We start from the raw sequence: 116,122 nt of genomic DNA on the forward strand, positions 1-116,122 counted from the left end.
CCCAGACCCTGCCCCGAGGGTCCTCCATGTGCAAAGGCTTGGAAAAATCAGGGTCCAAATAGCAGAACTTCAAGCAGGAAGGAAGTAGGTGAAAAAGAGACTGCAGTGAGTTTTGATGAAAGGGGAACTATCAATATGAGGAGAAGCTACTAATAGAAATACTCAGGGAGCAGCCCTGGGTCTGTCGTCTTTAATGTTTTTGCAAGTGACCTTGATATGCAAAGCAAGTGTGCTGCTGGTATTTGCTCATAGCATAAAGGAGACAGGCCCCATTTTTCTAGGAGAGGCTTGCAAAGCCAAGAACTGGAGAAGAAGTTGACAGGAGACACCAAAATGGGATGAAATTCAAAGCTACTCAACACAAGATCATATATCTGTGGAGTAACAGTGAGAACTGCCACCCTGAGCTGAGAGCTCATTAACTGGAGATGACTGAGGAGAAGCAGAGAGCATTAGTTAATTATAGGATGACTTAAGCTACCAGGTGATGCAACTATGAGAAAAAGCAAATGTGATCCTACAATATGTCAGCCAAGATATTTCCAGAGAAGGCAGGTAGTGGTTGTCAGGTCATAAAGCAGTGGTGCAACAAGGAATGGTAATAACATTAAAATGGCTGTACTAGTTCAGGCCAAAGCTTCTCCTAGCCCATTACCCTTTCTTCCACTGTGGCCAGAGTAAGAACAGGAAGAATAAGAATAGGACAAGCACATCTAAGACTTCCTTCTGATACTCTCACAGCCTTGAAACAATTTCAGCTAAGGGGATTTCCTTTGCTAATTGTCGTTTGACTGTTAAGCAACCCACAATGAATTTTTCTTCTAAATTACTTTCTATCTACTCATGAGCAAGTGTAAATTTCTTGAATCCACTTTGTCCTTCTGCAAGGACTTCCTTACATTTACTTATCATATGAATAATCACTCCCTTTTTTAATGTTTTGAGGCCATTTTCAAGTAACATCATAATGTTTCCCCTAATTCTTCTTCAGGATGTCACACAGAGTAGCCAATCCCCATCAATCTTTTCCCAAATTTTGTAATCTTCTGTCACAAGTTCCCAAGAGACCTCTGTTTCAGACCAAACAAGTCCCATATATTCAGTCACTTTGTACCCCTAGTCATTCCTGCTGCCCTGCTTTCATATTAAATAGACCCTTTCTAAGCTAAGGAAAGCAGGACAGCTTTCAAGGTTGGTTGTCGCACATTATGTCACGAAGATGTGTCCTCCTTCTGCTCCTAATAGTTCCTATATTTGATGTGGATGGGGATTTTTATTTTGCTTTCTGATGGGTAGAAATCTAGTGTTTGTATGTCTAATCCAGTCATCCACGCCCAATAGATATTATCCACACCTTGAAGAAGAACTGAAGTACAAAATCAAACTAAGACAATGAGTGACATGGAGTCCATTTTTTTAGTTGAATTTAAAGGAAAAGTTATGATTCTTTTCTGTACATAATTACTGGGGCTTTTCAGTAATTTTTAAGTCTATTGGGACTGTGCAGGGACAAAAATGTACATTTAGTTTTTATGTAAATGAGGCTTAGATATAATCAGACTGTCGATTAGAACAAAGCCCAGAGACTCTCAAACAGCCTTTCAACAGAAAAGAGGGTAAGAAACTAAATTAGTTTCAGGATGGGCCAGAGTCAGTTTGTGAAATGTTGGTTACCTGAGGTACTGGGAGATTCATAACACAGGAAGGCCCCACCTAGGTATGCATTCAATAACAAATGAGGTGCTTCCCACCAGCTCCCTCCCTCTGTGGCTCTATTTAGGCCTTCCCAAGGGCGATGCTGCTTGCTTTCCTTTTAGGACTGAGTACAATTCTTTGCACACAGGCACCCAGAGATCTACCAAAAGCATTCACAGAGAAGTAAAGGCAGAGAAAGCAAGAAAGGCTGTAAAAGGTTGCAAGCCATTACGAGATGAGAATTAGCTTGAGCAGATAGATGGGAGTAAGAAACCCACATGAATCCTGCTGCAGAGGAATGTGGTGGGAGGAGGAGCAGGCTACATAATCCCTAACCATTTAAATAATTCTATACTTATTAAATAGTTAAATCATTTAAGCAATTATTTATGGATTGACTAATCCCCTCATTTATTGTTCTTTGTGTAGACAATCTTGGAGTAACTATTACTGCAAATACTGAAGCTTATAACAGGTCAGATAACAGAAGCATGTAACTAGGCACCAGATAGGCAAAAAAAAAGAACTGGTTTGGTTTGGAACAAGAGGCTTTTTGGTAGTTTTTTTGGCTTTTTTTTTTCACCAGCCTCAGCATTTATTAAACGTCAGACTACCACCACTAAAGAGAAGAGGGGGAAAAAAAGAAGACAGAGCTGCCAGAAGTCTTCAGGATCACTGTCTTATTTATCACTGGATTTATAACTAAAACACTAGAGGATACATGCTGGAAAGCTAACTAGCCAAAGGTATTATTGTATATGGTGGCATAACACAGACACATTTCAGAGAAGCGTAAAGCAACTTTAAGGCATTTCTCTTGGGAAGTCAGAAAACTGGGAGGATCATTTCCATATGCTCAAAGAGGTCCTGTCTCACAGGCAGAGAAAGTAAAAGTCTTCTTTACTAAATTGCCAGTAGAGGTGACAGCCCTAATTCAAAAGACTAAGACTGGTGCAGTGAAACTCTCTTTACCACAGCTGCCAGGCTCTTTAACGTTGATTGTAATGCTGTGTTTTAGTGCCAAAGTCACCCAGGCAAAACCTACCATCCAGAAGGACAAAGATTAGAAGGTGACTACAGGTAGAGCTTGTTAAATATTCTTACAACATGAAAATATGAAATATGAAAAAATAATATGGAAAAAAACCAATTTTCTATTACATGCATGGAAAAACGCATGTTAAGGTTGTTTAAAATTCTTTTTCCTTTGGCGTATCCAGGTAATGCACAAATTATTATTTTCTCAACCGAAATATACTTTTCCCATCACAGAAGCACACAAAGGTGGGTCTGATAATCACTCTGTAATTTTTCTTTCAAGGCTAGATGAGGGGTGTATCACAAGGGCAGCTGCAGAGTTGCAGAGGCAAAGATTCCCACCATCCACCTATAAACACCTCCCAAATGCACAGGCATGGAGATCAGCAGAGCACAATGCAACCTCTCTAAAACAGTCCAATAAATTAAAATGCTTGAAGTCTTGTTTGGAAAAAAACAAAGAACAACAACAACAAAAAAACCCCTCACAATTTCTGTTCTATTCCCCCTGGGGTTGTGTCATCTCATCATCAAGAATAACAATAAAATCAATTCATTACATTCCATTGAAGGCAGTCTCAGGAGAGAGATCAAAGAATAAGAGGAAATGAAAGCTGACCAACTTTATCACCTTTGGAGTCAGTCCCAAAGATCTCAAATTAATTTAGATTGGTGGGGCAATGCATAAAATCTGGCAAGTTCCCCTGCCAGTGCACAGCCTCTATACAAACCACTGAAGTGCTGTTATCTCTGGGGCATTTCAGTAAGCCAAACGTTTTTGTGAGTGCTAAGTACTTTTTCCTTTGGCCATTTCAAGTTTATTATCTTACACGGGAGGAATATTTTCATGTTTTCCTCTCGAATCCTGCAGGGAGCCATCTGTCTCTCCTGAAAGACCCAGCTGTGACATTTCTGCATGAAAACTCTTCCCCCATGGGAGGCTGCCGGCCGTCAGCCCTTTCTGCTCCCAGCAGCATCCCTGACATGCCAGCCACCCTGGAGCACCATCCCAAGCAGACAGCAGTGCCCACAGGAGCTGGGAGCTGCCTGCAGCAAACCTGTCTCTCTGCTCAAGAGAGCAAAGCAATTCCCTAGAGCTGCAAGTCACAGGGAACTTGCCAAGGCTGCTGCAGCACAGAAACTCTCTGGAAAGGGGCTGTGACCAGAAGGGGCTGCTCACATGGTGAGCGTGGATCCCCCCTCCACTGATTGCAGTGGGCAGCACAAAACCTGGCTCCAGCCTCTGTTCCCTCATCCACAACAGGTCCCCGACATTCCTCACCCTGCCATTTATTTTTGTCTCTTTCCTATGAATTTGATCTCAGATGCTTGAGAGCAGCTTTCTGAGCGCTAGTTTTCCCTCCAGAGTTTCCGTGCCATGCCTGATTGTATTTCATTTTCAAACCAGATCACTATTTCCTTTTCAGCCTTTGTTTTAACACCCAGGCCCTAGACAACCAGACATGAGACTGGCTCTGTGCAACTTCTGTCTTATCTCAGGCCAAATTTCACAGCATCTGTGGCACCACATGCCAGAGAGAGAGACATTCTGATAGACACCTTCCCTTCCCTTCCGTCACTTCCTTGGCAAATAGCTGTCTCTTGGAAACACCCAGTTATTCAGTGGATCCCATTAGCCCCAGTGATTCAAAGCTGTGTCATCTGCAGCTGCAGACAGGCACTGCCTTTTTCCTTTCCACTGTGTGCAACTCACCAAATGGCATGAAGTTATTTAGCTTCTCTGCCCTGATTTCTTAGCAGCCAGCAATGTGGAGCCTGAGACTACAAAGCTGCAGCATCTCCTTCGAAAAGGGATGTGCTTGATGCCTTAACACCTCCTGTGTGAGCTGTAGAATGCTTTGAACTGTGTGGTTTAGAGAGGCCTCCAGGTACCCAGGCACACCTCACTGTGTGATCAAGCCCCACCAGTGAAACCAGAGCCCTGTGAAAGGACTCTCTTTTCAGCTACTCAACGAAAATAAAAAAAAAAAAATTTAGAAAAAAAGAATTCCTTCATTCAGCCTCAGTTCTACATTCAGTAGGAAGGAAAATCTCATTTAAAAATTGTATTTTATGGAATAGTTCCTAATCTTCCAATTTTACTTCTTAACCTACCACCTGAGGACTCCCACAAGGGAGTCCCACAGTACAAAGTTTACTATATCTTACTATATAGGCCAATTTTGAAAGCTCAGTCATGAAAGAAAGCTGCTCTAAAGAGCTGAGAAAAGATGAATTTACTGCCATCAGAGATCTATACTCTTCATAACTAGTTTGAAAACCAACACTTTCTTTTGCTAGTGCCCCACTGGAGAGCAGCTAATATTTTTGGAGGTTCTTCTTGCCTGTCATTCAGCATGGTGGAAATAGATCATGAATAAGCTTCAGCACGAACTGTGTGCTCCAAAAAGTGAAACTCTGTCTTAAGTCTATCTATTCCTCCAATCCACAAGCATTCAAACTTGTATGCAAATAAAAAATAAAATAAAATAAAATTGGGAATATTTTCTAGCTGTCTGATCAGCTGTTCCTGGACTTGAATGCGAGGAGTCATTTGTCCCAGTGTAGCTGCTGATGGATAGATCCACATGATCAAAACCACTTTCAAAAGCAAAGTGTAGTCAGGCTGCTGGCAAGCTTAGAGGATAGAAGGAAAGAGAGACAGAAGGACTTTTGAGCTGCTTTTCCTGGTGGTCAGTTCAGCAGAGTGTCAAAGAACAGCAATAGTCTAAAGCAGAGATGCTGTCACAGGCGCATGCCAGCCTTGCCTGTAAATAAATAAAAGGCATCATTTTCCTCTGCTATGAACCTGGCACTTTTCACCAACACTAAATTGATTTAAAACCTTCCAGAGGAAAAGCCTCAATGTTTAATTTCTCTGGCTAGCCTTAGATTCTTGGCCCTACTTTCATTTTCCATAACATCCAGTTTATTTTTTTGACGTTTGTTATCCTTCAAAAATGCTATTGTAATTAGATCATGACACTCTACAACTATCTCCAAACTTAAATATTCCCTTTCATTTAAGAGATTTTATGTGTAAATTTCATGAGGTTTTGAACAATGTTATCTTGAAAGTACACTGTGTTCAGAGCCAAGGTGAAAGGAAAATAAACTCACAGAAAATAAAAACCAATTCAAACTTCTACCCCAAAACTCAAATTAAACTCTTTTGATCCTCCAGAATAACTTACTTGATTTTATTTATTTTCCCATTCTTCTTTGCTTCCTCTGTTCAGACTGGGAGGGAAACACTGAAATACTGCATGAAAAAACCTCCTTTTTACTGTATTTTCAGCTCAGCAAGGACTGGAAAAATAAAGAGAAAGCAGTGTGGCCTGAAAGTAATCTCTGTCCATTCAACTCAGGAAAGTTGTCTGACTAAGGGCTGTTATATAACAAATTATCTGAAATATGGATCTGTCTGTTTCAAACTGATGTGATTCCACAGACTCAACCTAAGGTCACTGGTCCTGCCAAACTCATTGCTCCCCAAATTACTTTGAGTTCAGCCTCACATAGCTCACCATCAAGTAGTTCTCTCTTCTCTTTTTTCCAGAGTGGCTGTGGCTTAAACCAGAAGACTGTTTTCTTTACCCAGTGAAACTCATCTGCTGAGGAAACCTCTCCAAAAAGCAAGTAAACTAAATAGCAGTTGGCTTTTAAACATGAAAATTTCATGCTCAGCCCTTGCTTGTCCCCAAGTGCATGTGACTGCTTCAGAGTTTGGCCGGAATCTCCTTCTGACTGCTGGCTACCAGCCTTGAGGGCCCCTTTCCTCACAAGCACCCAGGGATTCATCCATACATTCCCCCCCAAGTTTATGTATGGGCCAGAAGCAGGTGCAGGCCTTGACTGGGCAAAACTTCATGACCAATTGCATAAACACACCTTCAAAATGCTGAGTACAAGAGCAAATGAATGCCAGGGGAGGAATCTCTGAGCTGCTCTCAAGCAAGCCCAAGGAAAGAAGAAGTAGAGGGAAAAAAATGCAAGAAAAACTATTAGAACCAGATCCAATAAAGTTCACACTGCCTTCGTATACTAATGGCACAAAATTTCTGCAAACCAGTGATCCCACCAAAGCAGAGAAGTGTTTTACAGAGATCCCAAACAGCAAGAAACTGAGTCCCAGAGGTGGTTCCTTTTACCATAAGTCACATTATGGGGTCCAACCACAACCACCCACAGACTATTTGACCTACCTGATCCTGCTGCTACACAATAGCCCTCTGTGCTGGATATCACTCAGATTTTATGTTCATGCTGTGGGAGTATAATCTCCACCTAATCTGCTCAAAGTGGCATCTAAATCATGCTTGCCTTTTTGGCTTGATTTCCTTGGAGTTTCAGACCACACTCAGGCTTCCAATTCTCCCATCCCCATCTCAACCACCCCCATCTAATAACAAAGCATCAAAAGTCAGCATTTCTAGCTGCTAAAAGGACACCAAACATGTTTCTTAACATGCTGAGGAGAGAAGAGACTCTTTTTTGCCAGTGATGTACTGAACATTAAGGAGCCCAAACCGAACTCCTGGGACTTGTAAAGCTACAGAGGGTTTAAGGCACTTGGCTTTGGATCAATTGCTAGACACCTACTAATCTGGTGATAATTTTCATGTTGATTGGTAGATTTCAAAGCAGATGGAAGTAAAGCACCTTTTGGCACATTTTGTAGGTGAACAGCAGATTTCTTGGTCCTGCCTGTGAATTTGTCCCTCCCATTCCAAAGCTGACTGCCTTTAACATCCAGTCGCTGGGGCTCCTTGTCCAAACCATCAGCTCTTCCTCCGAAGCTGCTTCTTCTGCCTGCTTCTGCATTCCCCCATTCCAACAGGCATGTCCTGGAGAGTAGCCCTGCAATGGAGAGTTAATGAAAGCCCTGGAGGGCTCACAGGATCCACATGAATGCACCCAGTCTCCCCACAGTGAAACACCTACAGAGTCCCAGTGCTCCATACAGTGATCTCCAGCAGCTCTCACACAACAGCCTTGTTTTTAGACACGACACCTAGTGCTAATGCTCATACTTCTTAAACATGTGAGAAATGTAGATTCAGCCTGTACTTAATGTAAAACTTCTTGGAGTATTTAAAAGAAATCCTCAAGAATGTCATCTAATCATTACGAAAACTACTTGAGGCAATTTTGGGGTTCTTTTCTTTGAGATTTGTGTTGCCCCACAAGGCCAGCTGGCTTCAGAAATGAAGGATCAATTCAGGATCTTTAGGATAACGCTGTAACTGAAATCCACAGACATTTTTTCTGATGGGTCAAAAGGAGTGACCTTCAAAAGGCTCTTCTGAAGGTCTCCCCTTTAAAACCTCCTTTTCTTAATCCAGTCTAGTCTCTAGAAGCAAACACATGGAAATATCATTAATGCCCTTTTCTGCCAAACAGGTTTGTTTTCTTCCTCTGCTGATATCCAGTACAACTCACAGCATAAATTCACCACTGGAAGGAAAGGCTGTGAATGAGCAGGAGTTCCAGAGGTTTCAGCTCCTGTCACCATTTAGGGCACTGGAGTAATCCTTAAAACATGGTTCTACACCTCTCAGTTTGAGGGCCCATTAGAGGCAATCTGATCTCCTCTTGTACTTCTCCTCTTCTGAAAAAAGACTGGGAGGAATTCATCCAGGCTTAATTCCCCCAGTATAAAACTTGCTGACATTTTGGGTGTTCTAGGAGCAGATCAGAGGGACTGACTGTGCACTTTGTACAAGTCAACTGAAGTGCAAATCAGGTTTAAAAAAATGTGTGAAAACAATAGAAGTGCAAAGTTCCTGGGAATGAAACTGACCTCTTTCTTCTGCTGTTGAGGGAATTAAAGGGGATGCTCTTTCCAATTAACGACCGTAGTACAGTCAGCGTGTCCCAGGGTCAAAATGCTCCTCCAGTTTCCGCAAGTACAAGATGGAAAGAATTTCATGAGACATTATCAGAAAGAATTCACAGTGAGATAAACACTTACTTCTTCCATTTGTTTTCATTCAGGCTTGACTTGTCACTAGTAATTATGACAGAGGATGTGATAATGTCCGTCCAACATTTGTAAGAACAATATACTTTACCTAAACATGAGAACACACAGGAAAAAAAGACTAATCACAAGCTAATTACTTCTTTCACTAATTGTTACTGCTCTGAGTCACTGTTTCTACACATTGCCTCACTTTTTTTTTCCTTCAGGAGTGAAGCAAAGGGACATTTCAATCTTGCAATGTTTCTTACCTTGAATCTTTTTCTTTTAATGTTATTTATTTTATTTCTCCTTGACAAGAGTTTGTTGATGTTCCAAAACCTACACTTGAATTTCCCAGTCTTCATAAATCTATTTAATAGCTAAGAAGGGGTAAAACACCAAAATGGTGTGTTTTCTTTCACCAAAAATGTTCCTCCTGTGGAGGTACACATTTTTCATGGAGCTGGAAGGAGCTTGAATGACAATTTAGACCTTTAATTTAGATGCTGTACTCCTCTTTCACCTGCTACTTTTCCAGGGGGTGGAAGAGCTCTTTTGACACAGAGATAAGACATGTTCTGCTTTGCTTTCTTACCTTAGAAATGGGTAAAACATCTCAAGCAGGCCACCTCCCTACCATTCCTGAAGGAAAAAATAAATATGATAGTTTCAAAGTCTTGACACTTCCTGCTGCCAGGAGAATAAAAATCACACCAACAGCCCTGGAGAGCAGGTGCCATAGGTAGGTGGTGAGGAAAGTGACACAGGCTCTGTTGGAAGACTACAACTGATGAACCAGATACATTTAGAAAAGTTGACATTTCACTGAGTTGAACACTTCCATCATGAACTGTTGTGGTTCTTTCATCAAAATGTCTGTGAAAATAGCAAAACTGAACAAACATTTTGGAGTCTTGTAATTACCAAGGGAGTTTTACAGATGCAGATACTTGTGCTGCTTCTGAGCACATTCTGTAGAGCCATGTGGGCTCTCAAACCCACCATCACACTATGCAGAAATGGATCCATGTATCATGCTGGACATCTTCAGGGGTTTGTGCTGCTAAGCACAGCTTCTACTCATCTTATTATTTAATCTTAAATGACTTAAGATTCTGCAAATAACTGTGTAACTCCTATGGTACTGAGTGCTCTTCCATTCTCTTTAGCTTCCTAAAAAGTGCAGGATTCTCAGTGCTTTACAGCAGATTCTCAGCAACCTGCTGGATTTACCCCTTGATAAAAATGTACTATTTCTTAAGTAGGAAACTCAGGTCTGTAATTTACTTAACATTTGAGAATGTGAGAAGTCCAAAAACTCTGGGGAAATGAAGAAAAAACCCCACCAACTACCAACAAATGAGCAGGGGCAAAATAAACAAATTGCTCTTTAGAAGCTGCACAGTCTAACAGTTACACATCAATTTGGAGTTATTGTCAACAACCCTATCGCCTTGGAGACTGGCTGACGCTGAAGAGAAATATTAGATGGGAAATTAAGGTTAACAAAGGGTTTCCTACTCTTGTTCCTAGTAATATAAGCACTTTACACATCAGTTCTAATTCTGTTGAAATGGGAAAAAGGAAATGGGAGAAGAAAATTTAAACACGGACCACCCATTAAAATTAGAGGTACCCTGTCCTCAATAAACTCACTTTCCCACCAGAACTGCTGCAACCTTACTTCACCTTGGCTGACTTGTTTGCAGACAGATTTTTATTGCAATTGCTTTAAAGTTCGGGATTTTGCCATTAAGCCAAGTTCAGTAGCTGTTTTTCAGCGAGATCTTGTTTCTGTTCAGGTAGAGACATGACACGGCAATGCCCTCAAAGACAGGACAAATTGTTTATCCAGAAGCTAAATGCTGAGAGGCAATGTGTGAGCCTGAAAAGCAGGGCCCTTGATGCAGTGCTGTCTCAGCACTGCTCACCCCCGTGCACACCAAATGTTCCAGCTGAATATGAACTCAAGGCTCTTGATAGCAGCTGTGTTGTGCTTTGCTTTCCAGCAAGACTCTGACGTGAATCAAGTGAAAGACAAAAATTCCCAATTCTCTTACACAGATGCATCAGCAGTAATGAAAATATTTCAAGAGGTCTAGAAATTCATTTCCAGTCAAAAGCTGCCTTTTCTGCTCTTTTCCCCAAGTACTGTAATGCTGCCATCTTGCACTGAGAAACCCTCAGGTGTGCATAGATCATACTGCCAAATCCACATTAATGTGAGTGGTTATGGTTCCCACATGCTTGGGAAAAAGAAGTTGGTCACACTGAAGTAGAAGCAGCACAGTATGGCTGCTTAGGGCATCTTCCATCAGGACCCTGAGAAGGAGCAAACATTTCCCATGTCAGGATCCTGTCTGAAGAGAAATGCCTCTCACCCTTCTCATTCACAAAGAGAGGAACATACCCAGCCTTGGACACTGGAGTCCACTGATTACATTTTTCCCTTTTCACACAGTCCCAGCCTCTCCTTCTCTTCAGCCACAGAGCTGACTCTAGCTGTCTTCCCATGCACTTCCCACTTTGCCAAACTTACACTGAATTTCCTTCATCCACTTACACTGAATTTCTCAGCCTCCATGCCACTGTTTCTCTCTCCTCTTGCCACCATGACCTGCTGAACTCCATATAAACCTCCCCACATTTGATAAGACAGCTTTCTCCTCCATACCACTGTGGCATCAGGAAAATCTCACGTACAGGAGAGCTGCTGTCCATTCTCACTTCCAGCAGCTGTCCAGAGCAGTTCAAGACACTGTCACAGGAGATGCTTTCCAGCCCACCACAAATACAGATGCTTTGGAGGGATGGAGTCTGCACATGAGGACATTGCCAGGGCTGGAAGCTGACCAGTGAGGAAGGTGTCTTCAGGAGATTTGAATTTTAAAAAGACCTGCAAGTTTTTACCAGGCAAATTTGTGCAAAATGCCTATTTCTCATTATTTGTAACTTGAATAAGCTTTGAGAGATCTTCAGAGAGATGGAAAAGAGCCATATTTTATTAAAAAGTAACAATTTCCTACAGTATTTTGAATCTCTCCTACAAAGCAGAGGGAAGAATGCAAATGAGACCATTAAAAAAATCATTAGAGTGATAGTAAATTTTAATTTGTTTTTAATTCTACCTTGAACTCTTCTTTGGGGGGGAAAAAAAACCTTTCAGGCCTCATTCTCTTGTTACACTTGCCTTGTGGCAGCACACTGCATTGAAAATTTCAGCCTGCCTGGTTGAGCCTTGAGAACGTGAGTAATAATTAAAAACATAATATTGAGCAGCCAGATATCACAAGATTTTAATGATAACCAAAGCCACCAGTTCCACCTATAATCACATCTTTAAAAGAACAGCAATGAACCAGCCACTTCTAACCTCTTTATGTTCATTATTACTGTGCTTTTCTTTTTTTCCCACCTGCCACTCATGTCCAGCTCCTCCCATCCCAGCCTGAGTATAAAGTGAAAAGAGCAGTCACAGCCTGAGGGCTATGATTGTTTACTAGGACATGTACAGGGAAGATTTCACTACATCTGGCCATTTAATGCTACAGCACATTGTACAGTAACATCATAATATTTTCAAGCAGCTGTGTAATGCTCTATTCTTTCTGAATCAGTCAAGAGTTTCATTATCTAAATCCATGTGAGAACACAGGAAGCTGTGTTTCCCCAACTCCTGAAATATCTGCCTCAGGAAGGAAGGTATATTGTCTTTTTGATGCCCCTGTTTTGCTTGTGAGGTGGTTCTGTGTGCCTGTTTTGCAACAGCACTATGAAAGCAAACTAATTCAAATCTTCTATGGAAATGCCATGTTTGCTAGACACAGTTTGCATCCTTTTAACTCAAGGGTGACTAGATCTTGAGCATATCTCTAACGTTATCAAAATCTCTATGATCTGAGGAGCTCCAAAGTATGATTGTTACAGTGTGAGCTGCAGTAGGAAATTAAAAATATGAAAATGATACCCCTGCATTTCAATCACCCCATGTTTTTGTTTTAAGAAGGGGAAATAAACTTCCTGAAAATCTTTGGCTAAGCCTGAGACCAAAAAAACCAAAAAAAAACCAAAAACAAAAACCAACCAAACAAAAAAAAAGCAACCCCGGGTTAATCCTTCCTTTTAGTGTGTGAAAAATAATATCTGTGGCAAGGGATGATTTTTATGACCTCTAAAGGCATGAAAGCAGAGTTGAAATAATGGTTATTTAGACTTCAATCTTCCTTACTCTTTGGCTACACAAATCCTACTCCAGGCACCAGGATTTTGGTCTAACTAGTAAAAACTAAAGATACAGAGATTCAGCACAATTAGGAAAGCAATACTAAGCAAGTGCAAATTGCTGACACAATAAATCTCAATTCACAAGCGTAAATCATCCTATTTCCGTGAAGTTCAATTTCTTGGACTTAAAAGGAGGCTGGCTTTATAAGGCTTCAAAATAGCTTTTGGAAATTATGCTGTTTTTTTCTACTCTCTGCTCTTCCTTCCCTACCAACAAGAGACACAGTTCACAGAAGCACTTACACATACATGTACAAGGAGACACCAAGTCCCACTAGAGTCAGCTGGGAACTGCATTTGAATTTACACCACCCTAAGCTACCCCTTTGACTGGGTTCAGACCTGGGAAAAGCTTTGACAGCTGGGCAAGGGAGAGGATTGTCCTGCTCTGTACTGTACTGGGGCGGCCTCACCTGAAGTGCTGGGGGCAGTTTTGGGCGCCACAATTTAAGATATTAAACTGTCAGAGAGAGTCCAAAGGAAGGCTACAAGGATGGTGAAGGTCCTTGAGAGGAAGCCATATGAGGAGCAGCTGAGGTCACTTGGTGTGTTCAGCTCGGAGAAAAGGAGACTGAGGGGAGAGCTCATCCCAGTCTGCAGCTTCCTTGTGAGGGGAAGAGGAGGCGCAGGCACCAATCTCCACCCTCACAACCAGTGACAGGGCCCGAGGGAGTGGCCTGAAGTTGTGCCAGGGGAGGTTCAAGTTCAATATCAGGAAAAGGTTCTTCACCCCCAGGGTAGCTGGGCACTGGAACAGCTCCCCAGGGAAGTGGTCACAGCACCAGCCTGACAGAGTTCAAGAGTGTTTGGACAATTCTGTCAGGCACGTGGGGTGCTTCTTGGGGATCGTGCTGTGTAGGGCCAGGAGTTGGATTTGATGATCCTTGTGGGTCCCTTCCAACCCAGAATATTCTGTGATACAATTAATTACCATGAGCACAGGCAGAAACAAGTGAGCTTTGGGAGAGTTGTCAGTGACTCTCCTTCTGAGCATCTTTTTGGTCACTAGGGAGTAGCAATGAGGACAGAAAAGTGACCAAGAAGCCATGCAAAGCAGACAACTCAGTCCACCAAGGAGACATCTCCCATGACAAAAGGGATGTGGCCAGAAAAAGTCAATAGGCAGGAGGAATCCTTATAGCAGTAAAAGGAGCATTGGGGATCTGGAGCCCTGCTGCAGCCTGTGGTGCAGATTGGTACTTGTTCCTGTGGTAAGAACACAAGACAGCTGTAAGCAACAGCTTAGCTGAGTGCTCCCCAGTAATTCAGGAAATTTTATACTCACCACATCTACTGTTCTCATATTTACTGGTGTGGGAGAGCTGGCATGTTCTAGCAAAGCTAGTGGAAAGGGAAAATGCTTGAAAAAGGTGAAAAGTGGAGTTTTCTTCTTGGACTCATAAATAAATGTTTTTAGAAAGGCAAGATTTTACTTAAGTTTACAGATAACTTACTTAAGTTACAAGATAACTTACTTAAGTTTAGTACTCATTAGACTGGATAAACATTTCACAGCAACAAAATTAAGTCTAGAAACTGCCCCAGTGGTCTCTGGTAGTCCATATCACTTGTTATTATTTCTCTCTCAACTTAAAATGACAACTAAAAGTTCACATATCCATCTTTATACACAGTCAGCATTGGTCTAGTGGTATGAAATAGGGAACAAAAACCCTGAAATCTTAAATATAGTGCTTTTGACCCATGTATATGATCAACACAGAAATCCCCAGCAACAATCTATGGTAAGAAATGAAGAACAAAATCACACAAAAAGCTCCTGAATAGGACAGAACAGTTGTTCAGGATTTCTTAATGTATTCTCCCATGGATATATTTGTACTTTATAATTCAGTTTCTCTACTGTCTAATTATCTACAGACAATTTAGTCTTGGGTGGATTATAATAGCTTCTGCTTCAGTTCAGCCAAGACAGAATCATAGATGGTTGGTACAAAGCCAGCAGCAAAGGAGTAGAAGATTGCTGAGCTATTTTCAGGGACACTTCTTTTTCTAACCTTCCTACAGTGTGTCCAAACATAAAGTAATCCTACCTTTTTATGTTCAGCACATATCCAGGTCTGAGACAGAAGTTTTTACTTTCCTCCTTAATTCAAACATCATTGAGATGTCAATAATTACCAGCTCACCACTCATGCAGGGTCCAGATAGAGCCTGCCTTCCCACTCTCTGTCCTCCTAATATCATTGGTTCTGTCCAAGATCAGATGCTACAGACAATGCTTTCTACTTACCAACTTATCTTATGTACAATTAAGCACAAGAGCTTGGCTTTTGCTACTTTGCTTCAGCCTCTTTACTTAGGAGGACTGGAACTTGGGGGAAAATTCTCTTTAAGTGCTTTTGAAAATGACCAGTCTACGCTCCACAGTTCCACCAGTGTGATACTGCTTGTGCCTGGGAATATACTGAAAGAGGAATAAACTGAATGCTAGGAGACCTCCATTATTACAGTGCATTAATACCACAGACTTTAACTTCTCTGTAATTCTTACATGCAGCTTCCTGTAATGTTATAAAGTCCCTATTGTCTTGAACAGAACAGAGACTGGTACTTTCCCCCTTTTTATAACATACTTGACATTTATAATACCATCAAAAGCTTTGAGGTTTTCTGACAGAAGCTCTCAAAGCCTTGCTTCCTGTTCTGATCTACAGGCACACATAAAATTCACAGCAGAGCAATATGTGCACCAGCAAGCTCTCCATTTCAAAAGTGTTCCTGTGCTTTAGGGTTGTATGTTTTTCACTTTGCCTCTCCCAATACTGCACTGTTGGCTGACACTCTGAAAATCAGCGTCAAGGTGGTCTTAAGCTCCTCTTTGGGCAAAGGTAAACTTTCAAAGTATTATCTGCCAGACATCAACTCACACTTCAAAGAAGATTTTTGGAGGCCCTGTATAACCTTTCCATTGCCTGGTTTGCTTTTTCAATCACCTCTTCACCAGAGCTAAAATCTGCTTTAGGGTGTTGATGTGGCAATCAACATTCTACATTGTGAGCTGGAAGGGACCCAGGTGGTGCAAGTTCTCACTCTAAACACAAAGGCTCTCCCTGATCCCTCAGTCTTTCTGCCAAGCCATGGGAAGAGTTTACCTGATTCACACACACAGCACAAGTCCAACTTCAGGGGCTCACTCCAGACTTGGAGCCCCTGGCTGGCAAGAACATCCTGCTGCGTAGGTGTTCAGGGTGACATGAGTTGCAGCTCCTGCCAGCAGAGACACGCCTGGATCCTCCCACAGAGAGCACCCAAGCTGTTCACAAACAACTATCCTGGAGAGCAAATGTTCCATTCCCTCTACAGGTTTCTCGACATTTTTGAATTTCCTATTGTTCCCAGAGAAGTAACTCCTGGATTATAGCCCTGCTTGGTGGAGCACCTTTCCCTAGAGCTAGGAATATGTTGATTGTGTGAATAATAGAAGGACCTTGGCAATAGCTTCCACCGGATAATATCCATTTCCTCCCACTAAACAACTCCATTTCCATCAAAAATATCCTTAGAAGGATATTTTTCATTTAGGTAGTTGTGCTGTCTCCAAGATCAACCAGTCAGACAGGTCTATAGGTTTATGCCTTTCTCTAATTTTTTTTTTAGCTGGATACATCCTTATAACCCAAAGGCAGGCACAACTAAAAAGCCAATATCCTCGACATCATTAAATCCTTTGCAAAGGATTTAAATTCAAGACAATAAACTAATGTAGTCAGTGGGCTAGGTTGGTTTTTGCTATCTAGCTTCTTGCAGAGACTCTCCCAAATTTACTTGGACTGTTTACATTGTAGATGGCCCCTTAATTACCTCTACAAAAATCTAGCAGCACATCTTGGTCCACACCCTTTTTTTACAGCAAACAGCAATGCCTTTCAATGCCTCTGAGTGAGTGCTCTGCAATTAAGCCTGTTTTGCAGGAGTCTCTGGGCTGCAAAGAACTAAGGACACTCAATTCATTCCAGTTCATCCATAGGTCCTGAGCTGAGGCAACCACCAAGCAAACCTAGGTGCCTGGATGTCTTTTTTCCATGAAATATTTCAGAGTCATGAGGAGTGTAGCAGCAGACTACATCATATCTGGTGGTCTGAGAAGTATTTCAGAGAAAAGATTAGTATGCTGTGATCCTGTTCCCAAGGGAAGATGGGAGATTGTAGTCAGAGGTTGAAGAGACTGATCTACTCCCAGTTCACAGAAGGGAAGAGCTCACGTCACAAGTGGCAAACCTGATGTGCCAGTGAAACACCAAGGGTACTTGCCATGGACTCAGAAATCATTAGGATCTATAAACTGCAATTTAAGCATCACCAGCTTAGGCTTTAATAATAAAGACAGTCCATATACAGCCTAATTTTTTTTTGTCTAAACTTTCAACTTTTATGACTCTGCAAACAACAACTTTTCTCACAATCACTGCTTATATCTTAAAGCCAAGTTTCCAAGCTTCCCACCCAGCATTTTCAGATTTCCAAAGGAGGAAAACCTCTAACACTACAAATGTTTTTTGAGTAGGATAATCAAGACAGTCCAAATGTTTATATTCCTGATTCATTTGTAGCATAACTTCTGTGTGACTACATTCAGAACATTAGTGCTGTGCTAGGCAAAGTATGAGGCAAGCTAAAGACAGACCTGCATCAGGACTTGAAAAACCCTCAGCACTCAAGGGTGAAAGAAAGTTGCAAAAGAGGAAGAGCACAGAGAAATTGTAATGTCAAATTAGTACCCCAGGCTATTGAATAAACAAATAGGTCAACCCCTTTCTATCAGTCTGACATTGACCCTAGTAAAATATCAACACGATTGACAAAAGGATTGAGAACTATGTAGAACTATAGATACATAATGATAATCAACATATTTTTGGAAAATAACTCCCTATCAAATAAATCGATGTCCTATAATGTTTTTTATAGCAGTAATAGGAGTGGTAGAACAGCTTAAATACATAAAAAGGATTTTGATGAGCACCAACATTTGCACTGTAAAGAGAGAAGATGAAGAAATCAGTGAAGTGTGTGATAAGTTTAATCAAAACTGTATTGTCAAAATATCAATTTCTATTGGCAATGACCATTAAGCAACAGTCTTAAGGGATGCTCCATAGGCAGAGAATCCCCTCAGGCATCCATGGCTCTGAGCAATCATGGGTCCTGATTTGATAGCAAACTTGCAGTGCTGCACTTTGGCCAAAACACAAATGCAAACTTTGGATCTTTGAACAGATCTGTACTAAATCCAGTATGGAAATCATAGGAATAATGCTGCTTCAGTGCATCTGCTTCTGATGTCAAGGGAAACACAGGAAATCAGACAGGGCCCCATAACAGAATGTCCGAGGGGTTTTAAAGATGTGCCTTATGAACATTACAACCCATCACTCCATTTTGTCCCCAAAAAGATAAAGAAAGAAAACTTTACCAAGGAGCAGTGATTCATCCACGCTATCAAAAATACAAGGACAAGATTCACAGGCTGAAGGCAGAGGCAACTGATGCAGCACCTTCAGGAGGGTTGCTTACTTGGTCTCCCTTGATAGCCCACAGACTAAAAAGGGTTCTTGCAGGATGCAGTTAATCTATCTGAGAAACCTGGTCTAGTGGAAGGTATCCCTGCCATGTCAGAGGGGTCACAACCTGACGATCTTTGAGGTCCTTTCCTACCCAAATCGTTCCCTGATTTGGTGATTCTATGACTCACCAAGCAGACCCTTTAGCACAGCAGCAGTTTACATCTAGACACTTAGAGTGGTGAAGAGTTACTAGTTTGTTGACATAGTGTTAAAAAAATCAGCAGAGCTAGTTGATACTGTTCATTGATCCCCTGTGAAGCAACGACAATCTTCCTCAATCTAGAGGGACAGGAGCAACTGCAGAAATATATCCAAAAGGACCATTTAAACTGTTTTGCCCAGTAACTAGATATAAGGTGTGGCCACCAGTTCTTCTTGGTTTGTCCATGCTCTGAGCAAAAATTGAGATTTTTTAAGAAGATAGCTACAAATGCTGGCCTAGCATCTCTAATAAAAACATTCACAACTGCTGATTGTTTTTGTGCTCTTCAGGTTCCACCTTGGTGAGAAGCAGAGGCCGAAGGAAAGGCAGGAGTTACCTGGGCCAGTTCACATCTTGTGTTGCAACTTTGTGGGAGGGAATGCTTGCTCTTGCTATTGTAAATTAGGGAGAATAATTCCCTCATCTCTGTCTGGGATGAAGCTGCCCCTGAATTGCACACCTTTGGTTTCTGAAATCCAGCCAAGGGCTATTACAGTCCTATGTGTGGCTAAGAAGCAGACAATCAGCTTAACTTGTCCATGCTAGTTTGGTTCTGGTACTCTCACTGTCCTGGCAGCCCTAGGAACAAAGATAATAGAGCAATGGGTAGAGAAATAGAAAGTGACATGGCTATTTTCAGACTATCAAGTGAAATCTGTTCTCCAGTCCAGCAGAAAACTCAGATTTGTTGGGTCACTGTTAAACCAAATAAGAACAGCTGTCTAGCAAGAACCCAATCCACTGACAAATGATCGAGCTGACACATGGAGAGAGGATAGTGTTACTAAGAAAAGTTGCTTAGAGTAGAGGACGTCTGATCACTTTCCGTAGTGCCAGGTGACAAAACAAAACCAAAAGAAAAGGATTGCAATAGGAGTTTTTAGGCACTTTTTAAACCGTGTGTTTGCTTTGAGTCCAAAACTCAAAATTAGCTTAAGCTCCTGTTGTGTTTACCAGCCCAGTCCCTCAAAAGTATCAGGGGATGGCCAAAAGGCTTCTCCAGTTTTCCTGTTTGTACATACAGATCTCCATTTTATGGCGCGCACAAAGGTGAGAGGGAAGCTCTAGCCTAAGTAAACAGCCCCTGTAGGAACAACGTTCAGGCATTCCTATGTAATTTCATCTGAAGAACTCAAAATATTTATAAACTGTCATTAACTAACTTCCCAACATTTCCTGTAAAATACATTTGGGGACATAGTATAGAAGCTCTGGAGTAATTGGTTTTTTTGGTTTTTTGGTTTTTTTTTTTTTAATTTTACCAGCCCATTTCAGTTAAAAGTGAGATGGCTGGAAGCTAAACAAATGCTGAAGCTGGGACCTTAAAACTGGAACACATTTCTGGATTTAGCAGCTTAAATTTTCCAACAAATGCAGTTTTATAGCATGAGGCCGCCAAAGCTGAACATCTTAGACTTAAAGACATCAGGCTTAACTTATGCTTAAAGGTCCCTCAGCACCTGATAGTCCTCGCAGCTGCTGAGTTTTATTGCTAGAACCAGACAGTTCAAACTGAGGACATCAGCCAGTTTAATAAAAGCACAGCAAAACATCTCAACTGTGACCTATTTCAAGTATCATGTGTTATGGGCATGCTCATGCCTTATCACAAAGCCATGAAAGCCAAAGTTTGGACAGGATGTTGGGCTGGAAACAGCAGCTTGCTACACCTGGTTGTGGAGCACTTGTCCATTACAAGGAGAAGCCCAACTCTCTGACAGATGAAATCCACAGTTACATCAAGCACAGGCTCAGAAAATTCTAAAAACACTGCTCAGACCAAAACCAAAGGAAAGTAATGGCACAAGAAAAAAGTCTCAACATTCTCCTCCAAACAGACTTTTTCCTTCAAAATTATTGTGAGGTGCTAAGAGTAAAGTTGAGCATCAGACTGTGGTACAGACAGTCTTACTTTGCACAGATCCATCCTTGTCTAAAAGTAAAGGGCCTCCTAGGAATCTTTCTATACTACAAATAAGGCATATGTTAGTTTCTGCTAGTTTCTGTAGGGGCCTAAACTGCAGAGCAGAGCTATCAGAGGGTGAGAAAGGGGCTAGAGCGGATATGTCAATTGTCATAAATTCTCTCAAATGGGAATGTGGTGGATAGCACCATAAATGGGGCTAGACCTCTCAGACCAGATTTGAAAAAAGAAGCACTGGGGACTTTCCATGCCAGGAATAAGTTTAGACCCCAAGTCAGACATGCGTTACTGCATTTGTTGAAAAATTTAAGGTGCTAAATCCACAGCCATGTTCCAGTTTTAAGATTTTGTCTTCAGCATTTGCTTAGCTGCAGCCAGGTCACTCTCAACTGAAATGTGTTGGTAGCAGGATAAAAATATGAAATTATTCCAAATTTTCTAGACCAGAAGCCCTGTTTTTAGTTCTATAAATCAAATGGACCTGGCCTTGCAGAGAAAAAAAATTGACCTGACAGGGAAGAAATAATATTTAAAGCATGATCCTTCAGGTCTTTCACAAAAGTGAAAGCTTTCTTGCTTGGCCAGTGCTCACTATCACTTAGGTTCACAGGCACAGTCAGTGCTGTAGGTGTCTACACCTGCCTTTTAGGTGGAAGGTAATGCCTGGGTTTCCCTACACCCTTCTTTGGAGGGAGTGCTGGCCTAGCACAGCTCCATCTCAGCCACAGCTGCTAACTCCACAATCTCCACAACCTCTTTTCTGGCCTGTTATGTCTGGGCTGAATCAGCTCCCTGAGCCAGTTCCTGAGCAGCTCCCCTGCATGGTCAGCAGAAGGGGCAGGACAAGTACCCAGAGTCTCTGAGGCTCTGTAGTCACCAGCGTGTGGGGCCATGGATGATGTTGGGTTTGGCTGGAGCTGAAAGGTGTGTCCCAGCTGTTTGTTTGTACAGGCGACTGCTGGTGAGCACACAACTAACAGCCTCATCCCAAAACTCAGCGCTTGGCTAGATGAATCCCATTTCCAGTTTCTCTAAAGAAAGCCAGCCTTGAAAACAGGTCTTTGAGGTGCACATGCACCCATCATTTTCTTGAGACTGTCTACCTACGCATCACAAATTCATCTGCTTCACCTCAGCCCTGGGAGTAAAAAGGTGATAGATATAGAAGTTGATATAGTAAGCAAAGATATATTTAGCAAAAACTGAGAACAGATTTGATGTCTTGGAAACTAAACCCAGGGTATGTCCCTGCTTTTAGCCCTAGGGATTGAGGAAACATTTTGTTTTTTGAAGACTGCTTTCAGTTCTGAAAAACTTCCATTTCCATTGCCATCTGCCTCGTTTTGATTCCACTGGTTCCAAGTTTGCACTGACAACATCTCTACCTGACGTCAGACTCTCCCAGTGACTGAAAATGTGCTCACATTTATGGTTCACACCTGACCAGCTACACAAATTCCATTAATGGCTTCTCAAGGAGCTGTTTCTCAGCAGCCTGGTGGCCAAATTATCTCCATATGTAGTCCAGACAATTTATTTTATACAAGACTGTAAATACACCCCATGCTATGACATAGTTATGCATTTAGCTATGAATACCTTCTCCAAGTTCATTGCTTTGGCTTACTTTATCAGCCTTGGCAGAAAGACCACACACTGTCACATTGCACAAACGGGCTGAGAAGCTGCTTTGCCTGCATGTGTGACTGAGAAGATGCTCTCCCAGCAATTTTGGCTGGCTCTCTACACTAAAGTGACTCTCAGACCAGGTACATCTTGCCCAGCCACTGGTTCAAAGGACTGGTAACTCTCCCTGTCTGTTCTGCACTGACCAGCAACTGGGTCTGTCCTTTGCCATTTCTTTATCCACATGGCCTTAACCTCTCCCAGTCTCCTTCCATTCACCTTCCTTCCTTTCTGCAACTCATGTCCTTTTGGTTTTCCTTTGCCTTAACTTCTTTCTTCCTAAACTTATGAGACTTGGATCATAACAATGACTGCCAGCATGCTATTTCATCCATTTATTTGTTTCCCCTTTTCCCAGCATGTTTCCCTTTTCACAACAAAGACCAGAGACTGCAAAGCAGAAATTACTTCCTGGAGAAGGTTTCTCCAACACTCAGGCAGGTGGGACCCCATTCTGCCACATACAGTGCTGATAAGCAGGAGTATAAAACTCTTCAAAGAGTGGAGAACCATAGGAATGTAATAAAAACAGGTACCCAGAAGTCCATCCCTCCTTGATTTCCATCATCTTTCAAAGAGTATGTTTATATCTATGCTCCACAACATTGGATTTCTTTAGGACTGTGTCTTATTAAAAGCAAGTTGATTATTTCTCCACACAAACCTAGGAACTAAGATGTGCCTTGTTCAAATGTATAGATAGATGTGTTTCAGAGTTTTCTATAAGCTAAAAGAGCATGGAGGAATAGATTTTTTTTTTTTTTACTTAAATTCACTGATCAGAGCTGTATTTTTTTTCTTGCCTTGGAAAAAATTCAAAATAAGTCATTAAATATGTTTGTATTGTTAGACTATATCAGAATCCTTTCTCAAGTGAGAAATAAGCAAATAATTTTCAAATGTGGTTAGATATATCTTGACCTTAAAAGAAATCACACTTACTAATTTTTTTAATGCTACTGGTGTAAAAAACACAACAGTCCCCTTGAGAACTGGATCATCTTTTCAACAGATAGAGAACACCCCTAGTAAACACAGATGCTGTTTAACTATGGTTATCAGTGCCACTGAAGTTAAAAGCTGCTCTTGCACCTGCTGAGTACAATTTATTATGTCTGCACCACTAAACCCTCTAAGAACCTGAACATGCAGAATCAGAGATCATCCTCCCTACATCCTCCCTTTCATTTTTCCTACTGGGTAAAGCAAACCCTTAAAACCAGTGCCACTGCGAGCCCCACATGCAGCCACAGCAGGGAGGGCTCAGGGCTCTCTGTGGGCAGCTCACAGGTGCTTGTGAAGCAGCAGTGACATACCTAAAGCACAGCAGCCTTTGGAGCTGGGGACAGCCATGGCTTTGGCAAAGGGATGGGCAAGCCTTGGCTGGCCAGGGCTCATGCTTCCCCCTTGCACCGTGGGCAGGAGGCACATTCCAGCAATTAGCACGGCAGCCCCAGGAACGCAGAGCGTGCAGGGCTGGCTGGCTGAGACCCGGCTCCAGCAGATCTGCCAGCTGGATCTCATCCCCTTGGCTGCCAGAAACAGCTTTGTATCATCAATCAGTTAACTAACACGCAGAAGGCAACTGTGGTGTTGGTATGCAATTGCCTCTTAAATTATGGAATTATGAAGCCTTCCTCAGTCACATTATGAGGATGCACAGTAAGAGTGAATAAGGGAGCCGTCACGGTCAGCAGTGTTCTGGGTTCCCTTTACCCTGCCAAAGGTAAAAGTCATAACTTCTCCACAAAGCTGCAGTAACTGACTGAGTAAACACCAGCAGGCCATTGCACATGAGAGGGAAAAAAGCAAATAAAAATAAATTTTAAAAAATAGTTAATACACATCACCTCCAAATTAACTTTATTCAGAGGGATTAGGCTCACATCTTTCACTTTGCGTCTGCAATAGCCTGAGAGTACCTGCGCAGCTTCTGGAGTGGGTGGCAGAGAACTTCCTGAAGTTCTCATAATGACCTCAACACATCTTAACATTGCTAATGGCTAATGCAGTCAAAATAGGGTTCAGGACAAACTAGGAAAATTTTAGGAGAAATATAGAAGCTTCAGAACCAGTCATGCAAAACTATTGCTTACTACAAACTGTCAGTTGCAAGCTTCTTAAGAAATAGGAATATTTTCATCCTGTTTGGAAAGTGCCCAACACCTTGCGAACACTGCTAATCAAAGTCCACAAAAGAAGAGCTGCTAAATAACAGCTGATGCCAATACAAACAGGAAGGAACTCTGGGTGCCCAGATGCTGACATTGCACCCATGATTTCGGTGTCCCTAAATCACCGCCAAACCTCTTACCAAGGAGAAGATGGGGGAGAAAAGACAGTGAAGAGAGAATAGATCTGCTTGTCAATAAAGTCTAACAGTGCTTTATAAAATGCATGGTTCTCTGTTATTCAATCTGAAATACATCAAAAAGTCCAGATTTCAGTCAGGTGAGGTACCAAACATTAAGTTAATTTAAACACCTACCAGTTTGCATTAGCGGAGGTTTAGGTACCTCCCTTTTCTTTTAAAAGTGGAAATTTCGAGAAAATAACCACTCAGTCTTGAAGAGGAACATACAGAGGTGACAGCTTTCTTAGAAATTCTTTTTGAATGTTTTGAGAACAGTCAGCATTGATCAGACTTCACATTTCAAAGCTTCACAGAGGAAGCAGCTTTGGACACAGATCTAAGGAAAGAAAGGTACGTTTGCAATGCATGTGGTAGTCCATTAGCATTATATTTTCAACACTTGAGTGAAGTCTGTGATTTCCTGCATGTTGACTGGTGAGCTACAGTATAAACTCACTCTCACACAGTATTTATAGCTGCTGGCATTCAAGACTCAGTTGCAATGTCTACTCAGCGTCTCTTCACATGAAGTCCTACAATGGGCTGCTTTAGCTTCAGGCAGGGTAAGACTTACCTTTCCTTCATCTTTAGGTCAGTGCTTCTTAATCACTTGCTGAGAGTTAACAAGCCTGCTGTCATTCTGTTAACATCCAAAGGAAAGAGCTCAAACTATAGATCTGACAAGAAAATGTGTTCTATCCTCCACTGGAACTCCATTCTGCATCATTAAGACCTTTAAAAAGCAGTAAAACTGCACATTTCACACACATTTCTCTTCTGGCTGACCTTGGCTATCAGCACTGGAGAAGCCCCTGTTACTGACACACCACTGCTTCTAGACCAGTACTGCTAGGCTCACTGTCCAGCAATGCTGCTGAGTATCCCTGAAAGGCTTTCAAATGCCCACACTTGAAAGGACTTACTGGTCAAAAAACTGGTCAACTCCTTACTGGTCAAAAAAGTAAAAAAAAAAAAAAAAAAAAAAAAGTGCTTTAGTCATGAGTGTGGGAGGGAGGATGGATTTGTAACACTGTCTTATCCCTGCCCTTAGCACAGCCTCCATAGAGCTGCTAGGGAAGAGCTGCTTGGGATGAAGAGATTTTGTTTCTCTCTGCTCTGCCTTCCTCTTTACAAATATCTGTGCACTTTTTTCTGCCCTGAAAGTTTAAAAATCTAACCAGGTATTTTGCATCTGTTACATCACAGCGTATTGAGTTGAGAGCATCATCTCAGTTGATGCCTCTCAGCAAGATGTACCACGCAAGACACTCAACACAATGTCCATGACCACTGACAGAGAATTGGAAAGGGACTTGTGGAGATTTGAAACCTCCTCACAGAAGGGTGTCAGGCATCTGTTTCTGGCCAAAACAGCATTATTCCCAGCATAATTAAGACTCTGAAGACAACCCTTGGAAGGTCAGATCAAAAGGCTCACTTACAACAGTGTCCACTGTCAGTAACACTGACCAGCAGCAGATGCAGAGGAGAAAACAGCATAAGGGACAGGCCACAGACTGAGTAATCCCTTCCCTGGTACATGCTCCAAGCTTCCAGCACTGGCCATTTAGAGACTTCCTGAGCTAAAGGCCACATCCGGATCATTGTATTTAGTAACCACTGATGGATGTATCTTCTATTAATTTGTATAATCTTTTTTTGAATCCATTTATACTTTTGGCCTCCACCACATCCCATGGCAATGAGTTCCAAATTTTAATAATATAGTGTGTGAAGAAATACTTCCTTTTGTTTTAAACCTGCTGCCTGATCATTTCATTGGGTGCCTCCAGTTGTGACATAAGAAAGAGTGATTAATCACTTCCTATTCACCTTCTCCACAGCACTCAGTTTTACAAATCCCTATAACCTCAACTATACCCACCCTCACTCATCCTTTCTGCTGTTTAATCTCTGCTATGGACTCTGCCAGTTTCATTATTTCTATTATTAGAAATAATTATTTCTATTATTTTATTAATATTATTTTATTTCTATTTCTCTACTATTACTTCTCCGGTGGGGTTTTTTCATGCACAGTTAATTTTAAGCTGAGGCTTGCAAGAAACCCTTTCAATTACTCTGAGATGCTTCTCATGGTGGTGACACCTCATCCACAGTTCATTATGAATCCATATGTGCTAGACTCACTTTCCCCTTCTCCCTGTGCATTATTCCACATTTATCAACTATCATCTGCTGGTTTATCAGCTAGTCACAAAATATGTTGAAAACTCTTGCAGTGACCATCATCATCATTTTTTTAACTTAATATACGTGGACCAATTTAAACAACAGGACCCCAGCAGTTGGAGTCCAGCATATTCAATATAATTAGTCACTACTATCCCTATTTGCCTGGCATTCTTCTCAGTTACCAGCAGGCTCTTGCCTTTCTGTACCTACCACACCATACCCATGGAGATGGAGACAGTCAGCAGCTCAAGGAGCCTGCAGGAAAGAGTGCTATGCTGCTTATTTTATGTTGAAAATAAACTTCCAGGCAGATGTGCTTACACCAGAAGGGTTTGCCCACGGCAGAACAAGAAAGCCCCCTTGTGAAAGCCTAGCCTTGCACACCAACAAGGGTCAGTGAGATGGTTACAGGACGCTGAGGCTGGGTGAGAGAGGGCCAGCAGTGGAACAGATGCATGGCTCCAAGACAAGCCCCCTTCCTAGGGACTCCCCTGTCAGCTCCAGGCTATTTTCAATTTAGAAGCCCCCCAAGTAGGAGAGCCACAAGCAGACAAAACTTTCCACTTCAAAGGGCTCCTGGAGTCTTCCAAGAATGGATGAAGGCTCCTGGGAATGAACTTTGGTTTCGGGGATCAGCTGGGCATTGAATAGAGAGATCTGTTTTAGGGGCTGGGAGAGAAGGAGGAAAAGAACTTCCTTAGCAGGGTTCAGCCATCGCTGTGGGGAAGGGAAAGAAGGGCACAGAGTCTTGCATAGTCCAGTTTCTCTGAGCAGGGTGAATTTTAAAACCCCAACCAAACAGGAACACTTCTGCTAGAAATTGGTTGTGGGGGGTTGGGGAATGGAGGAAGAAAGGGAGGAGCAGGAAGTGGTAACTTATTTGGACTCCTGAAATGAAACTCCAGTACTCACAGGGTTTCACAGCTCACCACTTGTTTTCACCTGGTCAAAAAAACTGAAGCAACAATTCAGGCCAGGTTTTTGTGCTGTCTGTGGTTGCTCTTGGACACAACTTCAAAATCCAACAAAAAGAAAGCTCATTTATTTGCAACATTAGCCCTCTCCCTAGAGAAAATCCAGTCTTCTTTGGTCTTTAAAGCAACCACTTAACAAGCTTTCTCATCACAGAATTTCTCATCTCTCCCCCCTGTTTCCAGTGCATATACACTTTTATAATGGGCTTTTACATTAACTCTGCTGACTTTACTGAAGTTGATTGAATATTTCAGAAACAATTTAAACATTCCTGCCAAACACAGTTCCCTAGAAACCCAGCAAGGCTCTTGTGGAAGGTCTGGGCTGTTGCCTGTTCAGGTAGCGTCACTCTAGGATGCTGAGAAAGAAACACAACCATAGACTCATAGAATCATTTAGGTTGGAAAAGAGCTTTAAGATCATCCAGCCCAACCATTAACTCAGCACTGCCAAGTCCACCACTAAACCATGTCTTTAAGTGACTCATCTACATGGCTTTTTAAATACCTCCAGGGATGGTGACTCAACCACTTCCCTGGACAGCCTGTTCCAATGGTTGACAACCTTATGGTGAAGAAACTTTTCCTAATATCCAAACTAAATCTCCCCTGGGGCAACTTGAGGCCATTTCCTCTTTTTTCTTGTTACTTAGGAGAAGAGACCAACACTCAACTCATCTTTCTTGGAAAAGCCCCTTCTTATAAGGATGGCATGAGCAACCAAAGATGAGCAGACAGGAAGGATGTAAAATGTTGAGGTTCCAAGTTATGAATGAGCTCTTTGTCTGATTCTTCCCTCCACAGCCCTATTATACCCATCAGAAGCTTCCTGCAATGCTCTTCCAGTTGTACTGCACGAAGCTCTCATCCCTTTTCCCATCAGCTCAATGATAAACATCCCCACAAGAAGTTTACTTGTAAAAAAAATATGCAAAATTTCTGCATGCCCCAGGGTCCAACAGCAAGTAGAAGAACATAAAGTAAGATGGGGCGCTGTCCCTGCCTCCTCATTTTAGCTATCATTTTGGCACATGCTAGAACATTACCCCAAGCAAAACATAATCAGGTAATGAACAGGGATTTGCATGCAATTCCAGCAGTGGGCATGACCACAGGCACTGATCACTGCGAGTTATTCCTTCCAAGGATCTTCACAAATCCCATCTTTGCACACCAGCTGCACAGTAAATGGCTGCAAGACCTTTTGTCATTTGTAGTTTTAACTGGATTATCAACTCAGGTGACATAGTAGTTGACGTTTCTACTCAAAAACATGTTTATGACAATGATGTAGAACTGACTCAGAGCACAAAGATGCTTTGAGGTTTTCCTGCTTGATCAGCAGATTCAAATCCCCTGTTGCCAGATTGGCATAAATTGCTAGCCAGTCCCTTCCCAAGAGACAAGCTTTGACTATCTCTCCTGACAACAGTAACTAGTCATGTACCAATTAGATGTGCATCCTTTCCAAAAACAGCCTCACGAACACCCAAATAGAGCATCTTTGGATCTTACAACCCTCTCATTCCAGAAGTCAGGCTTTTGAAAATGTCAGGGAAGATATCCTCAGCTTCCCCTACCATGCAAAAGCCCTTCCAAAATGTACACTGAAGCAAAAAGGTTGAAGTTAAAATAAAGATGGAACTGCAAGGAACAAGCAGAAATTACTCTTTAGCTATCTTTAAATATTTCTATTTTTACATGCAATTAGTTCTTTCATGTTCTTTACGTCTACCTCTGCTCATTTTAAGATCAAACTGCCAGCAATTTTTTCTGCCAGCGCTTCACTTAGAGCCTGCTCTCTGCCACCCCTTCCCTCCCCACCTGCAGGCAAGCAGGGATACGGGCCTCACAAGACAACTGCGGCGTGGGTGTTATTGGCTGTCTGCTTTGGCAGCCTCTCATCCTTTCTTCCAGCTCTGTTTTGAAACACAATCTAAATTAAAAAAAATAAAATTGAAAAAAAAATTTAGACATTCCTGCTCTCCCTACTCACTCGCATCAGCAGCGCTCCCATCACCATAGCCTGAAGCATGGCTGCAAAAGGAGCAGCACCAGGAAGGCTGGCAATGTTCAGCCAGGGAAAAACTTACTCTGAGAAAAGGTACTGGACTTCTGGAGGGGCAGAGGCAAAAACCAGGGGAAAGTGGACCAAGAGGATTTGGGCCCGCTCTCTTCCACATTTAATAGCATTAGGTTCTAACATGTAATTTGGACTAAAAGACTAATTCTTTCCTGTGGTTTGATGGATGTTAACATCCCCTTTTTTTATTACTCTTTAATAATGTATTACATAACATTCTGATACACTAATTACCATCTCATGTCATAGCAATTTTATTAAGAGCTTATACTTACAAATACCCATTCTGAAACGATTTCAGGACTTTTTGCCATTTTCTCTGAACTATGCTTGTTGAAGCACTGGCACCGCTCCGTGCACCTTCCAGTAACAACACACCTCTACACAAAGCTGTCTCCTGAACCCTGGGAGTCAGGCATGGATTCTTCTTGCGTTTAGTCTCAAAGACTTGTAAACAAGTTACTTTTAGCACACTAGGTTGTGATTAAACACTGGTAACTCAGCCCTATTAGGTTCCTGTACCTGCTACAGTTCCAAATGCAGAAGCAATGTGAAGAGAGAAAAATTCCTTTATACCAAGTAATGGAAAATTTGTTGACTATTCTGCAGTTAGTGTTTGCTCATTAATATGTTATCATCTCACCAGGCAGGACTTGGTACCATGAGGTATTTTTCTGTATAAAATTGCTAATGCCATAGGGATTGTCCAAATGGGATCATCATCATTAAAAAGATTACATGGTGAGGAAAGTGATTACGACAACGTCTCAGTAGAAGGATTACTAATCACAAGTAGAATCCTGGTACAAATCTCATTCTCTGTATACAAGAAAGGACACAAAATCTTTTTAACATAATTTATATACATTTATGGCTTTATACAACAAACTGTCAGGGATTGTTCTCGTGTGTCTGTAGAAGTACATCAGGCACTTTTTCTGAAAATATCCACGTATGAATTTTAATTTTGCAATGTGACTAAGTCAGAGCAGTGAAGCGTTGAAGAGCTGTCACACCACTCGCAAATAGAACTAGCAGTATGTACATGCCAATCTCTCAGATATTGCTGGTTTGTGGAACACCTTCAAAAAAGAGGCCAGTTTTCATGTTGAATAATTTGCTTTTTGCTTGCATAAACCATGCTGCATCTTATATTATGATTACCAAAATAATAATAATAATAATAATGAGAATACCTTATTTAAAATCAGTCATAAATTAAGAATCCTAGCAATTTCATAATGAAAATAGGAATTTCAAATCAGTAAAAAAATAAAAAAGTACTAACATACATCCAGTGGTTTAACAAGTGCAAATTTTATACTGTTTTATAATTGGTCCAATTTTAACTTCTCAGGGATGCTCTGTTGACCTAAGCCAATAATAAGCAATATGATTTTTGCTTATAAGTGTAGGCAAACTGTCAGTTTATCAAAGCAGAGCTTTCCAATTAATGCATCTACTACCTAAACATATATCATATAGCTATATTATGGAAACAATACATCTTTATATTTAAAATATCTCAACAGCTCTATAATACAATAAACTTTTAATAACAGTACAAACCAGAGAAAAGTCAAAAACAAGGCTGCATAGGTAAGATCATCTGCACAATTCACAAACCAATCATTTACAACAATTCTGACAAACTAAGTTACTCCAGAAACTTGGTACTTTTACTGAAAAAGGATTTATAACTAGAGGTCACATAATGTTTGTTTTCAAGGCAGACAACATGCTCCTTCACCAACTTCACAGTATTCCAGAATTACAATTGCAAAACATTAGAATGGCACCACAAAAAAAACACCCAAAACCAGAACCAAAATACCCCAAACAAATGAACAAAACCCCCCCTCAAAATTAAAATAAAACCCAAACCCCAAAAAAAGCCAAACAGACCATGCAGCCCAAATCTCTGATTACCTACAACCGTTTCCTCACAATAATTAAAAGGGCTTTCTATAGACTGTTGTATTTAAGGGTAAGGCTATATTTATGTTATTCATAGGTATAAAAGGAAAGGAATAAAATAGCTGTTTACAGGAAGTTATACAGTAGCAGTAAATAATAAACAGGAGGTATATTGTTAAATGTAGCAAGTTCAGCTGCATCCCCCATGGAGCATAGCATTGATTACTGCTTTCTTTACATGCAGAGGTGGATTTTATGGCAACTTTGGCCTGTGTGTATCAGTTCCTATTTGGGAGCAAACATTTTTGCACATGTGTCAGACAGAATGATCTTCAGAAACCCCTGTATGAGCCCTCCACTTGCTCCACTCTCAGGATTTACTACCATGCTTCAGAGACTAGGCATTTGATGGGGAAGATGCTACTGGAGATATCTGCCTGTAAAAGCAGGTGGCTTCATTCAGGCTTTGGCACTAAGAACATTTGATTTTGCTCAAAGCAAGTTCAAAGACCAACTTCACACTGGGGAAGATCCTGTATCACATCAGGCTCTGGAACTGCCTGACAACCGTAATAGCGTATCTAAAAAAGTAGGACCAGCTGTAATTAGTAGTGATTTAAGCCCAACAGGGAGCTAAATGCTAGCACATCAATAAATACATTGCAGAGCCTTAGGAAAGTCGTTACAGGATCACTAAATATATGGCTTGTTACTAAACTTCATTTACTTGGCACGTCCTGTCTCCTTCTCCACCATACACCATCACTACAGGAAAGATGAGTTTCAATCAGGACATTTTCTGGTTGGGAGCTGTTTACACAAAAGAAAAATCATTGTAAAAATATTTGTTTCTCCCCTTATTCATAACAGGCAGCCCTAGCAAAAAAAACCCCAAACTGTAAATTCTGTCAGTGCATTAAAAAAATCTCCAAGGATTTCTTAAACACAAATGTTGTGTAGCAACCAGTGAAAAGACAGGGGAGGCCTCTTATTCACACATCCATGAAAACTGCATCATGCAATTACAAAAAATCAGAAATCAATTCTTCTAAGACCTAATCCTGAAAAAGCTCAAATAGCTGTCAGTGTGCTTATTCCAGCAAGACCAGGTTTTTCCACAGAAATAACATCTCTGTTATTAATGCTCTCCCCTATCCTAAACCTCATGCATTTGTATAACTTTGCCACTTACTTTATCTTTCTTTTTGAAAAAAAGTAATGTTTTGTCCTGCAATAAGGTCAAAGTTTTAGCCTCCCACTCAAAAGTAGCATTTTTGCCTCTTCAAATCTACTGCTTTACAACAGAAACACTGAGGAACCCTACAATAGTACTAATTAAGACAAATGACAATTTTGCCCTTAATTTTACTACCATTACACATTTTTTACAAAAGGTCCTGCTCTTGAGTGCACAAACATTATGAGACCTCCATGAAATAAATATAAATGTGAAGCATTGTACAAGCATCTTAACAATGAATACTTAACACTTCGTGGTAGTTAAAATGGTAATAGAAGCAGATGACATTTCTAAAAATGCATATATAAAATTGATTAAATATTTCTAAACATAAAGTTGTCTATATTTATACATCACACAACAAAAAAAGGGACAGAAATGTTTTGTATTCAAGATCCTTATTAAGTTTTTCTGTTGTTAGCACTCCCAAGTGCTAGGGAAATTTATAAAAACATGTACTTAATCCAGTTAAAATACTGTACAAAATGAAGAGGTTATGAATGCTGCCAGATCTCAGATTTATTTTTTTTTAAGTTGCCTATGTAACAAAAGTAGATTTTAATTATAAGAAAAATAACTTGGAAAGTATTCCAAAAATTATCTTAAGCCCAACAATAAAGTGATTAATCTGACAACGAAATCCAGATATATTCTTGCATAAATTTACACAAATACAGGTAAATTATCAAACGGCATTTAACCTACTGGTTGCTTTGAATAGTCAGTGAGTTTAGTAGGATCATATTCAACAGGCTATTCTATTCCCATATGAAATGTGTGGCAATTTTGAGTAAAATAAAGCAGTTCGTACTGCTGCAAGGCAAGTCCACAGTTATCTCAATTCATCAAAACACAGGTAACATCAACGAAGGTTAAACTTACTTAGGGCATGAGATCATCACAGTATTCTTACAAAAGTTTATAAACTTTTCTTAGACCGAAACAGATAGTCTTAAAAAACAATTCTTCTTCTACAGATCATACTGTACAAAACTGAAAGCACAACATGATGTAAGTAAGAGTCTTTGCTGTGATTATATGGTGTAGTGAATTTGGCACTTCAGAGTAACGAAATTTCCAATGGCACAGTTCTTATCTACAGCAGCACATAACCTGCAAACCTTGGGCAAACATCCTGTACAGGAAAATACTCTCTCTGCTGCCAACTCTGACGAAAGGAAGGCAAAAGGAAAAAAAAAAAGCAAAAAACCAAAAAAAGTTAGTGCATGTGCACAGCTTTGTCAAGAAAATTAAAAAGAAAGGTGAAGGACATCTTTGTACTGCTTTTCTCAGTTCCTGCTGTCAGACAAGTCTGGAGAATTTAACCATAGCCTAGGAAGAAAGAAAAAACAACAAAAAAGAACAAATTAACATTCACAACAGATGAATAAATCCATTAAAATATGCTCAAGCTAGTTTTAAGACATTTAAATGGGGGAAAAAATATTCATTACTGGCTAGTAACCAGCAAGTTTTTTGTTTAGAACATCGATGACAAATCATTAGCGCTCCACACGAAGTAAGAGAAGTTGGTACTTGACAGTCCTAATGCACCAGTGCAAACCTGACTCTCAAACTAACAAAGGACTGGAAAGTGACTGACTGTTACCGAGGGAGTTCACATGCCAACACAGAAGAACTCCCAGATTTTAAGCATCTTGACATTTCTTTCTTTTCCCTTTAGCTGTTTTGCAGATTTATTATGAAAAGCACAGCTTACCTCCTACTACATCCTAGCCTGACACCCAACTGTGTGTGGTTGTCTTTACGCTGTGCTGAAAACTTTGGTTAGGCAATACACTGTCAAAGTTAAAATCTAACGTTTCTCCATCCATAAGGTCATTACGGATAATCGACTCCATGTCACAGTCCAACCGTTCAATTAACATGTCATCTAAGTCACTGGGAAGCTTCTCCTGGTGGAGGGAAACAATTCCCACCCTCCCGTAGCCATTGCAACTGTTAACAGGGGCATACGGATTCATGGCATTCATCTGCATCGGGTGACTCATAGGCACTTGTAGCGAAGTCTTCACTGTCGACAGGCGGTTTAGCCCCGACGTGTGCGACATGGTGTTCACTGTGTGTGACAAGGCACGGCCATTGACTGCTGGCTGGTTATGTCCCTGGTGAGGGCGGGCGTTGGGGTTCATCATTTTGTTGTGGGGCGGCTGGCTGCCGTAGCTGGGCACCACCGAGTTGGCGACCATCAGCACGCTCTGGCCCAGCGCCCTGCCGCCAGCCTGGGAAACACCAGTGTCCACCGATGCCAGGATATCGTTGTGCGGCGGAGAGTCGGAGGTCAGCAACTCCTTCAGAAGTCCCGCAGGACAGTTGTATTGGCTCATCGATCCGTAGCTTGGCTTACTGTCTTGGAGAGTCTGCATAGGAATCTGGGACAAGGAGCTCATGCTAGCTTGAGCGTAAGTGAATTTCCTGTAGTCAGGATTTGGTGAACCTATACTTGTGGTGGAGGATGCAAATGAGTAACCTGGTGTTTGCTGCATCAGGGTGGCAGATGAAGACTGGGTTGACACAGTCATTGATGTATTAGGTGATAAGAGATTGAGATTATCCAAAAGATTTTCCATGTTCTCAGAATTACTCATCTCTGAAAGGCTTGGTAGAGTAGAAGTCATTTTGGTGGTTGATGATGGGTATACCATGGAGTGCACATCCCCATCTCCAAGGTCATCTTGCTCTGGCAAAATAGGAGAAAGTCTTCCACTAATTGTGCTAGCATTAGAGCTCGTTCTAGGTCGAAATGTACTCCAGTTATCAAAGTCGTCGTTACTGTGAGAGCTGGGACTTGCAGGCCACTTTGAGAACTGTGATCCGGGGCTGTCACCATTTCCCTCTTGACCAGACTGAAGGGATGCTTTTTTCTTGGCAGCTCTGCCTCTGCTTTTGGCAAACTTGCTGTTGTTATCCATGGATGCTGCTCGCCTCCTAGGAGATTTGCCACTCTTCCCTCCTTCAGGATTGAGCATCCACCAGGAACTCTTCCCTGTTCCTTCATTCTGCACTCTGATGAACTTGCTGTGCAGAGACAGGTTGTGACGGATTGAATTCTGAAAAACAGAATAGCATGTAAGAAATGGAGAAGACATGCATCTTTTATGGCATACTAACACCTGCTTTTGTAAGCATACTCTCATTTTGTTAGAAAACACAGGGGTAATCATTAAATAAGAAAACATGCCAGCCTGGAAACCTCTTTTATCTCCTCATCACTCTGAACTGGCTGAAACAAGCTTGCAAAGAGTCACCATGTCAATTTGTCTGTCATCTGCCTCCATCACATCTGACATTATAAAAAGTTCAATAAAACTGCAGGAACTGTTCTGAAATAAAAATTCCACATAAAGGAGAAAGAATAAGCCAGAAGATCAAGAAGATGACTGAAGTGAGTCATCTAATGAGTGAACTTTGCTGTATTTATGGATTTTTTTTTTAATTATCATTTTATGCAAAGTTCAGAAATGTTAGATCCTGTTCTATGGTCCTTGTAATGGATTCTCATCCTGCACATCCCGAAACCCTACAGACATGCAACACACAAACTGTCACTATTGCCACTGAGCATTAGTGAGGTTTCTATTGCTTGTGTTATATGAGAAAATACATATAGAAAACTAGTTGAGGATTAAGTTCTAATTTTTATAAGTAAACATCACAAATTGCCTAAGAAATCATAGAAGATAAAGACATGTAAAGAACATAGACAAACTTGTAATGAAACCCTTAGTCTTAAAAGCATCGTTCTCTTTCAAAATCAACATTTTTATATGGAAAACTGACTCTTCAAATACCTGAGGGCACCAGATATCTTGCGCCAAGAATGGCCAGAGGTACTGGACCTTTTTTTGACCTCCTCAGCCATGAGTAATGTTTCATGTTTTGTTCTTAAATACAACAGACAAATAAAATTTAAAAAAATCCAAAATGGAAGGCCACAGGCTGACCTGTTAATAAGGGACTAATCTTTGCACTTCCAAGCTGTAAAAAAACCTATTTTGCTCCTATAATTTTCTGCTGAGCACATGTAAAAAACATTGTATCAACAGAAAAGTTTTCCTGCATCTTGACACAATTGCTAACAAAAGGCCACAAGTTCAAAGAGTGCTGAAACAGGCAGCCATAGATGTTAATAGAAGGGTAAAACAGTACCATGGTCTATGCTAGAACTGCAATTCATGTAGAACAAGGAGAAGGGAACCACAAAACAACACATGAAATAAATGTTTAAAACCAGAATAGTCCTCAATGGCAGAGAAATCAGTAACTCACTATCTGCCTTCCATTCAGAGTAATTTTCAGCAACTTGTCTAAAGATCTTAAGTAGGCATTCCAGGCATGAACAGTCATCTCATGGCTTAAACCAGAGACAACAGGCTCAAATTCCCTGCAAGAGCCATGATATGCTTTGGACCACGGAAAGCAGAACAGACAAAGCAGGACTGGCCCCCTGCTGAGCTCAACAGAGGTGGTTGCTCTGGGATCACAGAGGAGACTTTCAGTAGATGAGGGCAGCAAGGAGGTGTTACAGTCCTGCAACACCTTACAGCTGCTACTGACTTGAGACTATGCCCCCAGAAGCACAGCTTCACCCCAAAGAGGGGCACAAGACGCTGCTTAACATCAGAAGATGGCAGAGCATGGCCTCAAGGCACTGACTGTTCAACCAGCACAGCACTGAGTCAAACCATGTGCCCGAACTCAGAAGCCTTTCCAACCTCTCCTCTGAAGAACCATCTTTACAAGTTATCCCCGTTAAACAGACACCATCAAACATTCCCCATCCCTGGCAGTGTTCAAGGCCAGGCTGGATGGAGCTTGGAGCCACCTGGTCTAGTGGAAGGTAACCCTGCCCATGGCAGGAGGGTTGGAATTAGATGGTCTTTAAGGTCTCCTTCAACCCAAAGCATTCTATGACAACTCTGATTTGAGTGTTTCCTTACTCAATTTCAAAAGGAAGCCATTCTAGAAGCTAAAAGTAAGACCACATTTCTTCACTTCAAGTAATCTTACAACCAAAATACTATCTCTGATGTAGCAACAGGGTGCTAGGGAAGGCCTTGGAGTTTTATTTGCATCAGGTGCAGCTAACCCATAGGGAGGGAAAGCCTGGAAGTCCATCTTTGGACTTGCCGCACCCCAGGGGCTGCCCGAGAAGCCTTGTGAGGCCGGCCTGGCACAGTCCCTTGTTTTCACTCAAGGGCCACAGACAAATCTGTGCCTGACACAGGTCCAGCTCTACAAATGTCGCAAGAAAGTTGCTCTGTTGATTAAAAAACCTCCTGCGCCAGTTCATTTTTTTACTGTATTTTGTAAACATACCCGGTTGGCTCAGGATCACTGTTTACTATCAAAATAGTCATACCAAACACACAAAACATCGGGCAGGGAAAACACCGTGATGAGGCTCAGCTCCCTCCTCTCTGCTACACAAGTGTTAAATATTTAAGAAATCGCTGCTATTCCTTAGTCATCAAAAATGTTATAATCTGGTATTATTGTACCGAGGACATTTGAGGTCGCTCTTTGAGTAACAGAGCTGTCTCCTAACTCTGCCAGCAATGAAAAAAAAATTTTCCTAACAGGAAAAGGTTTGCGGCCCAGAGCTTGTTACATAAATTCCTGTTTTTCACGCAGCCAGCAGGACATTAAAGAAGCTATGATTTACTAACTTGGAAAAAGTGTTGAAGAGGTAAATCTTGTGAAAATATGCACTGCTGTTAATGATGTTGTGTCTACAAATCCTTGCCAGATGCAAACATGACCTGATAAAAAAGTATAGTTTCAGCAGTGGATCTTGGCAGCTGGAGGAATGGCGCAGCTGTTAGTGGCTGGGGCGTGTGGCGGCACCAACAGTGCCAGCACGCTGGGGAAATGCCTTCAGCCATGGGCTTCACCTGGACTTTGAAGCAAAGCCTCCCAAAACCTGGCCTGAATGACTCCAAAAGCAAGAGTCTGCATTTTGAAGTGGGTCTTCGCAAAGCAGCAGTTCACACCAGATCGCACTGGGCGTAACTGCTCTGGAATTTTATCAAAATCTGGGTCAGGATGGCAGCAGGGCTGCTGCCACCTCTGGAGAGCTTCCTGGGATTGAGCTTTTGCCTCTGAGATAAAGTAAACTTACTTCAGCATTCAGACCAGGAACTGTGGACATGCTTATTGCTACTTGCTGATTTAAGACTCAAAATACACAAAACCAGTATCAGCTACATGCCATGTGAAGAGCACATTGCAGCTAATAAAACCCATGAAGCCAAGATAATTATTCCCTTGAATCTACATATTTATATAATTCAGCTGTACTTCTGACATTTCCAACAGCGCTACCGATATCCAATACTGCATTTAAACCCAAGATATAAATAGCAAAACACACAACTCAAGCTAAACCTGACTAATTGCTGAGAAAAATTATATCCCTATCCCAACTGAAGTTGAGGTATTTAATTAATTTTTTTAGTAAATTTTGTTGCCGTTTCACTAAATACCTGAAAACTCAGTTGCTCTGTTAAACTTGACAGCATTGTGCTTACTGAACTGAGACCATATAGTGACACTTGGCCATCTTTCTTCCACCCCAGACACTGGAGCACCAAAGGCAGAGGGAAGCAGAGTTCCTCTTTAACCCAACTGCAAACCTCTCCAAGCAGGACCTAGCTGTGGATTTGTGATTATCCGGGGTGCTGCAAGACCCCAAATTTGTAAAAGCACCTACAAGTGATCATGGTCTCTCCCGCCCTCATACTTTCATCCATGGGCACAGGCAGCTCTCATCCCACCAGAGTGCCATGAGAGCAACCAAAAGGGAGAGTGAGGAATCGATGGGAGATTCAATGCACTTGACAAAAACAAGTGCATTTGCTATCAAGGTGCATATGCTGACAGCATTGCGGTAAGACCTACCATGGCATCTCAAGGAGATGTAACAACAAGTAACAAAAGAAAGAAGGAGTTGGCCCTCTGGAAGAAGATGCAGTGATAACAAACTGGGAGGCCACAGGAGCAGCACTGCTTCTATCACACATAGGTCTAGGATTTCCATTAAAATTAACAGTTTAATGACTGCCCACTAAGTTTTCATTCAGACAACATCCCAGGAGTCCACTGCTTTCTACACCTCTTCCAAGGGGATGGCCTGCACCAGTTGCCAGCTTGTTCTACCATCACCTGTGGTAGCACATCCTATTAATGACAGCTTACAGCAGTTTTCTGAGCCAGCACCATCTCCTTGTGGTGACAACAACAAAGCAAAAGTTTTGCAGCAGAGAAGTGGAGATCCCATCCCCCAGGATTTCCATATGCTTTTACAGAAGACATTCAACCTGTCTCTCTAGGTCTTTGTATAGGAGCTCTACAGCAGGTCCCAGATGTTCACATCACCCTCCTCCTGGAGCCTCAGTGGCAAGCACCACTCTAAGAAGTCATTAACAATGCTAGGAAAGTGTGCAGAGGCCAGGAAGTTCTCCAGCACACTTGCTCACAGCTCCTCCAGCACAGACAGCCGGACAGCAGCAGCAGGGGCTGACCATGGCAAGTGGCACCATGTGGCACGTGTCCAAGGCTAAGTTAGATCATGCCTGGCAAAACAGGCAGGCTTGCCTGCAATAGCTGCACCGCCTGTGCCCGTTTTGCTGTGGTTTCCAACCGCGCTGCCAGGTTTATGGCACTCAGATGAAGAGCCCAAGGAGGAAAGAAAACATTGGTAACTCCAGACCTACCAGAATTTTCTTTGGTACAACAGTCTGGTGTAAGGCAATCCTGTTTGTCTTACCTAGTAACTACGAGATACAAAAAGGTCAGATGCTGATGCTGCACATGGAGCTTGGATTTGCCTCAGAGCTAGTGCTGGACAGTCATAAGCCCTTGGTCTACAGACAGCACACATTTTCTGACACGACAATGTTCACCAACACAACCACACTGCAGTGTCAGAGGCCTCAAATGCTAATGAAACAGCTAATTTTGCCACCCAGTTGTGGTATTTTTTTATTACAGTTCAGAAACCTTCTCTGTTGTCCAATAAGAGTATGGACAGAAAGCATGCCACTCAGCCTCAGGTCAAAGAGTCATATTTAGAAGATGCTGGAAACTTGCCACCTGCAGCTGCATGAAGGTGGAAAGGCAGGATTTCCTCCCAAACAGGTCATGCTTTTTTGGGTCCTTTGTTCTTGGGGAGGTGCTTTTGTTTGACTTCATTTTTCCTCCTGTACTGTGTTAAGCAGTTAAGAAGTATCAGCTGGAAAAAGTGAGGAAATACTTCTCTCTTCCTAGGGGGACCTTGCACTGTTTCTCTGTGCTTTCCATTACATGTGGTCGCATAGTGAGAGTCCTTCCCAGACCACTACCTATGAAACACCACCTCCAAACATGGAGACACTTCCATAAACTGTTCCATGTGGTAAGATTTCAGCAATGCATCCCTTTTTCCATGAATGAATGTACAAGAACAGGAAGGAGTGTATGTTACTGCTATATGGTTGTTATCCATGTGTCCTGAACACAAAGGGGCTTCCTGTGGCCACATGTCGGTGGCATTAATTTAAGTCCTGCACATTCTGCATTCAAGTTCACAGATTTATACTATCCTGTGATTCCTTCTCATAGCTGTCAAAGACTAAAAAACTTTGAACACTGAAGGTGGTTGCATCCTGCTGCCACCGGGGACTGGAGGGGATTTCTCAACCACTCGAGTGTTCTTCTCTGGATCATGGTAACATGTAGGAACAGAAAATGCATACCCAGCTTCAGACATTGGTGTTTAAGACTCGGCTGTACATGCCTACATGTCAGAGCAGGCAACTCTGTTGACAAGTATTTGAGTATTTCCCAATACACCCTATATCCTCTTCCTCATCCTAGGTAGACTCCTTGAAAGCACTTTATGATAATGGCAGTTTGGACATTTCTAATGAGATGATAACACTGCCTACTCTCCCTACACAGGCATTTAGGAAGAATGAAAGTAAAAACCACAAGCAAGGTTCACAGTATGCCAAGTGTGCACGCAGGGCAAGCACACACCTGGATACTGTTCCACACATGATGGCTTCATTTATCAACTTCATTTATCACAGCATTAAAAGTTGTGAAGTGTAGAAAAATAAATATCAGATTAAAAAATTCAAAGATAGTAGGGATAACTATTTTTGCTGATCCAGACAAATTCTAATACTGCCTTTACAAAAGTGATACTGCAAGCTTTCTATTCCAACAGATGGAAAACAAGTGTTTGACAAATATAAGGGTTCCATATTTATAAATAAACATTTCTGTTTCCCACAAATATGAAACCTATATATGGATATATACAGCTTGTGATGAAGCGAGTTCACCAGTGAGAGAGGAGGCCAACAAGGAGACCTCACTGAAGAGGAATATTTCAAAGTCAGAATGCCCTTCAAACTAGGGCTTCTTCTCTGCTCTCCTTAAGCACTCTCAGACCTCTGGCCTTCACAAGCAGCCTGTGCAATTACGTCAGGAACACAAAACCAGCAAAGCAGGAGGACTTGTGAATAACCTGAGAGACCAGGCGCTATCACACAAAAGCTGGTAAAGGACTCAATTAATAAAACATCAGAGGTCAGGGAAATAATCAGTCTTTCAAACCAGTCCCACAAAATATTGCCATTGCACGTACAAAAGCCTGCATCTTTTATTCAGGAAAGGTGAGGGAACACCTGCATTATGCCAACACCAGATGGAATGAACAACAGCGCAGTCTAGGTGAGCACCGTGCACCACTGCTAAGGTGTGCCCTGCCCTTCAAAGGGGTTAAAAGCACTGGAATCACCTGTAGTCCATCAAGCCCTGAGGAAGGCTGCTGTGACCCGTGGTGGGCAGATAGCCCTTTCACAATTATTCTCTGTGGGCTCTAATGCAGTGAGCAGGAATGCGACTCTGCAGGGACACAGGCAGCACACAGCCATGGCGGTCTGAGGAAAAGCTGTCCTCAAATGCAGAGCAAAAGCAGGTTATTGAAAGGAAAACAGGAATCACAGTTATAGGCAAAGTTCACTGAACTGAAAAAAAATATTTAAGTAATAAAGTAGCAGTTCATGCATACAATGTCAGAATGACTAATAGCTCAAAATTTTAATCTGCAGCTATAGTAAAGAGAGACTAAGCGGTGTTTATTTTTTTTTCAGCCAGTGGGAATAATTATGATCAGTAGGACAAAAAATGTTAATCACTCGTTTCCTGTTTAACAGACAGCCTGTTTCACCTCTGCCACTCTCCACTGTTACACCCAATTCATCACAAAGACTACAGCACTCTTTATAGAAATCTTTCCCCCCAGCTCTTTTTCTTTCTCAAACTAAACTGCCTCTTATTGACATTTGTTAGCTCTAATGAAGAGGTACAAAAGTGTATACATGCTAAATATATCAATGCTAATTAGACTAGCAGATCATCTTAAAAGCAACACTGGAAATATGCTCTTACCAATTAGAAGCAATAAGGTCAGAAGTAGGCCAAGGTCTTAAATGCAAACTACAGAGGTGAAAACACATTGTAGTAGAAAATAGGGTTGATCTTTTGCATTGGCCTTTGAGAGCACACAGAGAACTTCCAAGAAAAAAAGCACAGTTGAAAACCCCAGATAGGATTACACAAAAAGCTTTAACTGGTTAAGTGAAACAACTGTAAAGATCCCTGCTTGAGAAGCCACGTAAATTTTACAGACTGAAATCTCTGCATTATTAAAGCCGATCTCTGCCACTTGTCTAGGTAAAGGCACAAGCAAACCTAGACCTGTATGTTTGGTTTCAGCTGGATACTTTGCTAGGGAGCCACAGATCTCCATTTTCATGAATTAAGGCTATTTGCTCCCACAAAACCACTGAGAGCCTAAAAGGCTGGAATGATTGTGAAGACCTGATGGATTTACAAGCAAACATTTGAAAATGAGTTAAAACTGAGGCAGGTACCAGGATGTACTGGAGACACAGGCTAAGTTCAGGACACTTGCCCCATCCACTGTGCTGCCCATGGGCTGGCCATGCCTGGGGAAGCTCGAGGGCTGTCTGTTTTTCTTACCTTGAGAAGCAACATATCAAAGGAGATGTACAGATCCAACATGATTAAAAGTTCTGTTGACCAAGCCTTTGTGTAGAATACAAAAAATTAAATATATCTCCTTATTACACTTGCATTAGCATAGCAGAGGCAGTCTTTTCATTTAGCAAGCAAAGGACTACAGGACTCACATTCTGTGTCATGGATGTCACTGAGTATCAGTTTTTCAGAAACAAAGAGTCAATGAAAGCAGCAAGCTTCCTCTGCAGCAGGGTTAGCTGTGCCCCACAGGAAATCCCTGGCTTGAGGAAGCTGCAAGGCTTGTGAAAAGAAGGGCAAAACCTTTTATTTACAGGCTGAATGGTATCTTAGGCTACATCTCACCATGTATTTGATCTTTTTTTTGACTATATCAAGTGCAAGGATATACTAGCAAAATTTTATACAGCACCCCAAACTACTAAAAGAAAACTAAAACAAAGTTAAGTGGATTTTTTTGTTTGGCTTAGGTCATCTTTAGAAACTATTTCTTGCGTCTAATGGGTAATTAGAATTTGTAAGGGGACAGTGTCAGCTTAAAAACAGCAACCACAGCATGAATTTCACCTAGTGCTGTAAATATCTGATGTTGATGTAGTAAACAGGACAAACTGAGGAAAGAAGAAACTGACATTTATCTTTCCCTTAGTTTCTTTTGCATCTGAATGCAGTCCAGTACATAGTCACTGTTTTACTATTTATGTTTCCTCTAGCCAATTTACCCTTTATCTGTCTTATACATGGAAAGGAAATATAATACAATTTTCCTGATAACAAAGCAGTAGCAGAAAAGAATTGATTTCTTACATTTTTGTTAAAATAGCTAAATAGGATCATATTTAAGTTATCTTTAAACTCCAGCATATCTGCAAATACGTAAAGGATATTGCTTTATACAGTCAATATTTGTTAATTTCTCTTTGTGTTTTTATACTCTAAGTTCACAACAAGCAATTATATATCTTCAACTCCTCCTCTCTGTACATCCCAAAGAGGCACCACATAAACTAGGTATTATGTTTCTCCCCAGCTTCTTAGAACACAGTTTGCCTTGGTACTTATTTTCCCCCACCACAGAAGCAGCACCACAGACCACCAGCACACTCTCTACAGGAGAGCTCTTTCCAACTGAACCTTGCTCCCACAGCCTAGCAGATTTTATATAACACAATTTACTACTCCAAAGCCAGCAAAACACCCTCATCCAAATTTCAGGACAGCCTTTGGCTATAATCCAGTGTGCACTGCCCCTCTCCACTGTCTGGCCACTTGCAGCCACCCTCTTGCAAAAGGTGAGGTCAATACTTAAAAGGGATTTTAGCTGATTTCCTTGGGACACACAGGACTCCAGCTGGGTGGCTGCACTGCTCATGCCAGTGTCTTCCCCTCAGATGCTGCTCTCTGTGATGTTCTTTGGGCCGCAGTTCAAGAATCGCTGGCACTCCTCACTGGGTTTTATGACATCTGCTCTGTATTATAAAGTCAGAGTCGTCCAATCTTGCAAAACATGTACCACCAACTCTGAACAGTTACCCCCAGACAGGCTCAAAATTTTCAGTGGGCTATGGGAGGCAGAGCAGTATTTCTCAGAACAAGATGGGCACTCAGAGGAGGGAAATCTAAAGGCCAATTTCTTCCCTCACACCCATTTTGGAAACATTCCTAGTCCCTCACTACTGTAGGCTGTGCTCTGTACTTAGGAGACCCTTATTAAATCAAAGAACTATTTACAATCTACATACTGGCAAGTCCACATTCCCATAGAATGTCATCTGGCAACAGTGACTTAAATCATCAGCTCTGTATTTATTTGCCTTCCTCCTTCACAAACAAGAAAAGTAAAAAGGATAAGAAAAAGCCAAGTTTTAAAGGCAAGAATGGAATTAATAGAGTAAAGTCCAAGAGCTCTGAAGCACCAGCACTCATCACTATAGCCAAATGTCCTTTTTTTGTTTTAAGCAGTAAAATATTACAGTGAGGACAATGAAAAGGAAGATTAGCAGCACCATTGTGGTTTGAGATCTTTTACGTACACACCTGCTGGTAGAGGCGCAGGACCCCAGATAAGAGGTGGACACAAAATAAGACAGCTTCCAGAGTGGGACACTTGTGCAAAAACAAGCTTTGTTTTGGGTGCTACATTTCTCCTACCAACTAGGTCTAATAAATTACCCCTCATTACTCTATTTTTCCATTTGAAATACACAAGGAAATTGGCCTTACCACAGCTGCTCAGAGATCAGACCTCATTCAGCCTCCCATTCCCCTGAGCAGAGCCTGACACAGGGAAGCTCTGGGCACAAGGTGCCTTTTACCAGGTGGAACAGGAGATGTCCCAGGGAGGACACTGTATCACTCTTATCAGTTCAGAAAAGAAAACATTAAGCCTCCTCTCCTCTGTGGTAATCCCTCAAACCCAAAAAGCTCTTATCAACTTCTAGATTAGGCTTCCTCCTCCTAGAGGTCACAGTCTTCACATGGTGCAAGCTTCACCATCATCACCACAATCCCCCTCAAAGAGAAGCTCACGTGTAACTGGGCAGCCTGAGCCTGCCAGCCTCAATATTCAGATTTAAGGACTGCAACACTCACATTCCCAATCAAAGCCTGCCAGGGGCCTCCCAGCCTTTTGCCCAAAGATGAAGAAAGCAGTGGAGCTTCCCTCCAGCTTTCCCCACACATGCATTAAAGCATATTAAGGCAAAAGCACAGCTGACCCTGGGAGCTAAAACGCCGTAAATCAATTCAAAGGGGTGCAAGAAAGAAGTTTTAAGTTACTCTAGAGGAACTTGCTCAGTATTTGTCTCCTGACAGCTTTTGCTTCTTTCAAGTACTTCTGCCTCTTGCAGACAGAGAAGCAACACAGCCCCTGTGCAGCTCCAAAGATGTGCAAACTCTTTAACTGAGCTGGCCAGAATGGGGCACTTGTTTCAAATAAATAAATAAATAAAATTTACAGGACATTAACTTACATCTGATTAAAAATAGCAGGAATGTCAGCAGTAGGAGCTGTCATTTGTAATAGCTATCAAGACACAGGAAGTTATTTATTCTGCGGGTCACAAAAAGCCCTCCTTAAAAACAAGGATGAAACAAGAAAAAAAGAAAGCATGTTTACTGAAGCCTGTTTTCCAATATTAGCCAGCCAACTTTGTTTATGAAATTTTATAATGATTTGTCATTGATATATATTTGGGTTTATGTCCACAGATCTGTTAAACTGCTGGCCACTGCAGGAAACACTGAAGCCCTTGCTGCTCGTGCTTAATTTTTTGATTTTTTTCAGTTTTGAAGATATTGCAGGGAATTTTTGCACATTTTCATTTGGTTTTAAAAAAAAATTAAGGTCTTCCCCCAGAAAGTCAGGTGTTATCATGTATTCTGTTTGTTGATTATTCATGCAATCATAAATTACGCAGACTATTTGGCAGGCCATGCCTTTCTCTGTTAAAACATTTGTTTTTACTTTTTCAGTTATTGTTTAGATCCCGGTCATAACATGCTCCAGGTTGTTTTGAACAGCAAAGAGGAAATAAGCAATATTTTAACTTATATCACAGTGTAACATTAAATGCCTACGCAGCAATATGCTGCCTATTCAGTATTTTCCACTTTCTTCCTGTCCATTGCTGCCTTACAACAGCAAGACAATTCACAATTTTACAGTTTTGCAACCTGTAAAACACAGGCTCACAAGCATGCTCAGTACAAAACACAAAAAGGAGCAAGAAATAGGACGTAAAGAAAAAAAAAAGAAAAAGAAAAAAAGAGGGGCAGAATATAAAGTAAACATATTTGCTGAAGGCTGGTTTTGAAATCATAGGAAAGCGAACAAAGCTCTTCTGAAGTCAGCTCACATGCACCCAGGTGACACAGTTGGACGAGGCAGAGCCCCAGCAAGGCACTGTTTGCCTACATTCACCCTGACACCACGGCAGAGAGTTGGGAAAGAGACTTTGAACTACGTGCCATCCCTGCTGCTCAGCAGTGGTTGTGATTACTAAACCCATCGTGACCCCTAGAAAATGCCCTATGGATTAGAAAAAAGAGAGGCAACGTTCCAAACACCACGCAGTTCACACAAAACAGTCTATGTGACAAAGCAGAAATAACAGAGCTACCTATCAAAAGTTTCCCAAAGATTTTTTCCTATGGGTTTAAGTTGAACATTGTCTTTCAAGTAGTCAGTTATCATGGAGAAAATTTCCATCTCTCCTCTGTTAGCTAAGTCTTAAGAATTTGTCGTTTACCTAAGAAGGAGAGGGAGATGAAGAAAAGAACATTTCTTCCAAGACTAGCTTTGTAAAAAATACTTCAAAACTCAGTTTTGGAGCAATGAGTGAAGGATCTGGATGTAGTACCTTGAAGATATCTACATACCAATTGCAATTTTAAGAAAGTTTATCTGCTCTTGGACACTCTTTTTAATAAAATTCTCAAGGCATCAGAGAAGTTTAGGACCTACCACTTCAAAACACATTCCTCAAATAATGGAAACCGGCAAAGCAGCCATGGGCTTAATCCTCCTTTTTCCTCCTCTGTCAATTATTCAAGGACCCCACATTCACTCATCCACTGCTGTCTACTTCCTTCAATGCCAAGCATTTCTGGGGCATCTGATAAGAAAGTGCAGCATTATCTTGCTCAAAGTTTTCGTAACAACAGCAGCTATCCCACACATGCACATGCATATATTCAACATATTTGACTCATTTTCCAAGGAGAGTAGTAGTTAATTTTGACAAAAAATAAAAATATCTGTGTTCCACAGCTCTTTTAAAAAAAAGTAGTATTTTAAACTTGAAGGATTGGGGCTTTTCCTAATTCTTACCTATTTCTATTTTTGTGTTAAGTTTTTAAGCATGAAAACGTTCAAGAAAAAACATTATCAAGCAAAATATTAAGATAGATATTCACCTCTAAGGAGAACTGAAAAGAAGCCTGTGATTTGTACAAATCCCCTGGCTGCAGTGATTTCTGTGCAGTATAGTTGGCTAACAGACACCAGAGAAACCTGTTAAAAGCAGATTTAAAGGCCTTTTTACCTTAAGAAAGAACTTGCCAGAGAGCAGCAGTGAGTGACAAGGCACTTGCTTCCTGGCACAGCTAAAGGCACACCACAACTTTTGCATCAGCTTGCTTGATTCCTCTACACTGCCACAGAGGCTGCCCACAACTCAAATGGCCCTAACCATGCGGATTTCTAATTTTTTTAAATCAAAGTCTATTGATAAATTCACACCCTTTCTATTGTAGCTGTTCTCAGCTTGTAGCCCACATACTCTTAGGGGCTCCAAAATACTTCTAAAATCCCTCAGAAGGCAGCCAGGGGATGTAGTGGCAGTCAAATGTCCTCTGTCTGTTTGCACTGGGCTTTCCTGTAATCCTGGCTTAAACACACGTGCACCACAGGAAGAAAACAGACAATTTTAAGTTGCTGACTCTAGAAAAAAGAGCAAGAACCATCTAAGATTAAACCTGGCCCCCAGACTTCGTCAAAAGGCTGACTTAAAGGATAAGGCTAAAGAAGATTAACTCAAGTACGATGTCAAAGTACACTCAAACAGCAACAAATTCTTGACAAACACTGAGGGGTTGTAAAAACCAGAACATTTAAGAGGAGGATTCATAACCCTGCAGTCTGTGCCTGAAGGAAAGCTCTCCCAGTCCAAGTTCTGGCTCCTGGTAAACTCTAGCAAATGGTTCTGGCTGTAATGATGCAGCACAACTCACTGAGTCCATAACCAGAAATACAGACAACCCAGATGACTTCAGAGTACAAAAACCCTCTGAGAGAGACACAGTGTCCAAGGGAGAAGGTACCACTGCCATTCTTCCCTGCCCTATGGGACCAGCCAGTTTTCCTTTCATCTGACAGCAGTCAGTGAGAGACGCAATAGCAAAGAAGTGCACAGCTCTTCCATTAGCAATGTTAGGAAGGTACAGGGAAAGAGACAGATGCTTTGGCTGCCTCCTCTCACTCCTGCTATGAGGGGCAAAAGGATTTTGGAATTACTTCTATAAAAAACCTATCAGCTCCTCACACTGAGGGACAAAACAAGAACAGGTCACAGGTCAAGAAGCTCTACCAGTTTGTGGTTGTCTTTCCAAAAGACTGAAAAGACATGATGAAAATAGTCCCCACTAACACTGTCAACAGAGAAGACCAGGGCTTTAAAGACCATGGCTTGTGTTGTGCAGCAGTTTCCCTACAGCTGCTTGACAAGCCACAGCAGATACCAGTCACTCTTGGTGGGAAGGAGTATTGGCTGCCAGACCTAGAAATGCTTCCCTGACCCCTCTGGGCCATCCAGCTCCTCTGAGGCAGTCAGAGGCTTACAGGGTGATAGGAGCACCTGCCCCTGGTAGGGGTCTGATGCTCAAGTTAAGCTGTTTCTGCTCCAGATGGAATGAGGAACTTGTAACCCCAGAAGTCGCTTGAAAACAGGAAAGCTGCAGCTTCCAACAGATGACCAGAGAGTAGCCCATGAGTACTTCAGCCCAACACAACCCCAAATTCCCAAGCACCACCCACTAAGGAACTCAGCCAATGCAAAGACAGTTGCCCCATGCAGAAGATACTGCCCCACACCTCAGAGGCCATTCCCTGAATCTGCACACTGCTGGACTCAAATTCATCACTGACAAAAATTTTCCTCCTCTTTCTCCTCCTGCCAGATTTACTCCTCTCTTTCCTCCTGCTTTTTCCTCCTCTTTTTCCTCCTGACCAAATTTACCTTATTTCTACTAGAATGATGTCAGCCCCAACATGAAGAGTGAACACTGGCACTTTCCTCAGTGAAAGAACAAATTTCCCCACACCAAAAAGCTACCAGTAAACAGGTTTCAATGGCCCAATACACAGACAAAACTTACCCGACTCAAGTCAAAAGAAACTTAACACCTCTCTATGTTTGACACACATTTTTCTATTGATGGCATTAAAATACTAAAATTACACTGCTAGTTAGAAAAGGCTCTAGGGAGGCCTCACTGAAGCCTTTCAGTACTTAAAGGGAGCTTTTAAAAAAAGGTGGAGAGTGACATTCTACGCAAGCAGATAGTGGTAAAACAAGGGGGAACAGTTTTAAACTAAGAGGAGAGATTCAGATTAGATGTTAGGAAGAAATTCTTTACCCAGAGGGTGATAAGGCTCTAGAACAGGTAGCTCAGGAGAACTGTGGATGCCCATCCCTGAAGTGTTCAAGGCCAGACTGAATGGTGTCCTGGCCAACCTGATCCAGTGAGAAGCACTCCTGCTGATGGTAGGGGTGGCTGGAACTATAGGATCATTAAGGTCCCTGCCAACCATTCTTTGATAGCTCTTCCATACGGAGATCTTCTCTGCTTTGGTGCAATTTTTCCTTTGTCTACATTATGTTTAAATCTTCTTGTTTCCTTTTTTTTTCTCCTGAAAATTAGTTTATTATCCATTCTACAAACCCCAAGGTAAGAGAAAAGGCAGTAAAAGCAATATAAAGAGTACCTGTGAAGATTAAAGACCATAATGACAATGGGAAGTCACACACACAGAGGAGGCTGACACCCTCACTGGTGTTTTGGTTTCCCTCCCAGCTGCAGCTCACCACGATGAGTCGAAACACAAAAACCTGTGAGACAAAGTAAGCTGCCCTCCCTTATCTAGAGCACCACTAGAAACAGGCAGTCCCACCAGCCTGCTGGAGGCTGGGAAGCTTGAAGGAGAAGAGGAGGGAGACAAAGGTGCATGGCACCTTTGTTTGAGGTTGGGAAAGCCCCGTTTTCTCTGGGGCAGAGAAGGAAGCAAACAGCAAGCGCCATCCCTCAGCCATGGCAGCACGCACGCACATGCACTTCCTGCGGCTTGGCGAAAACAATGAAGTGTGGGGAGCCTGGCTCTCATATGAAGCACACACTGGCTATATATAAAGTAAGGAAAGCAGCTGCTTCAAAAGCTCAGTCACGCTTTTATCAACAGGGCTTTAATTAGTACCCATCTGCTTCCTGTTTTATACTACAGAACTGACTTTCACCTGTTTCAGCAAAACACCCCTTCCCCCAAATGGAAGTGTGCACACAGACACACACATGAACACGCACAAAAAGTTCACAAACACCTTATGCTTAAGTAGTTAACATCTGAAATCCTTGTTCTGAGTGTGTGGGCTACGTAATTTGCTTTTTAAAAAAAATTAGGCTTTGTCAGAGCTATCAGATTTCACAGTCGACACCTTTAAATCACATACCTTACCAATGTTTCACCATTGATTTTAACTCACTGGCACTTGGGGACCCAAAGAACTCTGGAGCCCGGTTGCACTGGCACTGCACTACAGAGAGGCTGCCCAGAGGGCTCGCAGTGGAAGTGTGGGCTTTTCCTGAGGTCCGTCACACACATGAAAGGCTTTAAATAAACAATGGCAAGGCTGATAGTTTGAATCCATTCTTAACTCACCCCATTGTTTGAAGAGAAGAAACAACACGTAGAAGAAAAATATTACTGAGGGAGGAAATAGCTTCACCTTTGAATTTCCTGACATTTTTCCTCCCACGCTTTTCCCGTTCACTCGTCAATTATTTATTTCTTTTGCAAGGAGAAGACAAGTGAAAGTTAAGCACACCAGCAGAGCTACGTGCGGCCAGACCTGCCCACCTCTCCTGCACAAAGGAGCTACAAGCACTTGAAAGCTCGCCAGGAGCAAGGTATCCAGAGAGCAAAACAAGAGGAAGCAAAGCACTAGGAGAATTAATTCCTTGCCAGTGACTGAGAAAGGAGCACCACTTGCCCGCTCCTAGGCAGAGTTAGAGGAATGGGAAGAGGGGCAAGTGCCAAAAGGAGAAGTGTTTGTAAGGTCTCTATGAGAATTTTTTTGGTTATGTAAAGCCTTCTCAAGCTCAAAGTTGCTCATCACAGAAAAGCGCTTTTCTTAACACACCTTTAGCATCAGCCACCACCTACAATGCTTATTTTGCCAAAATAAACCTGGCAACCACACGACTCATGCTCCAGTTTTGGAGTGGGAGGAGATTATTCTCTCTTTACAGTTAGAAGCCTCATATGCAACAGCTTTCCCAGGTGCACAAAACTGAACCTAACTCAATTCAAGTTTTCTCCCATAGCATCTTGGAGCTGCTTCCAGTTTTAGGATCTGTCTGTAAGCAGGGTCATGAGATTCACCAAAGACTGAAAAGCAAGAAAAAAAGTAATTTCAGTAAATGGAATTACAGCAGTTACCCCCTTGATGTAGTTACTCATGGTGGTAGCAAGAGCAACCAGTCTACAACATCCTCCTGTGCCTCCTATATCATCACCCACAGAGATATCACAGTGCTGGCAACACCAGAAGGGGCAAATACCAACACAACACCAAACACTTGACTGTAAGACTCAGTATTCATGGGAGCCTACAAGAAAGATGGGGAAAGATGATTTACAAGGCTATGTAATGACAGGACAAAGGGGAACAGCTTCAAATTGACTAAAAGTAGGTTTAGATCAGTCATTAGGAAGAAATTCCTTACTGTGATGGTGGTGTGGCACTGGAACATGTTGCTCAGAGAAGTTGTAGAAGCCTCATCCCTGGCAGTGCTCAAGGCCAGGTTGGATAGGGCTCTGAGCAACTTGGTCTTGTGGAAAGTGTCCCTGACCATGGCAAGTGCTTTGGAACTGGATGATCTTTATGGTCCTTCCAACCCAAACCATTCTATGACCCTGAATGGGTAACCTAGGAAACATATGTGTAGCATACTGCCATTTGTTATTGACACAGCACACCAAAGTACCACCTATCTCTGTATACATTAAGAGATTTGTGCAGCATCACACAAATCTGATAAAGAATAAGAACTGCCATTAAAAAGTAAAGATCAAACTTTGTTTTCAAATCTCCAACTTCTAGAAGTTCCAGCAACTCTTCTGCTACCTCACTGTCTAGCAAAAAGCAGGATTTTGTACACACACTAAAGGAGGTATTAGTGAAGGGAAGGAGCTCTGCTGCTAGAGGAAAAAAATCAAATGAAAACACACAGGCATCCAAGCACAATGAACGCTCTGAGTATGTGAAATAGGTGAGAAGGGATGAAGCCAAATGAGCATCAAATATGAGAACTCCAAATATTTCTCAGAAAAGTAAAGATGGCTCACTTCTAACTCAATCGCTTCATAGACAGAAAAAATAGATGCACTAATCTCTTGGGTTGTGTTTTATTTTGTTGTTTCATTTATAGACTTTATGAATTGATATATCTGAATAATCAATTTTTTCCTTAAAAAAAGGAAAAAGCTCTTAACCTTGTGTTTTCACCTCGAAGATTACACCACCACTTAGATATTTTTCCATGGTATCTCGAGCAACATATTACAAAACTTCATCCAGGACTGAAACAACAGATTGTCTCAAGAGCAAATGACAAAATATTTGTACCAGAAATCCTGGCAACGTTGCATGCAGATGGGTTTCTGAAAAATGGGGTTCCAAGAATAAGTCACCCATGGTTCCAAAAATAAGAGTTAAATTCAAACAAAAACTGGATGTTCACTTTGCAGGGTACTGCAGGCCCTCTCCAGGGTCCCACCCTTGCCACACACACAAGACACTTGTTAACCACAAGCCTCTGAAGTCTGAACTTCAGCTAAACACACGAGGCTGGGGAAACGCAACCAAGGCCAACGTCCTGGATGCACAACCCAGAAACGATACGGTCAGCCAGCCCACTGCCAATGGACTTTGACCAAAGTATTGGGGCAGCCCTGAAATCCGCGGCCACCATCCGTGGGTGTCCGAGCTGCAGCAGCAGAGGGATCATCCGATCACGCAGGGCCAGGACCATCTCTGCCTGCAGCTGGAATGTGGGCACGCTGGTTGGGCCTCTCGGGCTGCCAAGGCACAGCTCAGACGTGACCCTCCCCGGGGGGAGCCCATGTGTGCCGAGGCACAGAGACGCGTCAGGCTTCAGCGGGGGGCACCGGAGCATGACCACGCCGCAGCAGAAACAGATGTCTGACACTGCTCCCATAAACAGCCACGGAGAAACTTGAGACCTGCACGCTATTGCTCCACCTCGCCTTTCATAAGGGGAATCAAAAGCAAAGTTCATTGGACGGTAGTGACCTTTTTTGAAGTGATTCCTGGGCTTTGGGACACACTGCTTCCACACTGCTTTTTTTTTATTTTATTTTGATAATCTTACTCAGCTAGACATCCATGTTTACTGTATTTTTTTGTTGTTTTTATGGTCAAACATATTGACCTGACAGGGAATTCCAGGATATTCTGCACTAAGAGAAAGAAAACAGGTCCTTGATTTAAAAGACATATTTAGTCAATATATTTCCAATCCCTGCAATCTAGAGCCTTCAACAAACTTTTCAGCATAGCTCATCTTCCCTAGCAATGGCCAACTTCATACAGATTAACTGCTGTTCACAAAGGCTATGCAAAACTAGTGGTGTTTGGCAGGAGACAGGCACACATTAACAGTTCTAGCCTGAGAAGAAAAAGCTAATATAATTTTTTTGAAATTCGGCACCCATCTGAGACCAAACTTTTCCGTTAAGATGACTAAATAACTGGTTTGAAGTGATTTGCATAAAAGGCTTAAAAAAATGTAATATGGATATGGGGGAAGGAGAAGTGAAACAAGAATGGGATAATGACATTTCATGATAACAGAGAGCATTACAGTCCGGTGCATGTAAGAAAACAGTGTCCTTCCTTTCCTTTCTTCCCTTCCACATTTCTCTCTATGTATGAAATTAACAAAACTTTCTTTAAGCATAAAAATCAGAGTTTAAACTTAAAGCTGAGTCAATCACAATAGTCCAAAGGAATATGATAAGGGGAATAGAAAACAAACTCAGAACTTCATAACATCAGCAGATACAGTACACATATATATTTTTGGTTATAATAATTACAAAGCCACACAGTGAAGTTTGTTCATTCTTTGACATAGCATAAACTTCCGACAGACAATCTTGAGTTTTCCAGAAAAATCAAAGCTGCTGGTGTTACCAGAGCAGCTATGTAGAGTATACACAGTTCTCAACACATAATTAGTTGAAATGGCAATTACACCAAAACGTGTTTGCTTTCTGGGGCTCAGAAAGTAAGCCATCAAGCTGATGACTTTCGAAATTCAATCACTTTCCCACATTTAACTTGCTCTCCATCATATTCATCTAACTTCAACCAAATACGTTTACTTGTGTTGGACAGTCATGTGCCATTTTTGTTGCTTCAACACATTTAAGACTTTTCTGAGCCATGGTGAAAATGTATCTTAAAAAAAGACACACACAAGAAGGCTTGAATTAATGCTCATCCAATATATATTTGTTTTGAGTAGGCCAAATCATGGGGCACCTAGGCATTGTAACAAGAATAAAAAAGAATAAGAACAAACCCAGTTCTCAGAAATTCCAGCTTTTTAAAAATACTAAGTATATTAAAACTAGAATTTCAGAGTCATCAGTGTAACAGTAATCTCAATGATGAAATACTACTAATTTTCAGTTCAGTTATTCCATTTCGGAGAAAACCCCTTAAAAAGGGGCTCAGATATTCAAAGCCAGCATTTAACTGTTGCTGTGTCCCTATGGCTGCTAATGTATCCCAAAGTTTGATTTACTGCTTGTAAAAAATCAAGCATCAGCTGTGATGAGACAACTTTCTGCATCCAATTATAAAGATAATCTTGTTTTTAAATGGATTCATTTAACTTCGGTGTCATTTACTTCTGTACTATCTCAATCGTGGCAAAAACATGCTTCTGCTTTAGGCCACAGACAGATGTCACATTATAAGAATGAAAGTAATTTTCTGTATTAATGCATCAAGATCTCTCACTTTTTTCTATGTAGTGATGCTACCTATGTAACATCTCAAAAGGGGGAAAAAGCATGTTCTAGAAACTTTATAACAGCAGTCACTGGACTTACAGCCACCAAATCTTGCCCACTGGTGGCTTCTTGGTATTACAAACACAACCACAACCAGGACAGGGTAACACCAGTGGTGCCCAGATTACGCTGGTCATGCCACCAAAGCCAACAGGACCACACCAACCCACCAGCAACTACATCACTTCTCCCTGCATCCAACCCACCCAGCAGCAGCTTCTTGCCACCACAAGCACAAGGATGATTTGGGCAGTGTATTGCCCAAAAGCCAGGGATGGAGTACACTGGGATACAGACACGGGGAATTACGCCAAAATTCTCAGGAACCAAACTTGTTCCAGTTTATTTTCTTTGGGCTTCATCTGGCTGATCTTTCTCAATAACCCTGCCTAAACTGATGCACAGCAGCTTTGCAAAAAAGAAAATGCCACACAGCCATTACCCCCACACACAAACCAAGCCCAGGCTATTTAAGAGTTCAGACCTCTTCATCTAACAAAGCTCATCTTACAAGACTACTTAAGATTCTTCTGTTATCTCCTTTTAAATGTTTTCATTTTAGTACTTAAACCTGACTGCACCCTTTGGACCACAGGGTTCCCTGTACAAGGGAGCTGTTCATCCAAGTTCACCTACGTAACAAATCAGATCTCAATCTCATAGATCCACCATCATTTTCTTGTGTGTGGATTATCCTGTCAACCCAGGGACTGCATCCCATTCTAGCAGGCCTTCTGCAGAAGGGGAAAACCAGCAGCCTCTCAGTCATGATGCTACAATCTAACAGAGCAGAATAAAAGAACAGACAAGCAGTGATATGGGAGAAGTATAACACTGAACCAATAAGGGAACATTCATCTGCAATGGAATAGCTTGAGCACATAAGCAGCCCTGCCCATCATCAGGGTCTTTAAAACACTACAAAGAGCTGAAATAAGCTTTTGAATGAGGATAATGAAGCACTGTTGTAGAAGGTTTCTCTCCAACAGGAGACCACTGAAATAGGTTTTGTACAGGTGCATCAAGTAGGCAATGGAAACAGATACTGCAGGCACACTAGAGGCTGGTGTGAACATCACAGGATCGTGAGTAAAAGTGGAAAGGAAAACAACAGTAGGTTTAATGAGGCCCTGAAAGTGAATGTGAGCCATTGAGATCAGATGTGGCAAGGGAGGGTGGAGGAGGTGGTTACCAAGGATGCGGCATGGCCCAGTTAGGGATACGGGGTGTTAACTCTGCAACCACACTGCTAATGGACACAAGCATGGTGCTTTTCTCATGGTCACAGGCACAGTTCATAAAAAAGCAGCTTCTTACTTCTCAACAGAGATCTCCAATTTGAGTGAAATATGCTTCATATCTCTTAGCAAAATAGAAAGCAGTCATCTGCTTTCATAACAGCACCTCACCAGGTCTCCAGCAGTATCTCCAATTTTCCCTAGGGGATCATCATTTCTATGTTGTAAGAAACACCTTTACTGTGATGGTAGTCAAGCAGTGGCAAAAGTTGCTCAGAAAGGCTGTGGAACCTCCACCCTTGGAGATATTCAGAACCCAGCTGGATCTGGTCCTGAGCACAGCCTTGGCAGATCCAGTCATGGACAAGGGCCTGAACGAGACAATCGTCCAGAGGTACCTTCCTGCCTCCACCACCCTTTAATTCTGTGCTCTCTCTTAGCCTGTTTCCACTGCTGGTCGTCTTATACAGCCTGGAGGCCCTACACTGCCACAGGAGGGAGGGCCATTTCCCCTGTCTTAAACAACACTTTGATCCATAGTGCCTTTCTGCTCTTTTGACAACTTGGTCCACAGCAATTCTAAAGGAATTGCACTCTCTGTGTTTTACAAAAAGGATAAAATATTTTCAAATATTAAATGGAAGATTACAAGCAGCCTCATGTTCCCAAACCACCTTGGACACTGACTCATCACTGCTGGAGGTTTCCAAAACTATGTCACAGCTGCTCCAATGTACTCTATCCACCCCTTGAAACAGAGCTGGCACAGCAAAACTTTGGTTTACACTACTCTGGAGCAGTGGAGATTTTGGTGAGACAGTGGAATTTCCCTGTAGAATAGAGTATAGAAGTAATGATTTCGCTTATAGAAATAAAGAAATAGAAATAATGAATGTCTCTCTAGAGAACAGGATGGATGGAAGAACAGATGGGTTAAGGAGATATTAGTGCTTCTCTGCTTTGGAAAACAAAGTTCAGACACAGTCACTGCAAGCTGTATTTCAGCTGCTGTATGTTTAAATCACCCTTAGCATGCGCAGAGCACGCATCTGAGGAGCTCTGCTCCAACCAGCAGCAAGCCTCTCCTGGCTCCCTTGGTGCCCCAGGGACAGCCGTCAGCTGTAAGGCTGCTCTGAAAGGATCTGTGGCATCCAACTCTTCCAGCTTCAGCCTGCAAGGATGGTGTTGGGAGGTGTCTGGAGGCTGGGTGACAACGCTCATGGTACTCTGGAGCTGCAGGGCAGCTTTATGGTCAGAGGCTCTCATTCTGGCAAAAAAAGGGCTGCAGAGAAAGGAATACACAGGTCAAAGAGAGTTTTAAGTCAATGGCAAAGCAACTAGTGCCTTGAGTAAGGGAAGGTGACCTTAAACTGTATCAAAGATTGCAAGTATTAATTTTCTTGATATTTATACTTTTAAACTTCTATTGGCCTGTGAAATTCTCTCTCCTGAAGAAATTACACAGGCAGAACAAACACAATTATTACAAAGTAATATCCATCAATAAAGACAGCTAAGCAGTTTCCTTGAAATTAATTTGCATTAAGCATTCCAAAAGCATTTCTTTTACTGAAGAAAATGTTCAGTATAAATTCTAATTCATTTTCAGCTCATTACCTCCTGATGCATCCAAATGCCATCGACAAATAAAGACATAAGAGAAGAAATATCATCTCTCTCTTCGCTCATTTATCATTATGGAAGTTTGGTACAAAGCCTGTCCTTACAGAAATAAAAAAATTAAAAAAGGAGGGGGGAAGAAAAAAGGGGAATCTAACTCCACAAGCTGTAGCAGTCCCCCAGAACATAATACAATTCTTAATGAAAAGAATACAAATAGCTGTGCTAGTGGACAGCTTTCACAAGGGACTTATTTATTAATTTATTCTTAAAACAAGAGCATAGGAGAGGAAAAAAATTCAGCCGTGAAATGAATCTATATATCATTTTGATGAACCACAGCTAAGACTGTGCAGTATTGCTGCAGATATTCTGAAATAAAATTCCAAGCATGTACACAAAAATCAGACTATTTTGATTTTTTGCCAAACAGGCTACCTTCCAAGAATAAAAGTCTGGGAAAAAATGCTAGTACAGTGACAGAACAACATCCTTACTTCTCATTCCCGAAAAAGAGACAATCTGAAGACAAAATGAAAAGGTTGACAACTACTTGGTGGATCTTAAAGCTCAAGTATTCCAGGAACCAAGGTGTGATAGTAAGTGATGTCATCTGGAGAAAGGGGATGAAAAGATGAAAAAAAATGCCTAAAAAAGTACCAGGATTTTCCTGAGTGTGTATCAGTGGCAAATACAAGAAGTAGTCAAATTTACTGTTAAAGGCATTTTTCTGTTAATTACTGAGAGAAAAAGTACTGATAAACTTTAAACCATTGTTTTGTTGCCAAGTATTATTTTTTTTTTTCTTGTGGGGAGGCTCTGATAAGTTTACTTCTCCCATACTGCTTTTTCCCCACAGTCAATGCAGCGACATCTTTAATACGCAAACTATTCAGGTTCCACCGACCTACAATAAACATTTTTAAGTGTAATCAAATTAACACGGTCTCAAGTCTATCAAATCCATAAATTTTGATTCTGCTATAAAGCAAGAGGCACTTAATGCACGTTTCTGTTTGTAAGGAACCGGGCAGTACTCGATGGTGCAAACACGGCCACCTGTCTCTCCCCGGAGCCTTCACGCACCGCGCGAGAGCCAGCGCGAACATTTGTTCGCCTAAAACGCTCGGCATATGGTTGAGCTGACAATTTAATAATATCTTGATAAGGACGCTGCCAGATTTTTGGCGGGAGATAAGCATGTTTTATCATTAAATATTTGTACTGCAGTAGCACCCGGAGACCTTGAGCAGAAAGGGCCTCACTGTGCCAGGAGCAGAGGGTAACCGAGTCAGTGACCCACAGAGCTGACAAGCCAGCACAACCAGGCTGCAAAAAGGGACTGAGCAGAGCATGTGCCACATGCACTACGCTGGAAACAAGTCTTCTCCCAAATTCACCTACACCTACCTGCTAAGGCTTCTCCCACAAGTCATAACTGATCCTCCTCAAATTGGGAAGGCCTACTCTGCAGCAACTTCCCACCATGCTGGGAAACCACAGTGACATTCATGGGAGAGAAGACTTGTTTATTTGGGAAAACCATGATTTTGAGGCAAAATCCAAGTGTGCATTAGTTTTCTGGACATAACAGCTAAAGGCTTTATTAACAGCACCACACACGGAAGTTTTGCTCCCCACATAGTTTCCTTCACAGAGCTGCATGTAAACATTGCTCTCCTATTGCAGATGTATCCATCTGCAAAATTTATAGCTTACTCTTACCCATCATTCAGCTAAAATCCTCTTCCTACCTGCAATTCCATGTATGCTTTTTTTGTTGTTTTCAGAATATGTTCTGTCCTTAACAACCAAGCGAATAGAGGAAATGGATTATGCACAAAATCAGGTCTTGGGGTACCTTCACTCCATTCACTGCTAAAGCTGAAATAGTTATGTAGACAATACCAGAAGAATTTTCCCCAGGGTGCACATTAAACCTAGTGGCAAAAACAGAGAGAAATCCCCTGTATGTCACAGCTGTCAAAATCTTATCCTTCAACCAATATTTCCTACGCAGTTACTTCCTATACTAAATGGGCTTTATGTGCCATGTATGTGCTGGGAGAATCAAAATAACTATGACCCGTGGTACAGAGAAAATGAGAGAAACAGAAGTTTCTTTTAAAAAATAAACTGTATATATAGAAACCAAGCAGTAAGACTACAACAATGGGAGACCTCATTACAAGGAGAAATGTCTCATGTCTGAGTCACCTTAATCTTTGGACAATGGCACAACACGTTTGCTTCAGCTTCCAAACCACCTCATGAAAATAACTGCTGCAGAAATAGGATTTGAGCACATAGGTGCATCTCCCTCTGCAGCAGCACCATTATTTGTGTTTTGGCTATTTTACATGGTTCTGGTTTTTTAAATATAGACACATCATACATAAATCAGCAACAGAAACACTACTTTTCAAATAGTTAATTTTATAGGAAGGTATAATATATATATTCGTGTATTTATAATCCTTACACGTTAAGATGAAGCAACCTTCATGTAAATGTAATGTAAGATGAGGCAGTCTTACGTTGCACAACAGCTGGTAACACCTCCTTTTCCACAGCTCCACTCCCAAAGGAATAAGCCAGGCAGGCTCACATAACTTTCATTCAAGGCTCATACCAACACGCAAATTCTTGAATATTTTTGCCGGGCATGTGTTTTCAATTGCTTTTTGTGTATATACATTTGCCCTGACTTCAGATTTAACCAGAGGTTTAACTTAAATAACCCCTAGTATTTTAATGTGTCTTTACAAGCCCCATTCACAGCTGACAGTGAACTCTGTCCTTACTGCTATTTTCAGACGTGTCTGTACATGCCAGGCAGCCTCACTCTGCCTTCTTACTTCTAGGACTTGGGGTAGTATGCAAAAGACATTTCCAAGAAGGCTCACAATGATTTTAATGAAAGTTGTTCAAAAAGACCAGAGAGCCTCACTACATTTTTCTAGGGCAGTCAATAGGATTCACATTTTTATTTAATAACTTTTTTGTTTCTGTCTCCTAGCACAAAATATGACCAAAAACTTCAACAGTAAGTACCTTCTTGATGACAATTCTGAGCTTGCAAAATTTAACAAGTATTTTACGCACACAATTAACAGTAATACTACATCATATTTTAGGAGCTGATGCGACAACAACAGCATTATTTCTTTATAATTTAACATGACCAATTAAAAAAATAAAAATGCAGTATTTATGAAGATATATGCACAACTTGAAAATTCAGTGTTCCAGTTATCAATCTACTTTAAGTCACAGCTGCATGCTTTCAATAAAATAAATTCAAAACCCTTGCTTGAGCTGGATGGATACATGCACTTCAATTAGAATAGATCCCAGGCAGAAAAAAGACTGGAACAGGAGGCTCTTGGGCCTTACTCCCAAAAGGCCACTTTTATATTCTGAAATTCACTTTTAAAACATCACTGGACTCTGGCTGGGTAATGAAAAGAGCCTGTAGGCAGTGGTAAGCACATTCATATTTATTGGTTTTAATCCTGACATTAGGCCTGGTAAGTCAAATATCCCCTGCTCTTGCTAGCTACATCTCATGGATCCCCTGCCTGCTTCCTCCCAGTCCATCCTCCTTCCCCAGAGGGTAAGAACGCACAGATTTCCCTGGACAGATAGCAACACCAAGGGGGGGAGAAATCCTTTTACAACTGGAGCTCCTCCCCACTCCTTCCTCCCTGCCTTCACTATCATTGTGCTGTAAAACAAACTGGAAGGGAGATGTCGGGATAACAATCACAGGAAGAGGGTTTGTGACAGCCGGGCCGCAGAGTTATGGTGCCCTGAGACGGGAGGGCAAAGGTTCACACAGGAAACGATGCCGAGAGCAGGACCCTGCCCCGGCTGCCAACAGGCCTCCCAGGGCCAGCTCTGGGAGAAGGAAATGTATTTTGCTCTTTACCATTTTAAAGTGCCACTGTACAGTACAGGCTGCAGGATGTTTGCATTTACAGAAGATCCCAAGGATCTGCACTTAGGGAAGCCCGCTCTGCACTGCAGCACACGCCGCAGCATTTGAACGCCATGCAAGGAATTCAAGCATCTCTCTCACTGAGTTGGGAAAAATTTCAGCATCTCCTCCCAGAGAAGAAGCACTTCTCTGGATCCCAGGATGCCTTCCAACAGCAGCAACAAGTTAGTCCGTTAAAGAAAAGCATCTGCCAAACCAAAGCACAGACTTGAGGCTTCCAAGGGACTCGGGTGCATTTGAGAGCTGCTGCAGCTTCCATTAAACACTGACTACAACAGAAATCATGTATTAAGGAGCTAAAACATCTTTGAAAAATAAATACGTTTATTTTAGATGATTCAGAGTACTGCGTGCTCTAAGTTAAGAAACTCCCCGTGAAAGGACTTCAGATTACACTAAACCAAGTTATACTCCCTTCTTTCTAGTGGCTCCCCCCTCACCTTCTGCTGGAGTGGAAACAACATCACATGCTGGACTGCAGGTCTGGGACAGGATAGATGTTCATAAACACTCGGTCATGTGTCTATCCTGTTTTCCATGTTTGTAACTTCATGCCTTTTATTTATGTTTTGAAATTCCAATATAAACACAAGTTTAAGATCCCCTTAAAGCTGCCTGTTCTGGCAATAGCTGATTTTCTAATTTGTTTACCTAGATATATATACTGAATAAAAATAAAACTTCCACTTGTGTTTCTCTACCCCATTTCAGTCAAAATTCCCATTTGGCCATTCACAGCAGAAACACTGGGCTTTGGCAGTGCATATTCTCATACAGCTTCCCTTATATTTCACAGCCCCACTAGTGTGTTACTGCAGCCAGTGACTCCAGAGCTGTTTTTTGAACTCAGCCTCCCCACATAAATGCCTCTTTTAGAAGCTCTAGCCTGGCACCAGTTTCATGCTGATGCATGTGATAGAGGCCAAAGTCTCAGAGCTATAAAACCCGGCAAGTTCAATCACCCACGGGAGCATGAGGCACAGCATTCTGCCCACACACTGCTGGAGAAAAAAGCATACCCAGACGTCCTGATCCGATTAGCAATTCTGGCACCAAATCCTCACCCAGACAAAATACGTGTGACTGATACTTGCCTAGGACCAGCTCAAGGTTTCTCAACAGCGTAGGCAAAACTGAATCTGGTGGCATTACCAGGTTCATAAGTGGGAAGCTGAGAACAGCCCCAAAAAGTTGTTTCTCACTCCCTGCAGCATGACCTCCTCCATCCATCTACCTCACACACACTCCCACTGCAGCACACCCATCCTCTATCTTCTCAAACTCAGACTCAACTAACCAGATCCATCCAAGCCTCATTCCTTCTACAAAAGCTATTAATCCTCCGCCTTGTTGTGCTGCAATCCTTAATCATGGTCAGGCAAATTCCAGGCTGCTGCAAAAGGGAAGAAACCAGGTAGGGGGTTTCTTTGCCTTGGGGAGAGGCAGTGGAATGGGGCAAAAGTACACAGACTGAGAGTTGGGCTTTCTTCTTTCACCACAATCCTACAAAGCTAGAGTGATGACTGATGCTGCTGAAGGGGCTTCCCTCCCACAAAAATGTGGACTGCTCCTCCCAGTGCAGCAGAGAGCTGTGTGAAGGGGAAGCTATGTGGGTACCACATCAGTCCTCGCAGCCTCTGGTCCAAGCAGCACTGGCAGCCATCACCCTGACAGCTTCACATACACCGTAAAATTCCTCAACACCTTCACATGACATGCACAAAGGCTGGAGCTCAAGGATGCAGGGAGGTGTGCTCACCCCAGCTCTGCAGAAACCATCCTCAGAAGGTCTGTTCCCCATAGGTGTAAAGAAAAAGCCACTAGACGCCACGCAGAACACCTTTCTGGGAGCAGCTATTTTGTAATAGAGGGAACTGTAAAAAGGAAGAATAAACCATTTTAAAATGTAAAAACCAAAAGGGATGGGACGCAGTTGTACAAACCAATAGAGAGCAAGAAAAACTGTGTGCGCAGGTAATGCACTTTAAAAAAAGCATTGTTTCCATCTCTCAGAAACGAAAAAGACTCAAAACCACACCTAAATACTTCCGACAATGCAACAGCCTAAAACCTCTTTGTTGCCTTCTCTGACTTTCCATGGTTATTACCTTGGGACACAGATGCCTCTCGGCCAGATAGTTAGTGGTAGGTTCACAAAGGCAGCAATGGCTCAAAGAAATGACATGAGCAGAGACCCAAAGGCACTAAGGATCACACCATGGTTTCCAACGTGCTATGGAATGGGTTTTCTCTGCACTGTGAGCTTACTATCCTCTTTTAAATGAAATAACATGCTTCCTAGAAAGACCCCTGCTATTAAATATTTGGGGTAACTAAAACAGGCTCTAGCAGAATACTTCTCACAAAAGTTTTTTAGTGTCTATGTAGAGCAAATTTAGAAGCTGTCCAATTATAAGTACTTGCTCTTCAAGGAAGAACTCAAATTTTTACTAGTGCATGTTCTTAATTTTTTTCTCAGAAATTTAGAATAAAATATACACATATATCTAGCTGCAGTTTTTCAACAAAAATTCTCATTGTAGAGCAAATGATGAGGGAGGCACACATACTTGAGCTTAATACAAATCCAGCTCGATAAATTGATGGAAATAGGGGGGTAGTAGGATTTAATTCATTCTTAGCCTTAAACCATTCTTTGATAATAAGTGTGAAGCTAATAATACTAAATAACTGTAGTAGAAAGATGCTTGGCATGTGTAGAGTCAATCACCTGTACATTCCTGGTTTATGATTACAAAGATGCTCATTATCCAGCATTGTGCATCTAAGGGGACATGCAACCACTCTATGTTTCTTTACTAACCTGGATGTAAGTACCTAGAATTTAGTCCTGCAACTTTCACTTTTATTTCATCACTTTTTCTCCCATGTGCAGTTACATCTTTTCTATTCCATAAATAATTATTTGCCTGAGTCTTTTTAAGTTTAAAGGAAAGGATGAAGCAGAAAACTCTCTCAGCTGGAGACCTGGCTTGCCTAGAAAAAGGCTTGTGTTAACTACAACCTAATGCAGTGCTACCACCAGACCAAGTAACAACGGCAGAGAAAATACATAGTACTTTGACAACACAAAAATCTCACTTTAAAAAGCCACCTTCTAACTCCCAAGGAACAGCTACTTACACCTTCTCTGTCCATAGACATAAAAAGGCAATTTTTACTTTAAATTACCAGGCAGCTTTTCCTACTTACACAGGCCCCGGTGAAAACAGCGATTGACTACAATCCCATCTCCAAACCTGCTACCCATCTCTCCCCAGGAGCTCCAGGGCCATTCACACGTTAAGCCTGCTCTGGGAGAAGCTCTCTGGTTCTGCAAACAGCATAGTCAAAGTCTGTTCAAACCTGTGCCTTCCAGTTTGCCTTTGAACACAAGTTCAGGCCAGATTGAAAACAAAAACAAAACAAAAACCAGTCATTAAAGGAACATGGTCTATATGATAAATAAGGGCTTCATAATACAAATTTACCCTTGGACTTACATTGTCTTTTAATTTCTATATTTTGCAGAACTTTTTTACCTACTGTTACTTTTCAGATTAGGTATGTCTGTATTTTAGCCCAAAATCTTCTATTTCCTCTGCATCTTGGAAGAGCTGTGCAGACCTATGAGAGCTGACAAGCCTACAGAAAACCAGGTACAATTTTGAATCTTCGAATGATTTAAGGAGAACTACACTGGTTGAATACTTTAGTCTTTTCTAAATGCAAATATGCAAAGATTTATGAAGATGCAGCTTAACATATAGACAGTAAGTTATGAAGCCTGGCATTAACATTTACTAACAAAACTGCATGTTCACCATCAGGTTTTTTTCCCAGAAGGTCTATGCCTTCAGCCATCATACATTCTTTGCACACCCTGGAGCTTCAGCACAGCTGGTGAAGTTCCTGGGCTCCTACAATGAGCTGCTTGTAAGCCAAATTTTGCCATTTCTAAGGAGCCTGAAGCCATGAGACTCTCTACTAAGTTTTAAACTGTGTGCTTTCTTACATCCTGACTATGACAACACATTAAGCAACACACACTCCCTAAAGGTGATCTAAAAAAAAAAACACCAAGCAAAATTTGCTATGCACACAGTTTTTAGAAACAGTTTTTGTAATCCCTTGCTCAAATCACTCTGCACAGCTAAGTCAGCAACCCGCACTGGGGTAAAGAAACCGATTATTCCAACTCTTATCAAGTATCAGATTTTGAAAAGATGCAATATTGCAAGACAGAAATGACACAACACTGGTGTACTTTCTGAGCAACCAGGGAGAAATGAAAACAATGAAATATATGTTGAATAGAGGAGCAGGCTTCAAGAAGACAATGAGTAGTCCCCTTAGCAATTAGAGGTGGGCATATGAATCTAAAGGGCAGTTTAAGAGTGGATCACGCTAACTTCTTTGGGAGTATAAATGGCAAAAAGCTATCTCTTATATGAATAGGAAGAGTAATGGAATCTTGACTTAGTATTTGTACTTAAATATGTACTCAGTATCTGGCGACAAAATGATTATATATATTATACAAAATATTAACAGCAAACCTCAGCATAAGCTTAACTCTGAGGTTAACTTCTCCATCTTCCTCACAAAAAAGCAAGTCAACTCTTTTGCACCCCACAGAAAATCAAGAGGCCAAGATCTTCAGCCATTCTGCCTTTGATTCTTGCAAGTAACTTTTGCAAGTGTTAAATGTGAAAGGGCACATCTGAATCACACTCCATTTGTCACCCTCTGATAAAAATCAAGTCAACACGAGGGTCTATCAGCCACGCAGCTGACAGATAAGAGCTGTGCAGCTCTATTTAGCCAGATTTCAGATTAAACCAAATCACCAGCACAAACCAACCTACAGAATCACCAGTGACCTCAACTCTCAGGAGCACAAGACCTCTGCTGTTGGAGGAAAGAGCAATGAAATACTGTCAGAGCTGCTGTGTGTGGAAGGAGCTGCAGTCCTCACCTGCAAGCAGGACTGGCCCCTCTCACTGAGTAAGCCAGCCTTTCTCCCAGAATGGGGAGATGAGGCTGTCTGAACACCCATGCCCAGAGAGCAGGGCATCCTATTTTTGAAGGCTGTCAAAGCAGACATGATTTTCTGACCTAGCTTCCTGCTTCTCTGATTTACTCTGTACATTTGTGGGTTTGAGCAGACTAGAGACATCCAGCCATGGGTTGCTTATCAAAGAGCAAGAGACCATTGTGCTTAAACAGCTACATGGGAGAAGTGTCAGGTCATCCACTAAAGAGGATCTCAATATTTCCTTCCCAGTCATCTTGCAACACCCAGCTACCTTACATGGCTCTGAATTTCACAGATGCCCTCATGTGTCAGTAAATGCAATAAATAGGCTCTTACTGAAAAAGTAGAGTACAAGATGAAGTCAGACATCATAGTAAAAGGAGCATTGTAGGAGTTGGCTTGACCAATCAAACACCCAAATTCTGGTTGTTTTTATTCCAAGCCATACACAAGCATGAAATACTGATGGGTAGATGCTTTCACAAATGCAAAGAATGAAAGCCAGGACTTACCAGCCAAAAATGAACCCAAGCATTTCTCAGGCTATGCCCCAGTGCAAGGTTAAAGCCACTCACCACATGGCAAAACACAGTTACCTCTAAGGTGCGATGAAGCAGTGACTTCGCTTCAACACCACAAGATTGTTTACAAGAAGGGAAATGAAGCTCAGCTTCTCCAGGTGAAGCTGCAGAGGAATTCAAGGCAGCCAGAAAGTAATTATTCAGCTGGAGTTTGGCCAGAACGGTGGAGTTAGCATTGATGCTCTCAAAGACTGTGTCAGGGGACTGTGCAGTGACCACCAGCACTGTCTATTGTCATCGATGCTGGTTCCCACAGAACCCAGGTTCTCCTTGGAAAGCTCCCATTTCTAGATTGAACAAGCCCAGCCCTAGTCAGTTTGGGAACAACGTAGGACAAGGAGGAAGGGTGAGAAGTATAACTATTAGTGTCACTTTCAAGAGCAGTAAATTTTACATGGATTAAAGGGATGAAATCTTTATATATAGCAAAAAGGATAATTATAATGAAGGCATCTGTCTAGCTGGCACCACCTACAGCAAGACCTGCAAGCAGTAATTGTACAATAACAACGTGATGTTTAGTGTGAGGTTTAGGACATTCTGCCAGAAAACTTAAAGTATCCAGGTTGTAAAACAGTGTAATAAGTAGGTAATCCCCAGCCTGGCGTCCAAGTTACTGCCCTAACCTGTTCCTTATGATTATAAAACGTCTCAGTGTCAGCAGGTTCACTGTGAGTCAGAGCTGAAATAATAAATGGCTTATTCTCCATCCTGATGGAGGAAATACATCATGGCTCATTGTGGCTCACTAACTGAGGCAATTTTTTTCAAACAGGAAAATGTAAAAATAACCAACTCATTCTGCCTTATTGCACTTATTTTTGATTAACAAGGCCCTTATTACAATCAAATTAGAAAAGAAAAAACAGCATGTTTTCAATATGGCCTGCAAAAACAATACCTTAGGAAAAAATACCGATGAAAAACACTGCACAAACAGCTGAAGAACACAAAATTTGTGACAAATAGTCTCTTTGCCAAAGTGATTCCAGCACCTGGCTCCTGTAAACAACAGGTTGCCTGAGCTGAGGTGAAGGTCTAGGCTGTAACCCTGAGGCACTTCTGCTCCCAAAAAGCTGTCTTTAGTCAGGTCCCTGTGTTCACAACACGATGACAACTCAAGTGGTGTGTTTGCACACTCAGGACCTCTAGCTGTGAGCTCCAGAAGAAAGGTGCCATCTCTTGCTTCGCACATTGCTGGCAAGCAAACAGTGCCCTACTTCTGTCACGTCTGCCCCAACACTACACATAAACCACACAAAATGCCCCCCTTGAAAGCTAAGAGACCCATAAAACCCCAGCAACTCAAAAAAACTCATCATTTACTTAGCACATACATATATAACAGAAGGATCATTGTAAGCAAGGTGCAGTGAATCCTCCACAATGTTTGCAAACTGAAAGAACAGTAACAAGTGGAAGAAAATAAGCATCATTATTTTATGGACTTAGACAAAAAGTACAGATATATTACGATGATTATTTCAAGCTCAAATTTGGAGGACATGTATTTTTATACACACACAGAATGGCCTAAATATGTAAAATACTTAAAACAATAGAATAATATATAAAATCCAGAACAATACAGAAAAATGTATAAGCAAATTTTTAAATTTTTAATAACATCCATTCTCAAAAAAAGAAATGAAAGTACCTAAAACAGTAGAAAATACAAATAGAGAGCATTTTCAGAAATAATTAAGGAAAAAAAAAGTGAGTAAATATCACAAAGACAGCCCCAGTTGTTTTCAGACAAATATCTGTCCAAAAGGATTGCAAGTTCTATGACCGTGCATATTTGAAAGACATAATAATTTATATTAGACTTACAAAGAATACAAAATTTTTTGAATTAAAATAACATGCACTAAGAAAATAAAATTTCTCCAATATTTATTGTAGGAAAAAAATATCCTCACATTTTTCTGCATTATATGTTGAATAAAAATTTATAAATTAATAATTTGGACTGGAGTATGAAAAAACAAATGTTAATTCCCAGAGTACTACTGCTAATAAGCTGGTAATGGATAACTAACTTATTTATGACCAATAAATAACTATGTTATTTTTTGATATGTTTTATGATATCCATTTATTTATATGGTTTATGATATCCATAATATACCAAAAATGCAAATTAAAGTACAAAATTAATGTTAGAGTGATGTCCCTTTACTGAAAGTTTTTTAAATGTACAGTTTAAATGTACAGATTAACTATTTCCATTTCTTATATCCTTTCTGCAGCTTCTTGTGCACACTTTGGCAACTCAGTTTTATGATGACCCTTAAAACACCAGCATCCTATGGGCAGTAGCAGTGGCCAGGGCTCAGGGCTACGACGGCAGCAGGGCAAGCATTTTCACCCTGTGCACGTTTTGCCACGCCAGAGCTTGCCTGTGAGCCACTGCCGTGCTGGGTTCCACGCCACGCTGTTTTCTAGCTGAAAACCCCGAATAATTTGAGTTCTGTTCTGGTGCTATCCATCAGCCCTAATTCTTGGCAGCTACTTAAAAGGGCTAATGATCTTGCAGCAGAGTCATGGGACTTTGAGTCATGGTCCCAGCTCCAGGTTTCACCACCAGCCCCCACAGGGCTCCAGGCCCGTGCTCCTCCTCAGCTGCCCCACCATGGCCGGCGAGCATGCCAGAACCCCTCTTTCTCTTCCTGGGCCTGTCTCTAGGCTCCACAGGATTTTGTGACAGCTTCTGATACATTCAAGGTTGTGCCCCTTGCACCCTCTCCTCTCCACTGCCCTCAACAGAAATGCATGCCAAAGTGAGTGAAATACTGGCGTGTGAAAGGTGGATACACTGAAGCTAGGCAAGCACAACAAACCCTGCCATGCTCTCCTGCACATTAACCCACACCACACCTCCCCTACCACATATCCCACAGCTTCCCATGGGCATAACCTTAATCCCACAATCTGCACCCCCTCTCCAACTTCACTACTTTCACTCCTTTATCTTCAGCAGCCCCCAAATACCACAAGCCCCAGTGAAAGGCCTTCAAACTCCACAGCATCCTTCAGCTCCTCCTAAACAACCTTCCTTCGAGCATCCACCAGGTCCATAAAAGAGCTTGGACTGGCCAGCAAGCTGTTACCCATCAGGAAGAAAAAGGCAATCCCAAGCATGGTTACTTAACTCTTGAAGAGAACCTTTTTTTTAAATTATGTTTTATGATATCCATAATAATGAATATTCCAGTGATGAGCTGAACTCATTATTGCCTTGTGACTCATTAAGGGTTTTTTCTAAACTGAGCAAAGTTTCCATATTTTTTGGGCCACATCTCACATCAGAGCTACACTACAAGGAAGTGTTACAAATCAAAACAACTTCGATGACAACACTACAAAGAAGAACAAAACACTCAGCATTTGGAATGGCAAGAAATTGGGATTTTTATATTTCCCCAGATACATTTAGAATTTTTACTCTCTTTCACCCTTTGGAATTCAACCCTTTAAAATGCAGGAAGAATGGTTCATTTTAAGCTTCTGGACTTTTTTCCTTTAATTTCATTTCCGTTTTGGCTTATGATGTGAACAGATCTGTTCAGTGACTGCTTCAGAAAGCAAAAGTCTGCTCTTTTCTATCCTACATCAGTAAGAGAAAAAAAATTCCCTCCTTCTGACCCAAAGATCACAGAAAAGAATATATTTGCCTAAAGACAAGATTTGCAGACAGTTGTCATACCTTGTACTGAACAGCAAAGTTGGACAAAGCATACATGTTTGTATTACACAAGCTCGTCCTTTAACTCTTTTTATTAATTTTTTGAATGGGTATATTTATTTCCTAACATACAACTCACAGCACGTTATCTTCCTTATTAATTGCAGCTTCTTTTTGACACTCATTTAATTCTGTATCTTTTTCTTTTATTCTCATCTGTATTTACAATGTTAATGAAGAGTTCATGCTTCCGGATAAAGACTGTTTTTTTTAACTGATAGGAAACCCTGTAAGGTCTTACGGTTGCAGTTTTTCTCCATAACAAACCCTTCCATTACGTTGAGATTTCATACCTTAAAGATATTCCTTTTCTTTGTGACACATATTGTCTTCTCTTTAGAAAGTAAAACTTTCCTAACTAAGCCTCAATGACAGAAAGCAGGATTTTACAGAGAAAAAAACCATAAAAACACAACAACTCATTGTACTCACGATTTAACTCACATTTGAAAGACTTTCTCATTTCCTCTCTTGCCTTTTCTTACAAACACCACAACCAAAACAATTTGTTTGCTTTGATTTTCAAAACTCTACTGTTTCCAAAGACAAGAAAATTTCTCTGCAACCCGCTGAGCTTACCAGCATTTTACAGCTTTTGTTCCTATATGAAGACCATGCAGCCTTTGCAGACTTTCTAGAAAGCACAGAACAACTTGTAGTTCAGACATGCCCTACATCTGTCCTGGGAGGGGGCAAGCCCAAGACTGATGGATGTCATGGCCATCTCTGGCTCAAAGAATGTTTCTCAACATATGCAACCCAGACACATCACACTGCTGAGTAGCCCTGGTCTTTTTCAAAAGGGAAAAGGGTGACAATCCTCTTGGAGTGCATATGCATGGAAGTCATGCTGTTTATCTGAAAAGAGATACCTCTTCTGTGTGTAAATTGTGTGGTTGTGCTCAGTATTTAAGAGACCAGAGTTAAGGCTTCCCAGCACTGGAGGGCAGGGAGTTAGGTGTGGGTTAAACCCATGTATGGCTGTCACCTTTCTACCTCCTTGGAGGAGCAGGTAGTTACTACCACAAGTGAAATCTGTGATTTCTCTACAGACTTGAAAATACTTGCTTGTTTTACTCCTTCTTATAGAACCTTTTTTCCAGTCCTTTAGCGGCCACTGTGGTATGGGCAAGAAGACACTCAGATCTTGGTTTCCAAATCAGTTGGCCAAACTATACCCTGTACAGAAAAAACCTCAGAGGTTCCTGAACTCTCAGTGTCTGGAAAACATGGCAAATTGGGCCAGTCTCCTGTGGAGTCAAAATGCAAAGTCTTCACATGAGGTAAAAACAACATGGTCCAAGATTATCATCTTAGTTCCATGCACTTGGAACTACAGGCCTGAATTTGATGAGGTTATTTTGTCAACACTTGAAGCTGTCCCTTGGCCTCTCCCCTAAACTAATAATTTGAGCCTAAAAAGACCTCTATGGAAGGTCACAAGGGCTGCCTCCTTTCTCAGGAATTACTGTGCAGATGAAGTTCTTCCTTCTGAACTGATAAAGTTCTTCCTTGTGAACATTTAGAACAGGAACCTATTCCCCTCCACCAACTACCAATCTCATACAGACCAGCCTTCTAAGCTAAAAGCACACTATGTAACCCTCTTCACATCTAACTATCTTCTTTCCCTTCAACAGCTACCCAAGGGCTTTCCCTGCAACACCAACAGGTTCTTTGAATCACAGAAGTCAACAAACGGATAGGAGCCACCAGGCTTGAATAAAGGTTCCTCTGAGGTAGGAAGGAACCTGGAGGAAACCTCACACAATTTCAGAAGAGGACTGTGCTTTCCACACCAGCTAATCAGCCAGGGAAGCTTTGCTGCTGCAGAGGAACTTCAGCACCTTACTGGACTCTCTCACGACTGGTTTGCACCAGCAGTTACACACCTGACCTTTAGGTTACCAGTACAAGATGAAGTAAAACCTTAAACAGTAAGCAAGATCTATTTTTCTTACTGGTGTTGCCTACGTGAACATTAACACATGATTTACATGGCAGAGGGAAACAGGTGTTAATGAGGAGAGGGAATATTAAGTAGAGATATTCTTTGCTACTCTATTTCTGTTCCTCATGTAATAAAATTTGGCGTAAGCGGTACTCAAGCAAATCATCAGCATTAGCAATAAACCTGGTCAGAACTTCCTGACTATAAAAGCATTCCAGCCTTTAGGTTTTTTCCTTAAATTTGGAAGGTTCAATATTTCAGTATAATTCAGTCCATGTTCAAGACGTTTCTAGGAAAAGGCACATATCCTACAGCAAAGCTCATTTAACAATCCCTTACCAGTAACAAACTTAAAGCCTTTATTGGCAATTTCAGCTTCTGCTCTGCATGATTCATTTATCCCTGGGATAAGCCTGAGCAAGGGATTCCCCCAGCAAAAGACAGACTAATCAAATTATTTCAAGTCAGTCAGGTATTCACTTTATGCCATCCGGCCCCGATGGCAAAATTGCTTGCAATAGCAGATCTCCCAAGCTTAGAGGAAAAAATACTTTCACAGGCTAAACACTGGCCTAATCAGAGCCAAAAGACAAAGCTCCTACAGTCAGAAACACATAAATGTTACCACTGTCTCCTTCTAACTCGTAACCTTTCACGCTGTGCTGGGAAGTGGCTTCTACACAGATACATAAAGGTCTTTTCCAGCCGAACAATTCTGTGTTTCTACGGCACGCACCCTCATTTCAGACACGCTCTAGACAGAGCACGGAATTACCCTCACGCACAAGGCAGCACTGCTACATTGCATCCCAGTGGCTGGCATAGAGAGGACTGATCTTTGCAAGATGCTGAAAGATCCCAGTACTGAGCAACAAACTTGAAAAGGCTTGAGGCTTTCCGTCCCTCTTTCTGGGGGAGTTGTATGCCATACATCCATCAGGTGCTGGTACTTTCACACATCATGCCTAGCTAAAGATGCCTAACCTGGTAAGATTCTTGGTGTCAGTTATTTCTTACCTCTGTCACACCCTGGATAATAACTTGATAATTAAGAGGTTTGGTGCACTTTCCTTCCAGCCTGGTTACTGAAGGACAGGCTGCAGCACCTACACAGCACAGCACGGCAGCTAGCTGGCCATGGATAGTACAGGAAATACCAGCTCTTGTCCCAGGAGTAGACAGGAAACATGGGTAAAAGATAAGCAATTATACCAGTAACTATGCAGGTTTTTCTTTTCCTCTGCTTCTACCAACCTCTCTAAACTCCAACAGCTTTCATCCTTCTCACTTAGGAGAGCCATTCAGGCTCCCACCCCCCTGGTGCCCTGGCTCTACACCTGCCAATGATGTTCCTGCTCTCATCATCTTTGAAAATGGAACTATTTCTTCTCAACCATACAGTTTTTGATGTTGAGAGCTTTTATTTCATACAGGAAGAACTTCCTGCACACCTGAAAGTTTGCCAGCCTTTTTCCCATGGCTCTAAGAAAAGGCACTGCCTCCTTTAAGAGCATCATCAGGCCACCACCACCACCCCTATTCCCTATGTTCTCAAATCCAACGCAGAGGGCAGTCACATGCTCCTGTTTATACATCCCATAATACAAGGCTGCTATTTATCAATAAATGCCTTGAGGTGCAGAGCAAAGCCCAAGCTAATAAAAATCTGCTGGGATTATCTGCTGGTGTTTCACATCAGCAACATAGGGGCCAGGGAAAACTGAAGGGGAATTAAGGATGTGGCAGAGAGCATACAAAGAGCAAAAGAAAGGGGATGCTGCAGGTATTTGAAGAGTTGGGGATTAAAGATGGAAGAAAGGCAACAGAAGTAGAGGCCCAACTTTTTTTTTCTTTTCCTTTTTTATTTTAAACTTGAATCCAAGGCATTCAAGAATGACTTAAGTATACAGGCAAACAGATATTCACTGTGTTTTGCTCAATAAACAACTAACCATTGGAACCCATGCCTGCAGGATAACTGCTGGAAAAATGACTAGCAGTGATTAAAAAAGGATTAAATGGGTTTTATAAGCAACAGTATCTGTTGTTAAACATGCTAAAATAAAATTACAAGAGTTAATAATCTGTTTGCTTCAGGGCACAAACTAATCCTCATCTAAGGGTAGCAGAGATCTGCTTGCATGTCAGCTCGATATCTGGTGCAACAACTCCTCTCCACTGGCAAGCAGTCCTTGCTTTTGATTCCTGGCATTTTAAAATTGTCTTTCTTGCCTGAAAAAGAGAGCATGCTATTGCTCAAGCCTTCAACTGACCTCACATAATTAAGTGGAGTTTACCAGACGTATCATTCCCTTGAGGAGCGGGGGTGAAATGTTTGAAAAGGGAAGAAAACAGTTTAATTGCTCCACATTTCAATATTCTGCTCTCAGTTTCTTTAAATACAGTTGTCAGGGCACTAATACCAAGCGCATGAGTTGAAATTGTTGGACAAAGCTTAAAGACATGAACAAAGCACGCAATCTATTAGTACTTTGCAAATTGTATATCAGCCAAATCATTTTATGAGAAAATAAGATCTTTGGGACTGCCATCAAGGGAAGATTTTTTAACATATTAGAACAGAAGAATTTACTCTGCCTGGTAATAGTTAAAGCATTATCTAATATCACAGCCTGGTTCTCAAAGATGGAATAGAGTTAACATACAAACTCCTCAAGATTATGATCCCAGCCCTCTCCCAAACCCAAACCCAAACCCAAACCCATGAACCTTACTAACAGATTGGCTAGTCTCCCAAATAATTGCTTCTGGACAAAACACAACACAGAACACAGTGACACATCCAATGTGGTTATGAACTTTTAGTTTCAAGCACCAGTTTGCACATTCTCACAGGTAGGACAGCTGCATGCTGCGGACAATCCTCCCCTGGCTCAGGACAGCTCCTACAGAAGAAATCTCGAACACGAGCCATACAGAACTCATTCCACAAGCAACCTTTCCTTCCAAACTCTCAGGCTAACCCCCCCAGTTCTACTGCTCTACAGATTTTATATTATTATCTTTTAGTTTTAGAGGGGTGCAAATTCCAGCTGGTCCAGTTTGGCAACCCAAATGCTCAACATTTGAGCCATGTTTTCAGAGAAGGACTTCGCAATGGTTCACATCAACTCACTAGCAATTCAGATCATGTCCAGAGTGCTTCTGCAAAGTTCAGCAGAGACCACCCAACAGATCAGTATCAGTGCTAGAGCCCAATGTTAAACTCATAGCCAAAGCAAGAAATATAGAATGCCTGGTAGGGGGGAAAAAAAAAAAAAAACCACAACCAAAAAATCCAAATAAATAATTTAAAAGAAAGAAAAAAAAATCAAACAAGAAAAAAACCTCTGAAACTTAAATGAGTTTTACAGAGAATACAAACATACTGTTTCAAACCACTGTATGTATGTATTCCCTCTCCTCCCCTACTGCTGAAACAGCAAAGTATGCATGGCAGATGGCATGATTCATCTGAAAATTACTCTAGCAGCACTCTATTAGCCTCTAAGGAGTAAACTAGGATAAAAATATTCTGAATGTTAACTAAAAGTAAGCAGTTGTCATGAGGAGTCGTCAGGTCAGTCTACTTGCTTAGTTTGCAGAATTTTCCTTTCAATCAGCAAGAAGCACTACACATGAAGATAACATCACTTACTTGTTCTACCTACAAGGAATTATTGCAGAAGAGAAGCAACTGGGACACAAAAAGGTTTATTTTCCCACACCTAAGTAAAAATGTACCAGCCAGTCAGGCCAAGAGCGACAGGACATCACATTAACCATGTCCTCAGCTACTTTGGGTGAGATGGGAGAGATTCAGCTTCTCATAGACTGCACATCTTAGCTGGGAGAACAACCTTCCACATGCCCACATTCCACATTCAGGTAGCTGAATGCAAATCTGCTCAGTGAAAAACACGGAAGAAGGGACCTCAGGAAGTCTGTCCTTGCCCCAAGGTATCAGTAATTACACCCATCAGCCCACATGGCACACAGAGTAACTTTGCCAGGGAAGTGACAAAACGAATGCCTGCATCACATTCAGTGTTAGGGCAGCTTAGCCAAGCAGCCTGACTCCAAAATGCAGTAAAAGCACCATGCCATGAGTCCCCCGGCTTCACGCAAAAGACAGGAGTCAGCAGTGCTGCATGTCTTCTTCCAGAGAAATTAAAAAGTATAGGAAGCAAGGAATTGGGTTGCCAGATGTAAGCAATGCTGAGCACTCACTGAGTGACCTCCTGGATGGCACAAGATGCCTCCAAGTGAAACACCATCACTCATTTGAAAATAAGAAACAAAACACACTCTTAGGTGGCTCAGATTATGCTGCCAGTAAAAAACTCACTACAGTGCAGCCCACTGCCCCAGGCCCAAGTAGTCTAATTGTCTGGGTTCTGGGCCCCAAGATAAAAAACTCCTTCCCAAATAAACAGCCCACAAGAACTGATTTATTTTTCTGCTCCATCAACAATAATCGTAAGCCAACAGAAGCTGAGTATTTGGTGTGTGTTATATATGCAGGCTAACCAGATGAAGGCAGTAATGCAGTTGCCCTCATCTTTGGGGAGAAGGTGGTGAAACTGTGCTCAATGGAGTATCTTCAAAAAGGCATTTTCTACATATGTATACGCTACCACGTCAGCCTCGTTGCATAACCAGGTTGTGCAATCATTGCAAATTCATTTACATCTTCTGTTCCAGCGCTCCAGAAGTGGGAAGGAGGGACTGCTGTCAAGGGAAAATGTTGATTTTGCAGGAGTGGTCTCCTTGGCCCAGGAGGATGGTCTGAAGAGAGGTCAGAGGCAGTGGGGAGGGCAGCAGGACTTCATCCCTAATGCCTCTACTGCTCACCCAGAGCAGGCATTTGGAACAGACTTTTAGTTAGAAACCTCAAAGCAAAGAATGACTTCATAGCATCAGGGGATGACTAGCGTTGGCTTGGGCTGCAAGCAGAGAAGATTATGGTTTCTCCTTTAAATGCTTGTGACTATGTCATTGCCACAGAACTGTAAAGAAGAAATCGGCAAGAGTGCAGTATCAGGTTTTCATAGACTGTACAAACTGGATTATTCAAGAGTGACTCAAGTTCCTAACAAGCATGGAGAAGTCTGCATTAAGATAGCATCTCTTGATTTTTCCCAAAATCAATTGCAACATGCTGCACTTTAAAATACGGCTTTAAACTCCCATCCTCGTTTGTATTTCAAGGCAGCGTTTAGTGGATTTACTACATTTCTGCATAAGGAGGGCACAAAACACAAACAGTACTGGGGACCAGACATTAGACCAGCACTAAAACCCCACCAGCCAGAATATACATTCACACAATGTCAGGAGTGATGCTCAGCTCTTGCCACAAAGGTAAACCCTCAGCCATTAAAACCTACACCATAGTTCTACTCAGAGGCTGCACATATTGATCAAGGAAAAAGAAGAAAAAGGCAATAAAATTAATCTCCCAATTTAAGTCAAAAGAGAAAGCTCCTGATTCAGCCCTCTTCATCCATCTCTGAGATTTACAAGCATTTAAAACATGGAACTGTCTTCCAGGTCTGCCTTAATACCATCCCAATGACAGCAGGACCAAGATAACATAAAAACTATGAAAAAATAAAGCTGCTCTAAGTTAAACATGCAGCCACACTCTAGGTTTTCGCATCTAAAAAGAAAAAAAAAGTTGTGTTTTTTTTGTTCTCTTTCTCCACTATAGATTTATATATATTAATAAAAATCTAAATATATCTAGCTAGATAGAAGTGTGCAGAGCATTTTTATTTATGGTTAATTTATGTACTGTAATTTGATCCGATCACATATGAGGCTGCATCCTCATCCTGAATTTCAAATAGCTTCTGGTTTGAGCTGCAGATCCATCAGCACATCTCAAAAAAGCAGAGGTGAAGCAGGACAAGCATAGCAGCAACCACAAATATCTAAGCCTGACCTGATTCTGGTATCTTAACCTTCCTTAACACCACATAATTTAAAAATATCAGTAGTAGTAATTATCAATCTAAAAAAAATTGGCAGTTACAATAATGAATATTATCAATAAACATTATTTACCTTGAAACAACATCTCATAGATTCATAAAATGGTTTGTGTTGGAAGAGACCTTAAAAATAATCAGGTTCCAATCCCACCACCACAAGCAGGGACATTTTCCACTACACCAGGCTGCTCAAAGTCCCTGAACACCTGAACACTTCCAGGGATGGGATACCCACAATTTCTCTTGACAAACTGTGCCAGGTGCCTCACCATCCTCACAGTAAAAAATTTCTTCCCAGTTATCTGATCTAAATGTACTCTCTTTCAGTTAAAATCTTCCAAGTTAGCACAGGCATGGCTTCCCTCACCTGAACCTCCAGAGACTCTGAAAGATCTTACTGAGGAGCACAGGCAGCAACATGGTATCCTCCGGAGAGGCCAAGGGATGTACCTTAACTGATCTAAGTAGTGAGAAATCTACTCAGTGAATCACTGCAGACTTCTCTGGGAACTGCAAAGAGGAGAGAGGGTTACTTTCCCTGACCTCTCTGCACTCCTGAGCAGCAGGCAGCAGCGTACCCACACAGGGGCAGATGAATTATTTTGGCAGGACCGCGCCGGTGGGCTCTGCTCCTGCGCCAGGCAGCTGCCAGGTCACGGCTGGAACACTCCCTAAATGTGCACAGCAGCACCCTGCCAGCAGCAGGGCAAGGCCAGGCTCCAGGCTGTCCCACGCAGCCCTGTGCTCACACCTCCCCACAGCCAGGGGCACTGGGAGCAGCCCTCAGCCCCACAGCGCTGGGATGCTGGAGCCTGGCAGGGCAGTCCTGCAGGGGAACAGTGCCAAGGGGCGAGGAAAGAGAGGGTCCAACCAAACAGGTATGAATTACACCTGCTTACTGCACTTTCCCACGTGTGGACAACAACAGCACACGTAATCTGTCTTGCCCCAGAGCACCACCACCATGCCTTCAGAGAGCCAGGTTTTCTGGGAGAAGGGGTTGGGGGCTGGCAAATAATTACATTTAATCTGAAGGTTCAGATTTGAGGAGCATATTTTTGGAAAGAGAAATCAACACATTTAACAGTGAGCAGGAGCACAGAGCACATAATCCTTTCACGTCCTGACAGGGTAGAACTGCGGAGGCCTGCTATGAAGCATGTCTGAATAACAGCATCTTCATTTTTTGAATATCTAATTAGGAGTTTCTATATATTGCAAAGCATTGCTATAAGATATAATTTAGTTGGCAAACACTAAAGATCTCAGTCTGTAAGTACGCTTTTGGCAATCAAAATTCAAATCTGGATATATATCCAAGATATGTATGGCACCGGTACCTTTTCTCTTAATTCTAACAATTACAATCAAATTAGCAGATTAACTCGTATCAGTTTTAAGCAAATGCAAGCTACAAGCAAATGAGCCTACACCACCACCACCACCACAGTGTATTTTTGGATTGCTAGTATCCTCACTGCCATTAGCGACTTCACATATATTTAACACATATTAAAGGGCAGTAAAAAACTAAGAAGGCTACGGATGCCAGAACTTAGCACCGACTTAGAACTCACATATGCCAAAAAAACATTTGCAACTGTGCTAATTCCCACTGTGGGAACTGAAAGGCAGATTCATATAACACAATGGGCAACAAATCCATTCCTTTAATTTCAGTCGCCAAATTTTAATTAATTTCCATCCAGGCAAACACCAAGCATTTCTGCTGATCTTGCAGGATGTAAGCTCATTTGCACAATAAATGCGGTTTAACAAGTCACCACATTTATAGCAAGTTGCTTCAGTCTTATCTAACTGCACAGTTTGAAAAGTCAGTGATGGTAAGTGAAACCCCACCCACGTCACAGTTTCTGGAGTTAAGCACAAGAAAACTGAAGAAGTTGCCACCTTGCCATTGCAAGTGAGACTGCCAACAGTAAATTGACAGTTAGAGTCCACATTCTGAATTATGTGTATACCCCTTATTCAGGAAAGGAAAAATTAATAGCCATACTCCAGTGCTCCAGAGTTCCCCTTCCAAAAAAGTGCAAAGACCTTCTCTGCTGTGTAAATTTGAACGGGACACATAAACAAGTCCTGGGAGGTACAAAGCACTGCAGAACTAAAGCAGCTTTATGCACTTTTAACTTTCTCCAGAACCGCAGTTCCCATGGACAGCACAAAGGCTGCTCACACGCATCACTCCTGCATGTATACACACTGCTCATTTCATTAAAAAAAGTTTTAATTTCCTGATTTCTGCATGTGATGAAAATTTCATTCTGGTAGCAACTAAATCAAAGGAGGGGCATTTTAACATTTTCTAAGAGAGACACCAACATGCAAGAAGCAGAGGCCAACCCAATTCATCATTTTACATCATGGTGCAGAAGCACCATGGAGGCCTGGCACTAAGTGGCCTCTGAGAAAGAGACACCAAAAAATTAAGATGCTAATAAAGTAAGAATTCTCACATATTACAGAGCACAGCCAGAAGATATAATTTAGTCAGCAAATATTATGGTTAAGGGCACCCCTCCTAGCAGGCACTTTTCTGGTAACCAATCCAAATTTAAATCTGAATCTATACTATTTCAGTGACCATGTTCCCAGCACATTCTCTCAACTACACACGTGCCAGGCCCCAGAAGCTACACCCCATGGACCTACACAGCAATAGCCCTGACAAAACTAAAAAGGAGTCCCACATGCTCACAGCAACGTGAGCCTACATTGTACACACCAGTGAAGCACTTGGAGAAACACAGGCTGCTTAGAAATGCAATCACAGCCATCCCTGGCACGCTCTCTTGAAGCAGCAACAGAACTGAACACACTTCCAACGGCATGGATTCTCAGAATGCCCAAAAACTAGGTTTCTAAGACTAGAACAAGAGAAGATGTGTAGCTTTAAGTTTAATTAACTCTAGAATAAGACATATGTTCAAACAGAACTAGAACATCATTGATACTGTGCAGCGATGCAAGGTGCCTTTAACAGCGCAGTAAGTCCTCAGAGCAAACTGAGTGCTGCCCTCCACTCCTCCAGCAGCTCCTAATCTCTGTCTGATGCAGAAGCTGTCAGAGTCCCAGGAGGTTTTGAGTGACTACTTTTATAAAGACACAGCCACTTCTGGTCCCATCTACCACAAACCAAAGCATTGCTAAGCCTTCACAATTCATTACAGAAGTGCTTCAAAACTTAACCCGTGCCTCTTCAGCCAACATTTTAAGCAATCTAGTAAAGACCAGCGTCCACTATCGAAATCTGGAACAAGCATGATGCTTAATGAAGATCTTAGAAGATAATAACCAATCCTGTAAAAGCACCTTAAATCTTTTTATTCCTCCTCCATTAGGAATGGAGACCTACCAAGAAACCTTGTGATGCTGCACTGATCACTTAGGACATCTGCATGTCACAGATGACAGTGCAGGAATGATGCACCTTTGTTTGATAAACACACATGATTAATGTTTACTAAGTATATTTAGAAATAATACTTAAATGTGAATAGCACTTATCTTCACAGATCAATTCAACTCATGCTGAAGCTCACTGTGGAGCAGCAGAGATGCTGTTCTTCAAAATGTGACTCTTTCCAATGTACTTAATTTCTGAAGCACAACCTATCATCACCAAGAGCAGTGTTTCACCAATATTTAAAACCCATTTCAGCAACCAGACTGACAAACAAAATGCTACAAAATTCATTAAAATATTAGTATGCACTACCATATGCTTAACTATAACTGTCTGCAGCCAGCATCAGCGAATTTGAAGTTCCTTTCTCACAAGAGTTGACAATGAAGTAAATATATCCATCTTTTGCACATTTCTGAAAGAGGAAAACAATAAACTATATTTCAGGCTATCTTCACTATGTCTTAGTTTATTATTTATTACTCAAGGTTTTAAAGTAATTTCCATCAGAAATCCTTGTTTCATATACGAACTTCTTCCCAAAACAGAAGGGGCTGAGAGTTGAATTTCTGTAGCCACAGCCCTACATATTTCATAAATCTGTGGCTGCAAAATATATCTGCATTTTTATTCCAGAAGCCAAGCACTTATTTTACAAAATGATTCACCAGTTGAGTAAACAGAGACGCGCGTATTTAGGCAGCATCATGCTTTGGAAACCAAAAAGATATGAGGAGACATCTCAGGGCTACACAATTCCTGGTGCCTTACTGAAAAACCCAACCACCAATAGTATTGCCTATTTGATCAAACAGAAATAAGGAAAAAGAAAAAGAAAACAACCTCACATACCTCACCTAAAAATCTTTATCTCCTTGCACCACACCGCTTCCCCTTTCCATCACAAGCAGCAAAGGCTCCAGTTTCCCAAACAAACAACTTCACCAACTACTTGTAAAACCATGTGATACAAAAATAATGATAATAAGGAAGCAGCTGAGCATGTCATAAAAAATACAGTGGCAGAGAGCTGTTACTTTGTCTTTGTATTGAAGTTCTTTAAAGGCACTTAAGGAAAATTTAGTTCATTATGTCACTACACAAAGTCACTCACACATCTCATTTTGGTGTTTAGTCTTACCTATAATCATACAAGTAACTGAACAGATACCACAGCAAACAGAAAACGGGCAAAGAAAATTAAGAGAAAATTAAAGCATTATCCAAGGCCCTGATGGGAAGCTCAAAAGCACTGACACAGCTCAACCATGAGTTATCCAGACACGGGTAAGGAGAGCACCTTGCACCTGCAAAAATGAAGCTGAACTTTCACACCTGGAACTAAGCAAAATGCAAGCTGGTGACTGACAGACAACACAGGCTGCTGCAAGAGGCATTGTGGTGGCAGCGAGCAGGTATGCAAGACACCAAAGTGTTTTCTCACAACAGGGTGGGCTGGGGCCAGGTGTCATGGCAGAGCAGACTCAACTGCAGCTGCCAGCTCTTGAGGCTATCTGCCATATGTATAGTAAAAGGTGTGACTGTATAGCACTGACCTCGACAGAATCCACAAACAGCAAGCCAAACATACACACCTCTACCTGCACATGCCTGTGTGTGCTCAATTAATGTATAATACATCATGCTGGGGGGGCCACAGATCACCTGGGGAAGCATCTTAAGGGACAGAGGTAAATGCCCACAGTACTGAGGGAATACACAGCCTGAGTTAAAGGCAATCTTCAATTGTGATTTTTCCCACCAAAAAAAAAAAAATCGTAAGAAAAACCACACAAAAATGATCTTTAAGGTCCCTTCCAATCTAAACTATTCCGTGACACTCTGATTCTATGTACTCAATTTAAATAAATCATCTAAATGTCCACAATTTAAACTGTCTCTTGATCTAGGTTCAAAAGCTTTGAAAAAATTCAGTGAAAATTATTCTTGATTTTTCAGTCTAATATTTTTTTACTCCCTGTGATTTTCAAACCAAACACAACAGAACCAGAGCAACCCAGAATTCATTTTGCATGGAGCCCAAATCACTACAGAATAGCGCTGACCACAGAGAGCTCCTATGATAAGGCCACCCTAAGCACCTGTCCCAAAAGCCTGTTTTGTCCTCAGGCTTTCAGGCTTACAACCATTCATCCCTCTGCAGCTAGATATTCCATCCTCATTTCTTCAACAATGGCAGCAAATGAATTTAGGTGAACAAGCACCCTTGGGACTAAAAGTCAAGGAGGTGTATATGCCCATGGGACCTTAAAACTTGCCACCAAGAAAAATCAGCAACACACCTGCCTCCAGATGAGTGACACCAAAATTCCATGTTTCCTGTTCGAAAACATTACAGGGTTTTATTTGAACCCATTTTCAAAAGCAGACTGAAGGGATGAGACCATTCAAGGAAGCTTAACTGCGACAGCTCCTTTACAATAAATCTCAACACTTGCCATAAAGCACAGACATGAAATATGCACATCACAGAGATTTTTTATATTTTATGTATGATGATTAGCCAAAAAGCTATCACATTTGTGTCAAAAAATAATTATCTACAGCTGCAGTAGAATTCTTGCTTCTTCTGTCTCCCACTATCACAGGCAAGGCAAAATGTTGCTTTTACTTAAGCACTACACTAGGAGAAAAGTCTCCTTCTTCCATGTAACTTTCACAACAATTTCTTTGTTATCTCTGCAGCAGATCTTGTTCTTGCTTCGCTTTCCCTGAGCAACACAGGTCACTATCAGCACTCATTCACAATCAACAATGCAGCAGGTCTGGCAGAGCACATCCCAAGGGCTTCATTCAAGGCAGCCACCCCATGGGGGTCATGGAGACTTTGCTCCCTTAGAGCTCAACAGGGGATTTGTTTATAAAGCAGAGTTTATGACAAGAAAATCGGGAATAAACTACTGTGTATGTATAATGGAGAACAATTTACCTACTTAAATAATTTCATGTTACTGATAATTTTACGTTAATATAACATATTTTGGCTCATAACCCCTTATTTTAAAAGGCATTTTTATTTTAATGTTTTTATTCAGAAGAGCCTGGATGCTGTTTTGAGCTGCTGCCAGATAATGGTGAACTTTCTTCTTAAACACACTTTCTTCAGTGAAAAATAAAAAAGAAGCTCAATATCATATATTAAATCAGGGCAGTACATATTCACAAGCACTAGAGCAGTCAGCGCTCAACTTCTGCCTGAGAAACACTGCCTTGCCACTACGCAGAAAGTGCACCTTCTTTTCCCGTTCTTGAGTGTTCATACATTTTGTGAAGAATTTGAAAGGTACCTTAGTGCACTCACAAACATGCAGACCCCAATAAGACAAAGCGTCTCGAAGCTTTACTTAAGGGGGAAAAAGAAATACCCCCCGTTTCCCAGCCTGCGTCAGCAGTGCACAATGCACTCCCAGCCCTCAGTCAGTGCCAGGCTCTGAGGGAACCCGCTCCCTCTGTCAGCAGAAAAGTCAGCGGCTAATCTGCGCTCATCTCTGGCGCGATGCTCCTCCTCTGCAGGGCCCTCGGCTGAGTCAGGCTCCGCTCCCAGCCCCACGCCTACAGCACCTACAGACCGCGGGCAAACCAACGGCTCCCAAAGTGGGAAAAAATAAAAGTAATCCTCGGTCACGCTGGGCCGTGGAGAACTGGTGATAAGGCAAACGAGCTGCACGCCTCAGCCAGGCCGGTCACAGAGTTGACACCCAGGGGCTGCTGGTAACTCAACTTGAAAGTGTGTTTGAGAAACTCTGCACTTCCTCGGCTGAAGTGGTAAAACCTGCAAGCATGCAACTTTCCGAGCAGCCCGGCAGTTATGCAGCCAAAGGGATGGGGGCAACACGTGTCCCAAGCATAACACGGTGACTATTTAATTATGGAAGGAGAGCCCATGTGTATTACCCACCAGCAGTGGCAGGCTATGTATTGCCCTCTACCAGAGGGTACTGCAGCCAAAAATCCTACCAGGAGCAGCTTTCCATGCCACAGCGGAGGTATGTGGGCATAGGATGTGCTCAGTCTGTTTGAGGGAGGTGTGCGACTTCTTCCCTGCTGGAGCACCACGGGACGAGCAGCAATAAAATAGGAAGCGCCCAGTAAGTTACACAGCAATCAGCGTTTCTTACTTGCTCGCCTGAACTTGGGAGCTATTTGGTTTTATTTTGGTTTGTTTGGCTTTTAGTTCTCTTCTACTCAATTCTGAAAAGGCACTTAAGGAGACTAAAATACCACTGGAAAAAAAATGCAGCACTTTCAAGTGACAAGTTACCTTATTTAAAAGCTGTCAACTATCAATCACTTCACTCCTATTAAAGTTTTTCATGACAGATGTCTTCAGACAATTTAAACTTTAAACTTTTTAGTCAAACACATCAATAGAAACTAACAAACTACTTTCAAAAGCCCTAAAAACTTTCAGCTAAAACTGAGTTACGGATTAATCTGCATTTCCTTAGCAGGAAACTTACTTCTAAAAACTAGAAATTTACGAAAAGCGTACTTCTAAAAAAACAGAAATTTACGAAAAGCCGTCGTAACAAACATTCCTAGCAGTGCAATAAAAATACATAAATGCAGGATTTGAGTTGACACTTTTTTTAAAATAAGAGATAGATAATACAAATACTAGAAAGTGAAACAGAGAGCTTGATTGGCACTAAGTGGAACTAAGTCCCGAGCACACGAGACTGCGCCGATGCCGTGCTAGGTGCTCGCACCTCACACATACATTTTCTGCCATCATTTAACCCCTCCAGGGCGGAGGAGGCTCTGCCCGCACGCAGACGGCACAAACTCGTCCTGACAACGTTCCCAACGCAACAGTGTCACAAAACTCGGCGCTGCCTCCGCCGCGCACGGGGACACACGGATGGGTGACACTTTCTCCGCGGAGGCCCCGGAGAAGGAGGACCCACTGGCAGCAGCGCTAAGCCTTTCTCACCCACGGGGATGCACAGCTGGAGGGGACCATGCGCCCGCCGCTGCCACCGGGACCCCGCAGCCCCAAGCGCAGCTTCGCCCGCCTCGCCCCGCAGCTGTCGGGGGGCAGCCCGTGCCCGAGGGTCCCCGGGACCTGGCGAGCGGGTCCCTCGGAGATCCAACCCCGGGATCCGGGCAGCACCGGCTGCGGCTCCGGCCGGCGCGGGGCTGAGCACAAATCCCAACAGGTTGCTCCCAGCGCTCCGCTCAGACGGCAGGGACTGCGCTGCGGGAGAGGGAACGAGGGAGCTCCGTCCCACCACGTAACACAAGAAAGTCGCTCCCGCAACTCAAGTTTAACAAAGCCATCATGTCAAATACTGCGGCTTACTCATTAAACGCACGCTGTTTCTGCAACCCTTGTTCTGCCTCCGCTCTTTCCCCATCCCTGTTTGCCTCTGTCCCCGCTCCACCGCCCGACGGCAAAGCCCTGCAGCGCCAGGCTGCAGGACCGGCCGCGTCCCGGGGCCGGGCAGCGCCGGAGCTCCCGCGGCACCCCCGGCACACGGGGGCTCACCCCGGGCAGCAGGAGGCGGCGCCGCTCCTGCCGGCTGTGCCCGGGGACGGCGCCGTGACACCGCGTGAACTTTTGCTTTCGGCGGGGCAGGGCTGGGGGAGGCGGAGAGCGGGGGGGCGGCCCCGGTCCCTCCAGCGCCCGCGTACTAGCGGCAGGGCTGGAACGCTTTTCTCCCGTAGGAGTTCTCCCTTTGGAAAGGTGAACAAAAGTAGGAATGAGAGGTCAAACTGAAAGCGCGGAGCCGGAGCACTGCAGGCTGCGCAGCGGGCACCGTGCAGCCGGGGAGGGCGGCGTGCCCGGCCGCCTGCAGCGCCGCGGCTGTGCCCGGGGGCGGCGGAGCCTCCCGGGACCCCCCTCCGACGGGGCGTCCCCCACCGCCCGCCGCTTACCTTCCAGCCGGCCGAGCTGTTGCTGTCGCCCTTATCCTTGAAGTAGGGGACGCTCTTGACCATCCACTCGTAGATTTGGGAGAGGGTGAGCCGCTTCTCGGGGGAGCTCTCGATGGCCTTGGTGATGAGGTCTGCGTAGGACAGGTTGCCCCACGCGTTGCGCCGCGACGAGCTGCTCTTGCGAGGCTGCCCGGGCACGGGGCCCGGTGACAGACCGGCCACGGGCGGGGGCACCGGCGGCACCGGCGGCGGTCCCGGCGGGTGGAGGCGGCAGCCGGCCTCGGGCGCCGGGAAGTCCCCGCAGCGGCAGGCGGCAGCCTCCGGGGGGGCGGCGGCGGGGGGCAGCGGCGCGAAGTCCTCGCTCTCCTCTAGCAGGCTGAGGTTGCTGATGAAGTCGGCGCTCAGCGCTCCCGAGGCGGCGGCCCCGGCCCCGGCCGCGGCTCCGGCCGCCCCATCGGGCTGCCCGCCGCACGACGGCGCCGGGCTGGAAGTGGCCGAGCTGGGGGGGTTGAACTCCGGCCGCGGCAGAGGCCAGGTGCAGGAGCGGGGCCGCGGCAGCGGCTCGAAGTCGGGGTCGATGTCCACCAGCTGCGGTGCTTCGGCCATGGCGCGGCCGGGGCGGGAGCGGGGCGGCTTGGGCTCAGCGCCGCCGCCCCATGCAGGCTCCGGGCGCGGATCGGCGCGGCACCGACGGCGCGACCGCCAACTCTCCCGGCCCCGCCGCCCTAGACCTCCGGCCTGACCTCCCGGCCCCGCCGCCCTAAACCCTGCCCCTGCCCGGCTCCCGGATCCCTGCCCTCCGCCGCAACTGCAACAGCAGCGACCCGGCCGCCCGGCGCGCACCGACTGGAGCGGCCGCCCCGCGCGGGCCCGCCTCCAGCCGCCTCCTCCTCCTCCTCCTCCCGGCGGGGAGGGACGGCCCCGCCGCGCCAATGGCAGCGCCGCGCCGCCGCCCGCCTCCCGCCGCGGGGCTGCTCCGCCTGGAGGGTGCCGGTGCCCCCCGTGCTGCTTCTGGGTGGTTTTTGTTTCCCGCCGGCGCAGCGGAGAGAGAGGCGGCGAGCGGGCAGGCGGCGGTGCCCCCGCGGCCGGGGCTGCCTGAAGGCAGTGAGTGCTCGCACGGCGAGCCGCGGCGGGGCGGCCACGCAAAATTCCCCCGCGAGTGTCTCTGCCCCAGTCGCTGCCGGCGGGGTCCTGCCTCCCGCATCGACGGGCCCGGTGCGTGTCGCCGCCGGGTATGAGCGGGGAGCTGGGAGCATCCCTCGGGGGGCGTCTCCCCGCTCCCACCGGCGCCCCGGCAGCGCTGGCTCCGTGCGGGGCCCTGGCAGCCCCGCAAGCCGGACCGCGGGTGCGACAGCTGCCCTGCCCTGCTCCCCCCGCCCTCCTCCTTCCCTGGCCGGCTCCTCGCCAAAAAGTGTCTGCACCTCCCGAAGTGATGAATCTCCCCTTCGGCTGAGCGTGTTTTCATACCGTGAGCGTGTGTTTTATTCCGTGAGCAGGCACGGAGCACGGGATAATTTCATCCTAAGTCAACTATTGAACATACTTTAAATTTTTCCCGGCAAACCCCAGGGCTACTCGATTCATTAAGGTTTGTATTCTCCCCTTTCGATGAGGCAGCAGTCACAGGACACATCGCCTCTGCCTCCCCTGCCCATCAACACAGAAAGATACATACATACATACATATATATATTTATATAAATATATATATATATGTTTGACTTAACACAGAAGTGTTATTCTGTTTAAACTTAAGACATTTGCATAAACTAGGGAAATAATCCCAAGGATGAGACACGACTCAACACCTTACTTAAACTGCCAAACCCTACATTTTAGAAAATCTGTTTTGTTTTCAGTAGGAGGAGTGCTTTTAAAAAACATACTTCAGACATGGCTTTGTAAGTCACAAAATTCACAACCAGCCACGGCATTTGACGTTGCATGTCAATGAACCAGCAGAGCTGGGTAACTGTCAAAGCTGAGCCAGAAAACCTGTTACCCTTTTCTCCTCTCTGCATCAAGGCAGAAAGTGTTAATGTTATTTAAATGCAGTTCATTGTTCCTATAAAAATATTTTCTGAAAATGAGTAACAATAATGAAGGGGAGAGAATACAAGGCTTTAGGCCACGGTAATTTATTGTCAGCTCATACGTCTAGATACTCACGCTGTCTATTATCAAAACGCTTTTTAAAATATGTGGTGACACCTAACTATACAGTTTGTGCAAAATATGCATAAGTGCATAGTAACTGATCACATTTTAAAGCACTGCTTTTGTCATGTTTATTTCATCAAATGCCAAAGGTGATTTTACCTTATTATAGGTTGGCTGCTCATCAGATTTCAGAGTTGCTTTGCCTTTAAGTCATCTCTATGTTTTGTCAATCCTTTAAAGGATTCAACCCACAAATTTTTATTGTTTAGCCCACGAATTTTAGAAAACACCTTTTTTCAGGCCTTTTTTTTTTTTCAGTTTAAGAAAAAAAAAAGAAAATAAAAGAAAGCAAAGTAGTCCCAGTTCAACCTAATAACTTGCATGCCACGTTTCAGCTTGGAACAGCTTTCTGTGGCAGTGTTACACAACTCGGCTGCAGTAGTTGCCCTGCAATAAGGGTGAGCACCCTGCCTTGGAGAAGCAGAGGTTATATAATGGTGGGAAGCAGCCAGGGACGCGCAGCGAATGGATGTGTTTAAATGGGAGCCAAAACAAAAGAAGTGCTTGAGAACACAGAAACATTTTCTTTTTCTTCCCTTGGTGTCTGAAAAAAAATAAGAGCCAGATTGGCACCCATCCTGCTAAAGGAAGTGGATTTATTACCCAGGCTTTCTTCTAAGGAGTTTTTTTAAATATTGCAGTCCTTGCTCTTCTATTTTGTCCAAAGTAGGGATGCTATTCCCTGAACTCTATTGGTATATGCAGATGTTGAAAAAAATAAAGCTTCCCTTTGTCAGATGCCAACTGTGAAAACGGGGAAGAAAGCTACTGTTGGGGGATTTTAGGAAGCCCTGGTGCATTTGTAGTTCAGCCCAGGTCATTCTGCAGGATACAGATGGTATTCCCCTTTCTTGGCCCTACATGACGTTTCTGTCACTCCCCTCACCTTCTCGGCAGGGCTCTGCCGCCTTTGTGCCCTATGTCAGGGTGTTCTTGCAGCTCAAAAGTTAGCAGTGCATACAGAGAGTGCAGACTGCAGTTTGCAGTGAGATGTGAGGGACATGCAGGTGGAGAAGATGATACCAGAACCTTCCAAATGCTGCATTTGCTCCGCAATGCTTGCAGGGCATGAAATGCCCTGCAAGCGGGGCCCTGTGACTCACAACGCAACAGGCAGAGCTGAGCTGCAGAGATTTTGACTATTGCATGCCAACAGCTGGGACCAGGTCTGCTGAGGGTTGGAGGAAGGATGAAGGCCAATGAGACTATGCTGTGCACTTTCCTGGGATGAGTAATCCTGGTAGTCTACTCTGACTTTGGCAGAGCCACCCAGGTGAATATGTTCTTCTGTAGGGCCCCAGTCCACACACATGTGATCTGTCACTTTTCTTTTTAGAATTTATTCTCTCTGTCAAGAATTTGGGGATTGAATCAACAGATTTTAGAGTCAAAGCAACACATGCCATGCACAATGAAAGTGTCTAACCCTGCCTGCACTGCTCTCCTAGTGCACCCCAACGCTGCTGACCGCCCTTAGGCAATGCCGTGTGGACAAACCCACCCATTCAGCTGCTGAGGGGAGCTTCCTGCTCCTCCAACAGCTCAGCACAGTGATGGCTCAGTACAAGAAATTTTACTGCATCTACAAATGACAGCATTAGGTTTATCTCATCTCCCACAATGCTGAAATGCTGATGGATGCACCACAATTCATTTTCTACTCCCACCCTCCTCCTCCTACACTCCACCTTTTCATTTCTCTACTCCTACTCCTGCTCCCATTTTCTACTCCTCTACAGTACAATATCTCCTATCAACCTTAACATCAGCTTGTATTTTTTTTCAAATTTAAGACCTGAAGATTGCCTTTTATCATCACTGAAATAAAGCACAGCCTTCTATTCATATTCTGGGTTTGAAGCAGCCAAAATAAAGGATCTGTGCTGTCTTTTTACTACTGTCTGTATAATTCACGTTCTGAGGTTTTGATCAAATTCAGCAGGAGATTACATGAAGTTGAAAGCACTCGTACTCTATGTACAGATCTTTTTTTCTACACGTATGTGCATAGTGAGAGAGTACAAATGTTTCTACAGCATAAAAAGCAGCAATGAGATACCCAGTGTGTGTCTGGTATCATCAGAGCTGGGAGAAATCCTATTTTCTGAGGAAGAATGAGGAAGTTCAGCACCCTCAGGTTCCTCCCCTGAGCCTCAGAGGGGACATGATTTGCAGTGCATGTTTCTGAGCAGCCCCTCCTCTCCCAGCCCCACACAGAAGGGTTTGGACACAGCCTGGCTGAACAAGGCATTTACACTGCCCTGCCAAGGGAGTTCAAAGGGTCTGAGACCTCTTCCAGAGCCCCTGGAAAAAGGCAGTCCCTCTTGCAGGGCATTTCATGGCAGGAGCTCTGCTGCTGTGAGTTACTTCCTGGGGCTGCGCATCTTTCCCCACCGACCGCACAAACCACAGATGGAATTTAAAGATCTGCTGATCCCTCACCACAGCTTGGTGAGCCCACTCCCTTTCCACCTGCCCTTTGCCTCCCGCCTCAGACACAGCAGCCGCAGGCAGGCCGGGGTCTGTCTGGCCCAGGGAGAGGTGGGTGTCACGTTTAGGGTCACTCCATGGTCAGTGTCACATTTAGGGTCGCTCCATGGTCCCTGGAGAGAAATACATTCTTCCCATGGGTGATTCACCACCCCAGATGGTGGAGCTGATCGGACATTGAGGTGCCAGGCTCTTACTCCAGGTGGTTCACACTTTCAGACAGCTGACTTTAGGCCAGCAAATCCCACTCATCCCACTTTATGGTGCATGGAAATACACAATCTTTGACCCCTCTGCCATTGCATCAACAGTGAGAAAAAGGCTGTGCACACAATGGCTCACAGGCTAACTAGGTGCTGCAGAGAGATGGCAAAACAAAGGCAAAATGGCTTGTCCTGCTTTGCAGGGGGGAAAGCTGCCCACTGTGAATTCACATGATGTGCAGAGGACTTCATGGGTGATGCATAGGCAGGGACCAACTTTGGTCCAGGTCCTTAAAAAAAATCACATCACCACAGAGTTGTCAGGGTTCTTGCTGGTGAGGGGTTTGAAGCTATCTTGGTTTAGGTCCATCTCCTTCTGCACATGGGGAAAAATCCTGAATGCTCCCATAGAGGCAGCAAGGCCCTTCTGGATTTACATCCACATGGCTGGAACTGGGGCCACGTGCTGACTGCACTGCTTGCCCACCCCTCTGAACGTACTTCAGAGTTGAGAGCTGACAGATCTTCGCACAATGTGGCGCAACTCCAGCCCCTAGAAAGCCTTCAGGCAGCCCACCCCTCTTTTCAGAGGAGATGGGGAGCTGTGGTTGGTGATGGCAGAGCTGCCCAAACAGCCAATGCCTCACCCTTCATCTCCCCACAGACTGCTGCAGGGAGCTGGGCTGGTTCACACAGCCATGGCCGCATCCTCCTGCTCCTTCTTCTCCTCACCCTCCTTCTTCTCCTCCTCCTCTTCCTCTTCTTCACCAACAGCAGCTGACAGTGGCTCTTCAAACCAGACAGCCACAAGACTCAGACAATTCCTTCCTCCTCCCCCAATTTCTCTGTAGCAGCTTTGGCGGCAGAGAGTGGCCAGAGGGCTTGCCAGGCACTGCTGTCAGGAGGAAGGGTAAAAAGGACTTGTCAAGTGGGACAAGGATGGGGTTGTGCTTCCCAGGCTCGGAGATGGAGCTGCTGGGTGTTGGGCTACCAAAATCTAAAGGCTGCTGACGTTGGACCACCCTGGCTTAAAAGAGGTGCCGCAATAAATATTTACTGTGTGTTTTTGAACAGTTTCCTTTGTTGTTGTTCATACCTCATTTGTTCTCAATATCTGCAAAAATGTAAACAATAAAGATTTGAGGGCAAGGTTTCATGGAACCATTTCTAAGTGGCAGTTTATAAGGAATCAGAATTTAATTTTACATTCTCTCATGGCAGTGCTTATGCCAGAAGTACTTGCATGTTTTTCCAATCAAAGAAAAGAAATAATAAGACAACTTAACTGGTTGGTGCAATTAATGCAGCTCAAATTCCTTCTAGGCGTGATTCTTAATATTTGGACAAAAGCATATTCACTGAATGAGCTCAAATGAGGCATAAGTTACTGGGAACCAGAGTCTGCTGTCACAGTTTGTAAACAGAAGCTAAACACAAGAAAATATTTCCCACAAGCTCTTCTCTCAACTCCAGGCACACTTCTCTCCCAGTCCAGGCACAAGACCTCCCATTTAAACATATGTCCTCTGGCACCCACACATGCACACCCATAAGTGAAAGACTGAAGTGCAGCATGGCCAAGGAGTGATCCTTGATCGATACAAAAAATACCAAAGGTAGTGCCTGCATAGTGGTATCTGCTCCCAATGTGTCATGTGCAATCACTGGCTGTGATGTAAAAACAGAAGGCAAGAGTTTATCAGGTTTCAGATTCAGCTGAATCACCCGGCCCACCCCTATGCAAAGGCCAATGTGCCTGGAAGTAAACACAGTTCAAGTGCTCTGTGTGTTTTCCAGGGTGTTGAGTTTCTGTTTTGTCGTAAATATGATCTATTACAATATTCTCCAATGTTCTACTGTCAATGTTTCACCATTTTCAGGTGTGTTTCTCACTCCTTGTTTTCCTCCATATATTGCTGGAGGAAAGACCGACTGGCTCCGCATGATAGCTTTTGTATATTAAATAATTTTATTGTGTTTGAGCAACAAACTAAAAACAGGACGCTTGACAGTTACGATATAATTCACTGGTTTATTTTCAGCCTGTAGGAAGGAAAATTTATGGCATGGTACAATGCAAAGCTTGACAACTATTTCATCTTCTTTTCTTTTGTTTCCCTGGAAAACTGATAGCTACCTGTTACCAACAAGAAAAATAATTCACAGGCAGAATCAGCATGAAGGCATAATAAAGGCTTACTTTTAAAAGCAAATATTTTTTCCATTGTTGAATTCAGGCTTGAAAAGTGTATTTACTTCTTGAAAAGTGTATTTACTTATGGATAAAAATATATTTGCATACAAAGAAGTGATTATGTATATGCTACACAAATACATATGCATGATAACATTATATGCATTTTATGCTAGATTTATATAGATGCAAACTTGCCTAGACAATGATAGGAAGACAGTATTTTGACACATATGCATATGTTCCTACACTGCTGGTGATTAGCACACCACAGAAGGCAAATCTTGGGCAGGACACTCAGGGAGTAAGGTCTGTAGTGAGCAAATCCTGTCCATTGGGTAAATACCCACAGCCCATGGATGGCTACCCAGGCAGCTTCACTCTTCTACCTCTCCATAAAGCAGGTGTAAAACATGTCTACCCATTGCAGCCCTGGTTAGCTGAGTTAATTGAGATGGTTAAGTGAATGCTCTGAGATCTGCTGCTGCAAGCGCAGCCCTTGCTTGTGCCTGGCCTGTGAGGGAGGAGAGCACACTGATGAAACCGAAACCAGCATGGTCCCAGCAGCAGCAGGTTCTGCCTGGAGGCAGAGGCACACCACGCCGGCCTGCACACAGATAACAGCAGCAAGCAGCAGTTTCAATTTTACAGGTACATCTGCCAGGCCCCAAAGAGTGAGCCTCAGCCACGACCGGAGAAGTTCCTGCCACAAGATCAATAATGGGAAGGCACATGCTGGGCAGCAGTTTGGTGGCTTCTCTTTTTATCCCTAGAGCAGACGGGGATCTCCAGTGAGATTTAGGAGGGGGATTGAGGCAGAGAAAGGCATGGGGTGCAGAGGAGAAAATGGTGGGGCTAGGCATATCCATCCACCCACACATTACAGAAATGCTGCTCCAGCTGCACAGAACTCTGCAGTGCTCCCTGAGAGCCACCCACTTTCACTCTTCACTCCCATTGTGGCTATGAACCTTGCTGGCTGATGAAGCATCTTGCAACAAAAAATCCATCCAAAACCTCAAAAACAAAAAATACATAAGCAAACAAAAAAATGGGTCTAAGACAGAAACAGCACTCTCTAGCATGATTTTGCTGGGGTGAGGATCTCTTAATTGAGACATTCACAGGGAATACACTTTCCAGTGGGTACCAGAGTTTACCAGAGTTACTGGAGAACAGGAAATATAACTAAGGGAAAGAGTGAGAACAGAGAGAAAAGGGAAGAAGGAAAGGGTGGAGGAAGATAAGAAAATCACAAAAATAAGTCACAATGAAGGGAAAAACTATCAATAAAGAAAAGGGGAAAAATAGGATGAAAATGAGCATGGAACAAGGAGAGAAATGTCCAATGTATGAAGAAAGAGGGTGTGTATCAGAGCACCACAAATTGAAACTTTTGCAAAACAAAAAACTCTCTTAAAAGACACAGAAGTGCTGTCATTCCAGAACTCCAAGGGACAATAGACAGCCTCCCCAGGTGTCCAGGGCAGGTCTGCATGGGTGTCCCACAGAGGGCTCTCCCAGGCCACCTTCATGTCCCCACCATGATGTGCATTGTGATTTAGTGGGCAAATGGAGCCAGAGCTTCTGCCCTTGGTGCAGATAGAGAAAATTTTTCTTTTCTAAAGTCTACACTGCAGTGAAGTTCACATGGTCGTGTGTGTGCTGGGAAGCTGGTCCTGCCTCTCTTGCTGCCATGCAAGAGCCAGTCAGCATCTCCTGTCCTTTTAATCCTGAGGCATGGCTGCCATTGCCCTGCAGCATTCACAAGTCTGGAGTAAGCACCTCCAGGCTATGATTCCCTGTGGTGTTCCAGCAAAGTCACACAGTGCTGCAGGAAGAGGCAAGATCTGGAGCTGACAAAGGAGTCCTTGCTCAGAGAGGCTCCATCCTGGGCACAGCTCATCAAACAGGGGTCTCAGGGACTGACAGCTCTTGATGAAGTGTTGTACCAGGCAGCCAGCTGCTCCCTCCTTGACCCACCTGAATTAATACCCAGGCACCCTCAACAATTCTTCCAATCCATCCACCCAGGACCCAGCAGAGATGGTCACTGTATGTGGATACACACTTGAAGAAAAATTCAAGAGTCAAAAAAAAAATAGACAAGGGATGAAACTGAATTTTTAACAATTCCTTAACATATATGCGTTTGTTAAAAACTTGAGCCTTTCATAATTCTGTTGTACAATGAATTTTTACATTACAGGAAATTGAGTGCAGAAAAGCAGGACTCCTTTTTTACTTCCCAGACCTGTGAGATGTGTTTTCCTTTCAGCTGATAAATTCCTACAATTTTTTTAAATGAAACCTTTTCCATTTTTCCTACTTGCACTCCTCATCTTACTCTCTGTAAAATGTCTGTGACGCAGTCACTTCGCAAAACAAGCGAGAAGGACACTTTTCTCACAAGCCTCAAAAAGCATTGTCCTCTCTACGCATCATATTTCCTGCAAAATCAGACTTCTGTAATGAAAAACAAGAAATGCAATTCTAGATGCTGAAGGTGTTTAGGCTTTAACAGAGCCAGGCAGAGCTGCCTTCTCTGCTGTTCCTGAGCAAGCCTTTCCAGCCACTCGTGATGTCAGAGGCGCCATTCAGACAAATAACTGCAACCCACATCTCTGTGGATTTTCCTCTGCCTCCATAAATAGACACTTTCTTTGCTGCTCCATCATGTGAATCTAATGAGTGGGGTTTTTTGACATTGGAACTAAATCAGGAGAGCAAACACAGGCACCAGTCTGACTGTGTTTAGACCCTTCTTCCCCAGTCCCCAGTAAGCAGAGGGGCACCCAGAGTGAGAAGCAGATGTCCAGCCTCCTCCAGAGAAACACCCAAAATCCCACCCAGCAGTGTGTAACCCACTCAAAGTCAGTTCCCCAAACCAGCAGGACTCCAAGCCTCAGCCTGCTGGAAAGCACAGAGGAAAGGAAAGGACTTACCCTCTCCAGAGCCCCAAAGCTGTGGAGAAGGAAGCTGCAGGGGCAGAAGCCCAAGGCTGGGAGATGACTTGGATTGTCACAACAGTCTCCAGGTTTTTCATCCTGGAGACTGACCTATGGACCATAACTGTGTCTTACACCTCTTCTGTTATCCAGAACCTTCCACGGCATCAACTTCAACCACTGAGCTGGCAGCTTGCAGAGCTGGAGAAAGAGTGAAGAAAGTGGTTTCTGTCCTCTTGTAGAAGTCTCTATGAAGGGTGGCAAGGAGAAAAATAGGAGAAGACCAGAAAGAGAGAGGACAATGTCAAAGAAGCCCAAAACAATGTCATCATGTACCAAAATATGGTAGCTGAGTGGGGAGATTGTAAAACTCACAAATGAGTACACTGAATTTCTCTGCAGCTGACTGGTTATCAAGGGTCATAATTTGGAGACAGTGATGACCAAATATTTCTGACTCACCAGAACAGCTCTTACTTATATTTGCTTTTCTGACAGGTCTTCAGGAATGTGTCTTGGTCCTCCTGCAGTTTTGCAGCATTACAGATTTGCATTATAACCTTTCATTTCACCAATTCTTGTTTCTCCAGGGACAAGACAGTATTCTATGGCCCAACATGGCCCAGAAGAAAGCCTCTGCAGAAAGAGTCACCCAGATAATTTTCATCCCCTCTTTGTCCTCAGCTTGTTCCAGGTGCAGGTGAGAAAGGAGGCTCAGTGGTTGCTGGGGGTGTGAAATCAGCAGCCAGAGTAGCTCAGTGGCCAGATGGGTGGTTTGCAAAACAGGAGCTGGGGATCACCAGCACACTGGTTACCCAACTCCTCATCCCACACACCACTGTTACACCATGGGTAGTGCTCCTCCTCCTCCACCAAGGTTTTCTTACAGTGGTCAGAAAAAAACATCTATTTGAGCAACATCTGTGAAGTCATGCAAACGGGTCTACAAAAACACCTACACCACTAGATCCTTCCTTTGATATTTTAATCCAACTCGTGTGCCAGTGTCAGATGAAATCAGCGCATCTCTTCCTCAGCGGGGTTACGGCCTAGCTGACAGATTGCTGCGTGTGCAGCGGCGTCTGAGCCAGCCAAGGAGATCTGCAGCCGAGCGAGGAAGTGGGTAAGTGCCATGGAGGTAAACACAAGGTCAAGAAAATGGCTAGAGACAGAGTGCAAAGTGCTAAGCAGAGCAGTGACAGGCATCCAGAAGGGATTTTTCACAGGCGTGCTGGCACGCTGTGCTGCACAGCTTGCTCTGCTCCGTAGGTTTCAAGCAAAAGCAGACTGTGACAAATATTTTGAGAGTGCTTCGCGGGAATGGAAGCTGCGAGATGTTGATTCTGCACTGGCAGAGCCAAGCAAAAAGTGGCGAGTGAACTTTTTCCTACACAGATTGCACCACGGAATAAGCTCCCTGATTTGCAGAGACTTTTTTACACTTCTTGTCATAGGCAGCCCTGCTGCGAGAAAGTTTCTGGAAACCTCTTCTGCAACCCCCGTGGTGGCATGTCTTGTTTGAATCAGCTGGGGTGAAAAACAGGTCAAAAATTTTGAATATGGTTTCGCATTATGGACCCACATTAGCGAGCTGCTGGATGCTCACGTTGGGCATCGCCTCGCAGCAGACGAGGGGAGCAGCCTGGCAGCTGCCACGCTCAGCACGGCAGCGGAGCCGCGCCGTTCCCTTGTGCATGATTCACAAGGGCCTGCTGGGGGGAGCAGGCAATTCGTGACAGGAATTCCTTCTAATGCAGTGTGTTTAGCTGGAAACCAAAAGAGCAACCCGGGCCATTGGAAACAATTCAGATGTGAGATTTTCCTTTTGAGAAGACAGCAGCTTTTGCTGGCCGTATCACTGCGGCACAGCAAGAACGTGGGAGAAAAGCCCTGTTTCTCAGTATAGTGCATGTGGCTTACACAAAACCTTTGCTCAGCTAAGTTGGGGGGAAAATGGAGTTAATTAACTTTTTATGGCATTAAAATGGGCCTCTGCTGCCTTCTAACAATATCTCCAGGCAAAGGGGAAAGTACCTGCAATCTTCCCAGTCATAAGGTGGAAGAGCAGCTTTCAAGTTCTTTTTCTGCTGTCCAAGGCTTCTGGGGAGATGGGCATTTAAAAAGCTGTGTGTGGCTTTATTTAGCAGTGGGTAAGGCTCACCTGCCATGACTCAAGCATTGAAAACTTACAGTTTTAGTCCTTGCCACTCAACTTTAACTCCATTTGTAGTTGAGGAAGAAAAACAGGCAGAGAAAATTCACTTATCCAAAGCCTGGCCTGGGAGACACGAGAGCTGAGTAGTCCTCTGTTTTGTTTTCACAGAATCATGGAATGGCATGGATAGGTCAGGATATTAGATGTCATCTAGTTCCAACCCCCCTGCTGTGGGCAAGGATACCTTCCACCACACCAGGTTGCTGTAAACCCCATCCAAGCTGGTCTTGAACACTTCCAGGGACAAGGCATTCACAGCTTCTCTGGACAGCCTGTTTCAGTGCCTCACCACCTTCACAGTAAAAAATTTCTTCCTAATACCCAATCAAATCTATGCCCTTTCATTTTAAAGGTGCTACCTCTTCTCCTACCACTTCATGCCCCTGTTCAGTGTCCCTTTCCAGGTCCCCTGTAGCCCCCTTCAGGTACTGGAAGGTGTTCTAGAGTCTCCCTGAAGCCTTCTCTTGTCCAGGCTGAGCAGCCCCCACTCTCAGCCTGTCTGCTTAGCAGAGGTGCTCCTGTTCTGATCACCTTCATGGCCCTCCTCTGGACTCACTCCAACAGATCCACATCCTGCTTTGCTGAGGACCCCAGAGCTGGATGCAGCATTCCCGGTAGGGTCTCCTGAGAGTGAAGTAGAGGGGCAGAATCACCTCCCCTGACCTACAATAAAAGACTAAAAATAGTATTTTAAATAATACCATCATTACTGTTATTACACAGTACTATCAAACACACAAATTTACATTTAGTGTGAGTTTACAGGATCTTTAACGTCCATGCTATGATTCTAAACCATCTTTGTGCTTCACTTTGATAAGAGCTACATAAATTAGTAATCTGTTAGTTTTTCCACCTCTGCTACTGAATTTGCTTTAAAATGCGATGCCAGTGTTGAAGTCCTAATAGCAACTTAAAAATGAGTATGTTGACCTGAAAATGGGCTGGGAAAGGGAGAGAAGACTGACAAGGACTTTAAAGTCTGCTTGGATTATAGTCAGAATTACCAATGGCCTTTAGAACAGCAGAATATTCTTGTTTGGAACAGCTGCAGATGGAGTCAGCTGGTACTGGCCCTACAAGGGGAAGGTTTCCCCCTCTCAGACTGCTCCCTTCACCTGCTAACCTGTTATTTTAACAAAGAATTGTTTTCATCAGCCATTCTGCAGGGCTCACCTTACCTAGCAGCAGGGAATGCTGATTTCACATTGGAAGTGGAGGCAGGGCACAGAGCAATGGTGAGGCAGGGCACAGAGCAATGGTGAGGCAGGGCAAGGGATAGAGAGGGAACCCTGTGGCAGGAACCAGGGATTCCAGGGTGTTGAAGCACCTTGGGAATGTGAGAGGATTTTTTTTCTTTTCTTGAAGGTAGGAAGAACTAATTTAAGGCACTGTGTGCAGAAATGGGATATTGAGAGTCCAGGGAGACACCAGCAAGAGGCACCAAGGATGACCTTACAGAAAACAGCATGGAAGTCTGTCAAAGGCATGGAAAGACATGCACACTATCAGTGTCTGGCTCTCCAAAGATCTGTTCCACTTAAAAGAGAGAAAACCTTTTCACAAGAGTCTTCAGACCAGGGCTTCTAGTACTTACTGAAAAGCAGAGCATGTACAACCTGCACAGCAAGAAAGAGAAATATTACACAGCAGCAGGAGAGACTTTTCAGGAGACAGCTATGCCTAGTGCCACAAACATCACCTTGACTGGGAATGGGACTCTTCACCATTAGAAGTGAGACACTTACTTGGAAAGCAATGCTTGACTGAGGGGCAGCATGAAAGGACTTGAAGAACAGACCTGAGTTTGCTGAACACAGTGTCTCATGCTCAGGTGAGAGTTACAGGGTCCTTCCAGCAGAATGGTAGAAAAGCAGAACACAGCCTTGAACATGCAAACTGTGGAGATGGTCACAGGAGTAGAGGAGCAGTGCTAGGGTCACATGCCAGGTTTCTCCCAGGGAAGGGATATGCTGGGACAAAGCTTGTGAAGGTAAGAACAAACCTGAAGGCTCTCAGGCAGCCATCCAAATAACCTGGGATGAAAGCCAGGGATGAGTATCCTCTGCAACCTAATAAGTGCCAGCTGAGGGTAAAAATGGGGGAATACTTACAAAAACTATGGAAAAAATGAAACAGAGCAGGCTCTGTGATACCCCATGAGCTGTAACTCTGGCACATGCAGAATCTTGTAAATATTTGTAGGGATGGACTGTAGACTTCAGAAACATTAAGCACATTAAGTGCTTGTGGAGGCAGTCCTGAGTGCTTTCAGGGAGTATTAAATCCAAGCAGACCTACTAGGGAGACATCCCAAGGACTTACAATGGGAGGAAGATGAACAGCCTCCATGGCCAGCTGACCCTTTTGCCTTGTTAAAATCTTCTGGCTTGAATCAGCTGCAGCCCATGTTGGCCTGTCAGCCCAAGTATCCTGATACCATGAGAAATCACCACCAAAAATAGGACAGAAATACAGGGGTTCTTTTCTCCTCTCACTACTTCCTTCCTTCTCAAATGCTTGCTTAGCCATTGTTCTGCAGAAGGCACAAGGATCAGTCCAGGTCACCATTGCCTCCTTCACCAGCACCACCAGCCAGGAGTGGTTTCAGGTGACTTTTGGCCAGAGCCAGAGGGCTGGCCTGTAATGCCTGGAGCAGGGTGAACCCACCCAGAGCGCTGGCCCACAGCAGAGCAATCCTCCCACACAGGGACTCAGGATGAAGCCAAAGCCACTCTTCATTAAAGCACACCTCCCTAATTCCTGTCACGAAGCAGCAATTGCATCAAGAAGTGCTGCTTTGCTTTGCAGCAACACCCTTTGGGGAGATATGGTGCCCTGGATCTGGGTCACCTCCCCTAGTCTGTGCTGGGATACAGGAACATCCTAAGCAGCTGTTGGCACCTCTTCAGGGCCGCTTTCAGTGGCTGCAAACCCCACCCGAGCTGGTGGTGCTCTCGGTGCTGCACACACAGCGTGGGTGCCGTTTATTGCAGCACAGGAGCTGGAGAAGATGGTGACTCCAACAGGGCATTTGGGGGGCAGCCCCTGGGGTGCACAGCTTTCCTTACAATGGGCATCATCCTCACCAGCACCTCTGCCACAAGGGGAGAGCTGCACAAAGCTGTCGTGCTGCCAGGGTGTTCGTGGGCCAGGATAATCTCCCCTCCAAACAGGAAAGAGGCACAAAGTGGGTGTAGGTGGGGAGGATTCCAGAACACGACAAACAGGTATTCACCTCTCAGCAATTACAGCACTGCTCTCCCAGGTGCCGCTGTCTGTGGGCACATCTCCCGCCTCCCACCCAGAGCAGGTGGGAGACATTCCCATCTGCCTCCCAACGGAGGATGGGTCATCTGGGACTTCGTTTTCTCTCTTTTGGGGGGTCCTGATGAGGGTGAAACACAGGGACATTATAAAAGTCTTCTCTTGTGCAGGCCAAAGTCACACCAGTGCAGTGGGCATGGAGGATGTCCTGTTCTGGCTTTGAACTGCTCAGTTTCTCCTATATCCCACCAACTACACCAGCCTTTCTGGGCTACTGAGGAGACAGATTAGGGATTACATTTAAGGGGCCTTCCTCAGATGCTGTCAGCATAATTTGTCAGCAACGTGCTCGGGGACATCCATCACCCTCTGCTCCCAGACAGTGATGGTGACAGTGGGCTTCTGGCACAGCACATCTTGTCACCCCCCTCTGCAGTCCCAGGAGAGCCATCTCCACCCTGTGACCAGGAAACATCCTCTGGGGTGTAAGTCCTTCTTTTCTCCTAAAAAAGAGAGCAAATGACCTCTGGAAATGATGCATTTGAGTGCCATGGAGTTAAGGCCCTTATAATCAGCATGAAGTAAACATTGAGTTGAGGGATAAGTAAAATATTGTGGACTAGAAAAAAGAATTATCCTTTGTATTTTCAGAGGAGGCTATTGAAACTGAACAAACACAGTCCAAGAGACTTCTTAAGCTTCAAAATATTTCTGCAATGTATGTAAAAAAGCATTAAGCTGGAGCTCCCTGTTCACATTTGGGGTGGGAAAGTATAGCTTCTTGACGTGTCGAGCAACCATAGCCCCAGCAGTTAAGCACAGGAAGTGAAGAAGAATACCACAGACATTTATTTCTTGTGAAAAGTTAACTAGTGTGTATTTTACCTGAATAAGGGTGTGACTGATCTGTAGGGGCTAAAATCTTTGTAGGGTGTGACAACCTACAGTGTTCCTTCTTTCTCCAGGATGAAGGTCTTCAGTCCTCCTGTGAAAATATCATCCAGGATGGAAAAGCCATTTATCAGGACAGTGGTTCAAGGGAAAGCCTTGCAACATGCTGGGCGAGAGGGGGGATGAGAGGCAGAGTGCTGGGCTGGCACTGGGAACTGCAGTGCCACTTGTGTGCAATTTCACATCCATCAACGCAACGTCGGGAGAGATTCCAGAGCTTTAATCACTCCCATTGATTGTGATTAGCAATGATTTGTTGTGGTGGTTTGCAGTGTATTTCCTTATAATCCAGTTTAAGTATAAATCTGCCTTGCAACTTTCTGGATAATTCAGATAGCCTGTAAGAATTGTTCCTGTGGGAGTAAAAGTCTGGATAGCATAACACCAATTTCCATCATAAGATGCTTTTTAAATAAATCAAAACAATTGTTTTCACTCAGGTCTTTGCACTGAACTGGCAAATATATCTTGCCCAGCTGCTGAAGACTGATTAAATTTTTTAGAAAGCCTACTGTGACAATAAAATTGATACATAAGCTTTAAAGGAATGAGTGGTGACCAGCTTGTCATACCACAACACTCATAACACCTTCGGGGAGCAGAAGAAACAGTTAAAAGGAAAGTTAGCTGACTCATTTAGTGAGTAGCTGGTGTTACTCGTAGCAGCTTGGAAGTTAACAGATAAAAATGTTATCACAGCCAGCAGCAATATAGCCCTAACGACAGCAGGCAGACTGAGGTATGAAATAAGTCCAATTAACTGTCTTAAACATGGGTGCAACTTGGATTTGGCATTAATATTCCAGTAGTATGCTGGAGACCAATTGACTGCTGTAGTATGCTTTGGAAGACAAGTCTTGCATTTCCACGTCTTCTGCTGGAGAATAATTTTATTTAAAGACATACAGAGACTTTAAAGTGCTGCTCCTTTCGGGTAACTAGGCCAAATTTTTGATTCAATCACACCAGCATAACTTCAATTTACAGTAACTCCATTGGCTTCATCAGCACAACTAAGTCCCTGCAACAATTTACTTAGTCATGCTGTGGACTCTCCATCACTGGAAACCATTAAGTCACAAATTTTTGGCTTGTTTACTTGGGGTTTTTTTCTGAAAGAAAGAAAAAGGGAAAAAAAATCTCTAGTTGAAATTAATAAGCCACCCAGCTCGCACTGCATACATATCAGATTAGATAGTTATGTTGCCTCCCTTTGATTTCATGGTGCATGAATCACAGGTCTTGTTCACCTGGGAGATTCAGGAGCTCCAGGGTGGCATGGCATGGCACAGGCAGCCTCACTGCCCTGCAAGCATCTTGGTGCAACACAGCTACCTCTGTGCTGGGCCATTTTGATGGGAAGGGACACACACTCATCCCAGAGACAAACTCTTGTCAGGGACCTTTGAACTGACCTAGCCCTGGGTGTCCTAGATTCAAATCTTTATCTGCACTGCTGTGAGAAGGCAGAGCATGCACCCTGACAGTCACAGCTCGTTTGTCACGACCAGAACCCAGCATGCAAGTGTCTTCCTGTAAGTGTCTCAGCAATTAATCACCCACGTCACCTGGACTATCAGGGACCACCAGTTAGTTGTTGATTTGTTGGTTTTGGCTTCTGTGCGCTAAAATCATGTGTCACTGTCTGTGGAGGTGAGCAGGTCTAGCCAATGGTTCACAAAAGGGCAATGCCTTTCCATAGCCCAATTAAAAATCAGGGACTGCTGCTAAAAAGGCTGTCTGAGGGGAGCCACAGAAACTACTCAAATTAGTAGCTGCTCTGTCTGACCTAATTATAAGAGTCAAAGAGAGGAGGGGTGGGTTAACAGCTACATTTAATTTTTTTATTGCATTTACTTGACAGTCACCACAGTCATTTACTCCTGGGCAGGGTCATGCTGCCAGGGCAGAGGAGTGTGTTCATCCCACATCACAGTTATAGCAGACCACAGCAAACTAAGGAGATTACACTCTAAATAGGGCAGGTTGTGAGCCCACAGCCTGAGGTGAACACTTGTGGAAGGCCCCAAGCCCCTCAACTTCTTCTTTTTAACCATAGAGACAGCAAAAGAAGTAGGGCAAACTTGCCACAGGATTGTCATTTCTTCCCATTTTATGCCTGATTCTGCATCCTTCCAAGCAGTAACCACTCCTCCAAGCTTGGGTACATGATGGTGACAACCCCAGGCCACAGACAGGACACAGGTGTGGTGCTCATTCAGTGCCCCTGCCCATTCCCACACACTGCAGATACAAAAGTCATGGCCATTACCCTGGAGCTGCTGCCACAAGTGACCCTCTCCAGGACCAGCACGTCCTGTTTGGTGCCCAGACTCATCCCATCTGTAAGCAAAGGCTGATTTTCCTTCTCCAGAAAGCTCTCATCCCACACCAGACATCACACAAAAACAGGCAGGGGCTCTATTCCCTCTGCCGGGTTCGCTCTTACCCAGCTGCCTGCCCCTCTGCCCACCACCCTGGCACATGCTCCTGGGGCTTTTTGCCAAGAAATTGGTTTAATGTTTGGGTTTTTATTTGCCAAGCATTAACACCGGCTCACCTCCATTTTTCTGTGCTGCTCCACCCTTTGTTTTTTTTAAATACCAAGCTCAACTCTCATTTGTATGAGGTATGTAGGAGTGCTCACAGAAGTGAGAATGGCAAACCATGAAAAAAACCAAAACAAACAAAAAATAAACCCACAAGAATTTAGCTTTTTTTTACCAGTTCAACACCATCTTCTTTCCTGAGCGATGGCCGGAGCAACCTTCTCTGCCTGGGAAGAACTGGGACAAGTAAAAAAAAAAATAATAATTAAATGCTATAAATAACACCCAGCAACATCACTGACACAACCACAGGTGGGACAGTTTTTTCTCTGGGTTGCCTTCCCAGTTTGCCCTGTACTGTTACTGTGTGAGCAGCTGTCCCTGCAGGTGTGGGTGCCACACTGCCCCCACAGCATGCCCATTTCAGGTTCCAGCAGACTCTAGAGGGGTCACTGGGGGGAATCTCCATGCCCCAAGCCTCTCCTTTCTCCCTTTCCACAATCACTTTTCCCCTCCTCCTTTCAGCTGCAAGGCAGTGGAAAGTAAAGACAGCTTCTCTTTCCCGTTGTGTCCAGGAGAGGAGGAATTAAGGTTTTTCCTTCCCCATTTCCACCTGGTGAGAGGAGGGAGAAGATCTGACTTACAGGTCTCAGTGCTTTTCCCAGGGCTGGGTGAGAGGGAAAACTGCAGCATTGCCCCCCAGCTCTGGATGATGGCAAGAGAGGATGCTGCTGGGTCTCCAGGCACTGGGTGTCCTGGAGAAGAGCAGGGATGTGCCCCTCATCCTCCTGACCAGGTAATAGGTCCAGTTTTGGCCTCCTCAGCCATGCCCAAGTCTGCTCCTGTTACCAACACAGTGCTTTGGCAACTGAAGGAGATGTGGGGATGGCTCCAGGAGGGATAAAGAATCCCCCCTTGCACTGCAGTAGGATGGAAATACTTCAGTGGGGGTGATTAAAGAGGTGAAACCTGTCTGCTCCCTACCTTGGATTCGTAAACACCCATTTGGAGGACATGCTGCAGAAAAAGAGACAAAGAACAAGTTATTGCTAATGTCCATGGAGAATTGGGAATGAGCCTTGCATGGCCTCATCCAAACTCCAAATAATACCACTGCCAAGACAGAAATCCAAGTTTCTTCTAAAATTTTGGGACATTTGGGGCACAAGGAGCTGCAAGAACTTCAGCCCTGAGCCTGTGAGAGTGCAGCTGGGCACACCATGGCTCAGGGATGAGGGGCCGTGGCTAAGCATCAGCCAACCAAGCCCACCTCCCTGGCTATCTGATGCCAAACTGAAATGAGCCCCCTCAAAAGCACAGGGCCTGCTCCCTCCCCTCTTATCCATCGCTTTTCCATGATGAAAATGATGTGACACAGCCAGGCCAAAGCTTTGGAAAGCCAGCCATTCCCAGTCCCTTGGTTCACAGAGACAAAACATCCCTGTTGGTTGTTTGAGCTACAGTTTTGGTCAGTCCTATTATCACCACCTTGCAGAAAAACTGCCTGGGGTGTTGGTTAGCTTCACACCAAAGCCACAGATTGCAGGGTACACACGTACCCAGGGACTCCGTGCAGCCTGGGAGAAGGCACAGCCCCTCCAACATCTCTCCTTGGCAGATGCACGGCCACAGGATCTCCTCCAGCAGGGATCTGCCTGCAGGCGGGCCCCAGCCTGAGGTTCCAAACAAGGGTGCTGGCCTTGTCTTCCATGGGAGTTGGTGCTGGAATCATTGTTGGTGCAGTAACATGAACAGCAAAGCTCCTGTGGCAGCCAGCACGCAGGGTCAACTCCGTGGCTTCCATCAGGGAGGGATAACCAGCAGCACTGTGCTCTGGGCAAGCAGAAGAGGCACAGCAGGAACCTAGAGGAACAGCCAAGCTTGTTTCACCAAATTTTAAAAAATTATTAGGCAGAGGAAGCAGCCCTATCTTCATTTTTCCCGTTTGCAAACGCCCATGAGATTAGGATCCTTTCTTTGTGGAGGGGGAGAATGGAAGCTGGGAAACTTAACAGTGGCTTTTAAAGCACCTGCAGAAGGCCCTTGGTGATGAGCAGGAGATGTTCCAGGTCTGGAGCAGAGGGAAGCAGACAGCTGGCCACTGCAGAGCACCGGGAAGTCCCTCTTCTCCCCGCTGTATCCCAGCAGGAGCCGTGGCAGCCCCACCAGCCCCGGGGGAGCCTTGAGCAGCCTCAGGCAGCCTCCATCCCTCTCTGCCAGATCCCACTGTGCCACTGCAAGCTGAGTGCCACAGCTTGCAGTGACACAGGAACCAGCTCGGCTGCAGCCCTGGATTCAGGCAGGCACCTTTCCCGTGCCTGGCAGCTGCTCCTGGTTTTGAAGGAATCGGAAACTCGGATTTACACCCCCATGACACCGGCACAGTCCGTGTCTGGATATCGCCGCTCGCTATCGCTGCCAATCTGTTAGAGCGCTGCCACACTCAGGCCTGGATATCTTGTGACTGTCCTAAAACAACCTTTCTCAAAAAAAAAAAAAAAAAAAAAAAAAAAAAAAAAAAAAAAAAAAGAAAGAAAGAAAGCAATATTAAGTTGCTTTCAAGAGGGAAAGGGGGGAAAAAGTAATTTCAAGTAATTTCATTAATTTCATTAGAACAAGGTTTCCCAGGGCATTAAGCTCTGTGATAACAGGCCTTTTCAGCAGATCACACTGATAACAGCATTGGAGAAACTTTGATTTTCAACTTAAAATTAGGCTAAATTTGAAAAATGCCTTATATTTTATTTTCCATCTTTTCCTTTTATTTTCTCACTTTTCTTCATATAACTTGTGGGATTTTAAATCCAGTTTTATAAAATAATTTTGCACCTGCTGCTACCATATGTAATATATATATTTAATGGACTAAGCCCTGGTCTAAGAGTCTGGGAGGCTTTTAGTAGCAGCTGTTGGTGTGTGTCTCCAGTTCCATCCTTCCCACTGGAAGGCACTAAGAAAATATCTCCACACCAGACAGGCTTATGGTGAGTTCAGAGTAAAGCCTTGTCAGGTTTAAAATGGCAACTTGCTTGAGCAATCCCATTGATTTCAGGGGGTAATCACCAACCTGAGGAACGAGATCACAGCTTTGCTCTTAAATCTCAGTGGTTGTTCTGTTCGCACCTTTTCCCTTATCCAATGTGGCTGCTGTGGTTCTGAGCAACAGGATCCATTCTACTTTTAAAATTATCTCAAAAGAAAAGATTTTCCCATCTTTGAAAACTGCTCAGCTTTGCAGAGCATCCTGGGCAGCCCAAGAGCCCATGCCTGCCAGAAACAAGCAGCAGGCAGAGTCCAGCCCTTGAGCAGGCAAAATTCCTTGGCCATCAACAAAATAAGAATAATTTTCCACTGGGGCCAAGGGTCAAATGGAGCCCACAGGAGCTGCAGCATAGAAGGCAAGAAATCACGAGTGTCTCCTCAGGAGTCCCCTGACCCCAGAGAGTCATCTCAGCCATCCCCAGGGTGAGCTGAGAGGACACACCGAGGAAAGAGGGAGTTTGCATCCCCATCCCCTCCTGATCTGCACAACACAAACGCTAGGAGTGGCTGGCATCCCCTCACATCTAGGAGGGCGAGTGCTTGCCCGCACGGAAGATGAAGCTCTGCTTTCGCCACCACCTGCGTACGAGGCGCTCTGGGACCGGGGCTGAGCGCCGCAGTGGTCTCCCTCCCTGCCTCCCCACTTCCCCTATGAAATCTGAAACGTGGCTGTTTGTGCCACGGCTGACAAACACCGTCACCTTTCGCTCCCTCCCTGGCGGGTGACAGGGTGCAGCGCCCGGGACCGCAATGAATCATCCATGGCCCGGCGGCGCCCGAGCCCTGCGGGGACAGCGGGGCCACCCACGCCAGCCCCGGCACTGGGGCGGGGGACCGCAGCCCCAGCTGCAAGGAGAGGCGGGGGGGCTGCCCTGCATTTGGCTTTTATTGGGAAAATGGGAATAAAACACCAGGCACTCAAAGGAGAAGAGCTGGCTGGCTCTCAAACACCCCTATGCTACGCCTGGGACCGCTGTGCAGAAGCGGTAAAAGGTCAAGGGGAACTCCCTTCGGCTGGATGCTGTGTACCAGTCTCTGCAGGATCACGGCTCGTTGGACACTGCAAGTCCGCTTTTCCTATGGAAAGAAACCAAGTGAGCTTTGGATACCACCCAGGCAGCAGTTACACTTCTCCAGTACATGACTTGATCCAACCATCCTCACACCCTTCCTGCCCCCCTGGATGGTGGGAGGAAGTTTTTCCTCAGGCTTGCAGCTCTTCTTTGAGTACAATATAGAGTACTTTATTGCACTCGCGCATCTGCAGCTTGTCCCCAAGGGAATAAGGGCACGCTGATGTGAGCAAAGCGTTGCCAGTTTCAGCCAAGAGCTCTGCTCCCGTTTCAGGGTGACACTCACCCTCCTCCCTCGACGCCAGCGCTGGCCGCTTCCATCGTCCACAGGCAACACGTTCCAGAGCACAATCAAACCTATTGTGCAGCTTCAGAACAGTTTTTGCTTTAATCTATTAGAGGGAACAGCACAAGGATTTTTATATCTAATCCAATAAATCTACACTGACATCTTGTGGAGATCCTGAGACCAAAATGCCACAGCCACTGGGCGGGGTGGGATTTGCACCCTCGCCGTGTCCTGCTGGACACTAGCACAGAGGCAGCTGGACTTTCCAAAGCAGCTGCAGCTGTGTCTGCAGTGAAAACCAGATCCTGCAGCCTCAGAAGTCATTGTTCTCAGTCCACAAACATAATTTTAAGTGATCCTCACAAGCCCAACTAAACCAAGATGATTTACTCTTAAACCCCCACTGAAAGCAATACTATGGCCATTCTTACATAACTGCTGCTTCAGGGTTCTCAAAGCACAAGCTTCTGATGAAGACTTATTTTCATGCTGAAATTTTATTATCTCTGTAAGTGCTGAAAAAAAATGGACCTAAGTAGCACTTAAGGACTCCTTTGGTACTCCTCTTCATCTAAAAATACATGCATGGGTAAAGAAAAATCTGCCTGCAGTTTAGGAACCTGTGCAAGATTTTCCTCCATATTCACTCCATTCATTTTAGCCCCTTTTTCCAAGTCCAAAGGGTTTAATTAAGCCACTGCCTACTTTCTTCCAGTGCTCAGGTAAGTGTTCAAGGAGTGCAAGCCTCAGTAACGCTGCAGTGAAATTCCTTAGCAGGGTTAACACCAAGAGCTGGAATCCCAGCACAGATAATCTCACAATCCAACCACACAACTGTTCCTCCAGCTTTTTCTTACTACCGTCTAGTAGCAAATGCTCCGTCTCCTCCAAGATGGCCAGAGACCCTCTGGAACTGCTGGGGTAGCACCAGACAGGCGGAAAATGGAGACTATTTGGACATAACAGAAAGCAGGGAAAAAGACTTCTCACAGTGCAGCACGCAGGCTGGGGAAGCCCTGACTTCATTCACAGTTCTGACAACAGCCACTCCAGCAATGAACCTCTTTAGCCTTTGCCTACAAGTTCCCAGTAACGCAGCCATCTCCACTCAACAAAAATCCTCCTGCTATGCACCCATTGAGTCACCAAGAGGAGGAACTGTCACTCCGAAATTGCACATGGACAATGTTCCCCACAATTATGGCTCTGGGCCAGTCTGCTCTATCCTCTTGCTTTTCTCAGGGCAGCATCAACCCCAGCTCCCCACCAAAGCCAGACAATTTTCCTTTCCAAGGAGGCACAGCACTAGCAGCACATTCCAAGACTTCAGCTTCATGCATAAAGATGGAAGAGTGCAAAATGTAACAAATGCTATTTTACCTGGCACAGATGCTAATGCTGAGCACATTAAGTTACCACAGAGCATCACCTAACCAGTTCCAAGAGAGGGGAAAACCAATCATACCAAGAAAAGTCCAAATGACTCCAGAGTGGGAATCACTAGCTGCAACACTGGCTCCACTCTGAACAGCAGACAGCTTTTATCCTTTGGGATTCAAAAGAAATGGGGAATTTTCATGCTTGAAAGTGACTAATCTGTAAGCAGTGCTTGAAAAGGCAGCAAAGCCTATTACCAAGCAGTGTACACCCCAAAAATCGCCACACATAAAAGTCCTGCCACTTGGGCTCTCATAATTTGCCTTGAGCAGTTCCAGAAGCCTCCATACATATGGGCAGCTAGGTCTGATTATTCAAATCCTGTTGCCTAGTATTAACACTCAAATCTATATTTAAGCACCTAAGTAGGAATTACTACAGCTTTCTAAAGACCCTAAGCATCAAGAGCTCTTGTTAAGAGCTTACCCAAGTACTGACCTCCTAATGAATCTGTTTAAACGATAACATTCACCCCGTTCCCAGTGCGGTGAAATTCAGTACTTCAGTTCATGCACTCCTGAACCTCTTCCAGCTTGTGAGCGTCCTGTCTTTCACATCAAAACACAGACTACAGGCAAATACACAAGAGGAGCTATTTCTAAAATCCTGCACTGACTTCAAAGTCACTGTACCTTGTTTCAGAAAAGGC

General features: G+C 43.5%; 1 protein-coding gene across 1 annotated transcript; it reads right to left on the reverse strand.

Moving 5' to 3' along the window:
- Positions 1-30,226: 30,226 nt before the first annotated feature.
- Positions 30,227-91,376, reverse strand: FOXO1 (forkhead box O1). The gene is made up of 3 exons (XM_054271807.1): positions 90,596-91,376; positions 34,866-36,216; positions 30,227-34,477 (listed from the first exon to the last, which is right to left on the reverse strand). The coding sequence occupies exons 1-2, from the start codon at positions 91,199-91,201 to the stop codon at positions 34,879-34,881; spliced, it is 1,944 nt and encodes a 647-aa protein (XP_054127782.1). The 5' UTR covers positions 91,202-91,376; the 3' UTR covers positions 30,227-34,477; positions 34,866-34,878.
- Positions 91,377-116,122: the final 24,746 nt, after the last annotated feature.

This window comes from Melozone crissalis, unplaced genomic scaffold (assembly GCF_028551555.1).
Source record: "Melozone crissalis strain CALT ecotype California unplaced genomic scaffold, PUWL_Pcris_2 ptg000013l_1, whole genome shotgun sequence".
NCBI classification, from domain to species: Eukaryota; Metazoa; Chordata; class Aves; order Passeriformes; family Passerellidae; genus Melozone; species Melozone crissalis.

Excerpts from the sequence above, each read along its gene's own strand:
- FOXO1 (XM_054271807.1), bottom strand. The coding sequence starts at position 91,201 with ATGGCCGAAGCACCGCAGCTGGTGGACATCGACCCCGACTTCGAGCCG. Across the intron at positions 36,217-90,595 it reads ACAGCTCGGCCGGCTGGAAG|AATTCAATCCGTCACAACCT; the intron begins GTAAGCGGCGGG and ends TCTGTTTTTCAG.